Here is a 114,499-nt window from a genome sequence, read left to right on the forward strand (position 1 = left end):
AATCCTGATATATCATCGAGTCCAACTTGTGACCAATCACCACCTTGTCACTAGAACAGAGCACTGAGTGCCACATTAATTCTTTCCTTAAACACCTGCAGGGACAATGACTCCACCACCTCCCTGGGCAGCTCATTCCAATGTCTAATCAACTTTTCTGTGAAGAAATTTTTCCTGGTGTCCAACCTAAACCTCCCCTGTTGCAGCTTAAGACGATGTCCTCTTGTCCTATTGCTGGTTTCCTGTGAGCAGAGCCCGGCCTCCACCTGGCTGCAGCCTCCTTTCAGGGAGCTGTAGAGAGCAACAAGGTCACTCCCGAGCCTCTTCTTCTCCAGGTTAAGCCTCCTGTTACGTCTCAGTCCTGAGGATGCCAGTGTGTCACTGCTGCCTCTCTATGTGTGTGTGTGTGCACGTGTGCGCGTGTGTGCCCGCGTAGAGAGGGGATGTGGATGTGTGCCCATACGTGGATGTGTGCCCATACGTGGATTTGTGCCCACATGTGGATGTGAGCGTTGGCACATCTGTGCCAGGGCGGGTGCCCCTGTCTGCGCCCTCGGGGCTGGATGTGTGCCCGTGGGGATGCGCACATGTGTGCACACGCACATACGTGTGTTTACACGCCCACCCGTGTGCGCAGGACCCCGTGGGGGGCGCGCCCCGGGCCGTGCGTGGCGAGGGGCGGCCCCGGCCCCGCTCCCGCAGCCGCGGCGCCGCCCCCGCTCCCGCCCGGCCCCGCTCCATCCCTCCTCCCTCCTCCTTCCCGCAGCCGCACCGAGCCACAGACCGCGGCGGGGCCGGGCAGGGCCGCACCATGACCGAGACCACCAAGACCCACGTTATCCTGCTGGCCTGCGGCAGCTTCAACCCCATCACCAAGGGCCACATCCAGATGTTCGGTCAGTGCCCGCGGCGAGGGGCTGCACCCCGCGGTGGGGAGGGGGGGGCTGAAGGGGGGTCGGGGTGTGCTCGGGGTGTGCTCGGGGGACAGCCCCGCTCCGGGGTCCGCGGCGGGGCCGGGCGCTGTCCGCGGCCGGTGGTGCTGAACGCGCTGCGAGCGGGGACCGCCCGGGCCTCCCCGACCTGGCCCTCATCCCTAGGGGCTGTCCCCTTCGGACAGCGGGGTTCTCCCCTCTGGACTCCCCTTGTCACGCTCGCTCCCCGGAGTCCCCGGTGTCGGTCCTGGCCGTGTTTGTCCGCTGCCGCTCAGCCCCGGGGTCTGCGAGCCTGCGGCCGCTGCAGCACTTCCATCTCCTCTAGCCAGGGAGGAGAGAGAGCCAGGCAGCCACAGCCAGGCACGGAAGTCAACAAAAATACAGGCAGTTAATCAAGATATTAGAGTACCCGATGTTTAGATTGATGCCAGGTCTGAGGAATGGGAAATGTTCCTATGAGATGATGGATATTACCAAGCATCCATGCTATGATACAGATGATGGGGATGCTAAAATCACTGCTACAGCCTGTTCAGGCAAGACAAGAGGGAAGGAGGGAGGGAGAGAGAAAGGGAGGGAGGGCAATCTCCATCAAAGGCAGTCTGACATGCCATAAATACTGACGGTTTGGGTAAAGCTCGAAATACCTGAAGATCCCTTATGAAAACAGCAACTCACTTGGGGTGGGGAGGAGTCCTGAGAGGGTGAGGTGTCCACTGCAGACCACTGAAAAAAGGAGAATAGAAAGATCAGCTCCTTTAATATCCCTTCTTGGAGTGCAGAGGCAGGATCCATCCTTTATGCCTGATAGGAGATTTGAGGCTGGGGAGCAGATGCCGAAGGTCTTGTGCTACTGCTGGAGAAGCATCCCTGGGGTTTCTAAAAGCTGTACAGAAGTTTTTAAGTGCAAAAATAATTGAAATCAGCTTGAGGTATTTCTACGTCAGACCTTGTTTTTGTAGACCATAACGAGTTGGGCAGCAGGCTAGAAAATTATGGCTTTCTAGATGCAAATGATCACATTGTTATTCCATTTCATAAGTGCCAGAAAAATGTGGTCCTGGGCAACAACATACCTGAAATTTCAAAAAAATCCTATTTCTTAAGCTAAAAGAAATTGCTAACAAGGATCAAGAGGAACTATTTAAAAATAAAAATAATAATTACATGAAATTACAGGGACGTGGTTGATAGAAGCAACCACTGATGAATCAGATTTCTATAATTCACATTTAGCCCTATTTTGATTAAGTAATACTGAAAATATCAAGGCAGCCCATATTCAGTGGACTAAAAACCAGTAAGAAGATATTTTAGAAAATAAAGATTGGTGAGATATTAGTATGCAGTGGGTGTTCTTATAGATTCAAAATGAGATTTTTTTTTTCTCAGTACTGTTGAGTATGTTTATCAAAGATGTGAAAGAAAATATATAATCCCTGCTGCTAAAAAGTGCCAATGACCCCAAAGAGGTCAGAATAGCAATTCATGCTGGTAATGAGACAGTTGTGCTCCCTGACTCGGGGTGTTTGGTAAAAAGGGCTTGTTCAAACAGCGAAGTCAAATGCAAAGTCATATGTCCAGCAAGGAAGAACGCACATCCAATATAAACAACAGGCAAATGTCTTCTGCCAAACAGCAATGGTGTCGGGGACTGAGGAAGGATTGTACACAGCCCACTGAATGCAAACTCTGTGTGGTGCTGAAAATACAGCAGCAAATGCGATCCTTGCAGATACAAGGAGGGGAATATCAAGCAGAAGAAGAAAGGCTGTTTTATTTTCATGTACAGCATTAGCAAAGCCCTTCTCAGAGGACCAGTGACAAGAATTATGTTAGCTCCAGAAGCCGGGCTTTGTGGCAAGAGACTAGAGAGGCTCAGTCTGGATCCATTCTTTAAGATGTTAAGGGGCAACTTGATCTGCTTGGTGGAGGGATATGTGATATCTGGTGGAAGGGGGCTCCTTTATTCAGCAGAATTAGGACTGGTGACATGCCAAGAGCAGCTTTGGATCCTGCACAACTTCAAGCTACAGATATGGTGTGTGGGTTTGAGTGAAGGTAATCATGTAGTAGGAGAAAGTACCTGGGTACCTGATGGATTCTCCATCACCTGAAGGCTGTAAACAAACACTCAGACATCTTTCAGGAAGACATGTTTTAGCTCAGAGGATAGCTTGATGTGGAAATTTTCTATGCATGTATCCTGTAGAAATCCTGGAACATAAGTCTTGAGATACCTGATAGGGACAAGTGAGACTTCCACAGGGAAAAGACAGAATTTACCTGATCCCTGATCATTTTTATTTGAGGAACGCTTCCCCCCAAATCTAAAATAATAATTATGTGAAGCCATGGGAATCTCAATCAAAATCTGTGTTATTCTGCTCTGTGCTGTACAGTTCAACCAAAACAGTGCTCCATCCTATAAGTGTTGCATTTTAAACAGCTGAATTTATGCAAAAATGTGGTCTTTATCATTCAGACAAATACTTGGGCTTTGAGAGCCTGATAGAACTTTTTGCTTAACGTAGAGAGAGAAAATTTATTTCTTTAACACATGGCACTAATTAAGCCAGAAGGAAGTACAGTATTTGCATGGGTATGTCACTGCAGACACATCATTATATGACAACCATCATTTTTCTCAGTATGGATTTTACCATTTTTTATTCAGGCCAAAAGCCAACCTTTTCCCATAGGATTTTTGCCTGAATAGGAGATGGGCTAATTATGTGGAATTCTCTTCTAGTGGGGGAAAGGTTCCTAGTGGGCTATTCTTTCCACCAGTCATGTGAATTTAAGACTCATCATTAGCCTTGGGTTTCCAGAAAGCTGGGATTCTTCTTACAACCCCAAATCTGCAAGTGCAACACACCACTGAGCCTTGTGTGTGGAACTGAACTTCCCACAACAGGGCTCCCTCCATCCTCTGCCAGTAACAACTCTGGATCACTGGGGCCCCCCAGATGAAGTTGATCCACATTTGTGTGTATAAAATGTATATCATACATATAAATTAATACTTAGCATAAGATACATAACACATAACAAAAAAAGTAGGTGAGATACGGTGCTGTACAGCCATCCTTACCAAGGGGTTGACACAAACACCCACACAGTCCTGAAAACTCTCAGAGTTATTTGTGGTATCTGCTGTGCTTTGAGATATACGTATGTTCTGAGTCACAAATTTGAGTTGTATTTCCTAGCTTTAGGTGGCTATGAGAAAAAGTTTGGGATGCCACTGTGGCAGGGAGATAAGGCAGGAGGAGAGAGAGGGTAGAGGTTCTTTCTAAAGCTTGACATGAACACTGATGGCCTTTCACCTGAAATGAAACTCCATTTATATCCTAAAGAGATACAGAGAAGAAATAGCAGAGCAGCCCATGCAAAAATTGGAGAAAAATAAGATTGAGAAGAAATCTCTGTGTTAAAGCCACATGAAAACCCCACCACTGCTGCTCACCTCGGCCAGCACACATCAAGCTCCAACCAATTCACCTTAATTTCCTGCTGACACTCAGAGGAACTCTGAGCATGGGTTGAAGCTCAGCCCTCCTCCCCTGCAGCCAGCTCAGGAAGGGATCCTTCTCTGAGGCATCCCCACGCTGGCTTTGGTATCTTGGTGCCGCATCGCTGGGGACACACAGAGTAGAATTTGCTGCCTAAAGGACATCTCCCTCCATCTTGGCCTCCTCACGGTTTGCCTCCTGCTTCCTTCCCGTGCAAACAATGCCACCCAAAGGACAAAAGCCAAGGGACCAATGTCAAAAGCAAAACCTAATCTGTGCAGCCCTGCTAATGCGCTGAAGGCTGTGCCGGTGCCCTGCCAGACAACGAGCCTGTGCTTGCTTTGACAATTAAATCATTTCCCCACCTTGGCCCCGCTCAGGGAGCCCCAATACAACTGTGTTCAAGAGCTTGAAAATCAAAGGGCAGCTCTGCAGAGCAAGGTAGAAAGCACGTTTTTTCAATCAAAAAAACCCCATGGTTCGGTTTGAAGGTGGTCTTGGGTAAAATATTGGGATTAAAGGCATCACCAGGCAAGGTCAGAGGCTCCAGGGTTTGTGTGTTCCAGGACCGGAGAGGGAGCCAATAAACTGCTGGAGCTGGAAGGAAGACGCCGAGATGAGTTTCTTCGTAGTTCTGCAGGGGAAAAGGCTTGTACTGTCCCATGGATATGTGAAAATCAGACTGATGATTTCTGCAGACTGAAATGAAGGATTTGGTGGGGAGGTCAATCAAGATGCAGCATCTCAATATTTTTTTAAATTCATTTTTCTTGAATCATAGAAGAAAAGGCTGCTCTGTAATTGCCCACATTCCCCCTTTTAGCACATTAAACATTTTTTTCTTGCCTTTTTAGAGTTCTGAAATTCCTCACAATCCATCCTTTTATGTGTAAACTTCTGGCTTCAATCAAACAGCCTTGCTCATCAAACAGGGTTTTATTTCTGCCCAGTTGTAAGAGTAGCCTGACACAGCTTCATCTCCAGGGTTCGGATTACCTCTCCATCCCCTTTTCCACCTTTTCTCATCAACCTTTGAGTAGCAGAACTTCACTGGGGACATCCCTGCCTGTGCAGGGGAAGGTTTTAGCTGTCCTTCCCCCCTCCAGGTGCCCATAAGGTCCAGCCAATTGGACTCTGGGATCCTTGGGGATGCTCAGAGCTGCACTCAGAGGCAGCAGGTTGGGTAACACCCCCCAAAAAATGGTTGGGATATTACTGTTTGACTCTGTCAGAGGATTTTTTTTACTGCTATTTTTTGGGCACTATCAAACATTCAATAGCAAATAGGCAATTTAATTATATCTGTATCATCTGCCTGTATCCTGACTCTCATCTCCTCTGTGTTGGTTCATGGGGTGATGGGTTGCTCCAGGTATGTTCCTGTAGGAGGAAGGGGTTTGTGAGATGTTGTTCAGACGTTACCTTCTTGTAGGGAGTCTTGGTACCTCAGCTGTTTTTAAACATGTTTGGCCATAGAGTTTCCCACCTACTTCATTTCAAACAGTGCCAGGACCTGGACTCGCACAGAAGAACATTGCTCGTAGATAAGCTGAATCCTGAAAGTCAGCAAATCACCACTATTCTTCCCTTTTTGTCTACTTAGAATTAAATTTTCCCTAGATCCTATGTGCATCTGTTGTTGAGGAGAGTTTATATCCCAACCAACAGCTGGGTAAAAACCATTTCTGACGGAAAACAATGAAAGACTGCGATCAGAAGTAAAACTCTCCACTTGGCTTCTTAAGAAAATTTGAGCAATTAAAAACCCCAGCAGGCTGCTCCTTGATTATCCACTGCAGTCCTTGTATAGGAGCAGCACTGAGAGCTGCTGCATCCCACAAAGGCTGGTTTGAGATGAAGGGATAGAGTTCCATAAGTAAAGAGGGATGAAGAGGCAGGAGCTGAGGCTTTTGTTTAAGATGTGTTGTTTAACATCCCGAATTTCAAAAATCACTTTTTCATATTTGATTGAGATGACTGAACTGCAGAGCAGTTTAATGAGAGCGTCGCTGCCTGGGATGGAGCTGGGAGAAATGCCTGAGCAGAATGACAGCTCACCCTTTCCCCTTTTGCTCAAATGGGAATACATCTACAAATGTCCAGAAGCAAAATTCCCTGTCTACATCCAACAAAAGCTCATCAGGAGCTCGAGAGAGGTTTTGCTCTGCTGTCTGCAACATGAGTAAGAAGTCTGGGCCCCTGCGAGGCTGCCTCCTGGTTCCATTTCATCTCTGGGCTGGAATCAGAATGCGTAATTAGCGGGAGCGATTGATGGAGCAGGAGGGGTGAGGGGGTTCTGAGAGGACCGGATGGACAGCGAGAGCCTGACTGAGCCCTGGCTTGGCTCTGCATGGCAGTGGGGGGGCTCAGCAGCACCAGCAAGGACCTGACCGAGACAGAGCCAGGACAGATCTCACAACACTCAGGTTGATTTGTCGGCCCAGGGGAGCTGTAGCATCCGAGCTCGCCTCTCTGCAACGCAGCTGAGGAGCTTCCACTGCCATCCAAGCAGCTGAAATCACAGAAAACAGCTGAAACATTTCATCAGTGCAAGGGGTCTGGGAGGGCAGATTGTGCCCATCCCCAGGTGCTTCTGGCTTGATGTGATGGCAGACAGTGAAACCCCTCAGCCCAGCCTTATGCCGTGGTGGGTGAGTCACTGACATGACTCCACATCCAGCGCTTGCCCAAAACATGCTGAAACTGCAGATTCTTGGGTGCTGTGCTGGGAGAACAGAGCAGCACAGGCAGGACTGCAGCACCCATGGCTCTTTTGTGTGCCATTATAGATCAGTTAATGTCCCATTCCTGTCACTGTACCCCATACAGGCTCCTTTTTTCATTGCCTTTATCACCGGCTTCCTGCATCTCAAGCGTTTCCTCTCCTCTTTATGACCCAAAGTGAGGAGGAGTTTTCCCAAGCACGAGATTAAACTCCATCAATAACTACTCAGGGATTCTTTTAAAACATTTATAAGCTCTTAAATATTTAGCAGTATTTATTACGGTCTGTGAGACATCACATTGTTTCTATGACAATGCCACCTCCCAAAATGTGCCACGTACCATCTTTTACTTCCATCGACTATAAACAAACTTGACAGTGAGAAATCCAGTGCTACAACCTCATTCAAGAGAGAAACAGGGGCTCTACTTCTATTTAAGAGCCATTTGCACTCACTACAATTCTCTCACATCCCTTACCATCTTCTCTGATGTTTTTTAATAGCAGCCCGTCCGATGCCGTATTGATTAGCTGCATGCTAAACCCCATCAGTGGCAGCCCACATCTCCAGTGTGACCTTGGGCAGCTCACTAAACCTCTCCTGACTGGTGCACCGAGGTGGAGTCACATCCCTCCTTTCCCTGCCAGGCTGCTGTGGGTCGGGTACCACCGTAGTGGGGGTTGGGGTAGGAGTGGGTCATGAGCAGGCTGATCTTTGTGCATCTGAGCAGCAGCTGGCCCAAAATAGGCATCCTCACCCCTGCACCCTCCAGGCTTGGAAAATCCCTTCTGGCAGCAAGGCTGGGGGGCTGCAAGGGATCCCCTGAGTCAGGGAAGAAGGCACAGAGAGGCATCAGAGCTGGGGTCAAGACCACATCCCACTACTTGCGGTCGAAGGCCAAGCAGAAATAGTTCAGCTATGTTGAGTGTGCAGCACAGGTAACCCCAAACTTTACCCTAACCTTAACCCTAACCTCAATCTCCACCTGGGACCAGGGAACCCAAAGCAGCCACAGAAAGACTCAACAACTTCTAAGACAGAAAAATCAGCCCAAGATAGAGACAGGGTCAGGTCACCTTTGGATTTTGAGATGAGCATGCCTTCTGTGGCATTTATAACCCCTCAGTCTAAGCAGTCCCATGGTGCCGCCAGTGTCCAGCTAAGCAGGACTCAATTTTCAGAGCGCCCTTCATAGAGAAAGCCAGACAAAGCCCTGCAAACAAACCAGAGATAGGACACAGGTCTTATCCCCTCAAAGCAGCATTGCTTACACATGTTGATAGTGTGCAGTCACATCCAGAAAAGACAACCCAGGTCGGGAGCTCATTTTTGCCTGTCCCTTTCCAGCATCAAGTGGTTTCCTTCAGTAAGCCTGAGCTGCTGGATGTAGCTTGGTCATACCAGCAGAAAACTGCTAAATTAATATTTGGGAACAGAGAAACCTAGAGTCTATAGAATTATGTATTTTCAAGAGCCACTGTAGGGCTTGCCCCAGGAGAAGATGATGAACTGAGATAAGTCTGTTTTGGATCTGGAATAGGAAGCAAAGGTAGAGAAGCTCCCCATGGGATGGGTGGAGAGTCCTTCTCTGAGCCAGGCAAGGAAGGATTTGCTCAGCTTCTGCTCCACAAAGGTTTCTATTTTCATCGATAACCCAACAGCCCCTAATTGAGCTTAAGCCTTCCCTGAAGAGATGACATTTCACTAGGGTTTATTGGCAAGGGGAAGCAGAAAATCCAGTTTTGCCAGCACAAGCTGAATTGGGATGCTAAAAGGTGTAGCTTTGCTTCTGGAACTTGTGCTTTGTGCAAAGATATTGTTGATGCTTCTCTTGGGGTAAGTGAGGTCTTAGGAATAGATCTACAAAGAGAGAGGGTTTCACTAGTACAAAACGGGAATGTGACATCCCGCTGGTGTCACCAAAAGGCTGAAGTCCTACCGTGGCTGCCTCTGCCACCCCACACTGTCACCACCATCCCCCTGGCCTTTCTGCATCTCTGTACGTGGGATATTTTCTGCCTGCCTGGTTCAGCCAACACTGGTCCCAGGCGAGGTCAGCATCTCCGAATGCTTTGCTGGCAAAGACAAAACAAGGGTCAGGCCCACACACAGGGGCCAGCCCTCGTGGAGGCAGCCCAAGACCAGCAAAGAGCTGCAGCGCAAATGCCACCCATCTGTGCTCCACGGGGAACTGAGAGCCATCAATCCCCTGCTCCTGGTGGGGTTGTGATCCTGCCGTGCGTCAGCCTGAAGGAGCAGCACGACACACGCCAGGGTTACAAAGCACTGCCTTTGATGTGCTACAACGGCTCGGAAATCAAAACAAACGGAGCGCTTCCACAGAGAAATTAGGGCACTGGAAAACAAGCGTGGAAATCCGTTGGGGGTTTATTTCCCTTTTTTTTTTTTTTTTTTTTTAAAGGCACTGAGTGATAACCAATTTCCCTGGCTGAGATGTGGACCAGGACCTCTCCAGGGATGTACACTGAGGTGCCTGTCCTATTTTGGATGTTCCACCCACATTCTGATGAAAGCGAAATACAAAACCATGGCAGGATAATGAAAATATTGCCTTTTGCTGCTACTCTTGTCCTGTGTGACTCTCCATGGGCCCAGGATTACAAAAATTGGTTCAAATGGAACACTCAGGACTATCTGGAATATCCTCCCCTTTGCTTGCCAAACAGTTTATTTTTGCTCCTGATATTTAGACTGTTATTGAAGCTGAGACACAACCACAGAATACCAGCTCTAGGCCAGATTCGTGCCACAAATTGATGTTGCTTTACTGTGGGTGGCATGTTATGTCTCTTTACACCAGCTGGAAGCTGTTAGCCTCAAAAACCCCATAGGAGAGACGGGCTTCAACCAAAATCCCTCTGACCGCTTTCTCCCAGCCCAGCCTCAAGTGATGTCCATTCCCCTGGTTTGTACTTGAATAAACCCTGGTGCTCAGAGTGGCGTTTTACACCAAGCACTGGCAAATCCACATTTTAGCACATTTCTCTCTAAAAAACAAGGAGAATACTACACTGGAAGAGGGAAACTCACTCCACCCTGCACCACACTACAGCATGCGCAGCCCTTGCTGACTTGGCAGCTAGTGCACCAGACAGGGAAAGGTACACGACCTTTCACTCTTCAATACCATCCATACACTCGTCTTACCTAGAGATGATTAATCCTTCTCTGAGGGTTTCTAAGCAAGGTGCTTTGATGCTGCCCTGCAGCAGAGAGCTCAAAAAAACTCCTTCTTCAGGTGAAGTTGCCTTCATCATCCATTTTTAGAATCACAGAATAGTTTGGAAGAGACCTTAAAGAGCATTGTGTTACAACCCCACTGCTGTGGGCAGGGACGCCTCCCCCTAGACCAGCTTGGCTCCAAGCCCCATCCAGCCCAGCCTTTTACCTACCAAGAGTTGCTTTTACCTTATTAGATGTTTCCCCTCACCTTGTTAGCCCCAAAACCTCTAAGATGCCCAGAAAGCAGCTCTGGGCGTTAAATACCACGTGGAGGTATTTAACAAGGGCACCTTGTCAGGACTGAGCTGCCTATCCTTCAGGTGAGATCCGGCAAGGTGCTGAGGATATTCCTGCTCTCCCCGTGATGCCAGGATGGAGATCTCTGAGCAATGTTATGTTGCTTCTCTGTAGAAGTGGTGTGAGTGACAGCACTGGGCTGATCACCTACCTACCTGACAGAAAAGGAGGTCCAGTCCCTACCTGGAGGAGCTGGTGGTAGCTTCATCTCAACACGCCTGTATTTCTCCTCATGTTGCTCACCTGATGGATAATGCCTCCTCTAACCTGCTCCACTGCAGCGGGGTTGGCTGCTCCAGGAGGTTGTTTTGCCAGGCTCTTCCTCAGATGCTTCGTCTCAAGCTCTGGGACCTGCAGGATCTCTTACCAGGCTCCTGCGTAACTTCTCACACATACCGGCCATTGCAATACCCCAGTTCTGAAAAAAAGAGAGGAAAAATAGGATGCCTCCAGTTTCAATTTCAATGAGATCAAACAGGTTGTTCCTCTATGGCTTCATTTAAGAAACCCAGATGACCTGGGACCAGCCAGGTCCCCTGCCCAGGCCCCATCTAGTTGGGTCTCCAGCAAATGCTCTGCTATTTCTAGGTCAGCTCACTGTGACTCAGGTCTCCTACTTTTATTATTTTTAGTTTGTTTAAACATCTAATTTCACTCTTCTGCTGTGAAACCATGAGTGGTCAACAGATGGTGATAGCATGACTCTCATTAGTCATAACTCAGGTGGCTCTGAGTTGGACACTGGTGGGGACCTGGGTGGGCTGGGAGATGGAAAGGTCAGATGCTGCAGCATCATTTCCTGAGGCCTTTCACAGCCTTCACTTCCACCATGAGTCTTGAGGTATTTGGTATTTTGTGCTTATGAAAAGCCAATTAAACAAATGTGCACCAACAGCTGAAGACATTTAGCATGGAAATCCTTCCCAAATTTGTTATTTCTACAGGGCCTGGGTGCAGCTATGGATTAAAGGGTTGGGGGAAAGTGTGTAACAGAGCAATTAGCTTGGAGATAAAAATCATTAAGCATTAGGGGGCTTAATGGGATTTTTCCACCAACCAAAAGTCTTCTGGGAATCTGACTGAGATTGTCTAAGAGACACTGAGCTCAAGGCAGGACAAGCTATGTGGGTCAGTGGGACACTGGGATCTCCCCAGGCTTGCCTTGGAAGGGGTCAATCTCAAGGTGAAGAACCACTCTTCTGCTTCTGCCTATAGGAGAAACCTCCCTTGAAGAGCAGTCAGGGCTTGCTCTAGTAGAAATGTCCCTTTGGGAAGCTCAGGGAAGGGAGGTACCAATGGTCTTCCCAGCTCTAACCAAGGTGTGACTGTGGGTGATGGGTGTGTGAAGACCCTGACTGGGGAAGAGAGCTGCCAGGCAGGAGAGCTGGGCTTTGAGAGGTGGACACTTCTGATGAATACATCCCTGATTCAGAGGATTTATATATACATGCATACATATATATATATATATATACACAGAGACATCATTCAATTAGTCTGAGAGTAACTGCTGGCTCTGTGCCCAAGCTGGGCTCTGGAAGCACCATTTAGGTCCTGCAAGTGCTGCTAGGTTGAGAATAAAACACAGTGTGCTGGTGTATCTGGGTCACTCTCCCCTGCAGGAGAGTGGGGAAGCGCCTGCCTTGCCCTCGGCACCTCATGGCCACATCCCACCTCCCCTCCAAGGATGTCAGAGGCCAAATTCCTTGAAACAAAAATGAGACACCTGGGCAATGGTTTTGCCTTCTCCATCACCTATGGCTGTGCACCTTCTCTTCCCCAGTTCTTGGGGAAGAGCAATTTAGGCTGTGTAAAACTTGCTTCCCTGCCACCCTTGTGCGTGTTTTTGGAGAGCTGGCACAGAGTGTGAGTGAACTGCAGCTTCAACCCTCATGGAGAAAGCGGCATAAATCAGAGCCTGCTGGTGGCTTTACTCTGTAAAAACAACAAACAAAAAAAAAGCAAAAAGGAATCTTGGGGGTGCAGATGACCCCGGTGTAAAGGCAAAGCAAATAAAATTTGAAATTACACCTTGAAAAATTGAACATGAATAATATTTGATTTCATTAATGTCAATTTAGGTGATGGAGCAGCGCCAGAGGAGTTGAGATGTTGCGATTGAATATACTCAGTGGGAACCTCCAAAAGAAACATCTCCTAAATAAGGCCTGATTTCTTATTGGGGAAGCAGGATGCTATTTTTTCATTCAGTCTGGACAACATCACCACTTACCGTTTTTGTAGCCCTGGAGTGCATCCAGTGATTGGTGTTTCCCCACCGTCATCCCACAGGAAAGCAGCAGAGCCAAAAATATTTGAAGTGCCTTTGCAGGGTGGGCGAGCAAAGCTGGGCTGGGGCAGCGGGGAGGTGTCACCAGTGCTTAGGATGAGTCCAGGTGTCACCCCTGTCCCTTCCTTCCCCAACACAGCCAGGCTAAGGTCATCCACCAGCCGCCAGGCGTGGAGCCAGGGCGCTGAGAGCTTCCCATCACACAAGTGACGCTGCCGGTGGGCTAATGCACGCCTTGGCAGGGTCCATCACTGGGAGTTTATTTATGTCAACAAGGTTTAAAAGCCATCGAGGCCGCCTGGAGCATTACAGACAATTTACACTGGAAAAGGAATGAGCTTTTCTCTTCCAAAGCCGACATCCTTGCATGGGTGTGGCAGGAGATAAAGTGCTCATAGAAAATGAAAATACAGGAGGGGGGTTTCTGGGGTCTGGCATGGTCTGTGGACATCATAAGCATTCAACAGGCAAGAAATGGGCTGGGAAAGGGCTAGGAAGCCGTGACAGAAGGCTGAGATCAAAGACGGTGAATAGGCCAGAATACAAAACTACTGCAGTGTCTTCAGTGCCTGCAGGGAGACCACGAACCTGATATCCTTTTTTTTTTACATGGCTGGGCTTCGCGAGCGAAGATTTGGGGAGGGCTCTATCCACGTTTGTTGCAAGCACGTTGGTGGCTAAAAAGGCCAATGCGAGATAGACAAGTCCGGTTGCAAAAGGCACAGCAGAAAGACTCCTTAGGTGGTATATTCTGCAAGACACGATTCTTTCTGTGTTGTCTTTTCTCCTCAAGAGTGATCCTGCATGCGTTGTCAAAAGAAGTAACAGTGTTAAAGATAGTGTGTCTCCAGACCTCCCGATTGGAGGCCAGAGTAGACCGGTTATGTGCATATTTTGCGTAAAAGACATAGCAAATTTTGTGAAAAGAAGTCTTTTCTGATAACATGGACCTGGGGGCTTGGAGAAAGCACTACAAAATCAAAGCAGCCACAGTGATTCAAAGCGATAACCCACCAAGCCCAGAGTCCTGTTTCCAGAAACCCAGAAGAATGACCAGTGCTGTGCTTGGGTGTGAAGCTCCTCAGCTCAGACACACACCATGCACGGCCCCCCTTCCAGGATGAGAGACCCAGGGACAGCAAGAGACTCACCCACTTTGCCCTTTCTGTGCCAGCAGTGACCTCCATCCCGTCTCCCTGCCCTTGCTACCCAATCCCTAGTTACTCCTCACACGGAGCCACAGCACCGATCACCCACCATTTCAAGATGCTGAGACCCAAACCCCCTTCTGCACATGCCAGGAGCACATACCGTGCCAGGAGACACTGCAACCTCCTCCCAGGGTGGGGAATGAACCAACACCCCCGAGGTCTCTTACAAGAGCTAAAGCAATTTGGTCTTGCATTGTGCAGAGGGTAGGGCTCAAGGATCAATGAGGTAACATGTTTGGACAGGCTTGGCTACGGAGGCCTGTTGTCTTCTCCACTTAGCCACTGAAGCTAAGAAGTAGCCTAAGAAGATTCAAACTGTAAAAGAAATAAAAATAAGCTTTAAGCACAACATCATGATTGCAGCGAGGACACACCTAGATGCTGCAAACTAACACTGCAGTTTTAGAATCATAGAACCACAGAATCATTTGGGTTGGAAAGTACCCTTTAGATTGAGTCCAGCCATTCCCCCAGTGCTGCCAAGTCCACCACTAACCCATGTCCCCAAGCACCACATCTGCACTGCTTTTAAATCCCTCCAGGGATAGGGACTCCACCACTGCCCTGGGCGGCTGTGCCAGGGCTTGACAAGACTTTCTGTGAAGAAATTTTTCCTAATATTCAATTTAAACCCACTTCTTCTCATCCTGTCCCTTGTTCCCTGGGAGCAGAGCCTGACCCCCACCTGGCTCCACCCTCCCACCAGGGATCTGTAGGGAGTGAGAAGGTCCCTCCTTTTCTCCAGACCGATCTCCCCCAGCTGCTCCTCGTCAGACTTGTGCTCCAGACCCTTCCCTGGCTCCGTTCCCTTCTCTGGACATGCTGCAGCACCTCAGTGTCTTACTTGTGCCACGCTGAAGCCACAGTGCCGCCTGCCCCGAATCCTCTGCCACCATCCCAGCAGTGAGGGTGGCTGTTCCTGTCGCTGTGCCAGCCCCACTAGCGGCACAGCTCCTCTCCAAACAAGATTTGACATGACATTTAAGAAAATGCAATCTTTTTAAAGGCTTTAGCTTTGAAGTGGATGCTGTGAAGGTCTGACTTAGCTGACAGCTACACAAACAGGCGAGACAGCGCAGTCGCCTGATGGACACAGCCCTGCAAGCAAAGGGACATGCTCTGCCCCAAAAACAAGTGAGAATGGACCAGACTGGGATGTGAAAACATGCTCTGCAAGTCTTAGGCAAGGTAGGACCAGAAAGCAGGTCTTCCCTTTCCTGCTCAGCCCTCCATTCCCTTCATAGCCCACATCTGCCCAAATACTTCCCTTGCAAGGGTTTACTGGTCCATACATTTATATATTTTCCATACCTATTTAAATTCTGTTTGTTGTTTCTGTGGTAGACAACAAACTCTTAAAAATGCAGATCCCAAGTTTTAGTTGTATGTGTTTTTGGGGAACAGCCACCAAAAACTCAAGGCAAATTAATACCATCATCCAACCCTGAGAATATGAAGCACAGCTTACACATAAGTTGTTCAGCTTGTCTTAAGAGAGAACTTTATAAAGATGCCATATGTGAAGATTAACAGATCAGTGTTTTTAATTGTCTTTTGGAAGTAAAATCAAGTCAGAGTGAAGCAGGGAGAAATCAAAGCATGTGTTTGTGTTTATTTAAAACTCAATGGCATCTTTTTTATTAGGGAATTTACTTTTTCTTTTAATTTACATTTTAAATTGCATTGTGATAGAAAGGTAAATGCTGATCCATCAATCTTGGGTCCTCCCTGCCCCTGAAAAAAACCTCACCCAAGAATGCTGTGTTTTTCTGCATGTACTCCCCCAGGATTTTGAGGGCAGGGAGGGATAATTTCAGTACATCTAATTCAGGCAATCGAATTTTACTCCCTGCACCCATCAAATGATTTAAGCCTGCTTTCCCTCCCTGGAGGCTGGTGCACCCAGGGCACAAGAGCTGGGAAGGTAGCCAGGGTGAGGATTTTGGTTGAGTCTGAGGAGGAGGTTTTATTGAGGCTGGTAAATCATCCACAGGCTGTCACAGAGGCCTGGGGCTGCTCAGTGCCCTCGAGGGGGATAAAAGGTCCATGGCAATTATATTTCCTAAATTGACTTCTAGCTGACACAACAGCTGAACAATATTCCTTAGTAGAAATGTCAAAATTCAGAAAAAAATAATCATTTTGCCCAAGTGACATAGAATCCTGGAAAGGTTTGGGTTGAAAGGGATCTTAAAGCCCATCTCCTTCCACCTCCTGCCATGGGCAGGGACACCTTCCACTAGCCCAGGTTGCTCCAAGCCCCATCCAACCTGGCCTTGGACACTTGCAGGGATGGGGCAGCGACAGCTGTGCCAGGGCCTCCCCACCCTCTGAGTAAAAACCTTCTTCCACGTATCTAATCTAAACTGACTCTCTTTAGATCTAAAACCATCTCTCCTTGCTCTATTGCTACAGGCTCTAATAAAAAGTTTGTCCCCAAGACAACCCAACCTTCCAGCCCTGCTCAGCCCCCCTCACTTCCCTGCATGTATGAGTGCTCCTCATCCATCCCAAGCTATTGCAAGGGAGCTCTAAAATAATTTCAGAGTTGAATTTTTGCCCTGAAGTAGAGCAGAAGGGAGGGCATGGGAGCTGAAGAGAGGCACCACTGGGGCTGGGTGCAGGTGGAGAGGGGGAGGAAGGCTCCCTGAAACTGCCTCCCCACTGCTGCTGCACCTTCAGGCACGACTTCTCCACATCCCCTGAGGAAGTGCCAGCCTCTGAGCAGGGTGGCTGAAGGATATGATGCACAGTGACATCTTGGGATGGCTGACAGATCCCAAAATCACCTCAGTTTCAGAAATGTTCTTTTTTTTTGCAAATGCAAAATAATTTACAGATCCTCTGCTTGGGAAAAAAAAAAAAGCTCTTTGTAATGACTTTCTAATGACTCATCAATCTTATCTCCCTTTTTGCTTTTACCTTTCCTATCTTCTTTTTTCTTGCTACTGTCTCAATAGCTGGGGTGGGCACGTAGGACATCATGTGAATTTAGCAACCCTTCCCCAGTATTTTTATCCTCAATTGTCACCATTTGGAAATACCAGCATGAGAATGGGCATGAGGCTGGAGGGACTCTGGCAAGTCTGTCAGACGTGGGCAGCACGTGGTGTTGGCACAGGCTGGGAGAGGTGTAAGAGCCGTGAGGCTGCTGAGGGACCAACTGGGGCATGGCTGGTGGGTGCCATGGTGTTGCAGCGCTCAGTGGGTCCAGCTAAACCCCCCTGCACCTTTTTCCTTGTCCTCCCCCCGCAGAGCGAGCCCGGGATTACCTGCACAAGACCGGACGCTTCATCGTCATCGGTGGCATCGTCTCGCCCGTGCACGACTCCTATGGGAAGACGGTGGGTTGTCCTCATTTTCCCTCTCTGCCTCCTGTGTGCAGTGGTATCTCTGAAACCAGGGATGAGCACTGGGCAGCACTGCCTGACCCATGGTCCCTTCCTGTTCATCTTCTGCCTGGGGCAGCTCCTGACCATGGGAAAGTCTCCGAGAGGAGGGAAAGGATGAAACCACTCACTCTTTGGATAAAAGCCACAGCAAGGTCCTACAACCAACCAAAGTACTAGACAGCAAAGAGAAACGTTCTCACCCAAAACAGTGGTGGCCATCTTGCTGGGTAGTTTTTTGGTTTTGTTTTAATTATTTCAAAGCCAATTTTTTTTTTTTTTTTGTGGGGATGGAAACTATGAAAACGGTAGCCTTTAGAAGCACTTTCCAAATTAGGAGTGGAGAGTTTCCTCCTCTCCTGAAAGCTGGAGAAATTTAATCAAGAAACCACCACCCCAGCTCTGGCTCTGCTGCAGCACAGAGCTGGGAGTGGTGGTGCTGAGCAAATCTCACCTCCTGGTGCGTAGTCAGGGCTGACGCCCAGCAGGAACTCCTCCCTTCCAGCAAACAGGAGCTTAAATAAATGTTTATGGGCAGGAACGAATCCTTCTGGCCTGTCTCACCTGAGTGAGCCTGATGTTCTGCCCCAGGAAAGTTTGCAAGCTCAGGCTGGCCGGGGTATGATGTAACCATTCCTCCTTCACCCTCTTTTGCAGGGTCTGGTCTCGAGCCGGCACCGCCTGACCATGTGCCAGCTGGCTGTTCAGTCCTCTGACTGGATCAGGTGAGTGGCAGAGCCCACCCTGCTGTGACATCAGCGTCCTGGCAGCCCCTGCCCCTTCCCCGCACCGCGGTGGCAAAGGCCTGTGTGCAAAGCGGAGATGCCACCAGCTGGTAGAGCTCCAGGACAGACTTTCTCCTCTCTGAGCCTAAGCTTGATTAAAAACCAAAGACCTTCCTCTCCCAGTCCAGCAGAGAACAGATGCAGATGGTTAGACCACCCTTCAAGGGAGCTCTGGGGATTCAGGAGGTCTTGCAAGCCCCCTGCTCAGCCTGTGGTGTCTGGGCAAGGCTCAAAGTTACTCAGCCCACCCCAGGTTTGTGCTGTGGCACCTTCCCTTTCCACACCTGCAGCATCAACCCACAGACTCTCACCTTCCCAGCATCACCACATGGCATCTGGTGGCTGAGGTGGAACCAGAAACACCTTGAGCTGTCCTCAGAAACAGGGTTGTGACATGTGTAGTCACATCCAATCCCAATGAAAGCTGGTTAGTTGGGCACCAAGAGCGGAAAGGTACCCTGGCACACGTTCAGGTCTCCAGAGCTGTTAGGAAGGGCTGGGTGGAAGGGCTGGAGGAAGGATGTGGTCTATGGCACACCTGTGGAGTGATGGTAGCTGCTTGTGGCACTGCTGGCCAGCCCGGTGGGGAGGAGGTGGCACGGCCAAGAGGTCCGGTGGCCATCGGCCAACGCTGGTGCCTTGCTGTGTTCCCGCAGGGTGGACCCCTGGGAGTGCTACCAGGACACCTGGCAGACCACCTGCAGTGTGCTGGAGCACCACCGTGACCTGATGAAGGTGAGGCAGTCCCCACACCAGGGGTGAACCACACCAGGGGTGAACCCCCCAGGAGTGAGGGCATGGGGAGGGTGCAGAAATGGGGTTACTCTTCCCCCAGTGTGGGGACAACTAAAACATGTCTGAGACAGGATGAGAGAAGACTTGCAGGAACATCTGTGAGATCCTGACCTGGAAGAGGCATAAGATTCCTTGTCACAGCCACTTTGAGCTCCTTGCTCTGATGTTGGAAGGAAATTGGGCCCTCCAGCTGGAGGCAGCAGCCATCCTGGACCCAGGAACACCAGGAGGGGAGCAGGGATGAAGGCAGAGAGAAGGCAGGGATGGGCACAAGCCAAGCATTATTGTTGCCTACTGGCTCCTGCCAGAGGGGAAGGCGAGGTGGATGGGCCTTCCCACTCACTGAGCCAAAACTGCTGTATGAACCTGATGGAGAAACTCAGTGGAAAAATTCAGCACCTGGGAAGTCTCTGGGAGCACAAACCCCAGGAGAAAAAGTCCCTCCAAAACCCAGGCAGGTCTTAGAGCCATGGGAAAAGATGGCTGCCCTCTGGTGACTGCAGGGAAGCAGGGCTGTTGGCACACTTGGATACAGCAAGAAAACCAAAGATGGGAAATGAATGAAAGAGCATCACACAAAGTTACAGGCAGCCCAGACAGGAGACACAGCATTAACCAGCCCAGCAGAATGTGCGGTGCATCCAAGGACCATGATGCTGAAGCTGGGGAGTCGCCGGCCATGCTTTCCTTCTCCTGCAGGGACTGGGAGGGAGAAGAGAACGTTTGCTCCTTGCCAGCCTCGTGGCTCCACACAAAAAGTTAACACTACTTTAATCACAAGTCATTATCCACAGGGTCCTGCTGGCCCCGGGCTCATGGGACTGGGGATCCTAAAGTGAGCTTGGACATACCTGTCGCTGAAGATGACCTTGAGCCAAGGGTGGGGAGGCTTGATATGGGGACAAAAATGTTTTGGGAGGTTGCTGGAGTGAAGACGCTCTTCCAGCTACACTTCTCCCTCATTGCAGAGAGTGACTGGATGCATCCTCTCCAATGTCAACACGCCTTCCATCACCCCTGTGATTGGCCAGCCCCAGAATGAGTCCTCGCAGAACATCTACCAGAACAACAACAACGTCTCCAACAAGCCCACTGCAGGTAGGTGGCATCAGGGTAGGGAAGAGGGGGATGACTACTGACCCCTTACCTCCCAGCCAGGGCTGCCAAGCATTAGGAACAGTGCTCCATCACCTTGTCTTTGAATAGATGGCTCATCTGGCTCTGTGCACCAAGCCCAGGGTGGGGTGGGGGTGCAATGGAGAAGTTACCATCCAGCACAGCAAGGGGAGCCAAGAACAGCATAAAATGGCTGTAAAATCTCACTGGGCTTCAGCTGGATGATGTTCTGCTGAAGAGCAGCTAAAGGAAAAGGTACCTGGTGCCCGCAGGGTGCATGCAAGGGAAGAACTGGCAGGAGAGATGATGGAGCTGGATCCCCTATGAACCAGTGGGATATGGGACATGAAAATATTAGCTAGGGAGAAGCGGGAGCATTACTTAAGTCCCATAAAAATGGACATCTTGTGATTTTCTTAGTGCTTTTAGCTGTCCAGCTGGTCTCTTTAAGGCACAGGGTAGCACTCTGGGGAGTTAATACCAAGAAAGGAGGTGGCGGGGAGGTGCTGGGAGCAGTTTCTGCACAGGAGCATCTTGCAGGACCAGGGTGGCTGAAGAGCTTGTACTGGTTAATTGCATCACCTCTCTCCCATTAATTTTCCTTCACCTTTAGCAAAGATCCTGGGGAAGGTGGGAGAAAGCCTGAGCCGGATTTGCTGTGTTCGCCCACCCATGGAACGCTTCACATTTGTGGGTACGTAGAGGAAAGGTCCAGTGTCAGTCCAGCCCCCAGCCCTCCTCCCAGCCCCCTGTGCTAGGCCAGGCACCAGCACCTCTCTTTTTCTTCCCTTTCTCAGATGAAAATGCCAACCTGGGGACAGTGATGCGATATGAGGAGATCGGTGAGTGCACAGCCCCCCAGCTCCCCTGAGCCAGCGCTATGTGGCTCGGGAGCTACTGGACAAAAGATCCAGGGGCAAGTGAAGGATATAGAATCATCTCACCCCGGTGCCAGCTACTGAGGCTCAGGGGTGAAACAGGAGCAGTGCTTAACTGTGCTGAGCCTGGCCCTGTTGGCAGACAGCAGCTGAAATAATGGAGTGAGCAGTGGGGACACGGCCCCCAGTGCAGACGCAGACCTGCCATGGCATCATACCTTGACAGTCACTCCAAGTGCCCTCCCATGGTGGTGTCATCCCATCCTGGCAATGCCTGCAGCCCTGCAAAGCCTTGAACGGTAGCAGGAGGGATTTCAGCTGCCCTTTCCTCTAAAGCCCTGTAAGGGTTTCAGGCCCACCAGGCTGCCCCAGACATGGCCCCACCATACATCACCCAGAGCTCTGTGTGGAGAGAGTGCTGGTGGCTCTGACACCCATTTCATGGGCAAGCTCACACACAGCCTGGCACTACAGGCATCCCAGCACCTACACCACACAGAGCCCAGAGGCTTTGGCTACCTGGAAATGCCGAACAGGGAGGCACCCTCCCATGTAGCCATCTCTTCCCACTCCTCTGAGTGGGTTTATGGCTTTTCTCTGGTAGCTGTGCAAATAAATAAATCTTTAGGGGCCCGTCAGAGCAGAAAGCTCCTTCCCATGCCACAACTTTCTTGCTGAGCTGCGAAGCCAACCCTGAAGTTATGGGGCTGGTGCCTGCTCAGCCCCATGTGCTCACACCTGTGAGCTTCTCTCCTTTTCTTCAGAGCTTCGCATCTTACTGCTCTGTGGCAGCGACCTGCTGGAGTCCTTCTGCATCCCTGGTCTCTGGAACGAGGCGGATGTGAGTCACCACTGCTGGGCATCCCTCCATGCTCCTCTTCCCCAGGCTCCCTTCCTCCTCCTCCTCCTCTGCTTCCCACACCCCATGCTCTTGGGAGCCACTCAGGTCTCTTGGGATGACAGGAGCTGTGCCCACCGGCCCCACTGCCTCCTCCTTCCCAACCCTGACCCTCACCTCCCCTACACACTTCCACAGGGCTTCCACAGACTCAAGCCCTGCTCCCACTCACTGCTCATGCAGAGGATGTAATCTGGGATGCAGGGTGAGCCCATCCCAAGGCTGTGCTTCCACTCCTTGCCCCTCAAAAGGAGGCAGAATCAAGTAGATGCCAATCCCAGCAGAGTGAGGTGCGCAGGTAGGAAGTAAGATCTTTACAGAAGTTGCCCACACATTAGAAATTAAACACAATTAGAGCCAAATCAACAGCTTTTACTGTTGGTCCTTGCCTGAAAAAGACACATTTTCATGGGAGAACACCAGCCCTGGAGAGAGGATGGGTTAATGACCCACATGCTGCTCCAGAGCAGTGCTGGGTCTCCCCCAGCTCTTCGCTGAGATCAGGCAGTCAGCACAAACCTCCCTCCTTGAACCTCTCAATGATTTCTAAATTCAGTTACCACATCTTCAGTCCTAAGTTTTGTAAAGCAATTAGGTGGCAGGTGTCTCCTCTGAAAGGTTTAAAAAGCTGAGATGAGGCAAGTCCTGAAGCCCAGCACAAAGGATGCAAAAATGTCCTCCTTAGGCAACCTCTTCTGCTGCCACCTCCTTCTACCACGAGTTCTCCTCAAAGTCTGAATTCATCACCCAGTAATGGGATTTAACCCCGTGCCTTTTATTTCATCCACTGCAGACCACTTGCCTTGATAATTCTGTATTTCTGCCAAAGGCTGCTGACATATCCCCAAACTCACTTTCCATCTCCATCCAGACCACAGCCCAGCTTTCACAGAGTAGGGGGGGTTGGCAGACAGTGGCAGGTTTTGTGTGGGGTGATTATAAAGCTCTCCACGCTTTGGGTTGTTCCTAGATGGAGGTGATCGTCGGGGAGTTCGGGATCGTGGTGGTGCCCCGGGATGGAGCAGATCCCGACCGGATCATGAACCACTCCTCCATCCTCCGCAAGTACAAAGTGAGTGGATGCACACATGGCCGGGGAAGGCTGTGAGAGGACCCACAACCTCTCTCTACCCAGGAGAGCACTTCTGCCACAGGGCACAAAATATCTCGGGGTCAAATGCTCTCAGCGGTCGGGGGGGATGAGCCACCACGCAGCCACCCCCCAAGGCCAGCAGGGTGGGGAGGCTGGTGGGGCAGACACCCACTTTTAAGCCATCCCTTTCCCTCCTTCCCTTGCAGAACAACATCCTGGTGGTGAAGGATGACTCAAACCACCCTATGTCGGTCGTCAGCTCCACCAAAAGCAGGTGGGTGATGCAGGGGGACTGGGGGAAGAGCAGGGTGCCCCCAGCCAGCCCCTCCATTGTCCTCACATGGACACCTGACCCATCCAAGTGGGCTCTGATCCCTTTCTCTCTCCCCGTGCCCCCAGACTGGCCCTGCAGCACGGGGATGGACACGTCGTGGATTACCTCTGCCAGCCTGTCATCGACTACATCCTCAAGAGCCAGCTGTACATCAACGCCTCTGGCTAAGAGCCAGAGGCCTTGCAGCCTACCTGCAGCCTGCCTGCAGCTCTCCATCACTCTTTTTTCTCTCTCTCAGTCCGTGTCTCCATCTCTCCCCCCATCCCATGGCCTCCTGCCCGTGTCTGCCTCTCACCCCCGGCACCAACACTCCATCGTGCAGCAACGCCCAGGGAACAGTTTGGTCTCTTTTTTGGGGTACTGCCCTGCCCTGCACACGTGGGGAGGGAGGGGGAACCGGCCCAAGAGCGATGTGCTTGGTGTGCTCAAGGGGAGGCTGCCCCGGCACCCCCTCCCAGCATGTCCCTGGGAAAAGGCCCCCTGGTCCATCCTCCCAGCATGCTCAGAGCAGGGGCTGCCTCTTCTGCATCATCTTACAGAACTTAAGCTCAATAAATCTAGGTGCATTTTTTTTATTCTATAGTTTTAGCGCGAGCCCTTTGAGCCTCTCGACACGGTGACCAACCAAACCCTGGTTGGCACTGGCTCGGTGCCTCATGGCACGTGAGCCTCCCAGACCGGCAGTAGGACAGCCCAGCTAACCAATCCTCCTCCTGGTCCTGAAAAATCATGGAGAAGGGAGCAGAGGCCTTGGCAATCATCGCTGCCAAAGCATTGCAGGGAGAATGTTGTGTCACCTTCCCTTGGCTGCAAGAACTCAAGCCACTCCCTGGGTGACTTGAGTTGGGGTGATGTTCTACTCCAACCCACAGCACCTAGAAAGGGATCTGCCACTTATGGAGCCGAGAAATGAGGTAGAAAGAAGGAGGTAGTGAGCCAAAACCTCTGGTGACAATTTTCCCCAAAGCTGGTTGGGTCCATTACCATCCTCTGGCCTTCAGATCACTATTTCTGTCTGTAAACTTCCCCCTTCTCCCGCCTCTCCGACTCTCTTCCTCTTCTTGAAGAGTTCATTAAATGCATGATACTTTCCCCCTCCCAAACCAGCTGTGGCTACTTCGCACATCCCTTGGGACATGCCAGACTCCTGCTCTCCCACCTGTGACGTGCCTCCAGTTGCCGAGGATGGAGCCTGGTGGAGACGTGCCAGGGCAGGTAACAGGGAGCAATTACTGAAGCCTTGTGGAGAGGAGGGTTGCTGGAGCAGGCTCGTGTCCTGCTGAGCATCCCTAGGGTGCAAGGACCCTGCACAGCTCCTGGGGAAGGTCACAGCCACAGGGAGGAAGGTTTACCCTTCACCTTCTGTTCTCCCTTTGCTCCATCTAACCTTATATTGCTTCAGGTGGAGCTGTACAGCTGCCTGTAGCTGAGAGTTCTCCATGGTGTTTCAAGGAAAGATGTGAAATTTCCTCTACTTCATCCCTTAAAAGTCCACAAAGTAGCTCTCATTGAAGCTTCAATTGGTGAGACTTTGCACTAAATTTGATCTGCTGGGTGCTGCTGGCATCCTTGGAACAGCAAACAGCTTTGGACAAAACAAGGCAGGCCACGGTCACAGGGTCCTTGCAGCAGGCAGCATTTTAGGAACAGTAGCTGGCAACTTTTCAGGAGGACACAGCCCTTCCCAGAAGGGAAATCATGAGGGACAGAGGTGATGTGACTCACCCAAAGGCCCCAGAAGAGGTCTTTCCTTGCCAGGGATTTCCCTCTGCACGGTGAGGTTTGTTCGGGAACTGTTCTAAATTTGTCAGCTGAGTCCCTCAGCAGCAGCTCCGGTGTCTCCAGGTGGTTGCATACGTATTCCATGGGATGAGGAGATTTGGAGATGCCAAAGCAGAGAGGGTGGCGAGTGTGTGGGGGACTCAGAGAACAGGAATGCCTCTTTTCCAGGGAGGTCTTCAGCCAGCTGGAGCTGGTCAGCACCACCCCACTGAGCTCCCTCAGCTGACGTGCTGGGCAGGTGCCCATGGTGGGACACCTCATCCATGAGGTAACCACTAACCAGGTGCTGGACTCCACCCATTGTTGTCACACATTCAGGTTGTCAGTCTCCCCTCCCTCTCCACCCCAACACAGAAGGTATTCCACACAGCAGCCTCCCCTCCTTGCCAGACCTCACTGTGTTTCTCAGCTCCCAGCTGGAGGAGAAGCAGCAGTGGTGGCAACCAGCCTCCAAAACACAACCAGAAGGGCTGAACCTCCTGGGGGGGCAGCGCCTCTTGGAAGGGGCACGAAAGACAGTGGGTTCCCACTGAGGAAAAGACACGGGGAAGTAAAACAAAGGAGATGGAGAAGGAAGGAAGGTGTCATGCCCGAGAGCCACCTCTGATCCTCCCTCCCTCCCTTAGGTATGCGGGATGGGACGTGGGGATGCCAGTGCTTCCCACCCCATCATGGTTAGGATGGCATGGCTTAGAGACATAGTGTTGTGGTACAGATGATGAGTATATTCTGTCTGACTAGTCTTACCTGCGCCTTCGTGTATCAGCTCAGCAAAACTCACTGATGGGGGGTGGGATGGGGGGTTTGTAACAGGTCCTTCAGCTCTGGGACCCATTTGGAAAAATGTATTTGGGTGGGTATGGGAAAAAAATAATCATCTGTGATGATCCATGTGACTGCCAGGGAGGTGAGGATTGGGGTTTGCAGGGTGCAGGGGAGGGGTGGGAAGAAGCTTGTGGGTCTTGGTCTTTGAACCTCCATTTTTAAACAGTGCAATTTGCTGAAAGAGAAATGAACTTCAAATGCCCTTTGGGAGAAAAAATAAATAAAGGGGGGAGGGAAAGGGGTTGAAGTTGTCATGCCACCGATTTCACCTTTGTCAAAAGTTTTGGGGCCTTTTTTTTCTTTTTTTTTTCTGTTGCTATATGAAAAAAAACAGTCATTAACAAAAAAAACTTTATCAGCAAAATGTTTAAATTATGTAATAAACAAAACAAAACAAAGATGTTACTGGTGTAATTTTAAAACAGCCCCAAGACAGAGTCAGGACAAGGAGAGCAAATGGCTGGGATAACCCATGGCCAAACCCACCTAAATCAGGGAGCCTGAGAAAATAAACTAAGAGGCAAGATCCAGCCAAAAGTATTCATCATTTATTGACCTCCTCCCTTTCAAAAAACCCAACTCATGGAAAAATAGCCAGGTCCATAATACCTGTCCCTATGCAGTACAACAGAAGAAGGAAGACATGCCGGGGGCTAGAGTACATCTCACTTAAATAAAAGTGTAAGGCACACATAATACTTGGTATATCATTAAGCAAAAGCACAGATGCTGCTTCATCAGAGAATCAGAAATAAGGAGGGCTGAGTCCCCACAGAGTCCTCCTCCATCATTCAGGACCTCCTCTTTTACCACCACACAGGCCAGGGGCTTCAGCAGAGCTGACTTACAGCATGTGGCAGCAATATTTTTCCCCTGCATCTAAAGGAAGGTGGGAGTGGTGTCAAAATGGATCTGGACCCGCAGGAAAGCCACAGGTGATGAAGGGAGCACTGGGGTCTTTGGCCCCACTGAGCTCTGCTCAGATGTACAACGGGAAACCCCTGTGGAGAACTACCTGAGCCTCTGAGAAACATCCAGCACCACGCAGGAGGGGGGGGGGGGGGATAGGCAGCACCAAAAACAGAGGTTGAAACACATTCAAGACATCTTCAATATTTTTACACCGATCAAATCGGGGTGCAGACACTGCAGCGGGATGGGACAGGGCTCTCAGACACAAGAGCTCACGGCTGCAGACCCCTAGAGAAAGCCCCCATTCCTGCAGAGTCCTGGAGACATCATCCTCCTTCTCCTGGCCTCTGGGACACCCAGGAAGCTGCCTGGTACCACAGGGACCAGTCTTGTAAGGAAAGGTTGTGCTTGAGCATGTAAGGAGGTGGTAAGGAGACCTGTGTTTGCCCAGGAGGAGCTTTGACAGGAAAGCCACCCCTCAGGGGCTTTGGGACTTGCGAAGTGTGGGAGAAAGAATAGGGATACTCCTCCTGGTTGAAGGGAGCAGGTAAAGCAGGAAAGACTTTTCATTTCAGGAGCCCCTGCTAGCCTGGGATCTCCTCGTCCTCCATCCAGCATGTCACTGTGAGCTCAAAGGCACCTGGAAGCTCTTTTTCCCTCCTCTTTAGCGAACAGTAACCACCTCACTGAGAAGCACCGTGGAAGACCTGCAGCTGTGTGAAAATGGTCATCAGTGCCAGAGCTCTAAGCCACAGCAAAACCACGTCAGCACCACTCCCAGGAAGGTGAGGAATGGGCAGGCTGGGAGGAGAATGCCACAGGAAGCATCACCAGCGCCACAGCTCAAAACTCATCTCTCCCATCTGTCTCTTCGTGCCGCTCGCTGAGCTACTGATGGTGAGGAAAACCTCACTGAGAACATGAGGAGGAGGTGGTGGTGGTGGTAGTGTCCAAAGTAAGGACAGAGGCTGTGTGTGCCAGATCGGGAGAAGGGATCCACAGGGGGTGGAGGGTGGAAAACCCCTCAGTTATGAACTTCAGGCTCCAAACCATGCCAACTCCCAAGGCTGACACCAAGCAACGTCGACTTGCACCTCAGAGAAATGTTGTAGGAATGGGCTGTTCTTCAGCCAGTAGCACCTTCACAAACCAGGCTTCTTCTTCCTCCCACAAGCGAGGGACGGAGCACTTTGAAAAATTAGGGACTCTCCAGGGCTCAGCATGACACTGAGCTTCATCTGCCATGCTGAAATTGAGGGTAAGGATCAGTTCAACACAATCAAACGCAGCCAGTCCTGCCAGATTTGGGGAGGCTCTCCTGCCTTCAGCCTGGCAGGTGCTGCAGCCTTTCCAGAGCTTACTCATGGCAATTCAATGGCTTTTGTGTTGTAGCAGCCTGGAGGAAGACTCCTCTGGATATCCTCTAGGTTCTTTATATCGGCCAGGATCTCATCGATGTTGCTCTCCAGCGTCCGCACCCGGGCCTTCTGCAGCATGGCTGTCTGCTCCAGCTCAGACATCTCAGCCTTCAGCTGGTTGCTACTAGTTTTGGCTTTGCTAAAATTCATCTCAAGCTGCTTCAGGCCATCCTCATCCACAGCGCCAGGCTGGTCTGTGGAACAGAAGGAAAGCATGGATGGAGGCTGAGGACTACATCTTTCTAGATATTTCATCTCCACCCTGATGCCTAGCCTGTCCACAGGTATCACCTGAGGTCAGCTTCCCACTAAACTCCCTAGACCCCAGTGGGGACCTGTCTCCACCCACATCCCACAGTGGTGTCACAAAACCTACTCATCAGGCGCAGCAGCTCTTCCAGGGTACTCAGCGTCTCCTGCACGGCCACCCCTGCCTGGCCAGCCTTGTCATGGACCCTCTGAGCCTCCTGAGCTGTCTGAAGGAGGAAAGGCAGCAGCTGTAAGGTGCAACTGAGCCCAAAAGGCAACAGGGATGGGGACAAGGCAAGGGAGACAGGGACCCACCTCCTGTATCACAGCAGCATCCGCCTCAACCTCTGAGAGCTTCCTCTCAAATTCATCATCTGCTTCCTTGGCCTCGCGCCACAGGGCGGCCACTGCCTTCTCCAGGGCGAGGACACCATCGGCCGTCTGGTTGGCTTCCACCTTCAGCTGGGCAATCTCCTGGGGAAGGCAAAGGCACTTTCAGAGGGGCAGAGCATGGCCAAAAGGTGCACTGGAATGCAGAGCTGATGGAAATTCCTTCTACGTGGATCCAAAATGACCGCACACTGGCCTGTATCCTTCATGTTCTCCCACCAGTTGTTTCAGAGAGCTGTTCCCATGGCAATGGCTCAACCCCTCCTGCACACATCAGCAAATCCCTGGGGAATTACAACACACATCTGGGAGCTGAACCCACAAGCAGCAATTTTGGGACCTCACAAGCCTGCCAGTGGCTCAGGCTGTGGGAGGGGAAAAATTCCCTTGGTCACTGAAAGGCAGGTAGAGTGAGATGCCACAAAGATCCTCATGGAAGAAACGTGCCTGCAGAGATCTGATCTGCACACCCACTGATCTACAGTCAAACTTTGCAGGACCAACTGTAGAGAAACTTTAGGCCAGAAATCAATGCAGCAGGTCCAAAAGTTAACCCATCAGCCCGACCATGAAGAGCTAACCATCTCCTTTTATTCCACTGTTTTTCCTTCCAAACTCTTTTCTGCCAGCACTAGCACTGGAGCCTGCCCTCACCTCCTGGATCCCCATGGTGATCTCCTTTGCTTCCCCTGCAGCGCTGCTGGCTGCCTTGGATTCGGAAGCAGCGCTGCCCAGGATTGCTTCGGCTCGGTCTGTCTTCTCCCTGGCACTGGTGACCATGCTGCTGATAATGGGCAGCCTCCTCATGGCATCTTCAGCTTCCCTCCTCTTGTCACCTGCTTGCAGGTTGAACTCTGGAAGAAACACGTGTGGGAATGAAGCTGCACTACCTTCATGAGATCTGACGTGAAAAGGCAAGGGAAGGGTTTCTAGGATGTTACCCCTGAGGCTCTTCAGGATTTGTTCCACCTGGTAGAAGGTGGCATTGCCAGCACTCATGGCTTGCAAGGCTGTGCTCTTGGCGAGGCTGGCTCGGGACAGCAGCTGTGTCAGCTTCTGCAACAGGTCAAAGGGACACAACAGGTGGATGAAGGACAGAGTATGGGAGGATTGGACACGCCCAGAGCAATCTGGGAGGAGCTGGGCTGGAGGAGAAGACCCATCAGCCTGTTTCCAAGTGCCTGCTCTTGCCCCTGAATCAACGCTACCACAACCTGTGGCACAGCCTTGTGCTGGGGCTCCTCAACCAGCTCCAGCCATCCTGAGTCATCTTAGCTCTAATCTTTCCAGGAGTAGGTCTTCAACCTGCCTCACATGGAGAAGGTGTGCAGGTGAGACCCTGCACCAGCAGCTCCATGCTCACAGGGAGGTCTCCCACGGGCTTCAGAAGACCAACCCCAACGCTGCGTTTCCAAGAAAGGGTACAATCATGCTCCAGGCAGGCAGAGCTACCTCTGACAACCAGACTGGGACAGTGGTGGTGCCAAGCGCATCCCACCAAAGCTCCAGCTCCTGGAGGACAACACAGCCCCCCAGCCAATCTCTTACCGCTCTCTCGCCCTCTTGCCTTCGCAGCAGCTCCTTGGTTTCCTCCTCCCAGCGCCCCGTGCGGCTCTGCAGCTGCTTGTACTGGGCCATGTAGGTGTCCACCAGGCTCAACAGAGCACTGGCGTCCTGCTTCAGCCGGGATGCCTCCCCCTGAAACAGAGACGTGATGGGGTCCCAGCATCTCCCCAGTGCTCCCCGGGAACCACGGGCAAAAGGGTGAGAAGATGCATATCCAATGGCTCTCCAATGGGGACAGAGCACTGGGAAGGGCTGAGCTGCTGGCAGGAAGAGCAAAAGGTCCCACAGACACAAAGCCCTCACCTCAAAGGAGCTGATGTCGGTCTCCGTCAGGCGGGACAGGTTGCTGAGGAGCACCAGGCTGCCCTGGTAAGCCTTGTCTGCCTCGGAGGCCATTCCTTCGGCATCAGCCCTCAGGCCTCCAGCCAGTGACTGCAGCTCCTCGTACCTGCAGGGATGCAGGACTGGAGAGCCTGGTACCAGCCAGGCTGCCAACTCCCCACCCCAGCATTAATGCTGCCTTCTACATGGACTTGTTCATGCTCTCCAAGGCCCCATGCAGATTTATCATGCAGGAAAACCCAATCGCAAACACCTCCTGCATCCCAGTCCCTCAGCCAAACAGGGCATCCACTGGCTCCTTACTCCTGCTCCAGGAACCAAAGGTGTGTCACACAGCTGAACCCTCATGGGCTCCACAGTGGCTCTGCTAATCTCTGCCCTACAACTGGATGTTTCTTCCTGCACATCCCAGTTCAGCTTCTTAACTTCCCTTAGGGCTGTTGCTTGCACCTCACTAGTGATGTGCGAAATCCCAGCCCCACCGCAGTGGGCTCTGGAGTGGCACCAGCCCACCACACAGGAATCATGGGGCTAAAGCCACCCTGGGGCTAAACCCAGCCCAGATTTGCAACCACATATGGAACAGACTCCCCCCACCAAGAGTCTCTTCGCAGACATGCCAGCTTCCCTTAGCTGCTGGCACTTCCATGGGAGCACCATGGTCTGTGTAGTGGGAAGCAGACGCTCCACAGACCTGTCAAATCTCCATCTCCACCGCTCAGATGTGCCAGTGACTGAAGTTCCAGCAAGTCCCACCTCCAAACACACACATTTCTGCAGCTCAGATGGGGAGGTAGTGAAGGGGACACAGGTGCTTGGCCACCCCTCTCCTCCCTCCCACATCCTTCCGTGACACACAGGCCGGCACAGCCCCCACTCACCTCCCGAGCAGCCCTTGCAGGGAGCCGGAGGCAGCCGCCTCTCTGCCAGCCACGCGCAGCAGCTCCAGTGCCTGCCCCGCGTCCTCCCGCGCCGCCCGTGCCGCTTGCTCGATGCTGTTGGCTGCTTGTGCATGGCTGCGAAGGACAGATGCTCGTGAGAAACATTTCCCACCTAGGTTTTCTCCACCAACTTCCTTTACTGTTGTATCCAGGGATGCTGGAATGCACCCTCTCAGGAAATGCAGAATGTTTGCAAAAGAGATCTGTATTTTCCTTGTCCCTCCTGCGTCTCTCAAGAGTAGACAAGCACCAGAGGGGAGGCAGATGCTGCCAGTTCCAACTGGACAAACATGGGTCAAACTCTTATCACAAAGATGCTTCTAAATCACACCCAACTCCATCCTCAAAGGCAGCTGAGGACAACTCTGTAGGGCAGCGAAGTCAGCCCAGCAGCTGCATCTTCCTCTGTTCCAGGGCTGGTACAGAGGCTTTGGCAGCTGCAGCCCAGTGGGTTCACAAGGACCCCCCAAATATTACCTTCTGGGCACCCAGTGGGATCTCAGTCCCACTCCCCTCTCTCTCTCAGCTGATGGCAGGAGGAACTCACCTGTTGGCCAGTCTCAGAGCCTCCTGGGCCAGCATCAAGAACTGATTTGAGCCCCCGGGAAGGCTTGTAACAGGAATGTTCTGAGGAGAGAGCGAGGCAAAGAGCTGTGAGTGCTTTTCTCTGCTCTCCATTCAACTCAGCAGTGAAAGAGGCAACCGCAGCACGTTAAACCTCCACCAGCCCCAAAGACCCCTGCCAGCACCTCTCCATGTCCAGGTTGCATGGAAAGGGCCACCAGAACATCTACACTCACAAAACAAACATAATATCTGGAATTCCTTAAATCCTTGCTCTCTCCATGCTTTTTTTTTTTCCAACCCTGAGCTAGACTAGGAGTGTGTCACACACGAATGCTCTCACCACCCGGCGGAGGGTGGCTCCACTGCTCTCCAGGTCCAGCCTCGCTCTCTCCAGCAGCTGCCGGGTCTCCTGCACCTGCCTCTCGTACTGGCTCCCGAGAGACCTCAGCCTCTCCACCGTCGCCTTGATCTCGCCCAAGCGGCTCCGGGAGCTGGGACCCTGCCCATTCATCCTGGTCACACGGCCTTCCAGAGACCTGTAAGAAGCTGGTGAGACAGAAAGAGGAAGGCTGAAGAGAAACTCGTTGCTGAGCAGAAGGGCACAGGCAGCAAAACTCTCCCCAACATAGCCCAGATGGCCCCATTCCAGGGCAGTGGGTGGGTGGTACCTTGCAGGCTCAGGGCTTCCCTGAGGATGGTCCGCAGCATCTCCTCAGCCACCTGCATTCTCCTCTCCAGCTCCTGGCTCTGGGCCCCACCACCAGCTTGCAGCCCTGAGAAAAGCAGCTCCAGCTCTGCCAGCTGCTGCAGGTACAGATCCACCTGCAACCACAGACCAGGCCATCAGCCAGTGGCACACCAAACCCATGGGGAAAGACCAGGGTGGGAACCAGGTCCACAGTCCAGTCAGAGAACGGAGAGCAACATGAGGACCCATTTTTGGATGGGGCACAAGGGATCACTTCAATGGGGTACAAAGCCAAAGTTCAAAACCACTCCTCACTTGAGGAGAACGTGAGGAGACACTGAGGGTGAACGAATCGCTGCACCCCTTGCTGCTCAGGGGCCCTGGGACTGGCATAGATGCTCACCTGGGCTTTCACCTGGCTGTAGCAAGCCGGGCACTCACTCTCTTCACAGTTGGGACCCTCAAAGCCGGGTTTGCAGATGCAGCTCCCATCTCTCCTGCACTTCAGGGGCTCAGCACCAACTGAGTTGCAGGCGCAGGCTGCAGGTTGGAGCAACACAGGTTCAAAGGATTCTGTCCCCCACCTCAAGCCTCAGCACATCTTTTCATCAACCCTCTCTCCCTGCTTTCCCCCCACCATTTAGCCTTGTGCTTTGGTTCCTGCTCTCTACTCCCACTTTCTAGCCTTGGCTTTTGTGGCATCCCCCTTCTCACCAAGCACTCGGGCACGGATTTTCCTACTTAAACAGTGCCCAGGTCTCACCTCTGCACTTGTCGGCGGGGTCGGGGGCCAGCGGGTTCCCGAAGAAGCCGTCCTTGCAGCGGTCGCAGTAGAAGCCGGTGGTGTTGTGGATGCACTTGAGGCACTCCCCAGTCCGACGGTCGCAGTTCCCCACGGCGTTGGGCTCCACGTTGCCATTGCACTGACACAGCTGGCAGGGCTGGGAAGCCACTGGGTCCCCAAAATAACCATCAACACAGTACTCGCAGTTGTCCCCTGGGAAAGATGAGATGCTCATGCCCGTGCCTGCAAGGCAGAGGCTGCCTCACTGCTTCTGCCTCACAGAAACCCATTGGAGTTGGCACGACAGCATCTCTGCCCTCATCACCACCACAGCCAACACAACAGGCAGGCTCTCAAAAGCTGGGTGCAACAGCTGACATTGGCTAAGTAATTTCCTATTTGTTTTTTTTTCCCTATTTTTCATTCCCCTCCCTCTCCCACCCATCCTTTTTCCATCCACGTTGTGTTTAGATGAGAACCTCTCCTGGGGCAGGGCAATGTGTCTTCACAGCCCTTGGGGCTGAAGCACCCTGTCACAGGAAGGAGTGGCAGTGCCTCAGGCAAGCTGGGCAGAGAGGATGGGATGGATCCACCCAGCTCCAAGCACCCCTGCACAGAGGGTAGAAGCTCGGGGAAAAGGCAGAGCGGAAGCAAGGAAAAGGGCATTACCAGCAGCTCCAGGAGGGCAGTGGTCACAGGTGACCTCCTCACTGCCTGGCACCACGGAGCAGCCCTGGCCGTGGCCGCAGGGGCAGGTCCTGCAGCCATGTGGCTGCCGGGGGTCGTGGTAGGAGCCGAAGGGGCAGCTGACACTGCTGCCCACGTTTTCATCTCCAGAGTAGCATTCGCCTGGAGGAGGAAGGAAAGGGCTTAGGGCAGTTTACTCACAGCCCTGGTGGGACACCCTCAACCACTCCACCCACTGCAGCACACTCCAGCATCCTCCACGAGATACCTTAAGATTCCCACACCTGCCCATACCATGCACCACATAAAATCATGGAATGGTTTGGGTTGGAAGGGACCTTTAAAGGTCACCCAGTCCCACTGCCCCTGTGATAAGCAGGGACATTTTCAACTACACCAGGTTGCTCAGAGCCCCATCCAACCTGAGGCACTGTCAGGCTTAACTTTAAAACAAAAAGTCTGAAGAGTTTACTGCTATCAGGGCAGCAGGAGATGCTTTTTTCTCTCTCCAGTATGCATCATCTACACCCAATTTGATCCAAATGCATCTGGGTGCAGAGCTTCTAGGTTCTGGGGAATTTTTCTGGGATGATCTCCCACATTCCAGCCCCCTGAGTCACAGAATCACAGAATCAATTAGGTTGGAAAAGACCTCTGAGATCATCGAGTCCAACCTGTGACCCAACACCACGACATCAACTAGACCAGAGCACCAAGTGCCATGTACAGTCTTTCCTTAAACGCCTCCAGGACCTCCACCACCTCCCTGGGTAGCCCATTCCAATGTCTGACCACTCTTTCTGTGAAGAAATTTCTGCAAAGTCAGTGCTCCCGACCCCCCCAGCTCAGTTCTTGGGACACAGGCAGCTGTCCTGCATTCCCACACACCCGACAAGCACTGTGTGGTGGCGGTGGCTCCTCTTACCAGTGTCAGGGTCACAAATTCCTCCCCCCTGGCAACCGCAGGGCACGCAGATGCTGAAGGGCCCTTGGCCAGGGCTGTCTCTACGGTAGCCAGGGGCACATCTCTCACAGAACTGCCCCCCGTACGCCGCCGGACACTCGCAGCGCTCCACCCACGGAGCAGGGACTCCAGGGATGGGCTGTGCCGACACCAGGGTGACATTGTCGATGTAGCCAGTGCCTGGAGAGAGGTACAGCCAGTCACCTATGGGGGACAGCAGCTCCACCTGCAAGACCCCCACACCCAGGACCTGCTCAGGTTACACATCCTATTGCAATGCCCACAGGCAAATGGAACAGCCAAATCTGTTGCCACCTTGCTCAATCTCTTCATAATTTAACTTTGCCACCGTAGGGCACTTAATATCATTATTATTACTTTTACAATACCTTTTAGCAAAGGTGTCTCTATCTGGAGAGCTGGTGACTCCAGCAACGAGGAGATGCCAACCTCATGCTTGCAAGCTCTCCCCACACTTACTGTACTCCCCAAATGTGGCTCGAATCCAGAGGGCTGTCAGGTTTCCCAGCAGCCTACGAAATTCCAAGTGATTCAGCCTCGGGCTCCACTTGCTGCTCGGGTGTTCATCCAATCTGCCGTGGGAGAGGGGAGAAGTGGAACCGGTTTCAGGAAAACAAGATGCCTCCACAAGAAAACATGGCAGCCTTCGCCCATCTCCCTCCTGAGCTCAGGGCTTTGAGGAACTGACCCCATGCAAGCGATCCCGAGCCAAGTACCCAGCCCAATCTCAAGCCAGATTTTCTACTGCCCCTCTCACAAAGTAACCCCTTTATCCAGGAGAGATGCCCCTGAGGTGGATCCAGCCCAAACCAGGCCACCATTTGCCACCTCCAAGGGATCACAGCTGAATTCAGGAGCCGTTCTTGCTCCTCCCTACCCCAAACACCCCAGCCTCGCCCTTTACCTGAACGTGTATGTATGGCTGACACCGCAGGGCAGGACCTCCCCCTGGGGTAAGAAGGGGGCAGTGACTCTCAGGCCATCTCCTTCCAGGATCACATCGTGTGGAGACGGCTGGAGTCCCCCTCGGTCCAGGCGGTAATCGAAGGAGAGCGTCTGGCTGTAGCTCAGTTGCTGGTTCCCGAGGAATTTCGCTGCAAAGCAATGGAAAAGAAAACTAAAGGCTTAAAATCTTTCCTTCCTCCTAAAGGCTCAGTTCATGGGATCAGACCAAGCAAAGGGTTCATTGTCACCTCTGTCCCCGGCGATGCCACACCTACCAGGTGCCACGAAGTATATGGGCTCCGATCTCCTCGCCGCTATGAAGGCATCCCGATGGCGTGGGGACCACTGGAGCTGGGCTGGGGAGCTGCTTGCATGGACACCTCGCCAGCCCTCAGCACCTGGAGCACCAACAAGGAGCCATCAGTAGGGACAGGGAAAGTGTTTTCAGGACTGTAGCAACTTTCTTCAGCTATATATTATCAAAGCCCTCCAGCTTCCTACCCCCAGCTTCTGAGGGGGCAGCACAGGTATCCCTGTGCCCACACATCTGTATGACAGCCCGGATGGGCACAGAGGCTTCCTCCAAGTGGCAGGGAAGACATGCTGAATGAAGCCTATGCTCCCCCAAACCTTACACCCTACTTCTGCCTACAATCAATTCATGCCACCCATCAAAGCAGGGGTGCTGCAGCCACGGGCAGGTTGGATGAGGACCCAAGGAGCATGCAAAGCCTGGGGCTGACTCCCAGCAGGGCTGTGAACAAGGGAGCTCCTCCAGCACATCAAAGAGAAGGGCTGGCAAACACCCCCAGGAGTTGTGGGGATGTCCCACTTGGGCTTCACCTTGCTGGAAGGTGGAGGTGATGTTGTGGACACTGTGGTTGTCTGCGCTGACACACGTAGCCGAGTGCCCATAGCAGAAGCAGGGGGAGCATCCCATGGGGTTTCTGGCATCCAGGTTGTAGAAGTGTCGCTTGCACCTGGGAAAATGCAAGAAGGTGACAAAGGTAGAGTTCATTTTCTCTTTTTACTGGTCAACATAAGCATTCTTTTAATGACAACTGTGCAACACAGCCATTGCCAGGGTTCGAGGTCATCGCCAGGCTGGGATGGCAAGACGGGCATGTGCAAATGTTTTCCCACTGCCAGAGGCCAGGGTTAGATGGGATATTGGGAAGGATTTCTTCCCTCTGAGTGTGCTGAGGCCCTGGCACAGGTTGCCCAGAGAAGCTGTGGTTGCCCCATCCCTGGAAGTGTCCAAGGCCAGGTTGGATGGGGCTTGGAGCAACCTGGGCTAGTGGAAGGTGTCCCTGCCCATGGCAGGGGACTTGGAATTGGGTGATCTTCAAGGTCCCTCCCAGCCCAAACCATTCCAGGATTCTACGATTCTGTGCACTGCCAGGGAGATGGAGGTCATGCCATGCAGTGGTGCGGCAGTCCCCTGACACCCACCTCTCACAGCGCTCCCCGGCAGCGCTCGCCTTGCAGACACAGCGGCCGGAGCGACAGTTCCCGGAGCTGCCGGCAGGGTCACACTCGCACTGCAGGCTCCTGCAACAGGGACAGCAGCAACCTCGACCTGGATTTCCAGCTCAGCCTGGGAGCTCAGTGCCCCTGCTATCATAGAAGAGAGCAGAGAAACACCCCCAGACACTATTCCCATGTTGGAAGGGGAAAAATAACCAGCAGAGCCATCTCTGTAAGGAAAACCTGCAGCACTGTGGGTACCAGGCTGAGACTGCCCAGCGCTACCGCCCCAGCACACCCCAGAGCACCTGACCCACTCACAAGAGCAACATGAAGCACTGCTGAGCTTAATAAACCCTGGTTGAGTTTAACAGATCCCGGCTGAGGGATCCCAGGCTGCAGCACCCCAGGGAAGCTGCAGAAGGCCAGGCACAGCAGCACAGCTGCAGGCAGTCCCCCTCACCCACACCCTTTGCCTGCCTGCAGCCCCAGAGGAGCAACAGTGAGGTGAAGTCAGGAAGAAGAGGACACAGCACTGAGGAAGTCAGAGAAGAAATGCTACTAAAGGTATTTAAAAAGGGCATCGTGCAAAGGAAGGGGGTTATTTTTGCAGGTACATCTCCTTGTGAGTGGCACCGACACCAGGCAGGCCCACGGTGGGCAGGTTCTGTTTTACATGGCCAAGCCTGGCTGTCACCTGTTTGGCACTATCTGGGTAATAAGACAATGGCCTCAGTGTGTGGTTAAGCTCAGATTTTGGTGCTGTTGCAGGACAGTGAGCTCTGGCATGGAGGTCCAGCCCCGCTGGAGCCCACTCTCTCCCAGCAAGGTTGGCTCAAGGCCGTCGTTGTGCTGCCACAAAACAAACTCTGCCCTTGCACGGGGTGTTTTCAGCCAGCTCCGGTGCTGGGAGAGCTCTGGGGGCTGGCCCTCCTGCTGTCCCCGTGCCATTGAGGGAGGTCAGCACTCACTGCCCGCTCCTCCGGCACCCGGCCTCGGACAGGGGCTCAAAGCCCGGCTGGCAGCGGTCACACTTGTCCCCCATCACGCCGGGCTTGCAGCTGCACCGGCCGTAGTTGTCACACTGTGTGCTGAGGGAGCCTGTGGAGAGAGGGGAAGGAGAGGTTGGGATGGGCCCAATGGGACAGGTGGTAAAGCACCACACCATCACTGCAGCAGCAATCCAGCCCCAGGGACAGGTCCCCACGTGAGATCCCCACACAGGGCTGAGACACCAGGTCTGGATGTTAAAAGTTATTCCAGTCTCCCCGGGAGACTTGGAGGAGGTAAATCCCAGCAGGTACTGACCAGATGCCCAGGACAAGGATCCTCTTCCCTACTCTAAAGGTCAGCAAGAAGAAAAAGATGGAGTCTAGGGAATTTTTTCTTCTTTGCCAGACCCTCTGCTAGTTAGACATCACTGGAACTTGATTTTGGTGCCTTTACAAGGAACCCATGGGGCTGAGGGCCATGGCAGGATCTTTGGTTTCCAACCTACAGGCAGCTGTCCTGCTGCCAGGCCATCCTTGTGCCAGGGGAGCCAAGGGGATATGTGCCATTCCAACCCCTTAAAGCCTATTGCTCTGTCCTCTTGCCAGTTGTTTTTGATGTGCAGGTAACACTTCTAGTGGTCCTCCTGCACCAAGAGACCAACAGGTATTTCAAGTGCAAAGGTTGTAAACTCAAAGAGAGGAGGTTTAGATTGGACATAAGGAAGAAACGTTTTATAATGAAAGTGGTTGGACACTGGCACAGGTTGCCCTGAGAAGCTGTGGCTGCCCCATCCCTGCAAGTGTTCAAGGCCAGGTTGGACGTGGCTTGGAACAACCTGGGATAGTGGAAGGTGTCCATGCCCATGGCATGGAACGAGATGATCTTTAAGGTCCCTTCTGACCCAAACCTGTCTGTGAGTCTGATTATTTCAGAGGGCAGGTGGGTCTTGTAGCCTCTGGTCCGGTGTGTAGGGACCCAGAGCCTTACCTGCCCAGGTGCTCAGCAGGTGCTTCAGGCTCCCCTACAGCCCTGAGCAGACCCTGTGCCCTCCGGGCTGTCGTGCACATACCCCAGGGGTGGCAGTGGCAGGGCAGGCAGCACTCCCGCTCCCGCCGGCGGAAGAACCCCTCCTTGCAGCGCTCGCAGTGGGCGCCCTCCGTGTTGCCCCGGCAGCCGAGGCAGCGGTACCCGTTCCCCGTCTCCCGCAGGAGCTGCCAGTCGAAGATGCACTGCCTGGACATCCCGTTGCAGTCGCAGACTGGGGAGAAGAGAGCAGAGAGACATCTCAAACAATGCTTAGAGATGAGGGTACCAGTTGTAAGTACCACCCTGAAGGCCAAGGAATAAGCCCAGGCGGTGCAAATGTCCCCTTCTCGCTCTGCTAATAACAAGCCCTGTCCCCATGTCTCTGCTCTTGTCCCCATGTGTCTGTGTCCATCAGCCACCCCTGTGCCACCAGTGCCCACAGGGTGCTCCGCATCCCCACGCTGTGGAGCGATGTCCCATTTCACTGCCAACATGGTTCAGGATGGACAAACCCCCCAAGCCAAGCATGGCATGGCCAGGGATGTCCTTCATCCTTTCATGGGACTTCCAATGAGGATTTTGAGTAAGCAAAGATGATTAAACAGCCCCCCCAGATCTTGTCCTGAGGAAAGCATGGGGAACCTTACTGGAGACTTCAGGGAAAAGGGAAAGATCCCTGAGGTTATGTTTTGTTTCACCCAGCCTCTGACCAGGCGTGAGTTCAGGAGGAAAAACTCAACCAACTTCAATGAGGCCCCCCCAGCCAGTTCTTCCATGCAGGGAGTGGCCTGTGATCCGAGGCACTCGGCAGAAGTATGCCAGCCAAGAGGGAGATCAGCAATAAAGGTTTTGGCACAGGTCACCTACCTCAACCTCCCTGTGAAGAAAAGCTGCAGCTGCCCACATTGCTGCATGATGGATGCCAGGAAGAACAGGCATGAGACTCTGCCTCCCACTACAGCCAGGACAGGCGATCCCTCTGGAGAGCAGAAGGGCAGGTACCTCCCCAGACATGCCTGCTCCAGCACTCCCTTGCCTTGTCCAGGTATTCCCTTGAAGGCACCTCTCATCTAAGGCCTCAGCAGCCATTACTCAAGTGTTTAAGCCTGAGGACCTTTATTCCAGATGCATCTCTCAGTGCCACAGAGGAAAGCAAGCACAGCTGAGAGGATGGTTGGCAAAGACAGGCAGGAGAATGAAACACCCCAAGGGAAAAAGCCTCAGGGACCCCTCAGGGACGCAGAACCTGCTGAGGAGGTGCTCTGAACCCCTCTGATGCTGCCATGGGAGCCTCGACCTCCCTCTGAGGAACTCTGTTCACTGCTGGACTCCTTGGGATAAGAAAGGTGGGCCCCAGCTGCCCACCTCCCGCTCAGGTCACCTCTGAGAGCACGGAGAGGTGGAAGAAGTCCAAAAGCAAGCAGAAACCTGCAGCATGGATGCAGACAGCGCCCTGTACTCGACACACACAGAGGCTCCTCCTTCCCAGTGCTCTTCTGGCACAACTCAGCCCCAGGATACAAGGTCCCTGTCCCTCTGCATCTGTGATTCCCAGCACCAGGCACAGGTTCCTGCGCCCTGTGCTCACACCCGGGCGCCGCCCTCCCTCCCTCCCACACACCCATCAGCACCCACATTCCAGACGGAGGCACTCAGCCCAGCCTCTGCCAAGAGCAGAGGTGACCTCATGCGTCAGCAAACAGGGAGAGAGATTTTTCCAGCTCTGGCAAACATGGCTCTTCCCTCACAGCCTGGCTGCCAGGAGACCGAGATTCAGCTACAGCTGGGAGGGGACCTGTGGGCACAGAAGTCCTGCCCCCAGGGCGTGGGAAAGCATCCCCAGCCTCAGTGGGCATCACCAGTGACCCAAGGACATGGACAATACAGACCAAGAGCAACAGCATGGGACTTTCTAAAGGTCTTTGTGCTCACCTCCACCGTGGGAAGATCCCACTTGGGGTTGATTCCACTCCCAACCCTCCACACTGCAGTGAGATCTCAAGTTGGAAGGGACCCATAAGGATCTTTGAATTGAACTCCACCCACGCATCACCCTACCCTCTATGTAATCCGGAGGATTTACTGGGTTGCTAAATTACAGGTGTGAGCACTATTCCCCCAGGGAATGAAAACCTTTTTTCAGGTGTTGCTCTCTGGCTGCAGCACGCTAGGAGCCAGTTCTCCTGGCACAGACTCAAGTCTCACTAATCCAAAGCCATTTGAGATGCTGCGGCAGGTTAGTGCCATCACCCCACCGGTGTGGCTGCTCCTGGTCTTCTCCTGGAAACCTGAGAGCTCAGGCAGGCTAATCCTTATCAAGAGCAAGAGGTGGAGCACGTAGGAACTGCTGGAAGATGAGGACCAACTGAGGACAGGATCATTTCTATATCTAGGTGCCCTGAGGCTCTGCTCTGAGATCATCCATGGAAAAGAGTAGGCTCCCTAGAGGAGAAGCTTTGCAGCTGGATTTCTTCAGTGCTACGTCAGGATGCAGGAGGTACATGGAATGCATCCAGCAGGACATCATTCCCCCAGCTCCCACCCAGCAGAATAAAGCATGAAAAATGCTTGATTGCTGTGACGAAATGAATTCCCACATCAGAAAGGCTTGGAGAAGGAGACATGCAGCTTCAGGCCTCTTAAACTGTCTTCTTAAATTCACAAAACCAGAAAACGAGGCAGGGTCTGCGTGGAGCAGATCCAACAGCCCTGTACACAAGCCAGCCTACAAAGACCCCTCCTTCCATCAGGAGATCAACAGAGTTTTGCATGCAATGAAGCCTCCACGTCAACACAAGCCATTCCCTGCTCCATGCTCTTGGGACAGAGACCCAGAAGGCTGTCCAATGTGCTGTCCAAGTCTGGGTATCCCCATTGCCCAACTCCTTTCTCACTGCAGGAAGACCTGCCTGGGGCTCCATCAGCATCGGCAGGGACATACCCCACACCAGGAGCCAAAACCTGCTGTTTGGTGCCTTCTGCTTTCCAACACCCTGAGTTAAACACCTTGTTGGTGTGATGGAGCTCTGACCTCCACATTCCAGTTCTTCCCTGAACCCTGGGAGATCCCTTCAGCCGTCCTGTGTTGCCACACATAAGGCTCCACAGGGATCAGAGTACAAGTGTCCTGACTGCTGCTCTGCTGGATCACACCTGAACCCAGTTTGACTTGAGCACTTTGCAGGCAAAACAGGATTACATGGGCTAATTACAAGCCCATATCTAGAGCTAGGACTAGAGAGAGCACAGGAGACTAAATTACACCACCAACCCCCCTCAGAAAATCTGCTGCAGCATAAAAACACGGCTGGTATCGACCATCACATACACACAGAAATAGGTTCAAGAGTCCATGGAAAAGGAGCAGTTTCCCACATATTGCCAGGAAGGAGGAGGAAAGGAACCTACACCAGTATTTTTAAACCTACACGTAATTAAGGCTGATGTAATAATTAACTCAAGTAGCATGTAAAGCAAAACAGGTCTTTTTTTTTTTTTTTTTTAGAAAAAAAACCTAAAACAAAACATTTATTCAGCACTTATTACACCCCTGTTGCACCACACTTAAAACTGATAAAATCCAACTTCAAGCCCAGTACCGTTCAGAACATCAGTAATGCAGAAAAAAAGAATTAAAATCACTCAGTATTTATAAAATACAAGTGAAAACCTGATTTTTGCCAAACATACTATAGGCCAGTAAAACTGAAACCCTGCTATTGAATTACCACTGGGCTGGACATGCTCAAACCTCCCTGCACTACACTCTCTGCTACAATTGCACTCGCAAGAGGATCTGCTGGATTTTGGAAGCTCATCATCAGTCCATGGACCACGGGAGACTCGTCATCTCCCACGGGGTGCAGCAGGGCTGTGGGCACCTTGTGAGCTCCACAGACTTGCACAAACGCGACCATGCTGCTACATCAAACTGGGTCCTGGATGTTTCCAGCTCTTCTCTGGGCTTGGGGAAGGTTTTGGTTACAGCAGCGACCGCCTCGGCGATGCTCGTGCTCACACCCACATGCCACCCCATCAGCAAGGCTTCATACAGAGAGCAACAACATAACTGCACATAAATAACTTATTGAAAGGGATGCCAGTGAAAAAAACAAAGTCAAAGTGCTCATGTGATATTCAACCCTGGAGGAAACACTAAACCCAAGGGCGGGATGGCAGAGCGCCCTGGCAGGGTGCTGTGCTCCCAGACAGCTCCCAGTTACCGGACCGGAGAGAGCTGCGAGCACGCCCGCACGTCCGAGCGGGACCGGCCGACCTTGGCGAGGCCTCACCTTCTCCTCTGCGTGTGCTCGGGGCTGCGGGCAGCAAGGACGCGGCCAGGCAGGCGAGGGGCAGGAGCCAGCGCCCGGCCATGGCTCGTGCCGGGGAGCCCAGGGCACCCGGTCCGGCGGGATCGTGACCAGGGCTGCCCAGTGCCTTGTTAGCCCGTGTGTTTTTTATCGGCTGCTCCACCTGAGTCACTCCCAACAGGAAGGAGCACGTGTGCCGTGGGCTGACTCACCGCGAGCAGGGAGAGCCCAGCCCAGGCAGCGCAGACAGGAGCCCGCCCCATCCACAGAGCACTCCGAGGAGCTTCTGCCTGCACCCTCCTAGGGCTGATAGCTCATGGGTAGGGGAATAAAATATACCTGCAGCCCCTGCAGACGCCCCTCCTGCCCGTCCCACTCGCCCACCTCTATCCCACCCGCCGTTGCTGCCTCCGCGGGCAGGGCACCGGGGCTGGCTGGGGAGGGCCGGGCTGCCCGGGCACGCAGGAGGCTTGCAGGGAGCGAAATGAAACACGATGAGCTCACAGGAAGCCTGGGGAGGGTGGATGGGGACCATCTCCTCGCAAACCAGGCCCAAGTCAACCAACCTGCAAGAGCAGGGCTCATTTCAGGTGACCAGTGGGACTGGTGATGCAAAGAGATCCCCAAGGACAGCTTGGAAGTGCTCAGAAAGCAGATCGATAGGGATTTACCAGATAAGTGTAAAGTTCAGGAAATCCCCAGACCTAGAAATGGGGTGGAGGCGGGAATTGTCACACACACATTTACCTGCTTTTGCTCCCAAGGGGAAAATGGTTAGATGGGTCCTTGGGCTCACCTAGTGCATCCACTTTTGTGCTAGAAGGAGGATGAGGAGTGGAGACAGAGAGGGGAGAAAGCTTGTCTGAGGCTGCTGCTAGAACAAGCAGGAGGATGCCAGGCTCCACAGACCCAGGTCCCTTAGCACTTTGTTCTAATGGGTAGCCAGTGAGCCAAACAAGGTATGAGAGCCAATTCCACCTTGTTCGTCACCTTCGCCTTGCAGGAGGGACATGAAGACTTCTACAGGAGAAGAGAGAAATCCTGGAGGCAGGAGTCCTCCTCATCCTGCATACACCAGGATAAGTGAAAACACCGGCACATTCACCTGACCTGCAAAAGCAGCCCACTAGGGTATCACAGGAAGGATGGACCCTCATGTTCCCCTGCCATGGGACACCTACTGTGACAACTGACTGCGAGTGGTCCATGAGCACCTTTCGATGGAATGAAGACACCTAACAAATCTGTCCCTTTTTAGATCCCCTTCTCCATTAGGGATTCAAACTCAAGCCGAGGCGCTGCTGTGCTGCTCATTTCAGAGCTGACAGACCCGGGTGATTAACACCGAGGTCCTAGTCTGAGCATCTTACACAGCCCTACAGCCTCCAGACACTCCGGACACCTGGAGCTGACTCAGAGGGCTTTCCTCTGTGCCTCCTGGTGATCTCATGGGCGCAGCCAGCCTGAACTCACCACATCTCTGCACCTCCCTTCGCCGGCTGTACCTGCCTCTACTGATTGAGTCAACTCGCTTTTATAAACAGGCGGTTTCCTTTTCATTTCACTTGCTGGATCTTAATATAGCCCACAACAAGGAAACCAGCTCCCCGAATGCGATGGTGGTACAGTGGGTTTTGGCACCCAAGGTTGTTTTATCTGGTTTTTATTATTTTTTTTTTTAAAGTGGAATAAAACTATTTATGGTGTTCCCACCAATTTAGCAGTTTTTAGGATCCGCCTATTCCTTTAAGGAAACACAATCCCTTTTGCTCTAAAGTACCTCACTTACCTGAAACACCTCTCCTGTGTCCTTCCTACCGCTGACACCCCTCCGCTCAGGAAGCTCACCTCCTCCAACAGCGTGTAGTGTACAGCAGTTCCCTTGGACCTCACCTAGCCCTGGGCTGACTTCTCTCTTAGAAAACCAGCTCTTGCCATCAGGAAGCTTTTCCCTTATCTGTCTCCTCCGTGTTATCCCTTCTATCTCACTGTTACCACCCCACCTCTCACCCCACTGTGCAAACAAGGCCCTGACACAGCTTGCTCCTCAGTCATTTCTGCATATTTACTTAGGTTACTCTTAACTTGTCATCCTCCACCGTCCCTCAGGATCACCACAGGAATGTGTGCCTCATCCTCCTTCAAGATCACCTCTGAAAACCACACGAACACATGCCATGAGACCACCAAAAAAATGTATTTTCTGGGGCCCTGATTTTCTGGTCTGGAACAGCTGCCCACCACCCTCCACAGAGCAAACCTCACCCATCACAACCCATTGCTACGGCAGCACCCTCCAGAAGAGGTCTCATATAAACATAGTTAACAGAAATATTACCTTTAGAGTGAACAGAAGCCTAAGCAAAGGGAGGCATGAAGAGTAGTGGTGCTCATCACACACTGCAATGGAACAGTTTTTCTTCACTGGAGAACCTGTGTCTTTTAATCTGCAACACAAGAAAATATTCTGTGTTCATTCACAATGGAGCCAAGGAAGTGCTACTGCAGGGGCTCACAAGTTCATCAGTCCTCGAGGATGTGGCCATGGCAGAATGAACAACTCCAAAGACAGTCTGAATCTCCATAACAATCTGAATTTTGCTGTTCGTTGCAGGTGGCAAGTAATAAGGTGTGTGAAACCCCCAAAGCGATAGTTTTATTGATGTAACTAAGGGAAAAAAACCATTTTGGTGGTTCATGACAGATAAACACCATGATGCTGCATGTGTCCATGTCCCCATGTTGCCCTCTACAAGAGACCATCTGCAACATTCTCTAGGAGGAAATCCTCTGGGATTTCCTCAGTGTGGAAAATCAGGGATCATGATGTGCCGGCATCACCAAATGCCAGTGCAGCGACAGAGCCCGGACTTCAGTCTCTCCTCGGTCAGTTGGGTGCCCTGGGAAAAAGTCCTCATGTCAGCCAGAGCCACCTGAAGCAGAGGCTCCACCGGGATGGGCAGAGGCAGGCAGGAAGCAGACAGGAAGCAGGCAGGGAGGAGGCAGGGACACCAGGGGTTACGGTGAGCAAGCAGGGCAGGGCAGCAGCAGCAGCAGCACAGCAAGGAAGTGCCATCACACCTGGCCATGTGCCCTGCCCCACCAGTGAGGAGTGACACACACAGGGATGAGGGAAGGCATTTCCATCCAACTACCCCCCAAGCCCAGACTCTGTGGGGTATTTTTTACATGGCATTCCTGATGTTTCTGGGATGGGGACACACCCGAAGGTATCGGGCCAGCAGCCAACCAGAAAGATTAACTAACCAGAATGTGGTCCAACATGTCAGATGGGCAGCACAGAACACTGCCAGCTTGGGGTGACAGCTGTATGTCCTCTCCATCCTCAGATCCACATGGACGCTACAGCTGCGTCCTCCAGGCAGTTGTTCGCAGCACTTTTTAACTTCTAACAATATCCTGTTCTCTCAAGAAGGGAGAAGGAACCCTGCTCAGGTTTGTCCAGGCCCTCCGCATTGCCATCTACTCACAGGCCCCCCTTGCCAGCCTCCTGCTTCTCTAGAAAGCACAAGAGACTGTGGAGCTTGATCTTGGACACTGAGAAAACCCACTGGAAGTTAGAGGAGGAAAAAAGCCACAGAAGCATGGCTTGGCAAGGCTCCTCCTCAGGCACTCTGAAGTTGGGCACAGCCCACGCAGAGAATATCAGAGGAGGGTGTCTCCACCTGGGCTTCAAAACATCAGTACAACACTTCAGTGACCTGGAAACCATTGTCATGGTCTCTTGGGTCTGGGTCTGCTCCACCTTGTCTCTTGGGTCTGGGTCTGCTCCACCTTGTGACAGATTTCTGTGTATTTACTTAGATTACTCTTACTTCATCATCCTCCACTATCCTTGAGGATCACCTCTAAAAACCACAGGATTGCATGGCTCATCCTCCTCCAAGATCACCTCTGAGACAGATTTGGACAATGCTCACAAAAAGCTGAAGATAAAATCCTGAAGATAAAATAAAGGGCACAGACTTGCTTCCTGAGTATTTTAGCCCCAAAACGGTAAGAGGCTCCAGTCAACCTACAGCTTGTGCAACGTCAGAACCATCCCACAACCCAATTCTCTGCTCCTTGACTGCTCCCTACAGTCCAGCTGAAACCTCAGACAGATTTTGCCAGCTGGAATTTGCCCAACAGCAGTACTGGTTTAAAAAAAAAAAAAGTATTTTAGAAAACAAATTCATTAGTGGCAACTGCAGAATAAATGGTTGAAAGCTGACAAACTGAAATACAAAAATTAATGAGAAGAATTTACCAGCTGAGAAGGGATTCGCTCTGATGCAAGTTAATGAGATGTGCATTTTCCTCTGCTGAGAAAAATAACAGAAATCCAGCTGGAGATGTAAGACACGTGTGATTGCAGAATGGCCTAGTCTGTTATCACTGTAATCCGTCCTTACAAAGTTACTTAACTCAGGAATAAAATTTATCTCAGGCTCTGGAAGACAGGATCCAGGAACAACACAGAGTGTCCAAACTTATGGCAGTTCCTAGTGAGAAATTTCAGCATCTTTTTCAGGGTTTTAATTTTTCTTCCCAGGAGCTCCATCCTTTTCCACATGTTCAGCTAAACGGATTTTACCCTTACAGTGTAAAAACACACCCCAATTCCCCAGGGCTTTCCACGAGGACAGTGCAGCTCCAACAGCATCAGCACTAGCAGCATAATCTTATTAAGTCCTGGAAAACCAGCAGCTTAAAATTCATCATAGCCATGGCAATGGAGCAGTGGACATGGGGGAAACCATCATCCCTATGGCCACCTGCACCCACCAAATGCATTTCCAAGTTTCTTGTTCCTTCCCCCCCCACTAAAACAGGTCACCTAATTAAGCGAGAGCTGAACCTTGCAACTGAGACACATCCCCATAATACCCACTCCCCCTACCCCAAAGAAAAAAAAGCAATACTCAAAAGAATGCCAAGGTATAAGGGGTTACAAATATTCAGACTTTATTATAAATAAGAAATACTGTTTTATACATAAAAACTGCAAGTGTTGCATTTTGTTCACCGCCCCAGACAGCAAGACCACAGATTAAGGCAAAAAAAGCTGGAGTGAAGGCACGTACTGAGGGGGCCACAGTCAGGAACAAGGTGATGAAGGGACTGACACCCAGCACTCCACCAGCAGCTGTCGCGTCATCACATTACGTAAAGAAATAACTGGACTTACACAATGATTAATGGCTGTAATGCAGTAGTGATTAAGAGATCGCTTATAAAGATTTTTTCTTTTATTTAAAAATAAAATTCTGTTAAAAACAGCTTAAGGAAAAAAAAATAGGAAAAAAAACCAAGAGAAGAAAGCAGGAAACCTTAGGCCTGAGGTCAGCCAGGGCATGCGCGCATCTTCGCATCTGCTCTTCTCACAGCCTTGGCAGAGGTGACGCGGTTACAGCCATCTGACCAGAGCAGCTAGCGAGCCAGCAAGCTCTCCTCCAGGTGTGTTTGCAGGCAGGAGGGAAATCCCAAGCTAGTAAATGCCAGAATCTCTAAGGGAAGGGGTACAAGAGCGGGATTTGCCGGGATCATCCCCCGCCCAGCAGTGCCGTCCCCAAGGGTGCACCGAGCCTCCTGCCTCACACAGTGGTATCAGGATGTCCCCGAGTCCAGCTCTCCGACCACTCAGCGCTGGGTCCAGTGTCCCAGCTGTGCTACAGCTCCTCACAGCCCAGCTGCAAAGCCACAGCTCCTGCCCCTGTCCTGGCACAGCGTCCCAAGGGACAAGGCACACGGAACAGGGTGCTGTGAGCACTGTGGGGCAGGGCTGGCTTGGCAGGGAGGGCTGGAAGACATCCACCCGACAGGCAAAGTGGTTATTGATGGGTGCTGAGGATTCAGGAGAAGGAAGAAAGCAGGAGCCCAGCTAGGAGAAATCCCAAGTTTCAAGGGAATGATACAGAGAGAAGTGATACACGATGCATGCACCCTGATGGCTACAGGGGAGAGCACATGGAGGAGGCCAGGCTGTGCCACTCTGGAAATATGGCTGAGTATATTTACACACACATACGCACACACGAGAGACTTCCTCACACTATAATCATGATTTAAAAAAAAAAAACGGAAAACAAAAATCACATTCACACAAAAAATATAAATTTGAAATAATTAATAGCACCAGTGTGTGTCAGATAATAATTTCTTCCCCGCTACGCAAACATACAAAGTTGCATAGTGTTTAAGGATAGATATATACTAGGTCTCAGGGAGGGGGGGAGGGATGCCAGGCTGGAGACAAGGAGGAAGCCCAGAGAATGCTCTCCCTGGCACTCTCACCCAGCACCAGTGAGCAGCTGGGAAGCACTACCTGGGGAGGGAGCCTGCCAGGGAATAAGGTGGAAGCTGTGAAATGCAGAGCTGCCACCTGAGCCTGGCCTGAAGTCCCTGTGCTGCGGTGGCCTTACGGTGACCGGGAGGCAAAAGGAAAGGAGGGCACTGGAAAATTCCAGCTCTTCCCGCCAGCTTAAAAACAGGCAAAAGGCCAGAGCAATGCCAGGAGATATAAAAATGCCACTGTCCTCCTTCAGGAAAAAGATGAGGAGAAAGACAGACTTTTCCCATTTCCACTCACATGCCCCCTTCCTTCCCCACCTAAAGACATTCGGCGTGAAGGCCAGTGCAGCTGTCGGAGCTCTCTGGATGGCAGCCCTCCTCTTGAGCAAAACTCATCCTGCTTGAACAAACTCATCTGTCAGTCAGACATTCCAACACTAAAAAACCAGATCCTCTGGCAATTCAGTAGCAACAGATGGGAAGGCAGTTCATGGCTTCCACGCTCTGGCAGTCTGGACTACCCAGCAGGCAGCAGCTTTCAGACCGGACCCAAAACTTTTCCACAGATGAGGAGTGGGGCTGGCAAGATCCACCACTCCACCAGTATCCCATCTTCCCAAAGAGCTCCAATCAGAGGCTGCCTTTTTCTCAGAGCAATGCATCATCACAGAAAGCATTTCAGAAAGAGGCTTCAGCTATTTTGTCAAAGGCTACCAATGCCGTCAGATTGGCCACTAGGTAAGGATGGAAACAATAAATTCACAGGGTTAGAAGTTGGGAACAGAGATCTGAGAGTGCAGCTTTACTGGCCATTACAGTAATACTTTGGCAGCCATCCCCTTCCTTCATAGGAACAGAGAGCTCTGGGACTGAGGATATTACAGTCAAAGGGAGGAGAGAGGAGAGAAAGTTGGGTTAGTTTTGCCTTGCTGTGTACAGCTCACATGGTTATTTCTGAACCACAGTATAAAGAGTCCAGAGCATCTCTCATCTTTGCACTAATCAAAGAGAAACTGTGTCTGAGGAAGGGGCAAAGGCGGAGTGCTCAGGAAAACAATCTATATAAAAAAAAAACCCCTTTGATGCCCAAAGACGGATATTTAATTTGCTTCTCAAAAAAAAATAATAATAATAAAAAAAAAAATCTTTCAACTTATCCTGATTTGAACAAGAAAACAGTGGCTGTGAGCAGCGAAGAGGTGGGGATTTGGAGAAGGTACTGTGTGTTAAGGCACTCCGGAGCCAAACCACCACTTGGGGGGAATACCCCCCACCCCCAGCGCACCCTTAGGGTTTCTCAATGGACGGGGTGTTGAAACAGCCAGATGGCAAGGTCTTCCTGATGTCTTCCAGATTGCTAATGTCCTTCAGGATCTCTTCAATGTCCCTGTTGTAGGCCTGTATCGCATCATCTTGCTTCTTGGCTTCTCTCTCAAGGAAAGACACTTTCTGGTCCAAGTCGCTGTCTTTCATCTGGTCTTTGGCACTGTTCAGGGTACCCTCAATTTCATTCAGTTTGTTCAAGTCCACCGTCTCCAGTTGCCCTGAAAAGCCAGTAGCAAATAGTGAAGCACATTAAAAACCCTTTGATGCCCTGGTTTTGGGTGCTCACACAGCTGAGCCCACAGCCACACCCCCATCGGGCTGTTTCTGCATTAGAGACATCATTTAAAACAGAACCAACCACATGGGTGACACCTTCAGTGTCCTCAGCTTGCAGAAAACCACTGAACACTGCACAACGAGCTCTGAGGCTACCCCGGCAAAGTAAAAACCCCAAGACGCGCCACACAAACCCCATTTCGAGAGGTCAACAGACCCATCTGATTCCTTGCACAGCACTGGCAGGGAAGCCAGCACACATCAGGAAAACACTCAAAGGCATAGGGCACATTAAGGACAGTCCTACCTAATTGATCCAGCAGGTCATTAATGACAGTGAGTAGGCTGTTCACAGAGTTCTTTGCTTTCCTGGCATTATCTTCTGCCTCCTGGGCAGCCTGTGAGGCCTGCAGGGTGTAAAAAGTGAGAGCACAAAAAACTGTTGCCTCTGCCCAAGCAGTTAGTCACCCACACCTCTGGCTTCTCGCTCCAGGGTAACACTCATGCACTGAGATCTTTATCACAATGCTGGAGAAGACTGACAATCTTCAAATAATTGCTTTTCTGATTACTTCAGGATATCCCTGAGAACTAAGCAGGATTTTGCAGGGAAAGTCAGAGTAGAGTCAATAGGTCTATAGTCAGGTTTCAGTTAAACTCAAAGGAGAGTGTTGCATTAAGAAAACTGGCTCTCAAATTCCAGCAGGGAGCCTGTGCTAATGCACCAGAGCTTGTCTCATGTTCTCAATCCCACTTAAAACTTGGAAGAGTTTGAATACTGGCTGGACTCAGCACTATCTTTGCAAGGGGAGAGCAGGAGGAAAGCTTGCCTCTCCAGGACAGTGGGGAGAAGGCAGTTCCTGGCCACTGCTGTCACCTGCCAGCACTACTTACCATGCCTGCCATCATCATATCTTGCTCAGCATCTGCCTGCTTCCGCTTAAGCTCTTTCTCTGCATCCTGCAGCTGCTTCATCATGTCATCCACCTCCCTGGCCAGCCCCGTCACGTCGGCAAAAGTCTTGTCAGCTTCGGCTTTGGTAGCAGCAGCACTCTACAGCCAACAAGGGGGAGAGGATGGAAGAAAGGTGATGAAGGTACACAACCTCCTTCAGTCCTTTCCATCAAAATGCACCGATTTCCTGTCGTGTCCACATGTGGGAAAACAGCAGAAAGCACATGTGGCTCTCCAGGAAGTACTGGAACAGAGTTTACGCAGTTACACATCAACATCTCGGGGAGAGGGTGGCTTCAGAACCGCTAAGGACTCACCTTCTGAACAGAGCTGGCGATTTTCTCAGCATCATCTGCTCTAGCCTTGGCCTCACGGGCATCAGCAGCAGCATTGCCCAGCGCCAGCTCCGCCTGGCGCGTCTTGTTGTTGGCTTCAGCGATGGTCTGCGTGATGGCAGGGATCTTCTTCAGCGCCTCCTCAGCCGCCGTCTTGTTATCATTCACCCGCTTGTCAAAGTCTAGGGAAGGGCAGAACAGACCCTTATCAGGACAGAGAGCCTTGGGATGCTCATTTGACTGAGCTCCCCAGGCTTTGCCTCCATGACATCGGAGGGACCAAGAGTAAACTGGCATTAGCTCTCCCTATTGCACATCTTCTGATACTAAATAAGGAGCTTAAAGGAGATTTCCAGTCACTGAAAACGCTTATATTTTTTTTCTTTAAAGAAAAACAAGCCTAAAGAACCCCCCCAACACTGAGGTGAGGGCAATGGCACAGCCTGTTTAAGCAGGATACCCCTACTGCCAAATGACTTGTCACACTGGAACTGCAGGATTCACTGCAAGTGCTTCCTCTTTACCTTTCAGGTTGCTGAGGATGGTATTGGCCTCTTGTAGTGTGCCGTTGCCCTTCCGAGCAGCTTCTTCAGCCAGGGCTTTCGCTGCATCTGCTCGAGCCAAGAGCTGGTCTGCAGTCTGAGGAGACATGACACAGATCAACATATTCTCACCTCCTGAGGGACAACCACGTAGGTGTATCAAAAAAAAGCACTGCTCAGTCTGAAACACCAATGCCATCTAGAACAGCAGTACTTCCTCTGAGACCAGGGGAATGTAGGGACTTCTGGAATACTGTTCTGAATACAAAAGACACCACACCTGGCAAATATCCCCTATTTTCCCTTACAGCCTCAATGCTGTGGCTTTTAACAGCTTTCTGCACCTCCTTTCTAGGACCACTCTTCAGCATTCTCATAATTAACAAGCTGCAATAAGACGAGACTGAATAAGACCAGATCTTCCACATCTGGCCAGTTACTTGTTTTCTTTTGTTTGTTTTTTTTCAGGGAACAAAAGCCTGCACAAAGCAGAACTGACCTGCTGCTCTGTCTTCCCTTTCTCCAAGAGGTTCTTTACTTCAAGCTCCTTTCCTTTCATGTCTTCTCTCAAGTCCTCATAATCCTTCAGCTTTCTGGCAATTAGCTGATCTAATTCCTCTGCTTCCTTCTTGATCTTATTTGCTTCATTCTGCAGGTGGAAATCAGAAACAAACGCAGAGTCCTGAATGTTAAAGAATTTCTGAACGGGTGGCAAATTTTTGCACTTCTCCATTCAAGCCAAGATGCTTGGCAAACATTTCACTTGGATTTTTGTCCTTCAGAGACTGGGGGAAGTGGAGGTTTATGTAGGTGGTTTTATGCATTTTAATCTCCTGTGTGGAAGCTGGAAAGCACAAGTCTGGATTATGCCTAGATGGACAAAAATCCCACAGACTGGGAGCATTAGCAGAGCATATGCAAGGTATGCCAGCAACTTGGAATCTTCAGGGAATACTGCATGTGATGCTGCCCACACATACCTCTAGCCCTGTGGAATCCACTGTAGGCAGGCTGGTGAGATTAGCGTAGATCTGCAGGGCTCTGTTTCCAGCTTCCTCTGCCTCAGCAAGCACCTTGTTGGCCTGTTTCTCTAGGTCTCGAGAAATATTCCTTGCTTGATTATACCTAAAAAATCCACAAGGATCCAGTTGTGCTACAATATTTTTTGTAAAACTGAACTTAAGAGAGTAGAGAGGCCAAGAAATTGAAAACCAACTCCCATAAAACGCTTAGTTTTAAGCACTTAAAGCCAGGCAATAAAACCATTTTTCTGTTATTGACTCACTTCTGGTTGAGCTCATCAATGTCAATGGCCGTTTGGTTTTCTCCAGCCAGGGTCTTCAGCAGCAGCTGATACGCTTCCGTGGAAGTATCATTTGCAGCCTTGGCTACGCGAACAATCTCATCAGCTTCTTTTTTGTGTCTGGACAAGATAATGGAAAAAAAATAATGCCATTAGGTTTGTCAGCCAGCAGTTTCTGTCCTCAATTCTGGAGTTTATTCTCTCACTTTCCTTCCTTCTCCCAGATTTAAATATGGGAGATGCTAAAACATTTGCAATGGAAGATGGTTGTTGTGCCCCCTGTTCACACGTCTGCTGTCTGCCCTCAGTGCCACACAGGCATGAGCCCACGGTGACACTCTTACTCAGCACAGGCGTGTTTTTCCTACTCAGCAAATTAAAATCTGCAGAGAAGAGCAGGGCCCTGATGTGATCCATGAGGAGTGTGCCTTGCCACAGCCTACCTTTCTGCCAGCTTACGGGCCTCTTCTGCCAACAGAGTCATGTTGTTGGGGTCCCCGCTTTGCTCCGGAGGTGCAATGGACTGGGAAAAGAAAGGAAAAAGAAACCCCTAAACCTCTTCTTTCATCTTTGACTCATCTTTTCTTTAAATATTTATTGTCATGATCTAAATGCTTAGAGATATGTCTGGCCTACTTCTGACTTCTCTATGTTTTTCTTAACCACTGCTCATCCCTTAAACACAAAGGTGTTGATATTTCTTTAAGAGTTCTTCTGTTGGTTTCTTTGAGCAGGGGCTAAGACACAATCTCTGACAGACACTGGTGAACTTCCTTTACATATTTTCCATGGTGCACATTTGCTATATGAGAGAGACCAAGCAGAGAAACACACCAGAGGGCAAAGAAGTAAAGGCCCTCTCTCCTCTCCCAGTGGCGTGGGATCTCAGCAGCACACTCACCACGTTGTCAGCTGCCACCTTTGCCTTCTCCAGCATGTCAGAAGCCAAGCTGATGAGGTCCTCGGTGTCCTCCACCCGCACCCGGGCTTGCTCCGCCAGGTTCTCCGTCTCCTGCACTGTGCCCTGGATGTTCCTCAGCCTGTTGAGCTGATTTGCCAGTGTGCTGTTGATGTCTTTGAGACGATCCATGAGGCCCTGATCTACGTCTGAAACACAAGATATAAGAGAGAGGAAGCAAAATTAATTACAGCAGGAGGAGAAGCTGGAGCAGCAGCTCACTGCTGCAGGCACCGTATTGGAGGCTAATCCCCTACTGAAAGGGGACCAGCAAAGCTGTTTCACAAGTCGCTCAGCTTGAGATCAAAGTCACCATCAGAATGTGCTCCAAATATGAGAAATGAAAAGCCATTAACTACTAATAAGACAACCTTGCTGCTTGTTGGAACCGACACTGATGGGGGATTTTGGGTTCAGAATCAGGTTTCACCTCTGTCATGGACTTAAAATCACAGCAGAGCTGCTCCTCAAGAGGTATGAAATGTCTGCTTTGTGAATTCTCTTAACTCCTAGAAGGTTTGCAGAGATGGAGGAATAGTGGGGCTGTACATCATTCTCCACTTTGGGCAACACTGGCTGTTCTCAAGCCAGACAGTCTCCACAGGGAGCAGCTAGGAGATGTGTGGAATAGTTAACCTACTCCAAACTCTCCCCTAAACCCAAGGGATGACAAAAGCTGGCCAGATAAAGCCTTGGTTCTCTCATATGTAGGACCTCGGAGCCACCCAAACTCCCCCAAGTTTTTGGACCACCAGGCAACTCCCCACAACAGCACCTTAATAATGGAGCCATCACAGTACAGGCACGTGCCTCATGGCCAGGGGCAGTTACTTTTGAAAAACTGAGAATGTTTTCAAGAGATGAAGTACAAGCAGAAGCCCACAAACCTCCAAAACTAAAGATTCTTCCCAAATACCTTGACCTCGCAGCACATCTTAAATATTGAACATGAAAATCTGACACATTTCAAAAACATACTACATAGAAAAACACAAATAACTTGTACAGATTTTTGCAAGAGTAGCTTTTGTTGCATTTAACCTGCCCTCTTATGGAAGAGCAACAGAGGTGCAGAAGGGGCTGGAGCACAAAGAGCAGCTGAGGGAGCTCAGCCTGGAGAAAAGGAGGCTCAGGGGGCACCTTCCACTCTCTATAACTCCCTGACAGGAGGGTGGAGCCAGGTGGGGGCTGGGCCCTGCTCCCAGGCAACAAGCAACAGGACAAAAGGACAGAGCCTTAAGCTGCACCAGGGGAGGTTTAGATTGGATATTGGGAAAAATTTCTTCACTGAAAGGGTTGTTGAGTCCTGACACAGGCTGCCCAGGGAAGTGTGGAATCACCACCCCTGGAGGGATTTAAAAGACACGTAGATGTGGCACCTGGGGACACGGTTTAGTGATAGACTTGGCAGTGCTGGGTTAGCAGCTGGACTTGATCTCAGAGGTCTTTCCAACCTAAATGATTCTATGATTGTAAGACATGGAAAGAAAGATCTGAAATACCACCGCAAAACCCAATCCATTCCCTCACCTTTCTTCGATTCTCAACCTCCTACTTCCTTATGTGAGACTATTATCTAGACTTGGATGCCAAGCAGAGTGTAAATCTACCTCAGCTAAAGCTGAGAAGAGCTTCAGCCATCATTCCCACTGGCAGGAATCTTCCCAAGCAAACACCAGCATTAGATGTGTGTCAGCTTTTTTCCAGCTTCACACAAAGGGGATGGATTTTCCCAAAATGGTCGGAAATCACTGTCCCAGCTCCCAGGGGAACATCTTTTACTGCAAAGTCAGTAGTCTTCAGGTTTCTCTTCTCCAAAACACACATCATCTTATACATTAAAGATGCTCTAAGGACAAACCACTGTCACAGACACGACAAACATCCCGCTCACAGACATCCTGTGGTAGAGGTGACAATAAAAGAATCAATTCAAAGCAGAGTTTAACAGGGAAAACAGCTAAAAGCCACGACAACAGCACTCTTCAGAACTTTCTACACTTTATGGTGGGATAATTAAGCTTGCCAGCAGGATCTTGAAGCCTTCGTTCTGATTGCTGATGATATCCTAACAAGAACTACTTGATCTCAAGATGTTTGAGCAAATTTATAAGTACGAAAAGTGTACTGGAAAGGCTTCTGTTCGTTGAACAAATAAAACCCTTCTGTGCATCTGGAGAAGAGGCTAACACACAAAACACATCTGTATGGAGCTAGAGGCAGATCTTTACTTTGCATGTACAACAGAGAGCGCTGGGAGAACAGCAGGGATAAAAGCACAGGCACTGTTGTTCTGATAACAACACACACTGACTCAGTGCTATCTGAAATAGCTGTCAGTCCTGGAGCACAGCACAGGCCTGAGATAAAACACGCTGTGTCCAAAGGAAACAGGACCATCAGGCAACGAACTCGTCAACTCACCTTTGCTTTTTTGTGCTTCGTGGAGCAACTCCATAACTTCTCTTTCTGCCTGCTTCAACCTCTCCTCGAAGGCTTGATCAGTCACGGCTTCTTCTCCTGCACCCAGATTTGCTATCAGATTTTCCAGCTCCCGCAGCCTCTCGCGTTGTTCCGCCACCTACGTCAGAGGGACAGGGCACAGCTATGACACAGCCAAGCTCCTTGAGCCTCTCTGCCTTCAGCAGCCGTCAACAGCCAGGGGCGCAGCTGCTGCACGAGCGGGCACGTGCCACTGTATCCAGCAGTACCAACAGCAGCATTCCTGGCCTTACCTTGTCTTTCACTAATCTGTAACAGGCTGGACATTCCTGGCAGCCCGGCCAGGAGCGGTTGTAGAAATAGTTCTCCTCACACTGGTCACAGCGGGTCCCCACGAAGCCTTCTTTGCACTCGCAGCGGCCGTTCTCCTGGCACTGCAGGGAGCGCGAGCCCTCCGGATCACAGTCACAGGCTGCGGGAATTTAAACCTCAGTCAGACTGGAGAAGAGGCAGAAACACCCTAAAACGCCAGGGTGAGAGCATACCCTCAATACCCTAAAACATCTGCAAGAGCTACGGGGCACAAACCCACAGCTGAACCCCACTCCTGATCACGGTGCTTCTACACACAAGTGAGACCCAATGTTCACAGCATGTGTTCAGCTTTGCTATTGCCTCTCCCACAAAGCATTATTCTACCCCATTTCATTGTAACCAACTGCAGTTACTTTTCCTGCTCTTTACAGGCAGGAAAGTTTGGATCATCCTGTTTTTCCAATGGGACAGGACGAAAGCAACGGGAAGGCTGCGTGTGCAACATCCTTCCCATCTGCCTTGCTCTGGCCTCTCAGACTTACGTTTGCAGCCTTCAGAGCCAAAGCCGAAGTGGTTGCCCTCACACCGGTCGCAGTGCTGGCCGGCGACGCCCGGCTGGCACTCGCACTGCCCGCTCCGGATGTCACACTGCCCGTTGGTCGAGCCCAGCGCGTGGCAGTTGCACCTGGGAGAGGCAGACACACATCAGACATGGCACAGAAGGGACACAGGGGTGAAGTGCCTCCCTGAAGGGCGCAGCGCAATGTTTACATTTGCCCAAAGTTGCTTTTCTTGCTGTGCAGCTACAGCAGGCGAGGCACTGAGCCTTTGAACTGTGCAAGGTCACTTGCTGCCTGCACTAAAAAAGGAACCCATGAGCTCCTGCTACAATCACAGAGTCATGTGGCAGTTTTCTATTTAAAACCCTGATTTAGAGCTCTTTATAAAGCTATTTATAAGTTAGGCTTTTTGCACAGCGTTAGTAGCCACTCCTTGACCGCTGCTCTTCCCCACCTGCAGCAGCATCGAGGCACAGCATTTACTTGTGACAAACATCACGTTCCTGCCCAAGGTAAGCCCAGACCCTCCAAAACCAGGCTCTTTGCCCCAAGCCAAGGTAAACATCACCTCTCACAGCCACGTCCACTCTGGAGGTTGAAGAATCCAGGCTCGCAGGCACTGCAGTCCCTCCCGGTGACGTGGGACAGGCACTCGCACTGCCCAGTCACTTGATTGCAGCTCGTCTGCTGATTCACAGTGCCATAGGGATTGCAGTGACAAGCTGCAAAAATAGAAAGGATGGAGAAACATGCACCATGTTACAAGTCCCTTGTGGCGTTGGTACTCACCGGTCCCTAAATAGGCCTGGATCCAAACCACAGCCAGCAGTCTGACATTGTGTCCTAACAGCATCTCTTTGGGGACAAAACCATCGTAAAATGCACGAGGAACCAGTTCTGACCTCTGCACTTGTCGGCGGGGTCGGGGGCCAGCGGGTTCCCGAAGAAGCCGTCCTTGCAGCGGTCGCAGTAGAAGCCGGCGGTGTTGTGGATGCACTTGAGGCACTCCCCGGTCTGGCGGTCGCAGTTCCCCACGGCGTTGGGATCGATGTTGTCGTTGCACTGGCACAGGCGGCAGGGCCTCACAGCGCCGTTTTCACCCAGCGGGTCCCCAAAATAGGCGTCATCACAGAGCTCACACCTCTTGCCTGGGACACAACACACACTCAGGTGCTGCAGCAGAAAGCCCTTTGCTGCCACCTCACACAGAATGTCCTTTCCAGTCCCTTCTGAAAACAAAACTTTCCAGCTTCCTGCACTTTCATTCTCCTATTGAGGTCAGACACAAATCCCTCCCCATGTCTAAATTCAAGCTGCTTTTTCACTGGAACTTTGCATTATGAATCATTTCCACTCCTCCTTTCCCTCCTATCATAGAATCAATCGGGTTGGAAAAGACCTCCGAGATCATCAAGTCCAAACCTTGATCCAACCCCACTGTGGTTCCCAGACCATGGCACTGATGCCACATCCAGTCTCATCTTAAAAACCTCCAGAGACAGTGAATCCACCACCTCCCTGGGCAGCCCATTGCAATGTCTGATCACTCTCTCAGTAAAAAAATTTCTTCCTAATATTCATTTAAGTCAAACCTATTTGCTGTAATTTGTTGTAAATTTAAGAGTTCCAACCAGGTAGAGCTCCATGGGGCATCACTGCTCCAGGAAGCTCCACTGCCAGAGATGTGCCAAACCTCCATGGGCAGCCACTGAAGCATCCAACTCAGCAGCTCCCTACACTTACTGCAGATCTGACCTCCCCAGCCAGCTAAAAATTCCGTTTGTTAGGTAGTTCTTGCACACAAACCCTCTTTTCCCTCACATCCCAGAAAGGTGGCATGACACAGGTGGAGCTCCTGTGCAATCACACAGTTACAAGTAAATACGAGCTTGTACAGACACCTGAACTGGAGGAATCTGGGCCCCTGGACTCCTCCTTGGTTCACGATGCAGTGGCACCCATGGGAACCTCCATGAGCTGCTTGGTCAGGGGGTTTTCTAAGCATGTCAAGCATTTACAGGTATTCTGCACTTTGGACTCTGCTATGCCAAGCATAAAATCAGCAGAGAAGCAGGGAGGAGGCTGCCAGCCATCCTAAGGCTTCCTTGCTATTTGCAAGCAGAACAAAACAACTGCTTAACAACTCAGCTGCATGCTTGGACTTCACAGCTTATTGCTTTGAAAAAAAAATCTCTATCCATTCATATATTTCTCATTAAAACTGCTGAGCACTCGTTTGATCTTATATTTTTTTGGGCAGTGTTTGTGAGTCTTTGCAGCCTTCCTGCTTTTCCTAGGAAGCATCCTATGGTGCCTCCCTGGCTGGCAAACTGCATCTTCTAATTTTATTTCAGTCTGACCCACCTTCCTGGCTCCTTTAAATCTATTTTCTGCATACAGTTACCAGAGTTCTATTAGAAGCCAGCATGGCTCACCTACATAGCATAGAAATGGTCAGATTTTGCACAGATCAAGCCTTTGTTGCTCTCTTGTTCTCAAGAGACAAGCACAAGGAACATGGGAAGCCCTGAGCCTCACACAGGACAGAAAACAGGGCTGAGGAAGGGAGAAGGATTGGAATCAGAAGACACAGCAGCTTTCACATTGTGGATCAGACTCCCAGAACTGGCAGGAGACACGTTTCCACAAGCATGTGGATGTAGAAGATGACTTTTTGTGTAGGAACACACCTGTAGTGCCAGCCTGGCAGCTGGTGCACACAACCTCCTTGGTGCGGGGCACGATGGCACAGCTCGAGCTGCCCGGGCAGGGGCAGGGCCGGCAGTCCGCGGCTGTGCCAGCCGTTGCATCGCCGTAATACCCGTCACTGCACTTCTCACAGTGAGACCCCGCCGTGTTATCCTTGCAATTGCACACGCCTGGAATAGAGAGGGACATGAGTTTTGCTTCCTTGTCCAACCTAGAAAGGAAGAATCACCCTCCCTGTTTCGCCAGCCCTCTCACCTGTCTCGGGATCGCACGTCTCGCTGTGCCCGTTGCACGCGCAGGGCACGCAGGGGCTGTAGGGCCCCAGGCTCGGGGTCTCTCGCCGGTGCCCAGAGGTGCAGCGCTCACAGAACTGCCCCTCGTATCCCACAGGGCAGGAGCAGCTTTCCACCCAGGCCACGGGCACGCCAGGTCCAGGGCGAGCACTTGTGATGGTGACATCATCCAGGTGACCGGCACCTAGAAAGCACCGAGGGGGAAACTCTTTGTAACCACAAAGGCTCGCATCACCACTTCCCAAAACAGTCTGAATGGTACAAAGGATAGGCAGGTGGGTGCTCGCAGGTGGTGAGGGGAATCAAGAAGCAAAATCCTCCAGGAAGATTTAGACATATAAGAAAAGATTCAACAGAGCTCATGAAGGGCATGTGCAGAGCAGGAAAGACAAGAATAACAGAGAAGGATGCTGAGAAGAGCAGGTGAGCAAGTACAGTCAGTTTATGTCATATTTTACATGGGTATGGGTTCCATTCCCACATCAAATACCAGAACCAATTCCCGTCTTTCAAGACAGGACAGACCACCTCTCCAGCAATTTTAATACACTGCAAACCATGCCTCGGGGCAAACTCTTCAGCTATTCCTCTCTAGCCATTCCTTCTGCTGGCATTTCAGTGCTTCCCCCCTCTTCTCCCAACCCTTTCCCTGGGGCAAAATAGAGCCCAGACACAACATAGCTGGCTTTTAACTTATACCACTGTGTTTGTACCACCGCAGCAACTCCAGTGCACTGAGGGAGCCTCAGCTCCCTCATATTAGCAGTGGCTACAGCACTCACGATGGGTTGCTCCACACCTTTCCTCCCCTCCATTTCACAACTCCGCATTCCTCTTTACAAGCCATCTGTACTGAAAACATTTGCAGCTTTCCAGCCTTCTCCAAATGCAAATTCACCCCTTCCATCTTTCTGAAAAATTCTTTGACACTCAACACCACCCAAGGACACATTTTTGCTCCTAATTCATGTCTGACTTCTAATAAACCCGCATTATGAGGAGCTTTCACTTAAGTTCTGCACTGGCAGCACTTTCAAGACCCCATCCTTCCCATCTGCCATGTCAAGGTAAGACCTGGAAACAGGGGGGACGTAACCATTCCTAGTGTAGCAAAAACTGTGGACGAGTGTTATAAACTCCCTACATCTCTCCTACCACGTCCTTCAGGTCTCTGTACTATGTATTTTTATCAATCTGGAAGACAGTGGCCATGCAACACAGCACAATCCCCATGTTTAGAAGCAAAGAATCAGGAGGTGATGAGTGTTGAGCTTCCAGACCCCCAAAGACAGCACTTTTCTTCCCCATATCCTCTTCATGAGGCCTGGGAGAAGCTGTTACACAGGAAGACCAAGTGAAAATCCATTGGCACAAAGCTTTGCCAAATAAGCTACCACAGCTATTTACAGCCCCACAACGAAGTAACTCAAGCACCAGACCAATGAGTCTGTCCCCTCCCCTCTTCTGCGGTATTCTGCTCAGCAACTCACTTTTCTCGCTGTATGTCCCACGGATCTTGATGGAAGTCAAGTTGTGGAGAAGCTTCTGGAACTCAAATGCTGTTAGAGCAGGCCTCCATGGGTAATCTGTAGCCTCGTGGAGCCTAGGGAGAAGGGCCATGCATCATCAGCACAGCTTTCAAATGTTAACAGCTGCACCCTTTCAAAGCCCCCTTTCCAAAGGCAGAATGCTGTTGCAACATCATCTGCATGCGCTTACACAACGCTGCCAGACAGCGAGTGAAAAATCAACCTGATAAGAACCCTCTTACGAGCTAAAATTAATGATCCTGGTTTCCTCAAGAGCTCAGAGACCAGGGGCACCCCAAGCCCCGGCTGCTCCCACCGTACCTGAAGGTGTAGGTCTGTGCACTCTCACTGGGGTAAGAGTTGCCCTGGGCAATGAGTGGCACCGACACTCTCAGCCCGGCCCCTTCCAGCACCAGGTCCTCTGCAGAGAGCCGTGTGTCCCGTCTGTCCACACGGAAGGAGAAGGTCAGGTTTTGCCCGTAACTCAAAACCTGGTTGCCCAAGAACTTGCCTGAAAGGATAAGAAATCCTTACAGTTAGGGGATGGGACGCAAAGGGACACAAGCAGCACAGAAAGCCATGCTTCTGGAATGACCTACCTGGAGCAACGAAATACATGGGGAAGTAGGTGTCCGAGATCACGGAGATATCCCGAGTCTCTGCACTCCACTGCAGTAAGACTTCTGAGCCATCACGCTGCTCAGCACGCCACTCATCCTCTCCTGAAAAACCAGATGTGCCAGAATTAACACCCTTGGAAGATGTGGCTTTGCACACACTTTTCATGTCACTCTGTTTGTATATTAGTTACTCTACGGTCTGTGCACAGGCACTGACAAACACTACATTTCCAATTTAAGCCCCTAACCCCAGTGCTGACTTGAAGCCTCTGAACTTTGAGCCCTATGACGACTACTTGTTCAAAACCTTCTTTTCTAAAGAGCTTAAACAGGCATGGAAAAACCTGCAGTCCCCTACGACTTGTTGAGAGTTGCAGCCTTTGTATGAACTGCTCTCCAGTGGAATTTTAATTAAAAAGATGTTCTTTTCAGACTACGCAGCATGAAAACATGCATACACAGGAAACTGACTGCATGAAAAATAAAAAAAAGTTTTTCCTGAGCTTACAGACCCATTGGAAACACAACTGTGTTTTATTCAGAGCCACTTAAACTCCAAATCTGAAGTGATTTTAATCCTTTCAATCAGAAACTCCTGATTTGGTTGGAAACCTGAAGAAATGCTTCCTTGCCAGCACACCTCTCAAGCTAGAAAAGCTTTGTATTTGCAATTCCCACTTGCACCTGCCTGGTGTACAATAACTGCCCAAAGCCAAAGCTGTGAATTCATACTAGCTGAACAAACAAGTAGCAGACACGGAAGCTCCAGGTAGCTTCAGCACTTCCAAAGGAGGAATCCTAGACCTGCCTGCCCAGGATTTGAAAGGAAGGAGTTGGTTTTTTTAATAGCTTCTGACTTGAGTCCACAGCCCAACCTGAGATACAAAGAAAGGCAATTTTACCAAACTGGAAGTTGGAGGTGATGCTGTAGATACTGTAGCCCACAGCACTGGTGCAGACTGAGGAGTGTCCAAAACAGAAGCAGGGGGTACAGCCCCTTGGATTGGAGGAATCCAGATGGAAAAATCCAGGTTTGCATCTGAAGACATGAAGGAAAGAGAACTCATTTCCCTGACGCTTGACCCCAGGTCATCGCTCGAATGTTTCTCGTTCTTGAAACAAAGCCACGGGAGGAGAAACTCACCTCTCACAGTGGAAGCCTTCCACGTTGTCCTTGCACGCACACCGCCCTGTCTCCACATTGCATTCCCCCGTGCTGCCAGCTGGATTGCAAGAGCAGGGTCTGCCAAAGTCAGGAGAGAGGACAACCCATTAGGAGCCACAGAGAAAGCTTTCAAGAGAGTCCAGGTTTATTTTAGAGAGCTGCAGTCCCCGTTACCTGCACCCAGCTTCGGAGAGGGAGTGGAAGCCCGGCTGGCAGCGGTCACACTTGTCCCCCATCACGCCGGGCTTGCAGCTGCACTGGCCGTAGCTGTCACACTGTGTGCTGAGGGAGCCTGTGGGGACAGCAGGGACAGGCACCTCAGCACACACACACAGCTCTATCAGCCTGCAAGCTCTGAAACTTCACAAAATGGGCAAGGAATATGGGAGAAGAAAGTGGGAAGCTTCAAGCTGACAACTGAATGCTTACCTAAAGGCTGCCCCTAGTTCACAGGGATTTTTCCCCTGGCAACCCTAGACAGATGAATTGTTATCTAGTTTTCCCAAACTATACTCAGTCTTTTATTCCTACCAACCAGTCTTCTAATATATAACTATAATTTTAACTTCAAATTGCATTCTCATCCTTATTCCTGCTCCATCCTCACTGTTACCTTTGCATGCTCTTGTTTCATGCTGTTTTAATCCTGCAACGCACTATTTCCGATATTTATTCCCCAAATTCCTTGTGTTCTCCCTAATGACCATCTACCCTTTGCCAGGGGATATCCTGACCTCTTCCTTTCATGCTCCAATTTCCTCCTCATTCCCAGTTGGATTTAAAGACTAAACTGCCTCCTCAGAGTGAAGCTGCATCTGCCACCATGAACCCTAACAAACTCTTGAGCAAAATTCTCGTTTTTTGGAAAGACATCTTCCTCAGTGCTGCTCTGTCCAAGTGGACTTGCACAAAAAGCAGTAGCAGGTTTCTTTAATCCACAGTGGACAAAATGCTTTCTTCCAAGCATCCCTGTAGCTAGCAGCCTTGGAGCTGTCAGCACTCCAAGAGTTAACTACCTGGAGAAAAATGTTTTAGTATACAGAAATAGTTGCCTGTTTCCACTTCAATCCACACCAGAAGATTATAGCAAAGTGAAGACTTATAAGATGATTAGGCTGGACAGGACAGAAGAACTCACAAAACCTTTACCATATACAGCCAAAGTTAAAATCCCCTTTGCAGTCCCACTTAGGATTATTTAGGAAAACACAGCACTCAGACAAAAAATAGCAATCTAAACATATCCAGGAGATTCAAATACACCCTGGGTGCCAATGTCCCACGGGATACAAGCTGATGGCTAAGTTATAAAGCCCTTTGAAAGCTGTCCCTAAAGACCTGAGAGGTCACCTCCCTACATCTTCTTGACTGTCTCAGCTGACACCAACCCTCACCCATCTTAAAATAAGGTCTGACATGACCTGGGAGAGCAAACAGAAGAAGAAAGGGCCTTTATTGGTCAAAAATTTCACAACTGTACAACTCTCTGACCAAATTAGATAGGAGATGCACCCTGGCAGACCTCTTCCTGGCTGCTTTTAGGGCATGCTGCAAGCAATTACTTACTCCAGCTCCTCTATTTTGAAACCTCACATCATACCTTACTATGTGTTACCCTTTTCTCTCCTTCCCCCTTACTTGCTGTGGGCTGGTGTAGTTATGGGATCACTTCTTACAGGTCAAGTGGTTCCCCTGATGAGAAAAGATTTGTTCTCCTGCCAGAATTCCCCCACCTTCTTTTTTTTTTTTTTTTAAAAAAAAAAGGAGTTTAACTACATATTTTGAGTTCACTTTTTTTTTATCTCACCCCCACTCCTTTTGTGTTTAATGTTTCATTGGTTTGTATTTATAGTGGCTGGATACTCAGTAGGAGAAACTGATGCACCAGCTAAAGTTCACTACAGTTCCTCAGTATGAGCAACTTCCAGAAATATCCACTCACATCATCTCAGTTACTAAGAATTTAAATAAGTTCTTTAGTACTGGGAGCATCCACGGCAACACATACACAGTGAAAAAAAAAAAAAACCACAAACCTTACATTGGAAGGAGTAAGTGCTGCAGGGGTGAAGCATCTAACCCCAATTAGATCCGAGGATAACTCAAAAACAAAATTCAACACAATAACATTTCATATATGGAGGGGAAAAAAATAAAGCAAGAAATAGCCAAAAGCAGAGGTGGGGTTTGTGCCTGGAAGCCTGCAGCAGGCAGTGCTTACCCACGGGGTTGCAGCTGCAGGGCTGGCAGCCCTGGTCGCTGCCTCGGCGGTAGAAGCTGTCCCTGCAGCGCTCGCAGTGCGGGCCGTCGGTGTTGTCAGCGCAGCCCCGGCAGTGGCCGCCATGGCCCGTGGAGCGGTACAGCTCGGGGTCAAAGTAGCACTCCTGGGACCTCCCGTTGCAGTCACAAGCTGCAAAGACAAGGTGCCATCAGTGACCAGCCAACCCTGACAGCACAAAACCCTGCAAAGCTCAGAGGAGCTTTTAACCATCCTGAGCCCTGGGGCGTTTGTGCATCATAAGGACAAAAAGGGAGAAGCGTGTTTTTGTGGTGGTTGAATGAGGCTGTAAGGATGAAACAAACTCGAGACCGTTCTCATCTACATTCAGAAGAAAACCAGCACTTCCTACTCCATTCCCTTGCACATCAGGCTGCTATTTGCAGCCAAAATGCTGCCCTCCCACACAGCAAAACCAATCTCCATCATCCAAACGAGCAAGAGAAGGTAACAACGAGGCTACTCCATTGCCATAAGGAGAGTTTCTCCCCTGGATTGCAAATCCCATCTGTCTAGGCAGTAGGACAACAGAGTTTCACCAGCCTGTCGAGGGGAAGACCAAGGTCTTGACCAGACAGCTGGGACTGATCAAGACACACAGAGGTCAGACAGGAAGAAAGCTTTTCTGTCTGAAAAAGTTTCCCCATAAAGTAAACTACCAGGAGCTGTGGTCTGGGACACAAACCCAAGCAAACTGGTGTTCCATGACAGAGAGTTGCATTTTCAGTCCAGAACTGCTGCAACAACCTCAAAATGGGATGAAACAGTTGACAACCAACAGTTAACAATTAACTCTAAAAACCAATAACCCAAGTACAAAGGCAAGTCAGCAGACGCTAAATGAGGAGTTTTTGTAAGGGCAGTTATACTCCAGCATACCAAATACACATTTCTTTTCTGTGAGTCCTATAAAGTACAAGACTCTACATTTTTGTAGGACACCTCTTCCCTAAATGTTGTTCCCATCCTTCTCCAGAAAGGAGATGCCCCTTCCTAGGGATCTACCAGAAAGCTCCTACAGGATAGGACTGGAATGACTAACAGTCCCATTAACTTTGATTAACACTGACTGACTGCAACTGAGGTTAACTCCAACCATGCAGGGCCAGCCTCTCTCCACCAGCAGAGGTAGGGGACAGAGCCCCTGCAGCCTGTCCCCTGAAGGGTGGCCACACGTACGCAGGCACTCGTTGGCACTCTCTGCTGTCGCTCTCCTCCATGGACGGTCGTTGAAGAAAGGAAGGCACTTTTCACAGTCGACCCCAAAGGTGTTGTGCTTGCAGTTGCAGACCAACTTCCCAAGCTCATTCTTCACGCACTCGCTCGCATGCCCGTTGCATTTGCACCTGGTCAACAAGAGGCAAGGAACAGGTATTTAAACTCTACAGATCCGGGTCACTCATAGAGCAACCCCCAAAACAGGGACTGGATCTGAAGGTCTGAGATAAATTCAAAGGTAGGTGGTCACAACAAAAGTGAGACCCCAACTGCTGTTGTTCAGTCTCAAGACAAGGAGACTCCAGGGAAATCTTATGGAGGCCTTCCAGTATCTGAAGGGGGTTTACAAGATGGAAAGAGACTTTTTGCTAGATCCTGTAGTGATGGGACAAGGGGCAATAATTTTAAACTCAAAGACAGTGGTTTGAGACTGGACATAAGGAAGAAATGTTCTGCAATGAGGGTGGTGAGGCACTGGCAGAGGTTTCCAGAGGAACTCTGGCTGCTCCATCCCTGGAACTGTTCAAGGCCAGGTTGGACAGGACTTGGAGCAACCTGGGCTAGTGGAAGGTGTCACTGCCCACGATGGGAGCTGGATAGTCTCTGAAGGTCCCTTCCAAACCAAACCATCCTATAAAACAAAGAGGTGCAGCATACTCCAGGTAGGCATTTAGAAATGGGAGAAAGTTAATCAATTCCTTTGCAGTCTTCAGAGTAAGCTGAGTAGGAGAGGCAAAGATTTGGTTGGCTTTAGCTTAATAAATTTTGCACAGCTTCTCCCTGGTGAGAGTCCAGAACACAGTGTGCTCACTGGGTGTGGGATACTGTGGTATCAGTAAGAAATTAAATAGCACAGAGGTGACTAATAACAGAAGTCCAGGGACCTCCAAGACTGGTGATACAGCCAGTGCAAATCCCCATGTGGCCAAATCCCAGGCTCAGGACTGGTCTCTGCAAACAGTCCAAACACTGCACTGGTCTCAGCTCTATTTATTAAAACATTTTATCATCAACTACTTAAGGTTTAAACATTCTGCAGTAGGCTTTGGCAAAAGGAATGGACAACGACAGTTGTGTCATACAGTGCTCCAGATCTTCACAGGAGATAGCTCTCAAAACAAATGTGAGGCAGAGACATTGAGATTTTCTACTTATTGTTTTTCTAGCTACAGATATAGGCAGAAAGCAATTAAAACCAATTAAAAAAATCACACAAAGCACAGGGCAGGAAAAAATTTCTTCTTTTGTTTTATATTTTTGTTACTATTTTTCAATCTCCACCCTCTCAAATCACTTAATATTTCATCTAATCAAGGGAAAAAAATATTCAGTCTCTGTCAGCCCTGAAATTACAGCCACAAAAACTTATGCACAGTACCTGCAAGCTACATAAAATTCATTCTACTGCATATTTGGTTTAGGACAGTCAATAAAGACCAGAGCCTAATGGTATCATGTGAGTATAACCAAAATCTTTAAAGCAGTCTAATAATCCTGACCAAAAGCTTTAAATAAGTACAGAGTTTTATTGTCTACTCACCTACCACCCACAGCAAAGTCAGAAATTGCATAGTAGTAAGACTTGAGAACTTTTGGGTCATTGAAAACTTCATCTCCAAATGTGTTCAGACGATTGAGGGTCACTCTAATATCTGTAGCCGTCACCCATTCCTAGAGCAGACAGAAATCTCATCAGACAAAACATCAAACCTCCCTCTGGAGAGCAGAGCAGTGCTGTGTCATTAGCAGTTCTATTAACAAAGCCATTTATCAATCAGCACCTTCCTTCCTCATCCTATCCACCTCTGCACCTCGGGGTGTCACACGCCCCTGCCCCAGAGGCCTTACACAGTATCCTCTTGGTTCAGGTGAGTTTCCTGGACCCCACTCCTCTCTGGATACCCTTTCCAATGCCTCTTCATATCCTGACTGCTCTCAGCTGGGAAGCAGTGGGCAACCTCTTCAGCAAAAAGTGCAGTGCAGGCAATTATGCCAGCTTGCTAATTGTAGGTATCTGCCTGCCTGCAGTGCTCCTGCAGACATACTGCACCAGACTGAAAGTCACAGACAGACAGATGAATGAGGCTGGGGAAGGCTGAGGAAGACAAACAGACAGGCAAATCTGACTCTCAACACAAGAGTTTTTCATAATATTTACACAGCATCTTCAACACATTGCCCTGCCCTCCTCCAGCAACAGCCAGCAAACAGCCTGTCCCTAAATTTCACATCAGCTTCAGCCCATGACTCTCACTGGCACCTCCCTGGTTTTATTACAGCTTTGTAATGCCATTTTCCTTCAAACACCATAAGAGAAGAACACAAGAAAAACACAATTGTACATACAACTGTGCTGCAGCTGCATCACTGCTCAGCCACTATGATAAGATTGAGTGAGTTACAAACACTGGCATACGCACGTGGAAATGCCAAGCACAAAAGACACATTTACTTCAGTTCTGAAAAGCAACACCAGAGGTTTGCACAAACTTTAGGAAACTGGCAGTCAGGTCTCTATTCCTAAAACAGAGAAGTCTATCAGAAAATTATACACATTGCTAACTTGAAATCTCTGCGTTCACCATAACGATAAGACACGGTTCTCTGCAGGGGTTGGCTGCACGAACGAGGTGGCCAAACTGGTTCTTTTCCATTTCTGGAGTTCTTCCTTTCCCATTAATCTTTATTTCTGTTTGCAGAAACAAGACCCACCAGATTCTGCTCTCCTGCCTAGGGACCAGACAGGGGAGCCCCAAGCCTGCTGGGTGCTCACATCTCAGTCTGCTCCTGCTACTCTAAGAGGAAAGGGAAGTGGTGGCAAACACAGTGCTGAAAGGAAGACAAGGAGCCCCAGAGGTGCAAATCCCACAGCTTTAGCTCCTTGTTACAATTTAAGTTGGGAAAGTCACCAAGCAGAATACAGAAAGTAGCAAGTAAATCAGATAAACTGCTGCTCCAGTATGCTCCTACGCACTGCCCAACCACCACTGTGAACAACCAAAAAACTCAGCCAAACCTCTCTTGCCAAGCCACTTGTAAGAGAAAAATTCCATGGATAAAAACAAGCTCCTCTGCTTCAACACACATGTAAGAGAACAGATCAGGGATTCCTGTAATGCTTTATTTGTTTAGAAGAATCTCATATTTCTTAATTTTTTCTACTCAAAGTATACACACAAGATGCCTCAAATATAAATTGAACAGAGGCTTTACCTTCCTCTGTCCTTGTATCTGAAACAACAAATGTCCACAGCTGCTTTCTAAGCAGGTAGAGATTTGCATCCATCCTCTGAAGACTTCCATGATGCCTAGTGACAAATCAACCTTAGTGCCACCAGTTTTGCTTTCTGTACCATAAACTTACTAACAATAGAGTCGAGAGCTCAAAAGCACCTCTTAGGAATGTCTGTCCCAACCTACCTGTGCAAGGGCCTTTCACCAAGAGTAAGGGCTGCAGTGCAGCCCAGCAGGCACAAAGCCACAATCCACAACGACTACACATAAAACCAGCCTGCTCAGCCCACCTGCCCGCCTCAGCCCTGCTCACACACCTGCAGCACAGGGCTGTTGTCGAAGTTGTAGGCACTGGGACGCCCCTCTAGCGTTGAGAAGGCCACGTTGCCCCCAGTGAGGGGGGAGATGTCGCTGAACTCATCGGTGCAGAGTGCCTGCTGCTCGTCCTCCCCAGTGCGGATGAAGCCGCGGTTGACTTTGTGGTAGGTGCTCTCGCAGGAGCCACTGTAGTACTGGTAGGGCACCCACGGGCCGTCCTCCCGCGTGCGCTTGTAGATGGCAAAGCTCTCCGGCCGGCTCGTGTGGAACTTCAGGCGCACATAGGTGATGTCGAAGGCCTTCCCTGCGGGTGAGAGGACACGGGCGTGAGAAAGACTCAGACTTGGAAAGAATGGAAAGAGCTGCACTGCAATTCTCTTTGGAGAAGCATCTCCTGGCGCTATCCAGAACACCAGGAGTATCTCTTCCAGCCCAGTGCTGAATCACCCCACAAAGACAAGGTGAAGGAAGAGAAGGCAGAAGTTGAGGGCAGATTGAACAGAGAAATAAACAGACCTACGGACTCCTGTGCAACCAAACACACATGTCACAAGGTGCAGTTCTCTCCTGCAGACACTCCCAGCAGTGTCCTTATCCCAGCGGATGACAGACTTCATCAAACCCACAAACAGTTTGTGGGTATCTAAGCCAGGCCCCAAGTTAATGATGACATTTGATGGTATTTCTTCCAAATACATGTATGAAAGAAACAGTATTAACCAGAGAGGTAAAAGTCACGCTGTAGAGTCTAGCTTGTACCTCTGCTTCCTCCCAAAATATCTCAAACTCATTCTATTACTCACAAAGCCTTTCTTCTAGCACTGAATTACTGAATACACACCTCTTCTACTCACCGGAAAGCCAAAACGAAGTTTAAGTTTCCCAGACCGCATATTTCAAGTCATCAAGACACATTTTGGATCAGAGTGCAATGATTTACAACCCTGTCACATTCTCTGTTTCCTAGGCACCTCCCTGCCCTCTATTCACCTCCTAACAGGCTTGTAGAAGTCAACACATTGTTCTCCCTCATGGATTCTTCTCCAGTGACTTGAGCATCTACCCCCGTGCACATAAACCAACTGCCCAGGGGACTCACAGCCCTGAGAAAACCCATTAGGAGACAAGAGCCAGAGCACACTTCAGCCACCTTCCTCTACAACTCCCGCTGGAGGAGGGGCACATTCCCAGGAGGAGGCATACAGCTGTGTGCCAGCTGTTCTTGCTCCACCTCAGCGAACAGACTGTACAATCAGGACACCCTGGAGCACACCCTGGAGCACGTAGGAAGCTTGCTAAAACAACGTGAGGTTTGTTTGGAATAAAACCTCGGGTGTTTAGTCCCTGCCACGCTCTTTTATGCTCCCACCACTTCCAAGAAAAACACTGCTCTAAGCAGAACTTGAAGCCATCACTGGTTCAAAAAAAAAAAAAGCTACTAGAAGAGTTTCAGCTGATTGAGAAACAGGTTTTTTCAGCTTGTAGGAGTCACAAGGATTTAACCTCAACTTGTAAAATGAATGAACTCCACCGTGTTAAATTTTAACATGAGGCTTTGCCCCTGCTGAAATGTTCATGAGAGCAGACCTGACGGCACCGGGCAAGGAGAACAGCGTGCCCCTCCAAGCACACACGCACAGCCCACCGGCAAGGAATCAGGTCGTGCACCACAGTGCTGCCTCACAGGCCTCCCACTGCTTAGACTGGGATCAGGCATGTCACACCCAGAGCATGGCTGGCACGAGGAACCAAAGCAGCAGGAGAAGCACTGCAAAGGGTCCAGAAATCAGTGTGCCAGGAAAAAAAATAAAGTAAAAATCAAGACATACAGCACCTGAAAAACTACCTCCCCAAGGATAGAAAAAGACCAGTCTTGTGTTTAGAGCCACCCACCAATAAGTACTGTCTGTGTGTGACATGCAGGACAGCTAGGGTGTTAGATGGATACAAACCCACCAATATTTCCCACAGAACACCCTTCCCTATTTATATCATGTGTGTGGTTTCAGATGACCTAAGCACAAGACTGGAAGCCAGACCATTCACAATCTGTGGCTCTTGCTCAGTACTTGCTCACTGTTGGTTTGGGGTTGATTATTTAATGAGATCTTCTTACACACAGAAGACAAGCAAGGAGCAATCACAGCATTAACGCACTTTCCACAAAGGCTCAAAACTCCAAAGGATCAACACTCAGCACTAACGTAGCTTAGGCAATATCCTCCCTTTGCTGCCCAGTGCAAGGGATTAATCCTGCTCCAGGGATTTGGGAGTATTTTTCTCATGAATCTCAGTGCAAGGCAAGAAGCAGGCATCATGTGCTTCCTCCCAGGTCTCCCATTTCTCCTGCTACATGGTCTCTTCTCAAAAAGAGAGCTGCTCACTGAAGGCAAAATATGCTTCAGAGGCGAAGAACGTGCAGACACAGAAACTCAAAACTGACAGAAGCAACAGGCTGGACATGCACAAATATCTTCTTCAGGTCCATGAAAAAGAAATCCCAAACAAATCCAGGATTTGCTTCCCATCTTTTCCAGGTAAAGGCAAGGAGCTCTAGAAAAAAATGCCTCCTCATTCTTCTGCAGGAAACCCCCACGGGTACGTGTTGACCTGCAACTTGCCAGTCTATCCCAATACCTTGTATGGGCAGCAACAAAAAACCAGACCTACTATCACGTGTTTATCAACAGTAAAACTGTCAACGGCTTCATGAGAAAGTTTTTCTTTGAGATCACATGCTAAATAAAGCAAAATATAAGGTTGAAAGTCTGCTCTGGTGGGATTTCTCAGGCAAGTTTCACGACAAGTGAAAATAACAAAGACATCAGGCAAGAGCAGCCATTCCATGAGTCAAGAGGGGAAAAAAATAAGCCAGAGCCAACAGAATGAAGAACACTCCATTAAGCTGTGTCAGCTGAATTGTCAGGAATATCCTGCTCCTTTGACTTGGAGTGGTTAGTTTTCCTCCACTAGTACTGCATTCCTTGTGTGAAGCAAACCCCCATGTTTAGCTTCATCAGGATGGTTTTGCCGAGGAAATGCTTCAAAGAATCTGGGAATGAAGAGGGGGCCGGGTGCGTGCTCTCACTCACACACAGCTTTCAGCTCTAGCCGAAAGGCCAGGTCACAGCCTGCATGTCCCGGAAAAGAACTCTTTTTTTCCCCGCTCCACTATAACTGGATTACGATTCATGTTCCCAGACAAGGTCTCCCACAGCTCCTTGCAAAAATCCCAGCTCAGCTAAAGGCACAACACATGCCAACTGCACTCTGGGCAGCATGAAAATGTTTTTCACAGAAACTCCTTGTGCTAAACAGTGAAGGACCCTCCCTTTTTCACCTCCAGTTTTACACAACAGGCCAAGGAAAACACGTTCAACCCCCCCCCCCCCCAACTGAGCAACCGAGGTGAAAAAGACATTTATGGCAGCTGGGAACATAACTCCTTGGGAAGTGCAGTTAATGGCATTACAGAGGAATGCAGTTAATGCACAGACAGCGGCTGTGTGCTGGGCCAGAGCAGCTCGCCATGGGTAAATACTGCTGGGACAATGGGGTTTACCCAAGACCACCTGACACACTGTGGAAATAAACGTGTTTCCCCACTGTTCACACTGAACGCAAAATCTGTGCTTAGCAGCCTGGCAGGCTCTTCGAGGTTCCAGAGCCTTTTTCTAGCAAAGATAAGCAGTCCAGGTTGCTTTCAAGTCTTGCAGAGCTGAATAAACATATGCAGCTATTACGCTGAAAAATGGTGACAGCAATAACCAGGTGAAAGGCAGTTTTAAACATTTAAATGTTTAAACATTTAAACATTTTGTTTAGAAGACAAAAAGTCATTGTTCTCCTGTTCCTACAAGCTGGTAATTATTTTGATCTCAGTTTGACTTAGAAGTGTCTGATAGTGTCAAATGTCAGATAATATTTCCCTCTGTGTACTGAGAAGTGGTAGATCTGTTTTGCAGGAAGAACTCCACATGCTAGAATCAGTGACCACGAGCACCACCTGACTTGTCTTTAAAGTGTTCAGAGCTCAAAATCATGAGCTGTGCGTTTTAAAACTGCATCTTTTCCAAGGCATGAAGCTGCTCACCAGCAAGTGACAAGGTGACAAGATAACCAGCCTATTCTGACAATTCAGGCTGATGGAGAAAACTTTTAATATCTTTCTCTACAATAAGCAACACATCTATAAGCCTTCAAGACAGTATTGCAATTATGGATTCAACAGAGCAAGTCCTGGCTGTCTAGAGAGGCAGCAGCAGCAGTGGCTTTGGAAACATTCAGAGTTGTTTGATTCAGGGGATGCTTCCCACAACAACCTGCTCACATTGTCAGGCTTGACCAGATGCTGCCACCAGCAATTACAGCCCTTCCTCAGCAGGGTTATTGCCCAATTGTGTATCCCAAGGTCCACCAGGAAACACGCCATGCTGAAAACCATAAAGACAGACCAGAAAAATGTAGCAAATGCCATTTAGATCTTTACAAATTCCGCCTTTTCCCCCCAAGTTAGGAATTCGTCCCTACACACAAAAGGTCTCCTTGTATTCAGGCCCCTCAGAACGATGGATAATTTACATCAGGAAAACTGTCCTGCCAGCTGGCACAATGCCTACAAGTGTTGAATTGTGAGCAGATGCTCGGGTGAGATAAGCCCAGACAACATTCCTCCTTCATTGTCGGTCCACTCAATCCCCTGCATGTGGGAAGAATCCACGCTACCTCTCCTGCATTCCCTGAAGTCCCTCCACGCATCCTCCCAGCAGTGAGCTTGAAAATACAGCCACTGAGTTCTGCTGCCCAGGGAAAAACTAATCCACTTGAGAAGACTGTACTGGGCAACAAATCAAGCCTTTGCAGATTTGTTTTCAGCAAAATCCACTGAGGAATAATGAAATGGTTTCCCTTCTGGTTAGCTCCTGTTTCAGGGCAGTTTTTTCATGCAGGTACCTGATGACAACCCATGTCTTAGCAAAGGTTAAAAGAATTGAAACGAAACCAGTAACAAATAATGCCCACTTACTGCTTTTTGACTGGATTTCATTTCCATTTTGCAGTTACAGGGCAAACACCATTGGCATCTCATTTTGCTCATCAGACCTGTTTCCCTGTCACTCCCAGGAGGAGATGTCACCTTTCCTAGACTGAAACATGCCCATGCCATTTGCTCTTACTCCTGCCTCAACTCTACCCTTCCTGAACCATCAACTCTCCCACCACACAGCTATAAGCAGACTGATGCTTCAAGACACTCATCTGTTCCTTTCTGACAAATAAAGAGCCACTGGTCATAGCAGGAGGTAGCATCTCCCACCACCAAGAGCTATGAGTAGCACAGATTCCAGAACCTTCACACGAGCAGCATGTTCCTTGCAAGGGACAGAAACTTGGATCTCAGTAGACAGAGGCCAGCAAGTTCACAGGATCTCGTTCAAGACTGATCACTTCTTGAGCCAACCAACCATTCCAAGTTCTCAGCTTTCCATGCTAGAAACACTCCTGGAGCCTTCCCTTCTGAATCACAGGGGCTGCAGAACAGAGAAGAATTTTTAAGGTGAATGAGTTACCCCGTTCCACAGAACAGGATAGGATTTTCCAGCATGCAGATGGGCAACGAGAGCAGGACAGAGTTTATAAGGAGTGAAGGAGAGTGAGAAACACCCTAAGAAACTTGCTATTTTGGAATAAAGTAGTTTCATTAAACAACAGCCTAACACCTGCAAGACATGTAAGCACGAAGTTATGTCGCTTGCATCACATGTGCATGAAAAAGCCAAACTTATGACTGAAAGCAGGACATTTCTGTAGTTCTAGAGCAAATGTCCTTTACAACTACTCCCCAGCTTTTCTGAGAAATTTGTGGAGGAGGAGGAAGATGAGAGTGCTGGTATTGCACAAGCAAATGGAATATCCAGTATCTAAAGAAAGAAAATGAAGGATTTTGACTTTCTGATGAACTCCACTGGGGAAATAACTCCACACAGGAGCATGGATGACAGCTCTCAAGTGCCAAGTCGTGGCCCTCAGAGGAACACAAACTTGTAATAATAAACCTTAGGTTTATTTTCTTGTTCTCACATGAAGAGCCTGAAGATTTATGCACACAAAGCACGAACAAGAAAGGCCTGAAGGATTTTAACAGTCTTCTCTTAAACCATGTTCCACCAAAACAAAGATTCTGGCTTGGGGAGCTCCTCCACAGATGGGTGCCTGGGTTTTAAAAGAGCCTGTCAGAGATATAAACATGGATTGCTTTTTCTGGGAGCCTTAAGTACTAAGCTGGGGACAGAGGAAGGAAAACGTGTTTGGGACGCTGGGGGAATGAGCACAGCCCTGAGTGTGCTGGAACGAAGGTGAACTCCCACCACCCCATTAGATCATGCATTCTTCCAGCGCTCCCAAACAAAGGCACCATTGACTCCTGCGCGTGGGCGGCTCTGGACAGCAACAGGCTGCCCAGTAAATTATTGCATGATAATCCAACATTGATAACTCATCGAGGCTGCTTGTTTTAGTCATGTTTCCAAAGGGGGGAGGAGGAGAAGCTTATTTCCCCCTGCAGGGGCTGAAGGCAGCCTTGTAAAAATGCGGTTTTTTTTCATTTGATCACTTTTAAGACAGTGTAAAAGTCAGAAAACCCTTATCCAATAATTTGTACAGCTTGCTGCCTTATTTGTACAGCTTTGATGCAAAGATGTTAAGTCCGTTTCCCAAAACAGCCAGCTGTGTTTATTCACTGGGGACTGGAAAGATCCCATGTCCAGCACACAAGTCCTATCTGAACAGGAAGCCTCAAAGTCCTTTTTCAGCACAAACGATAAAAGCTCATTTTAAAAAGGCACTTTACACTTGGCAAGCGCAGCCAGATCTTGGATGATCAAGGACATCACGGGCCATTTTGGAGAGGGCTCCATTCACATATCTGGACTGCAAAGCTACCTCCTACCACCAGCGTCGGCACCAAGATGAGCTGCATTGGGGTTACAGTGGGTTGAGATCCTTGGAAAATTCATCTCCTTGTATCGAAGAACCTGAAGTTGCTGCACGACCCTACACCACAGGTATGGGTGAAATCAGGTCACTCCCCCAAATGAAGGAGCACAGGAAAGTGGGGGTTTACTCTCCCAAAACAGGGCTTTTACCCAAGAGGCAAAGACAAAAAGAAAAAAATTGATCAAAATAGTTTACTTACGCAGAAAAGACAAAAAAGTTGTCTTTTGCCCTTTATTCTCAGCAGAAGAATGCGCAGCAATTACCAAGAAATCATTCTTCCATCACCAACAGCCCATAATGACACCATCAACAGTAATAACAACCCTTTAAAAGGGTTCAAAATCACTGCAGAACCTTGGTGTCCAAGCAAGATTACCTTTTCCCGAGAGTTTTCCTCATGTTGGAGATACAACTATCATCCAGTAAAAACTGAAGCAAGCAACCACCACCACAGAGCCCCTAGAAGATCAGAGCTGGTGGCAGCTGGAGGCCAAAGGAGATTCACCAAAAAGCTTTCCATCAAATTAGACATTTCCCAACCCTGGTAACACAGAAAGGCATCCCTCATGAACATTTCCTGTGTAAGACCACATATCCACACGAATCACAAGAAAGCAACAAATCTCACCCACCTTCCAGTCATTCTCATAGTATTCAACTTAAACAGTGAATCCCATTTGGATCTTTTCCCCTCAGAAATTTTAAATTGGCAGTAGGAAGGACTGTTCCTGATGTTCACTTCCAACTGTACCTTTTCAGAGGTGATGTGGGGATTGAAGAATGACTGGGAAAAAGAGACTAAAAATTACTTTCAAACTCCAAAAGTTTAAATAGTTAAACAAGAAATAAGCTGCAGCTTCTTTAAACATAGTATCTGTCCAATTGGCAAACATATGACTTCTTGTTAAAAAGAAAATGAGTTTATGGACTGTAGTGCTGTACCCTGAAAGCAAATTTAATATCAGATAATCTGGTGAGAATTACAAAACTGTTTATTTAAAGGACAACTAGGATTTTACTGACTTGTGAGGGGGAGGGTAAAAAAAAAAAAAAAAAAATCAAACAAAAGCATTTTGTGAATGTTGTTAGTGCAGGAATGTTAACAGGTTTTCCTGAGGTCTGTTTTCCTTCTGCATGCTCCTCCCAGGAGCCTCACCCTCCAGCAGGTCGATGCCCTCCCCTTGCTCTTAGCACGCGCACTTTTACCCAGCACACTTGAAGTCAAAGCATAGGCAAGATTTCAGTTTAACAAGTTCAGCAAACCCAACTGACCGGAGTCAAAAACATCCTGGCCAAAGGCAGCATGGAAGATACCCTGGATGGTGTCCGTGTGTGTGGGTCAGATGCTCCTCGCTCCAGCCCAGCACTCCCAGAGGGAGGTACACTAGCTCCCACGGGAACATTGTCACTCGACCCAGTCCCATGGTTCCATCAGCCACTATTTCTATTGAATAACATTTTGAGCCTTTTCCCCTGTTGAAAGGCAGCACTTTCCCCACTCACCCCCCACACCCGCTCAGACCCTGCAAGAGCTCCAACACCTGGCTTTGCTCCTATCTGAATTACATATCAAAACACACAGTTCGAATTGTTGAGCCTAATTAAGGACAAATTAAGTGACAGGTCTATATACAATCAGTGCCCTGAGCAGCAGCAAGTTCAGCAGCTCTGGAGCAAGACGACCTTCCAGACCAGCTCCAACACTGCTGGCTGTACAGCCAGGAGAGGCCAGAAATGTTCCCTGCACAAAACACTAACTGCTCTGGAATTTTGATGGTTTAATCTCCCTCCAGCTCTTCCATCTCCCACTCACCAGCCCCAGATTTTTTTCAGACACAGGCCATAATTAACACCACTGCTATCTGGGAATAATACTGTTGCCTGGCCCACTGCAGACTTGACAGCTTTCTTTTCTCGAGTATTTAAGTTTTGCCTTCTCAGTAAACATTTAAGAAACTAACTTGGAGCACAGTGAATCACACAGCGTTTAATGCTGCATAGTGTGCACGTCTCCCTTCTCCCATCTCCCCCTCCTCCAAGAGGCTCCAGCGATGGATTTTAAGCAGCAGTTGAAAGCCCTCATACTACCTCTTAATGCATTTTCAGTCAATTACAGGCTACGCACAAGCTACTACTATTTATGAAACACAAACTGCAGCAATATCCATACGGTCCACTTTCAACCACCCACCCACACAACAGTTTTACTTTCTCAGTCTATTAAGCCGGGGAAGGAATTGGGATAAACAGTACTCAACAAAACCATTGCTGGAGCGAGGCCATTTCCAAAACAAAGTTTGCCACTGAGTTATGTTTCAAATATGTTTTGGAAAGTCAGAAGCAAAGCTCTTCCAAATTTTTACTGAAGCAGAGAAGGAACTGCACTCCAGTTCCTGACTCACAAGTAACAGTCAGCATGTGCCTTCAACTCCGCCTGTGGAGAATAATCTACACAAACTGCCAACGCTCGTGGAAGTCACAAAGGTGTATTAAACACACAGTCGTGTGAGTTCATGTTCATCCACACGTCCTGTCTGGACACACATGAAGGGCAAGGCACTACTACATGCAGCAACTATTTCTAAGAAAAGAGTTCAGCAGAAAACTATATGTACTCAAGAAGGTAGCATGGCTTAGCATGAAGCAACAGAAGCAACTCCCTAAGATTATTCTGGAACGGCACGAACAAAGAAAATGAAATTGGATGCTCCCCATTGAGCCTTCAAAGGTAATACTAATTCTAGACTTCTCAATACTTCCAGCTGCAAAATCTGAAGCTCTTGGTTTAATTGACAGGTTAGAACAGAGCCAAATCTGCTTCACATCAGGGTCCGAAACACCTCAGTGTATCCACACCAAACCTACATTTGGAAAGTTACCTGCAGATCAAAACTCCTTCCACTCAGGAAGGCTACCCATCAGGAACAGAGAAACTGCAAAAATGCAAAAAAATAGGTACATGCACAGCTTTTCCACACAATTTTGTATATGAGGGAGATGTCTAGACTGAGACAGTATTACTGTGCTTCCTTTGTAAAGGAAGGACTGCAAAGAAGGTACCAACAGAGTTGCTGCCCCACTTCAGTGGGACCAAACACCACCTGGGATACCGCTGAGACAGTGTGACATCAAATGAGTTTCCTGCAAAACATGTTTTCCTACAACAGCCCCAGCAGATACAAAAAATTTAATATTAATGCATTTAAAAGACCTTCCGCAGGAATTTCTAATTTGTTGAGTTTATGTACTGGTCTTGAAACACAGGCCATACCGCGTGGGACGAAGGTAAACGCCAGCGCCTGGTTCCCAGCGGCAGGAGCGCAACGGAACCCTGGTGATTCCAGATGTGCAATTCATTCACCTTGTTAGCAGCAAAGCAGTGAGGCAGTTGTGCTGGAGAACAGGCTGAGCAGCCTGGTAGAAGCTGCACAAATACATACATTGCATTCCCAGATGGCTCAGAGCCTCCCAGCAAAGGCCCAAGAAGCATCTTGCACATGGGGAGACAAACCTCCCGTCCCCAAGTGCCTTGCTGGGAGGCACATGCCATGACCTGTTAGATCACACCACATCCTCCCCGGTCACACAGGTTCTTCAGCAGCAGGACAGCTCAGGATTTCCTCAGCACTGCCTAAAAAGAGGGTGACTGCACAAAAGGTGAGTTTAATCATCTGAACTGAACACCAAACGGTGAGATCTTCTTCAGGCACACTGCACTGCTGCAAATCCAAAACGAACTCTACAAGAAAGAAGATATTTTTCTCGAGAGTGAAACTTAAATATTCATTTTCTGATTAGTACTGCTAAGGCAGTGACATTCTTTTTAAAATGCTGAATCCCTAGCTGAAGGAAAAAAAAGTACTTTTTTTTTCAAGTTAGATAATAACTCTCATAACTCAATCAGTAATATAAACTACCACACATTAAAACTTCAAGTAATTTGTTGCCCATTGGTGGCAGCCCACAACACAAGGCTGAGACAATTAGTCTTTCCCATGCCTTCAGAGTCCTTAGTTTGTATCTTGACACTTGATAGTATTTTGGGGGGGGAAAGGAGAAGAAACAGCCCCTTCAGCCCATCTGTAAAGCCACTGCCTTTGTGAAATCTCAAACAATACAACACTCTCAAGGCTTTATTTTCACTAAATTCTTGTATTCTGGCTCAGACTGTCAAGACCCCACGGTATTCCCATGACTCTGTTGCCTAGACAGGTATCTCATTCAGAGGCCACATGAAGCTGCCTCCACACAAGCCCAAACGTTAATCTTCACAGTATCACTTCAAAAAAAGATTTGTACAACAGTGCAATAGAAATGGAGCAAAATCCAGGAGATACCAAATGGTACAAATTCTAGAGGTTTGTTTCCTTGATGGTCTGGTAAGATAATTATTTTTAAAAGTTTACCACTTCCCAGTAAACTTCTCATACCAAAGGAATATCAGTCCTTATCCTAAAAGTAATTAATAGGGCCATTCATAGGCAAGATAAACCCCTAATTTTAAACCCTCAATAGCAGCACACATCAGCCACGGTAGAGAGCTGTCTTCTGGCACAATGCAAATCATGCTGGGTCTCTACTTCAATGACACAAAATTAAGAGGCAAAATGTTTTACCAAAGGAGATTCAGCAGTCACATGAGTCCCTGAAAGGAGGGAATGAGTCAAACCCAGGATCTGTCCATGTTAAGAAAATGCTGCAAATGCGTTGGAGCAGTGGAGGAAGGACTCTTGTTCAGCATCAACACTGCCTTCTACTCTCAAACTTTTCCTCACAGAACTTCACACTAAAGTAAAAAAAAAAAAACCAAACCTTGTTCTATAGTCTTTTTAGATTGAAAATAGGAGTTGCTAGAGATTAAAAGACTTTATTGCTGGTCTTAAACACAAGCAGATGGACACACACAGAAGGACAACTAAGGGCTGCCAAGATCCACGTGGGTAAAGCGAGGCATTTGCAGCCACTTCCCCCAAAGTGACACACAATTTCTGGTAATGCTAAAAAATGAGGGGTGGGTCAGAAGGAGCCCTGGGAGCAGGGGAATTAATAACATATGGCTTCCTACGTGCCAGCCTCTTGGCTGAGCCTTAGAAGGGAAGCCTTGCATCTGCTCAACTCCACAACACGGAGTCACATCCGACTGCAGAAGCCAAAAGCTGTGGGAGATGAAGCTGCATATTTTAATCCCAGATCCCTCATTTCCCATAGCATTAACAAGAACTGTCATTATTGTGGAGAGCTTCTTCCTTTTACCCATCCAAGTAGAAGAGCAAAGGGTTCAGAAACTATGTAGGACATGACAGGGCACAGACCAGATTCTTAGGTGAGTGTTAATTCCATAGGGCAATGCATTCCAGCAAGAGAAACACAACTGCCTCTTGTTTGCAAAGAGTCAATGAACAGCCATGCCTTCCTGAGTCACTGCAAAAAATTCCATGAGCCTCTCAGGGCACTCTCAGGAAAAAAGCTTGAACATACAAAGTTATGCAGCAATATCAGATGTAACAACCTCCCTCTGGATGAGTAAATGGACAGTGATAACCTCCTTGGATATCTCACTCCTCCAAAGATTTGGAGAGTAGATTAAGTCAATGGCTCTACTCCCAAAAAAAGAATAACACTTGAATTGCTTCAAACACATGGACAAGTAGCACATACACTCAGACTTCCTTTCACCAAGGCCTGATGACCCTATATTTTGCTGTAGATTATTTTCATTACAACAGAAATCTTACTTTTTTGAAAAAAAAAAAAAAACCAACCACAACTTTTTAAAAATATATATATTCTATTTCCTTTTAAAAGTCAGGAAAAAAAGTAATTATTAAGTTCATTCAACATTTCCACTACCAGCATGTTAACTCAGACAGTTGCTGAGTTTTCTTAACACATAAAAAAAAGTTCCAGTATACACAGTATAGTTTAATTTCAAGTCTATACAAGCCAATTAAAAGAAAGGCACTGCTATAAAAAAAAAAAAAGAAGCAATGGGTCCATGATTAGATACACTAGATTTCACAGAGATGATAAGAAGCCTTAAATCAATACCAGCAATAATGTAATCACTTCCAGATCATGCTGGGATACTTCTGCAAGAAGTTATTTTATCTTAATTACTTTTTGTCAAGCTAAGGATAGGAGGAAAAAGCTAATTTTCAGTCCATTAAAACCCAGCAATTTACATTTCTTTTAAGAAGTGTTTAAAGAAATCCCCATTTCTGAAGGACAGTGATGATGATGGTGGAAATGAGGTACAACCCTCAATAAGAAGTTGATAGTGTTGGCAGCTTAGCAGGGAGGATTTTCCTGGAATAGGTGATTTTGCTGAGGGTGAGTGAGCAGCTTGCCCTATCCTTCACAAGGCAGTATCACTCTGGTAAAATACTGCTGGAGTAAGCAGAGTTTACTTTGGATGAGACCTGGGAAGAGATCTTCAGGGAGTTTTAGGAGGCATTCGTGCTTAGCCTCCTACCTCTCACTTCAGCTGCAAGAGTGTAATTTCCTTCCTCCTCGCAGTCATCTTTTATGCAATCCCTAAGTACTGAAGGTGAGTAAATGTGAGCAGGGAGAAAAAAAATCCACAAATTTAAAAAAAAATAAAAATTAAAAAAACACAAAATATGAAAGTTGGAGAGAGTGCAGCTAAAAATTTGTATACAAAGTACTTTTTACTCATGTAAAGGTCACTGATAGAGAAACAGTCACTATGCTGATCACATACTGCTTCATTTCCTCAGGTACTACTGAGCTGGTCAGCTAATCAGATCTGGTTACTTTTATTCTTGCTGCAGAAAGCCAGGGCAGTTGGGACAGATTGGCTTCTTAAGGGCATTTCAACCTCCAAGGAACATTAAGGACACAAATTATTCACTGCTTCATTAACCAAGTGACCAGATAGTAATAGCTTGCAAATTTAAACCACATTGCCCAACATGAGCATATCCTCCCCCAGACTCGCTGGTTGAAGAGTAACCTATGTTCCCCCAGCTCAGTCTCCCACAGTTCATGGGAAAACAAAGCCAGGCTGTTCCCAGCCTTTTCATGGACATACCAATAAGCTTTGGAAATAAGATGAACTTCAGTGGGCAAATCTGTGAGCATGGAGATGCAGAGGAAAATCATTGTGTTGTCTGGTTGAAGTAATATATTACACTGCAATTCAGAAAGTAATCTTTTTTTCAGTCAAGTCTTCTCAAGATTCAACTCCTTCCCTCCAAATATTGAGCTTTCAAGGCCCCCCTAACACAGACATTTTTACAGCTGAAAAAGGGGGATTTAGTCATGTATGTGCTAAGCAAAGTTTCCCTAAGTATTTGTATCTCTATAGCAAACCAGCATGGAGTTGTGCCGAGTCCATTTGTACAGGATAGTCCCCATATAGTGTTTAAATGAGCATTAAACTAAAAAAAAATAAAATAAAAAAAATGAAGTAACAGTAAGTCCTGCTTATGAGATCTTTGAGCTTGTTCTCCAGGCCTGGGTGGATGCTGAGCGCCAGCACACAGAAAACTCACAGCTCTCCCTTTTCCCACACTGCTCTTAAATCCCTTTAAAAGCAACTAATTCACCCAGTTCCCACTTCCGAGTCTAACAATGAAGTGCTCCAGTAGCTCCGCGGATAATCTCTCAAGCCTAATACCCACCACTAACCACAGATCTTAAAAGTGTACTCAAACAAAACATCACTGGGGGGGGAAATACCTCCAAACCTATGTAAAAGGAAATTACAAAACAGTGAAAGCTTGGTAACGAACATGTAGGCAAGGAGCTGGTTTAACCTTCGGTCTGCTCAGATAAACCATCACCATTCCTCAAGACAGTCACCGTTCTCCCAAAGGGAAAGCATTAAGAAATTAAGAAGAAATTAATGCAATTCAGGTTTACAGCGTGGTTTAGAGGCAGAAGCACAATGTCCTGCATCCAGTTGAGCATGCAAGGCCAGGGAAGGGCTGTGCTCCAGGATGAGGGCTGCCAAGTCCACCCAGACACACCACATCTGCTCCCTTTTGATCACTGGCAGTCTGGACAGCCTGACCCAGCACAAACTGTACTAATACTTTTGTTTTTCCTCCTGTTTATCCCTTAAACTTGCAGCTGCAGCGGGAAGCCTCTCCTCCTCATCACAGAAGCCCCACCGGGCCGCGAGTTGCGGAACAGCACGTAGAGCAAACCCAGCTCCTCCGCTCCCATGTGTGAGACACCCACACAGTGGAGCTCCACGTCCACGGCCCACCCCACCTCACTGAGCACAGAGCTCCCACACAGGGGTCCAGGACCCATCCTGAGAGCATTTCACAGGGCAGCTGCCAAGTGCAGACAAATCACTTGTGCTTCAAATTTGGAGACTGAACGAAACAGATGTCAGCATGAAGGACACATGCCATCCCTCTCCTGCACACAAGAAGTACTTGCTTCTTCCCTTTTCCTCTTGCAGGTCCTTCCCAGCCACACAGGGAGCTGCAACTGTTTCAGGCTATGAATCAGGGACAGGAAAACAGCCAGAGCTGTATCCAGAGTGTGCTCCAGGCTCACACATTCCTGAGATGAGTGGCAAGACAGCCAAGAGAAATTTCTGCCCTTGCCCTCTTGGCAACTGCTTTGAGGATAAGTGTTAGTAGGGGGTAGTGGTGTTGTCCTTTCCCCTCTCCCCCCAAAAAACATCAGTGGAAGATCTTTGTATCCATTCAGGAACTGTAACAATTATTAGGGCATCAACCAGCAGTAAATTAAGTGTTGTGATGTTGGATTAATACTTGGAGCTCTTCAGTGTTTTAAGATGTTTTGCTCCTTTCAGTAGGTTACCATCCACTCCATTCCAATTTCAGAAAAAGGTAGAAAGGAGTTTTGAGACTGTACAGGTACATAATCTCTCAAAAAAATCAATCCAAAGAGCTTTAACTGATCTTCAGCATAAAGTCAGTAGAGTTTAAATGATTTCCAGCAGTTCACAATGAATGAGTATTCACAATGAATTCTGCACCAGGTGCTCCTGCTAAATGCTACCAAACCCAATAATCCCAGCAGTGGGGCTGCAGTGATATCCAACCTCACTGTGGTATTCCCAAAAACATCCTACAGTGGTGGATGCCACTTCTTACACCAACTTTTCCATCTCAGGTCTTCCCACCTCTCTAATTTTTCCTGCCCTTCTTCAACTTCTCTAAATTTAAACCATGTTTGTCAGCCCCTTCCCTTCTCGAAAAAACCTTCCATTCAATCACCCATTCCAATCAGCAGAGAGGTCTCCAGAGTTACAGATTTCATACAGGGCTTGTGAAGCAGTCACAGGAGACACTGGACATTCCCATTCTCACTTGGAATGTACTAAAATGAGAGCTTTGATACTGTTAATCCTACCTGCCAGTGGAGATACACCAAATACTGCATGGTATTTCTCCCAGAGTTAATTCAGATCTCATCAACAGAAATTAATAGCTCCAACATTTCCCTTCCAGCATGCCACACAAAACACATCCATGGAGTGTTTTATCTGCTCAGGTGCTACTCAATAACCTGACCTTGCTGCAGCCTTTTGTGTTCCTCAGAAACCACATAACCAACTTCATTAGCAGTAACTTCAGCAGCTGTGTCATTGAAGATATTACCTCTTCACTTTCTACAGAGATTGAAAACCACAGATGCCAGCAGAGATTCTTGAGAAACCTATTTCTAACCTCTGATGAAGAGCGACTGCACTTATTTTCCCCTCCTCACCACAAGCAAATCCTGGAGTGCAAAAGCTTTCTAAGCCTACCCCATGCTGTACCAAGCGCTCTTGTAATTTTTTTTAGTCCCAAAACACACCTTAGACAACTTTTTTTTCTTTCACTGAAAAGGGATGAGTTTAAGAGCACCACTGCACCAATCTGCCCTATACCTTATACCCACTCCAAGTCAACCATGAGCCTCTTCCCTCTCTCTCCCCTAGAAAACTTGCTGATCACCAAAATATCCTCTTGGCTGCAGATGCAGATTAGGGACAGGGCTTTTTTTATCTTTCATTTTAAAAGACCTTAAGACCACTGGAAAAACAACTTCAGAGCTTGAAGCATTTATTATTAGCTCAACCACCTCATGGCTAAGCTCCTATACTCACAGCTTGCCCTTGGTTTGAGGAGATGCTGCTGCTGCTGTCCCAGAATGGACAACTCCACCCAAACCCTGTTAGGAGAAGCAGTGAGTGCCCTCCCTGGCACCTGGCAAAATCTGCCACCTGAAGTTCAGCAATGAAGAGCAGAAAAATGCTTCTGTGTTACTTGCTTTACCAAGTCAAACCTCCAACTAGACGGTTATCAAAGCGACCCAACATTGTGCCTGGTGGGGTTCCTCCCAACACTTCCAGTGTCGAGTGGCAGAAACCCACTTAACTGATGACATCAGCCCTTCATGAGCTCAGCATCACCAGCTATAAATAAAGTATCAGTAAAAACAAGGATAGTGCCCTGGAAAGGGAGACTAGCACATGGTGATCTGTCCTAGAGATGTAAGATGGCAGATGAAACTGTGACCAAGGTGCATTCCCGCCCCAACAAAACAGCTCATTTTGTTCCAAGCTCCAAAAAGGCAGATGGGCTTTAAGCCTCCTAGCCCAGCTGAAATGGCCAAGGGCACCCCGCCCCGTGTAGCAAGCTCAGGGTGCTGCTCCAGAGGAGCTGGACTCCAGTGAAGATAAGAAGTGATCCACACCTGAACTCCCTCTCCCACTCCTCCTCCTCTGCCCAGAGGCTGAGAGCAAGTTTGGTAAACCACTGCTTCCAGACATGCAAACTAGAGCAGCTCAGGCAGATGTTTATATGTATTTACACATTCTGTTTACAGAAGTCTCTGGAATTAATAAAATAAATCATCCCATGTGTCTGCAGAGGGCAGGGGCAGAGGAGAAAACACTGCAAATTCAGAAATAGGCACCATCTGTCCCTCCTGGCTGTCCTGGCCCTCCTTTCCAGCTCAGATGAGCTCTTTGAACCAGGCTTCAACGATGTGGAGTGGAAAGCTGCTGTCTGCATCACCCTCACCTTCATGCACACTTTCTTTCAAGGAGCAAACACCAAACCGATGAGATTACAAAGCCACGGTTTAAAAATGAGAAGCGTTCCTCTCTTTAGGTGCTTCTCAAGCACAAGTGCTGTGAGGAGAGGCTCAGGGAGCTGGAGTTGTTCAGCCTGGAGAAGAGGAGGCTCAGGGGAGACCTCACTCTCTACAACTCCCTGACAGGAGGTTGTAGCCAGGTGGGGGTCGGGCTCTCCTCCCCAGCAACCAGCAGTAGGACGAGAGGGCTGGGTCTTCAGCTGTGCCAGGGGAGGTTTAGGCTGGATATTGGGAAGAAATATTTTCCAGAGAGAGTGCTCAGCCATTGGAATGGGCTGCCCAGGGAGGGGGTGGAGTCACCATCCCTGGAGGTGTTTAAGGTGAGACTGGATGTGGACCAGTAGCATCAGTGCCATGGTCTGGGAACCACGGCGGGGTTGGAGCGAGGGTTGGACTTGATGATCTCGGAGGTCTTTTCCAACCCAGTTGATTCTATGATTCTATGATTCCCAAAGCTCAGCTCCTTAAAAGAGAGTACAAAGTTCTGCAGAAAATATAAATTAACAAGAAAGTCTACAGGAAAAGAAGCATCAAGTCCACATAACTTCAATGCAAGCACATGCCACCAAGGGGACAAGGAGGGGCAACAAGCCATCCCTCGATCCCGCCCAGCACATACTTTGTATGACCACTGAATAAGAAGTTGCAAAGTTGTCAGCCACAGAAATGAGTGACCCAGCAGAGTTCACCAATTCAGCTTCTCCTTTTTCTTCTTTCCAGTCACTTAGTGTTTTTTTAAAGCAGTATCTCCATGTTAAATGGATGTAAGGACCCAAGACAGCTAATTCTGAAAAGTCATCTTATAATCGATGGTTAACAAGCAGGGGCTCAGCAGTCTGCTTTGTCATTGCTACCTGGAAAACCACGATTGTCATGAGCAAGAAACCGTGCAAATCCCAACAGGCACAGGAAGATATCCTCGATATCAGCACCAAAGCAGTGAGGAACTGTGTCACTGCATCAAGAAACATCATGAAGAGGACTTGGAAGTTTTCCAAACTTGACCTAGGTAACCCGGTCTGAATTCAACATCAATCCTGCTCCAAGCAGGAGTCTGGACTAGGGGTCCTAAGGTCCCTTCCAAACTCACTTCTTCCATGAACAGAAGCAGAATGGGATTCAGATCCAGGCTTTTGACAAATAAATTCAGAATATACGTGACTGACCTCTCATGATAGTCAGTGGCACCTAGGTCAAAGCAGGCAGGAGACTTTGGAGATCAACCACACTAATATGGACATCAAGACTGTCAAATGAATACCTCTCACTGACCAAAAGTGACACCCAAGCATCCACCACTGAGAGTTTTCTTTAGGGAAGTCACTAAGAGACCAGAAACCCTTCTAAGGAAACTGAAAGCCAGAGGGAAAAAATAATACCCAGAAGTGTTGTATGCAGGAGAGCTGACTTCTCTAAAATAAGTATATTTTCAAAAAATGTTGAAGGGCTAAAAGACTGAGATCATTTTCCTCCACCTGCACAAAGTAGGAGCAGAAAACCATCCTGCTCTGTATCAATACCACAGGACAGGCAGCACACAGCCCTAATTCTGCCTGAAGGAGTTCAATGAATCTGCAGCAATTAAAATGTCTGGTGACAAGAGAAGTACCCACCCAGTCATACATGAGACTGTTGCCCCCCAGCAGTGGCAAGGCAACTCAGCACTGAGTGCATTTAAAGGCTTTATTAATAGAGCCAAGGGGAAGACACTTCTGTTTCATAGCAACCTCCAAGGTTTGGAAGTTTGTTTCTGTTCTTTTTTCGGGACAGAAACAAAATGTCCCTGACATTTTTCAGGAACAAAACTGTAATTAGTTATGAGAGCTGGAGATCAGCACCTTGCTTCTTCCTGGGGCATCATCCCATGAGTAGGCTGGGTAAAGGTACAAAACATTTCTCACTCCAGAAGGATAATTTTGCATCTTCCCTACCAGTTCACTTCAGATCAAGAACTTTAAACCCCGTCTCTGCAATCCAGGCTCGTGCTTTAAAACCATAAATACATGAAAATGTTATCAAGCTACAGTGTCCAGACCAGCTTCTCTTCCTAAAGCTTTAGAGGCAGAAGTGTTCCTGGTGATATACTGCCCTAAGTAAGAATGCTTATTTTGGCAAAACTTCATTTAGCTGAGAGTCCTCTGCTTGAGAGGTTAGGAAGGAAGCATCTAGCTGAGAGCCCCCAGCTGAAGAAGAATTCTCCTTCAGAGCAAAGAGTGCTGTAGAGGAAGCTGCACACACCATCTTCAGAGGAACACAGAAACCTTCACCCTGGGCCCATGTCGCCGCAGCAGACAGGACCATCAAAAGCCCCCTGAGGCAGCTCCTCCTGCCACAAGCCCATGTGGAACAGCACAAGCACATCGCTCTGTGGCAGCTTCACAGAGAATTCCCAACCAACGGATCTGGGTTTTTCTTTCCCAAAACAGAGCTGCCTGCCACCCCCAGCTCCCAAGATATCACAACCTTCTCCTTGCCCACACAGACCGAGTGGAACAGATGGGTAAAGGCCATTCTGATGTTGAGTTACTAGACAGCCCTAAAAGCATCCCACCACCCCCTCCTGCTAAAACCCACACTTGGAGCCACTTGTAGCAATGGAAGAATTCCCCCCTCCCACCTCCAAAGGTTCACACATGCACAGGGTTTCAGGTTCCAGGTTTCAGGCAGACTGACAGAAGACAAAAAGAAGGGTGCTATGGAGACTGGGATGCTGTGTGAAAGAACCAGTCAGGAATTGCCACCTCAGCTTCCCCCAAATCCCAGTGGGATTCCTGGCTCCTCAGGTCACAGGAAACAGCACTGCATTCACAAAGGCAGCAGCACAGCTGTGCTGCCAAGCACAGGCCCCACACAGGGTCTCCTGTCTCTGCTTCCCATTTCTCTGCAGGGCAGATAAATCCAGGTGACAACGTCGGTTGGATCCCTGCCTCCACACCACACCCAACACATCTGTCCCTTTACTCTTCTACTTCTCCATCAGACATTAAACTTCTTCAGAGCACAACAGGCAATGACACTGTAGGTCAATTCCCAATATATACATATAGAAGACTTCATAATTTTATAATTATGTGATTTTTGAAATATTTTAATCCACCTCAAAGGCATCAAGTCTCTATCAGAGAAGCACAGCAACAACCAGCAGCTGGCAATTTCCACCTGTGCAAACCCTCATTTCAAGAGACTGTGCTGCACTTAGGACATAAACAGTTAGGAAAATAGGAGAAGGAACGAAATACTGGTTTTGGTTGCACTGTAATTCTAAGGAGCAGGATAAATATTTGAAAGCCAGGCTGAATAAACAGGAAAGCTGCAGAGCCCAGAAACAATAGGATCAGCCAGGTTCCTTTTCTGGGTTTTACCACTAATTGTTTCCCTGTGCTCTTGGCGAGAATTTTAATGCCTATGTGCTTAAGAAATCCTCTGGAAAAGCATATTAGCTTCCAACAGTGTGCTGGAGTACCACAGGGCAGCTGAGCTGGAGAGCAGACTCTTGGAACACCCACCCTGCAGGCTGTGTTTAACCTGGGAAGGGGCTATTCCAGCTTGCATGGCCAGCACCTCTGATGTCACCATGGATAAAGTGGGGGTTTGGGTACTCTTTGTTCAGGTGCACATCCCAGTGCTGGCAGCAGCCAAAAGATGACATCTTGGTAAAGCCTAGGAATAGGTAAAGCGTATCAGGGAATTCTTGCAGTGCACTTGAGCTCCCAACACGCTGCAGTTCGTGCACCAAGCCAGAGATGATGGTTTTCCACTCGCCATCCACTCAGAGCATGGACCTGCCTTGAGGTTTCGTGCTGGTCGGCAACCATTTCTACTCTTCTCACCTAACTACCCTTGAAAAGATCTCGTGCTCGAGCATCCCAGGTCACTTGTGGATGGACCATGTGTCACCTCTAACACGTCCCAGGTGTCCTGCACCGCCTCTGCCTAAAGGGCAGATAAGCTACAGACCTAGTGGGACACATAATTTGTTGTGTTGAACATTCCCTCTAGTCAGAAGTACAGGGGAAAAAAAAATTTAAAAGTAGTGTTATTTGTTAGTTTTTAAATGTAAAATGATTATATGCAAAACACTGGAAAGAAACACGGAAAACCTCTGGATCTTTCACAGATTTTCATCGCTTTCTACACTTTCACACCCCGCACAGTTGTGCTTCTGCCACATACCAAAGTAAAGAACAATTATGTGGAAATTCCCAAGCTGGTACAAAGCTGGTACAAAGCCACAAGCAGGAAGCAGCTCTGCAATACAGGGCTTTGGCAAAACACAATGAGAAGCCACAAAGAGGAAAGGGAGCCTCGCATACACGAGGGGTAAGACAAACATTACAATGAAAACCAAGTGGCTGCGGCAGCTCAGCCACTTCGAGTCTCCATTTCTTCCATGACAGTGGGAAAGTCAGGGAACACAAACGCAGCGAAAACAAAAAAGGACGAAAAAAATAAAAAGGGAAAAAAGAATGAACCCAAGAACCTCTTTCTCCCAAGAGCTAAGGAGCTAAAGCTTTCTGTAACAACCTGACAAGAAAGTTCCCAGGGAAAAAGCAAGCCGCCAGCTATATTCCCAAATTTAGCACAGAAATACTGTGACCTATGACAGCAAATATTTCATAACTTACAACCATAAGGATAAATAGAAGCTTTAAAAAAGGCTTACAGAAGCACGCTACTCATCTGAATTCCAAACAAGCCTCAGAACATAACAGCATTTTCTCATTAAAAAAAAAAATCTATACTCTACATTATTTTTTTAAAGGAAGTTGAAAGTTACTACTGTTCTTCAACTAAAACGCTCCAGATATATTAAAATCATCTTACAATTATTTTCTGAAGAGGGAAAGTACAGGTGTGCACTCGCTCAGAAGAGATTTAGCTGTGCTCCATGTGAAGTCAGGGAGCAGCACTTCCCAGTAGCTCCGGCCCCAGCACTGCCATGTACCAACCCACAGCCAAGAAAGGAATAAACCAGTAAGTGACGTGAAGTAACTCAGTTCTCTTTATGAAGCTTTTTAACGTGCAATTTTTAAGATCTCTTTATATTCCTACGAGCACCCGTTGCACAAGTCACAGAGCTGCGTGGAAAGGAGCATCCTCCTTATGACGTAGGGGCTGGTTTTGGGATCCTTCCGAGTCTGGGTGGGGAAACACCATTAATTGTTCCTTATCAAAATACACATTCCCCTGCTGAGCTGGGACTTGGAAGATAAGATGATCTGACTAAAACAGGGGGAATCCTCATCACAAGAGGAGGCAGAAAAGAAATCTGTGCAGTGCAGCAGAAGGAAGGAGGGAATAATCACTGCGTTGTGAAGACTTGAATTTCAGAAAACCTCCCTTTACTCTTACCATTTTAGGAAAGCTAAAAAAAAAAAAAAAGAAAGAAAGAAAAACAACAACAAAAAGCAACCCCACAGCTTGTTACCTTTCCTTTATGTTTGTCCTATGTCCCAGTTTCCCACAGAACTGCAATTCCATACATGTCATGGATGACTTTCACAGCTGCACAAGAGACAGATGGACACAGGATAATACCTGGTGGGCTCGAGATAAGCCCGTGTGTCTGCTCACACCATCAGACACGGTGCAATAAAAGTTGTGTGGTCATTGCTGGATATCCACTATGACAAAATGCAGACACCAACAGCTGACTGCTGCTATAAAGAAACCAGCCTGAGACAGGAGGCCCAGGAAATTGCTCTCCATCATTCCATGCACTATTTACATCTGGAATCTTGTCTCTGCAACCACAGCAGCCAGAGATGCTCACAGTTTAGGTTTAGTTTGGGGACACAACTTCATAGTTAAAGAATCCCACCAAATAAAGACTCTGCCTGCCTTTAACTCCTCATCTGAAAAGCCTGGCTTTGGTTTGGGGCAAGCTCAGCAAAGGTGAGGCTCCTGAAAACAAGTTATTTGGTTTTCTCACCGATTTCAGCTAGTGGGGAGAGGGAAATTGCAGAAACTTATGTATTTGCTGCATGGTACAGATCAGTACACTGTCACTCTTTCCTCTGTATCATCACTTGTGCTTTATTCCCTAATATATATATATATATTATTATCAATATATTATATATATTTATTATATATATTATTTATATATTGGTTGCCTGCACAGCAATGTGACAAGGCAAAACCCCAATTGTTCAGAAATCCCAGACTCAGTCTATTACTTACAATAATCACAAGGCCTAGTGAATGGTAGTACACTAAAAACCCAATTTATCAAAAAGGCAGTCTCTTCTTGGCTCAGAAAAGCAGCTCCTCAGTTCAAGGTCAAGAGGACATCAGTGAGCACAACTCCTTCCAAAACCTGGTGCTTCTTAAAATACAAGACATGCTCCAGCTTCCAGCGAACCTGTCAACACCAACACAATAGCCCTGCCTTGAGCACTCTATTTTTAACATTTTCCATCCACGCAAAGGACAATTATTTAGTAAATCTAAAGGAAGCAGAACCAAAAGTGAGAGACTGGAACACAACTTTTTTCAGGGCCAGCCTGGTTAACAGGAGCACAAGCCATGCCCGTGGGCAGTCCAAATGCCTTGCAGGGATTACTGAATTACAAACACATACCGGCCTCAGAGAGAGCAGAGACACCCAAAACTGCCCAACCACCTGGGGGCACAACAGCACCTGACAGAGTTGAATTTGATGCAAAAGTGGATGGTCATGTGTGGGCGTAAGTGTCTTGTCCTTTGGCTGCCATGGAGAAGAGGTGCTACAAAGGATAAAGCTGACCTTAAATAGCTTGTTATTTATTGGATGCATATAATCCCCTTAATTTTCCTTTGGATGCCAAGGATCACACTGTAAATCTGAGCACTCCCAGTGAGCCCCATGGCCTGTGTACACGTGTGCACACTATCTTTAGCCAACAAGCCCTTGCTTGCCTTGCTGGCAGGATTCAGCTTGTGCCTGGGTTGGAGACATTCTGCTCCAGTCACAAACTCGCTGAGTTGGAAGGAAACTATGCATTCAGCATCAAAAATAAAGTGACCCGGAGGTTCTTCAGTCTCTCCCTGTAGGAAGGAAGGGCTGAGCACTCCAAAAGCCCCAGCAGGACGCTGCAGCTTACGGACCCCAGTGAATTCACGCTGCTCTTGAAACCAAGCCTACTTCGGACAACTTTCAAGCATTATCTTCCCCTGAATGGGGGAAGGAGAAAGGATGAAGTTGCACTACAACACTGTGCCTGCCCTTGCAAAGGAGCTTTCCTTGATGTGATAGAAGAAATATCTGTCCCCATGCTCTGTTTCAAGTAAGAATAAACCAGGAATTACCTTGGCGCAGACTGTGCAAAGCACCCCCATAACCTGAACACCCCACCAGTGACCCCAGTACCTCTTCCCAGCACATCAGAGGCAGCCCCAGGCCAGCAGATGTGCTGGATACTTCCAGTAAGAGTCAGATGGGCTGGATCCTCCCAGCAAGAGTCGTCTGGGCAGGAACTGCTGCATACCCATGCAAAAATCCATCGCTCTAGGGGTTTTCTTGCTCATCTTTATCTCTGTGTGGGTAGGACATGTACTAAAGGGAAACCTCAGTAAGAAAGGCCCTCAGGTATGCTAAACTTGTTTTCTATTCCTCCAGGCACCCACACATTAAGCTAGTAGGTGAAAGTTGCATTAAAAAAAAAAAACAAAACACTTAAGACTAGTGAATTTGCAGGATCAAAGAGCACTTTTTTGGTCCCCCAGAAAGGGAAGGCATAACCACTTTTAAATCTATAATCTGCAAAGATCTATCACCCTTCATTGGCTGGCTCTGGTTGCTGGAAGAGCAGCTCTACAGCTCTGTACAGGTGGCAGATGACTTGCAGGAAAACCTCCTCCTAAGGCACATTTGCCAACTTTAGTTTAAAAGCTTCCTAAGAGATGAAAAGAAACGCTGACGTAACACAAGAGTTGTTCTAGTAATTAACCCAAATCACTCCAGCCTCCTTCTCTCCTTATATTTAACTCTTAGATATGCCATGAATATCAGCAGTACAAGAATCCTTCATGGGCTCTTCTCCATCACCACGGGAACTCCAAGCTCATAAAGAGAAAAACAAGTCATCGTGGTGTTATTAATTCTAAAATGAATAAGCCTATAAATTTAAATTGCATTGGGATGCACCATCTCCATCTTCAGCATCATTTATGAAAAATATTTAGTTTCACACTGATTATTTGTTTTAATAATTCTTTGTTGTAGAAAGCTTTAAAAAGACAAACAAGTGGACTGTTTATCAAGTGATTTTTCCACTCTAGATCAGTCTGTTGCCCTTGAATCTGCCTCCAGGATAGTCAAGCAGCTGCATAAATATCACTTTGCCCACTTATTTTAGTGGGTTATTAATTTAAAAAAATCTCATTATTACTGCTTATGCAAAGTCTGCTAAAACAAGCTAGGACAGCTGAATCTCCAATAAAGAGGTTTTGCATGTAGTAAAACTCTACAAGAATTCAGTTTTTAACTTAAGCACAGACGTGAATATCTTTTCTATTAAAACCCTCCCCCAGAAATGCTCTCTGATCTCTCTCCCAACCTTTTTCTCTGGTTTTTTGCTTCAACTAATGAGCTGCAAGGCACAAAAGTGGAATTTTCAAATCGTTCATTTCCTTCCTTTTACAAAAGTTGAGCTTTCAAAGCTCACAGTAGCTTCCCCATAATCCAAAGTCCCCACTTTTGAGTTCATCTTAGAATCACAGAATCCCAGAATGGGTTAGAATGTTGGGTTAGAAGGGACCTTAAAGACCACCTCACTCCACCCCCTGCCATGGGCAGGGACACCTTCCACTAGCCCAGGTTGCTCCAAGCCCTATCCAAGCTGGCCTTGGACACTTCCAGGGATGGGCAGCCGCAGCTTCTCTGGGCAACTTGTGCCAGGGCCTCCCCACCCTCACAGAGAGGAATTTCTTCCTAAATTATCACAAGGATCCTTCTGAAAAAAGTTTTAGGGTGTTTTCAAAACTGGCTACCACTGGTGCAAGTCTGTCCCCCATCCCTGAGCTGTGCCTCCCTGGTGCCTCCTTCCCACCAGGCAGAACTTCCGTGGCCCCAGATACACTCCGGTATCACCAAGGCCACCAGAAGGTTATCTTTCCATCAAATTAACTGCTGGCCTTAATCAAACAAGCTGATCAAGCAGCCAAGGCCTGTGTGATTCCTTGCCCCCAGCTGCAGTGAGGGAGGGCAGGGCTGAGAGATACCAGTGTACCTTGAGAGACCGTGAAGCCACACCTGCATTCCTTCCCTCCCAGATTTTAAGCACCCCACTGAGCCCCAGGACAGCTATTCTGCAAGGACAGGCACCATTCAGGCACACAAAATGCCTCTGCCTTGTACTCTGTTGTCACAGCAACTGAACACAAAGGTTGACTGTCAGCATGAAAGCCTTGGAGTGGCGGAAGAGGAAATGGGGGAAGCAGCAGATGTGTAGGATAAAAACTGCGTGGAGATACAGTACAGAGATACATGGTAAGTACTGGAGCCGATCCTGACAGAAAGCCCAAGCTTCCTACAGCTCATCCTTATGGCTTATACTTTGTTCTGGAGCATTATAGGATGGTTTGGGTTAGAAGGGACCTTAAAAGGTCACCAATTCAACTCCCTGCCATGGGCAGGGACACCTTCCACTAGCCCAGGTTGCTCCGTGCCCCATCCAACCCAGCCTTGGACACCTGCAAGGATGGGGCAGCCACAGCTTCTCCGGGCAACCTGTGCCAGAGCCTGAACATCCTCATTGTAAAAAACATTTTTTTCCTATATCTAGTTTCAATCTACCCTCCCTTAGTTCAAAACCATCACCCCTTGTCCTATCTCTACAGACTCTGCTAAAAAGTTTGTCCCCACCTTTTTCAACCCTTTAAGTATCAAAATGAAGAAGTTTAATGATGGTTTGATTGTTTAATCTTGGCAACATACTTCAGAGAAACACAGGTGTGTGTCTTTTAGGCACAGTAGACAGAAGATGCTCCAGGAATGCCTTGACAATTTATTAATCCCTTTTTAACTACCGATTCAGAATGACCACTAACCTTTTCCAACAGGGTAAGAATCTTCCCCTTCAAAATCTTTCAACATGCCTTTCTCAAGGATGCAAAAAAACCACACAGACCTAGCAGTTACACGCTCTTAACTACAAATGCTTGTTTACACTTCAAAGCAGGTCTCTGTTGCTTGAACTTAATTAATTAATCATTAACTCTATGACAGAAGGAATATGATGTTCCACTCTGCAACACCATCATCATTTGTCCTGAAGGCTCTTTCCTCTCTGTAGGCAGATGCAAGAAAAAAAGAAGTGGTTTCAGCATCTACCTCAGGAAGCAGGACAGGCAGAAAGCCAGCACAGAATTTTTTTTTATTTCTTTTTGAGTCTGTCCTTATTTTACACCTGACAAGACACCCTGTAGTACCACTGAAGGAACTACCACTTCTTTCCCAAAAGCAGGCCAGGCATCATGTAACCTGATGAAGAACTGCTACACATAAAACACCTTTCAGAGGTTCCATGCCTACTTTCCAGTCAAAACCTTTTACAGTCCATTACCTTTTCTGCAGAGTTATCTCTGCTGTTTCAGCTTTAGAACACCAATAGGAGAAAAAGCAAAAGCTGATAGATTTTAAGCGTATGTTTCAAGATGAGTTTTCCTTGAGCAGCCTGAACAGAGCAAGACCACAGACTGCTAGGGGAACACACGCTCTGGTTCTCCACTCGCATTTTTGGCTATTCCCAGCAAATTTCTTAAGCAAGTCTGGACATGTGTCACTGCGCAGAGGGGGTGACAGAGAACGTTTCCCCTGTTATGCAGAGACGGGAGCTGAACTCTCCACACTTTCACATCCTCTGCAAGTCCAACGGCAACACCAACTCAATTTCTTGAGGTTTCTTCCAGCCGGGCTCCTGTGGGTTCCCCAAAGCCTGGAGCAGCTCTGCGGGGGGAACGCAGGAAGGCCGGGGATGCCTGGCCCCAGCAGCTGTGTGTTTGCAGGAAGGACAAAAGCCAGCAGGGCTGCCAGCACTGCTGGGAATTTCAAAGCCTCATGCAATTTAGCCACACACAGTTCAAACTTTCTGCTACACAGCACTAATGACGCAGATTAACAATTCCAAACTCTATCCTTTTGGCTGAACCACCTCTCTTCCCACAACCCCTCTCTGTACCCTGTATAAGCATTCAATACCGCTCCCCTCGATGGATCACCCTTTCAAAACACATCTCATTCCCTCCCACTGTTTTCAAGTTAATGTCAACTTTTTATGGGTGAGAGCAATAAAGAAAATCAGGATTTGTGGGGACAGAAGGGCTGGGAGACAGGGTCCCTCCCAGCCACCAGAGCAGCATATTAATGTTGTACCACGCAGCTCACAAAAGAACATGCCACAGCCCTGGAGTTGCAAACCAGACTGAATGGCTGACATGAAAAAGGTGATAAATTCATAGACAAATTAACGAGGAGACATATTCAGCACGAGGTTTCGCAGCAGGAAGAACTGAGATCCCTATGAGCATTTTTAACCTCCTCCATGGAATAGCTGGTGACACTGCCAGTGCCAGCAGCCCAGACCACAGCACTGCTGTAACTCCCCATCCAAATCCTCGGTTAATTAACCATTTTTTGGTGAATAAGCACAACGAGATCAGAGCCAACTACTTCAAGTGCACCAGAAAACCAGCCCAGTGCCTTCCCAGACACTACAGTTTTACAAAAGCTGTACCCAAAGCTCTCAACCTCCGCTGGTAACCACAGTGCTCATGAGCAGCCAGTGCCACAGCTGCACCACAGCTGCTCCAAGTGATTTTTGGACATCATGGTGCTATGAATTATGAGTAAAACATGACTTGTCATCAAAAAACCATGTTACTGCCGTGCTTTTGCTTGAACTTGCAGAGAATCAAAGCTTAGAAAGGCAACAAACCCGACTTTGGGAATCTTCTGATGTTCTTCCCCAGGGCTACCCATGTACTTGCAGAGCCACAGACACGCATTTTCCTAGAGACTTCTAGGAATCTCTGGATTCCAAATTAAAGATCTTTTAAGAGTGCCTCTTGGATTACTTTTTTATGAAATTGCGTGTTCTGTACTCAAATAAAGATTGATGGCAGTCTGCCAGGGAATGGAGAGAACAAACTTCGGTTGCAAGAGGTGCCCCAAGTTCAGAATTTACCGCCTTTCTAGCACCTTCCAAGAAAGTTACAGGCTTCTCCTGACATAGCTCCTACATCTTAAAGGAACAGAAGTGCAGGACAGTTAGGCTATGAGGAAATCTGCAGCACAGCAAACACACTTCAAATGCTATGAAGCTTTTGGAAAAGCTCATCTCTGCATCCTTACTTCCAAAATAATCTGTACTTTGTTTCATAAGGAAATCAGGTTTAGCTGCCCCAGGGCTGGCCCTGCTCAGCCTCCCAGCAATCAGGGCCGGCTGTTGGGAGGGAGGGTGTGAGAAAGGGGCAGCACACCCACGGATGTGTGCAGAGTCACTCTGCTTAGAAAGCACAAGAGCGGTGACTCGTGTAATGCCGTTAATTTAATCAGTTAACTCATGCCTGCAGAGCATGGATGGAGGGGACTGAAGAGCCATCGCAGTGCCGAGCAGCCCTCCCAGCTCTGCCAGCAACCCCAGTAGAGTGGGACAGGGAGAGAGCAGGCTGGGAAGGAAAGCAGGGAGAAAACTAGGTTTCATTAAAAAGACACCTCACGATGATGGTGGGATCTCGCTTTATTTAAAGTTCCAGTTCACTCTGCTCCGTTGTAGCAGCTGCCCCATCCCTGTAGCCCCAAATCTCTTTGCTCCAAGCTCTTCTTCACAACCCTGCCGGGAATCAGCAGTGACAAACATTCATTTTTGAATGTTACATCCTGGCTTCAACTCAGGAAAACTTGTAACTGCCCTTGGATAAGGGGTGTCCACTCCACCCCAATCCCTAACGCGTGCAAGAGGAGAAACTACAGAACAATAGCAAGCACTTAACGATTCTGAACTTGCACTGGACTTCTCAGTCTGACCAAAATGAAACCACCAGCACCTTGTCTGTAGGCATGCATAAAGCAAGTGTTCAAGGACAGTGGCAATGCTACCCAGGCAGGTTGAGGTGGCTGCTGGGACCAGAAGTGCAGGGAGATCTCAGCTGAATAACCTCATCCTGGGGAGAGGAGAACCCTCCCAAACTGCACAGCCCAGGAACATCTCAGTACCAGGGAAACTGGAGCAGGAGGGAGGTGAAGCCCAGGCAGGCTGCAAGGAGCTTCAGAAAGGAGAAGAAAGGGAGAGAGGGACAAATCAAACAGGACGTCTGCAAGCTTAGAACAACCGCAGACAAGCAACAGCTTCTCAACTAGTTCATTAAGCTGATTCAGTGTTGAGAAATCCCTCATCCTACGTTACTCCAGCCAGGAGAGCAGGACCCACAAGGCCCAGGAAGGCAGCCAGTGAAAGCTGAGGAAGCAGCAGCTGGAAGGGAAGGGAAGCATCAGCTGCTGAAACACAATAAAAGCAGGTTGGCTGGGCCAAGCCCTGCACGAGGACAGCCGCAGCCAGGAGCAGGGCAGAGGGAGACACGACGCGTAAACCATGTTTTTCAGGAGCTGGGAAGCAAGCGCAGAAGGCAGGGCAGCCTGTCCAGGGCTGCTCCCCAGGGACCAACCCTGCAAGCTGCCGGGAAGTAAATCCCATTGCAAAATCCCACTGGATGGGAGCATGCAAAGGACTGTAGATGAAAGGACTATAAGTAATCATCATAATCAGAGCCGACCACAGAAGTCCCAGGACGAGAACATTTTCTTTTCACTCAGTCAAGCAGTCCCACTTAACACTGTGATACCAAGAAGCATCTGATGGTACTTTTTTCAGAAGGGATTGATTTTTCATTCCACTAATCTCTGTAAGAGATACTCCCAATGCAATCTGAGTCTTCCAAAGCATGTGGCTTATACTCCACAACCTTGTAAGCACAGCATAAGAAAGCACTAAGAAAACAGACCGTTTATCCCTCTTCAAGAGGTCCAAGGCAACAATTTGCTTAAAGATTCCAAGACACACTATTTTTTAATTCAAACATTAGAAAGATTCACCTTTCTGAAACAAAATATACAGGGAAGGGAAAGAATATATTTATGAAAAGGCAAAAAGCAACCTGTTCAGCATCCCTGGTATTTTCCCCACCACCAAAATAAATCCAAACCAGCCCAAGTGCAACACACTGCAAAAGAAACGGCTCACGGAGCTGGGCACAAGGTTTTTTTCTGATGCTGAGTGGGCTGAGCTATAAAGAAGACCTTGAAAAAAAAACAACCTTTCAAGATAAAAGCAGAGTACTTAAAACCAGGCTGGTGCCAACCGCAAACTCCACAGCACTCCCTCAGCCTTGAAGCACCCGAAGGAATGAGCATTCTGGGCAACCCACGGGCAAGCCAAGGGCTACCACATACAGCCAGCCACTGCCCACTTCAACACATGTGCTGAAGAACCCCTGTTATCCAGCAGGTTTTGATGTTGAGTAGGTTTTAGGGAGTTTGGGGTGGTTTTTAAGAGGTGATCTTTCCATTACAAAGAGTTAAGAGCAATGCAAGGGCAGTCTTCCTCCTTTCCACTTCAGGCCATGAGTAGGGGCCAGGTGCCACTCCTGAAGCCGCTTAACAATTCTGCACCCTGATCTTCCCCCAGGAGCACCTCAGGCCCCCAAGGATGAATTAGAGATTTACCTTGTCCTCCTGCAAAACACAGGACCCACTACAATGCCAAGTCAGGTAAGCAGCTCTCCAAATACACCAAAGTCTACAAGAGAAACAAGAACATTACAGAATGCTGAGCTGAGAACCCATAAACCCTGTGTCTTCACAAGATCTCAATATATCATCTCTACAAACACCTTAAAAGTCTTCCCCTTCCCCCACAAAAACACCAAACCCCCAAACCAACTGGACAAATAAGCCCTCAAGTTCCCTGGAAGCATACGTCCCATGTACAAGATGGTACTAGCTTGCCTACCGAAGGGAAAAAAAAAATCCAATAATAGTTTTTGGATACTATTTCTAAAAGAGGAAATTTTGAAATTCTCCATTGCCGAACACAGCTGTGTTGTGTCAGAACTGCAGGCATGATTACCACTGGAAACAGTTCTTTGATGACTATCACACAGGAATATCTAAAACAAGTAGAAGCATGGAAACAAAAACTGCTTTGCCACCCAGTTTCAAAACAAAATGATGAAGATCACTGAATAATATATTAATGGGGTTGGTTGGGGTTTGGGTTTTTTTTTTTGGTAAAAGATCTCCCAAATAGGGCTGGACCAGTAGAAAAAAAGATTAAAGACTGAGGGGTTTTTTTTAAATTTAAATAAAATTACCTTGCCATTTCATATCCTTCTACAGTTGATGAGTTTTCCAAGCTTCTACGTGAGAAAAATTCCTAGAAATCATTAAGTTTTACCTCAAAAGTACCTAAAACCCCACCAAGGCTAACAGCAGTTTGCACCTCCAATTGGCAGGCTACAAAAGGCAGCTTCTCCTCTCAGTACTCCTGGTCCTATTTGACAACTGCACGTCTACCAGCAGCAGCTCTCTAATCTCACAACACAGTTGCTTCATTAGCAGCTGTCCTGAAGCTCTCATCAATGCTGGTGTGATAGCCAACAGCACCAGTACACTGTTAAAATCCGATATTACTCGAGGAATACTATGAACAATAAGAGCAATCCCAAGTACATCCTTTGGAAATGGCTAATCCTAACATTACAAAGAGTTCCAAACACAGCTGGGGGATGTCACATTGTCAACACAAACAGCCACACTCATCCCTCATTTAAAGCCTGTAAAGTGTTATTTGAGACAGGCTACTCCGTACCTGGGGGGGAAAAAACCAATATATTCCTTTTTGTGTGGTGGGACAACAGACCCAGCAAGATTCCTGTGATTTACTGGGAAACTATGAAACTCATGTTATTTTCTAATCAAAACGCACTGTGGTAGCCACCAATAAGCAAGATCTCAGGGTTAAGAGATGTGTAAAAGCAGGCTAATATGGTTCTTCCCAGACAGGAGCTCACATGGAGGGAGGCAGACCCCGGCTGAGCTTCCAAAGGTTATTACAGACCAGACACAGTGATGCAAGTTGCTCAGTTTGATACACCAGACTTCATATCCTACAGGTACATGACAGAGGCACACAGTGATCCTGCAGGAAAATACTCAGCACGCCCTCCCCAGTGGTGGCAAATCATGAATTAAGGCCCCAGGACACAAAGCAGGAGGTCTCAGCCTGACAGAAGTTTTACAATTAAGGACAATGCTCATGGTTCTGTTTTTAAGAATGATGGTGAACTCAAGGTTCGAGTTTCCCATCCCATCCATCTGCGCTGGAAATTCTTTTCTCTTCATGTTGTTTGCAGAGCAATCATGTTTTTCATTTCCGTGGGAAGCAGCAGCCTGGGATTTTCACTTGTACGCTCAGAGAGCCCAGGAGAGCCTCCTGAAGCCTCGGGCTACAAGAGAAATGCTACCTAATAAGCCAGAAGTTTTTCAGCACGCTAACAATTCTGAGCAGCAAACAACAGTTTCCAAGGTTTAAACCTACAGAAGGAACTGAGTGTTTGAAAACCAGCGATTAATCCTTCTACCAACTCAGGGCAAGCACCACAAATAGCAGCTGGTTTTGCAGCAAAATACCAAGTGGTTCCAACTCTCTCCACCTCCCAGAACATGCACTCTCCCTTGTATAGTATTCCCAAAGGCGTCACGCAGTGGCATCAGCATCCCAAGGCAGAGCAGGAGAAAACCTGGGAATTTAAAGGGTATGCAGGAAGCGATAAAGAGCTTTAAAGCCCCTTTATATAACTTCACTGAACAACTGCTGGCCATTAAAAGCCCTGATCTCTTTACTGCTCGTTGAAACGTGTAAAATGTAAATCAAGCCTTTTGGAGACCAACTAAAATAGAGTCACCCCCAGGGCTCCACAAATACCACGGCAAAGCCGCTGCGGGCGCAGGGCCGGCCCTTCCCAACCTGGGCTCCACACGCCTGCGAGGGCTTCCCGACACACCTCAAAACACCAGCCTGCGCGCCGGAAAAGCTCCCTCGACGCCTTAATTACCATTTCTCCAAGTTTTTAAATTGCAGCTACGCCAGGCAGAGCTTCACCTGCCTGCAGCACGGTGGTTCCCTAAGGTAGGCAGCAAACCGCAGTCTCGTAAAGTTTTAATGGGATAGCCGGCAAACCAAGGGCATTGCTCCGCTGAATGAAACAAAGTAACTGCAATCCAGCGGTATAAGCTACCTACTTGATTTAAGGTACGTTTTACAGTCCTCCCTTCTAAAAAAAAAAAAAAAAAAAAAAAAAAAAAAAGCTGGTTTTCTGTACTAACTCAAAAAAAAAAAGTCTCATCTGCTACAAACAACAAGCAAATCAAGCCAGGGCTGAGCACAAGAACTGGCACCTTGCCTGTGTTTTCTTGTAAATGCCTTCAAATGGCAGTCATGCCCCAAACCACGCTTCCAGACAAAGTATATATAACCAGGCATCATCGCTCTCCTCAAAGCCAAATAAAGGACTGAGTGGGTAGAGAAGGGGGAGGTGAAGGAGACAGGCAGCCCATTTTTCCAACAACAAATAGCTTCACAGGTTTTTCTTTATTTTATACACACAAGACACCACCCAGCTCAGCAACATGGGTTTCTAGGCTGGTCTACTTTAGGGATTTCAGCAGCCAACACACTTTTAACACAGGCAACCAGCAATTTCATCTCTCTTCTTGTGAAAGGCAAGCTAGCAGAGGGCTGCTTCCAGGACTGAACACCAGCTCCTCTTCCCAGGCAATGAGAGAAGAGGTTGGAATTGGTCTTTCCTGCTACAGATGGTCCTGGATTCACAGCTGAGGCCACCAGCACCATCAGTCAAGCACATCTCCTGGGCACTGTCCCCGCTGACATGCAGCGAGCAGACACCCACACCGGGAACGCCAGGTCAGACCGCTCCCGGCTTGCAGGCTGAGGATAAAAGCACAGCTGCTCTCAGTGGAGATGGGGTCACCCCAGCACGGAACAGCCACCAGCATGCTGAGGACGCTGCCTCTTTGTCCGAGGAACAAAACACTGGGATCACGAAAGCTGAAATCGAGCACATCCAGCCAGAGGGTAAAAGTGGTGTGGAAAAATGAGAGGTGGCTCTAGAGGGGCCAGTTGGGAAGGGAATGCGAAGGCACACACAGAAGCGGATAAAAAAAAGGTGTAGAAAGAGTACAAACAGCACACAGAAATTAGAGCTGCAGAAAGAAAAAGTGAGAAACTGCTCTGGAAAATTATACAGCATCTGAAAAAAATGCAAACCTTTGCCCACCAAAAGTACTCCATGTACCTCCATGCTGTTTCTTTTCCTCTTCTTCCATGTTCTAAGGAGCATCTTTAACACATGGCTTTGTTTTGGTGTGTTAGAGGTCTAAACAGCAAAGCTGTGCTCAAAGTGTGGAGAGATGCCAGAACTATCCCAACGCTCCCAGGACAGGTAAACAGCACACACTGTAAAAATAATGTGACTTCACCAAAAAAAAAAAAAAAAAAGGCAGACAACTAACTACATACAGTAATGCCTTGGCTTTCATCTTCTACTTGGGGCACTGCTGCCCCGAAGTCCCTTATTTCAGGAATACATGGAAACACGGCAGGAGGGCAGCGTTGGAGGAAAAAAGTGACTGGCTGGGTCAAGTCTAAATCAGAAATGATTCAACTTGAGGAACTGTAAAACAGGATAAGCCAAGGGATACTTTAGAGAAAAGTGGAAGAAGGGACACAGCGGTGCTCCCCCCTCCTCTCATCCACTAACCTAATTATCTAGACACCACCCTGTGAATGGGTTCAGCTCCCCCCTTCTCCTGATTTACAGCTGCAAACTCATGTCTCTAGGCCTCTTGTGGGAGGACTCTTTACTCAGGGGGTCTTAATACCCTCTAGTACAAAGAGAAACAGCTTTTATAACTCCAGATGTTCCTGGTGCAGGGACTGGTAATTACCCCAGTTCCCCTCTCCACAGGGCGCACCTTCATTTCTGGGCACATATTTCCTTTCCAAGCAGTTCCGAGGATCCAAGCCTTTAAGTCTCAGCAGTAGTGATATGTGTTGTACTTTCTGTATCAGGCTATTTGCTGGCATCCAGTCTCAAAACTAAAAGTTTCTGAATCTTCTTACAACTCCTAGTTTAAAACCAAGTTTAAAGAAACCCACATTCCCATGTTGGCAACAGACCCACAGCTCTTACTGACCTTTCGCAGGCTCCTCTGAAATGTTGAGACTGTTCTACGCGGATTGAACGTCGCTGGATGTTAATCAAGACATCTCACACAGCCAAAAACTCCAGCACAGGGCAGCATGTGCACACTAACACTGCTGGTCCCGAATGGGTGCAATGCAGCATGACCACTAAGGACACCAGTCCTTCTAGAAACAAAGGTGACTGCAGCATCAAACAAGGATACGGGTCTGAGCACAGAGCTTAATCCTCCAAGACCAGGCACAACTAACGGCAACTTTGTGTCCCAGAATGCCTTTACGTCCTACAAGTACGTAAACACTTGTCAAGCTCTTCACCTCCTTCTCTTAGTGATGTCAATAATTAAGTGTCCCAAAGACCATGGTGCCCGTGGGCACCCAACAGCTCACGCAAAGAAAGATGGTTTGACGTCACAGAAGTAGAGCAGCAAAAGAGTTTGGGGCACTTCAGTCTAAAACTGCACTTTCAGTACTCGACAGCTCTTCAACTTGCCATGAACTCAGCAATACATATAGAGTTGTACAGGAATATTTACAGCACGTGCACAGAGAGCTTAATGGTCCGCTGTTAGTCATCGTAAAACTAACTCCTGCCACCACCACCACGCCCACAGCAAGCTTCTAATTCTTAAAAGGCTTTATGCTACAAACACTCCACCCAAAAACCCAACTGGGAAAAAACAGGTTAAAAAAAAATCCCCCTCAAATATGCGGAAGTCAGCCAGGCAGCTTTGCTTAAAAGTTGTACTCTAGTCGAAAAACAAGGCAGAGCCAATTCACAAAGCTACAAGAGCCCGCAAACAAATCCAGAACCTAAGGGACTGTGTGGCAATACTACAATATTTCAAAGATGCAATTTTTTCCATTAAAGAACTGTGCATATTTTTTCAAAGCCCATGACACAGCATGATGTTTGCTCCAGTACACTGGAAAAATACTGCTGTTTTTCAAAGAACACCCATACACACACAGGTGCACATAAGACAGCAGCAATACAGATACGTCCATAAAATTTTGCCTTGATAACGAGAATTATGATTTCTATTAAAAAAGAATTTGAGATCAAATCTCAGCTTACCAGTTTTTCCAGGAGTCCTGAATAAAACATTCCCATTGTACAAAGAAAAAAAGAAAAGAAGATAACAAGGCTTTAATAACTATCTCCCCTTATCTGATCAACAAGACATACTTACACAGTATATTTATTTTGAAGCTCCTAACACAAAGAAACACTTTGTGAGGCACTCCAGGCTACTGGGCAGTGAGGCACTCCAGGCTACTGGGGCACATCAATGTGGTCCAGGCTCCAGGGCAGTGAAGCACTCCAGGCTACTGGGGCACATCAATGTGGTCCAGGCTCCAGGGCAGTGAAGCACTCCAGGCTACTGGGGCACATCAATGTGATCACCAGGTGACCCCGGGTACAGGGCTCAGTGTCATCATCTCCATCTCACCAACGCAGGTGGGAGCTTTCATACAACCTGTCCTCAGGTTGTGAAACCCAAGACCCAGCTCCCCAAGCCCCAACGTAATTTTTTTCCCTCTGAATTATGTTATCAATGCTAACTTAAGGCTCAACAGCTGCTCTTGATTAGAAGCTGTGAATGGTTGCAATGGGGCTTTCTTTAATTTTTCCTTGATTTAATGACATGAGGAAATAAGCTGTGGTTTCAACTTTCCACTGGCTGGCTCATCTTCTAGTTCTAAACCATTACCCCTTCTCCATGTCACAACAGCTTGAATAAATTAATGAAGAGAAGAAAAGAAAAGCTTGTCCACAAACCAAGGCAAAGGCTACAATACTTTATCCCAAAGGAATCTCTGGGAAGGTAAATTACTCAGAAAATCCACGTTCCTTTTTTGACTTGCTGTGATGGGTTCCTCAGCAATGCTGACTGCCGACACACCTAATCCACCCAGCAATTACAGGAAAACACTGCCCTGGGGATAAGAGGATACAGAGCAGATGTGCCCTCACACACACGCGATGTTCCACAGTGCTCACCACTTTTCAAACCAACATCTCCCACCTGAACCACAAGCCTGCTGCCTGGAACACTCCAGGATCCAACCTGGGGCTTGGCAGTGCTGGGTTATGAGTTGAACTCAATGATCTTAAAAGTCTTGTCATAGAATCCTGGAATGGCCTGGGTTGGAAGGCACCTTAAAGCTCAACCAGTTCCACCCTCTGCCATGGGCAGGGACACCTTCCACTAGCCCAGGCTGCTCCAAGACCTGTCCAACCTGGCCTTAGACACTTCCAGGGATGGAGCAGCCACAGCTTCTCTTGGCAACCTGTGCCAGGGCCTCACCACCCTCACAGGGAAGAATTTCTTCCTGATACTATTCCAATCTAAAGAACTTGATGATTCCTGATGCATGGGGCAGCACATGATTACTGTGAGCACACCACTGCCAACTGCCTCTGGCAGCACAGGCTGCTCCTCTCACAAATCAAGAGCACATCCAATGCAGACTGCAATGGAGCATTCCCTGTAATATTCATTGGAGAAGGCTGAAAATAAACTTTACCTAGCACTGTTGGGCATCTGTGAGTACACCATCAGCCAAGGGATGAAGAGCCAGTGCAGGGCCAGACCTTCGGCTGAGGGCACCCCTGACACAGCTCGGGGGTGCAGGAAGCATTGACTTAGACCACAGACTTAGAACACAGTTGGGGACCTGCAGAGCAAGGATCTGCTTACACCCCCTGAACCCCGTCCTGGAGGTGCCCCATGAATGGAGCTGCCACTCAGCACAGAATCACAGAATGGGTCAGGCTGGAAGGGATCACAGAGGCTCATCTGGTCCCACCTCCCTGCTCCAGCAGGGTCATCCCAGAGCACACGGCACAGGTTGTGTCCAGAGGGGTCTGGAATATCCCCAGGGAGGAGACTCCACACCCTCTCTGTCTCAGTTCCAGTGTTGGGTCACTGCACAGCAAAGTTCTTCCTCATATCCAGGTGGAACTTCCTGGGCATCAGTTCCTGCCCATTGCCGGGCACCCCTGAGCAGAGCCTGGGCCGACCTCTGACACCTTCCCTTTGGATACCAATATACATTAATGAGATCTCCTCTCAGTGTCTCTTCTCGAGGCTGAGCAGCCCCAGCTCCTTCAGCCTTTCCTGCACCCAGAGATGCTCCATCCCTTCAGCATCCTCACAGCCTCTGCTGGACCCGCTTCAGGAGCTCTTGTCCCTCCTGTCCTGAGGAGCCCAGAGCTGGCCCCAGCACTGCAGATCTGCCTCACAGGGCTGGACAGAGGGGCAGGATCCCCTCCCTAACCTGCTGCCAGTGCTCTTCCTGATGCACCCCAGGATCCCACTGGCCACCAGGACCCGCAGCTCCCTCCCCGCAACGGGTCACCCCCAGCCCTACCGGTGCCCACGGTTACTCCCCCCAGGCGCAACACTCTGCCCGTGCCCCCTCCCTGCCCTTACCCAGGTGCAGGGTGAGGTTGACGGCGGTGGGGTGCTGCACGCCGGCCAGCATCGTGCGGCTCTGCCACCAGGTCGCGTCGGCCGGGCTGTTGTAGTCGGTGAGGAAGGCGGCCCCGTGGCTCAGGTGCGGCTGGGCGGCGTCGCAGAGGTGGCAGGACTGTGTGACGCCAGTGACCCCGGTCTGCACGCAGTACTCCTCGGCCGGTGCCCCGCACGTGTGCGTGGCCAGCACCGTGGCGTTGAATGCCGCGTTCACGAACTCGGGCATGCAGCGCTGCGCCCGCCCGCTCCGCTCCTCCGCGCACTCGTCCATGGCGCCGCCGCACCGCGCGGGCACCCACAGCCACAGTACCCACAACCACAGCGCCCGGCGCTCGCCGCCGCCGCCGCCGCCGCTCCCCATGGCGGGGCCGCGGGACCGGCGGGGGCGCAAGGGGGTCGCTCGCTCGCCGGGTGCCGCCGCTCCGCGCCGGCCGTGGGCTGGGACGGGCGAGGCCCGGCGAGGCGAGGCGGGGCGGGCGCGGGGCAGGCCGGGAGCGGAGTCCCGCGGCGGAGCAAGACCGCCCCCACCGCCCGGAATGCGCCGCGTTAAAGCGGCGATGGCGGCGGTGGGACCGGCGGGAGTGTGGGGTGCTTTCCCGCCCTCGGCGGTGGCCCCGCGAGGG

General features: G+C 48.9%; 4 protein-coding genes across 4 annotated transcripts; 1 reads left to right on the plus strand and 3 right to left on the minus strand.

Moving 5' to 3' along the window:
* The first annotated feature begins 689 nt into the window (after nt 1-689).
* On the plus strand, nt 690-26,128 carry NMNAT2 (nicotinamide nucleotide adenylyltransferase 2). Its single transcript, XM_032696080.1, has 11 exons — nt 690-896; nt 17,470-17,558; nt 18,261-18,328; nt 19,045-19,123; nt 20,152-20,281; nt 20,913-20,993; nt 21,097-21,141; nt 21,942-22,018; nt 23,046-23,147; nt 23,375-23,442; nt 23,568-26,128. Exons 1-11 carry the CDS (start codon nt 812-814, stop codon nt 23,668-23,670), a joined length of 927 nt encoding a protein of 308 aa, XP_032551971.1. The 5' UTR covers nt 690-811; the 3' UTR covers nt 23,671-26,128.
* Nucleotides 26,129-26,635: 507 nt separating this feature from the next.
* Nucleotides 26,636-31,040, minus strand: LOC116791093 (laminin subunit gamma-2-like). The gene is made up of 6 exons (XM_032696775.1): nt 30,627-31,040; nt 30,020-30,134; nt 29,733-29,932; nt 29,004-29,162; nt 28,816-28,915; nt 26,636-28,633 (listed from the first exon to the last, which is right to left on the minus strand). The coding sequence occupies exons 1-6, from the start codon at nt 31,038-31,040 to the stop codon at nt 28,383-28,385; spliced, it is 1,239 nt and encodes a 412-aa protein (XP_032552666.1). The 3' UTR covers nt 26,636-28,382.
* Nucleotides 31,041-32,701: 1,661 nt separating this feature from the next.
* LOC116791094 (laminin subunit gamma-2-like) lies at nt 32,702-44,443 on the minus strand. The gene is made up of 14 exons (XM_032696776.1): nt 44,362-44,443; nt 40,113-40,301; nt 39,022-39,151; nt 38,036-38,134; nt 37,427-37,563; nt 36,859-36,981; nt 36,543-36,732; nt 36,098-36,210; nt 35,579-35,797; nt 34,636-34,815; nt 33,946-34,179; nt 33,586-33,722; nt 33,163-33,316; nt 32,702-33,040 (listed from the first exon to the last, which is right to left on the minus strand). Exons 1-14 carry the CDS (start codon nt 44,441-44,443, stop codon nt 32,799-32,801), a joined length of 2,229 nt encoding a protein of 742 aa, XP_032552667.1. The 3' UTR covers nt 32,702-32,798.
* Nucleotides 44,444-49,323: 4,880 nt separating this feature from the next.
* LAMC1 (laminin subunit gamma 1) lies at nt 49,324-114,241 on the minus strand. Its single transcript, XM_032696079.1, has 28 exons — nt 113,835-114,241; nt 73,048-73,352; nt 71,037-71,167; nt 69,458-69,624; nt 68,222-68,410; nt 66,175-66,292; nt 65,980-66,078; nt 65,738-65,874; nt 64,815-64,937; nt 64,537-64,726; nt 64,177-64,289; nt 62,649-62,870; nt 62,375-62,563; nt 60,587-60,832; nt 60,253-60,406; nt 59,667-59,809; nt 59,103-59,281; nt 58,792-58,948; nt 56,311-56,516; nt 55,853-55,932; nt 55,392-55,529; nt 55,087-55,231; nt 54,606-54,755; nt 54,089-54,203; nt 53,547-53,746; nt 53,170-53,328; nt 52,583-52,682; nt 49,324-52,217 (listed from the first exon to the last, which is right to left on the minus strand). Exons 1-28 carry the CDS (start codon nt 114,235-114,237, stop codon nt 51,961-51,963), a joined length of 4,815 nt encoding a protein of 1,604 aa, XP_032551970.1. The 5' UTR covers nt 114,238-114,241; the 3' UTR covers nt 49,324-51,960.
* Between the last annotated feature and the right edge of the window lie 258 nt (nt 114,242-114,499).

The sequence above is a fragment of the Chiroxiphia lanceolata genome, chromosome 9, assembly GCF_009829145.1.
Source record: "Chiroxiphia lanceolata isolate bChiLan1 chromosome 9, bChiLan1.pri, whole genome shotgun sequence".
NCBI classification, from domain to species: domain Eukaryota; kingdom Metazoa; phylum Chordata; class Aves; order Passeriformes; family Pipridae; genus Chiroxiphia; species Chiroxiphia lanceolata.

Excerpts from the sequence above, each read along its gene's own strand:
- NMNAT2 (XM_032696080.1), top strand. The coding sequence starts at position 812 with ATGACCGAGACCACCAAGACCCACGTTATCCTGCTGGCCTGCGGCAGC. Across the intron at positions 19,124-20,151 it reads ACCACCGTGACCTGATGAAG|AGAGTGACTGGATGCATCCT; the intron begins GTGAGGCAGTCC and ends CCCTCATTGCAG. Across the intron at positions 21,142-21,941 it reads GATGCGATATGAGGAGATCG|AGCTTCGCATCTTACTGCTC; the intron begins GTGAGTGCACAG and ends CCTTTTCTTCAG.
- LOC116791093 (XM_032696775.1), bottom strand. The coding sequence starts at position 31,040 with ATGGCCTCCGAGGCAGACAAGGCTTACCAGGGCAGCCTGGTGCTCCTC. Across the intron at positions 30,135-30,626 it reads GGCAAGAGGGCGAGAGAGCG|AAGCTGACACAGCTGCTGTC; the intron begins GTAAGAGATTGG and ends GACCTGTTGCAG. Across the intron at positions 28,634-28,815 it reads AGAGCTGCTGCGCCTGATGA|ACCAGCCTGGCGCTGTGGAT; the intron begins GTAGGTTTTGTG and ends TCTGTTCCACAG.
- LOC116791094 (XM_032696776.1), bottom strand. The coding sequence starts at position 44,443 with ATGGCCGGGCGCTGGCTCCTGCCCCTCGCCTGCCTGGCCGCGTCCTTG. Across the intron at positions 36,211-36,542 it reads AGCCATACATACACGTTCAG|ATTGGATGAACACCCGAGCA; the intron begins GTAAAGGGCGAG and ends CTCCCACGGCAG. Across the intron at positions 34,816-35,578 it reads AATTTGTGACCCTGACACTG|GCGAATGCTACTCTGGAGAT; the intron begins GTAAGAGGAGCC and ends TTCCTCCTCCAG.
- LAMC1 (XM_032696079.1), bottom strand. The coding sequence starts at position 114,237 with ATGGGGAGCGGCGGCGGCGGCGGCGGCGAGCGCCGGGCGCTGTGGTTG. Across the intron at positions 69,625-71,036 it reads GACTTTGCTGTGGGTGGTAG|GTGCAAATGCAACGGGCATG; the intron begins GTGAGTAGACAA and ends CTTGTTGACCAG. Across the intron at positions 54,204-54,605 it reads AAGGGAAGACAGAGCAGCAG|ACTGCAGACCAGCTCTTGGC; the intron begins GTCAGTTCTGCT and ends ATGTCTCCTCAG.